The following is a 114,122-nucleotide window of genomic DNA, read 5'->3' on the forward strand; positions in this document are numbered from 1 at the left end:
CACGGGAAAGGTGTCAAAACTTGGTCAATTCTATGCCGAGACGTTGTGCTGCTGTCATTGCTGCCAAAGCTTTTACAACGAAATATTAATACACTATATCGATAAGGAATACAAATGAATACAAATATTCCAGAACTTCCCGTATTTTTTTTCGTTTTTTTTCGTTTTCTTAAGTTATTTTTGAAATAGTGCTATTTTTGTTGCCGCCTAAAATGTTCAACGTTCACATTCTTAATGTAAATATTTCAATTTCATGTTATTATCGACGACACTTGCAGTGTATTTCGATAAATTAGAGCCTAAAGTAAAAATAAAAGCCTTAAACAAGTTAAATATATGAATAGTTATAAAACAATTAATCAATAATGAAAAATATATGTCATGGTGCTATTTTTTTTGCCGCAACTGTATGGAGATGGGTGTGGGCGAGCTCCGTAAATTCGGCCCCGAGGGCGCATCAGCAAAAAGTAATGCTTTGAAATGGAATACACGGACAGACAATAAAGTAAATTTCACGTTGTCATGTCGGCCCACAACAACAACTACAATAACGTGGTGAAACCCTAAACAGAAAAGTTCGCTTGATTTCGGTACAACACGATGATGACGCTGATGATAATGATAATGATGTTGATCCCCGAAGCCGAAACAATTTCCATTTCCACCCTAAAAAGCGACCATTTCCAGGGGGTGGTGCGTTGGACAGGGGGTGGTGGGTAGGCGGGATGGGAGGGAACATCGATTGCGGCAACTAGAGCTTCAGGGCCGCATGAAAAACTACCCTAATAGCGGTTAAACGAGAACGCCGCCTCGTTCCCGTTATTCCGCATTCTGAGCAATAACAAAAACAAAACAGCCCAGATCGAAGGGATAAATGTAAACGGTGCTGCTGAGAGCACTCGCTCTCGCCCCTCCAGCTCTTCGTCCGCAGATGGGGGAGTGACAGAGAGCACGAGATCCACACGAGCCGGAATCGTGTCAGCGTAAGGGAGAGAAGGTACCAGAATTAGAGAGTGAGAGAGTGTGCAGGAGAGAGTGCGAGAGCGAGCTCAAGCGAAAGCGCCGCGAAGTATGCTTCGTTTTTGTTGCTCTCATTTCCACCGTTTTCTTTGTCTTGTCTTTACTTTCTGTGCCGTGTTGCCAGGCGAGCTTTTCCTTTGGTGAAAAAGGAAGACGGCGGAAAGACAAGCAGATAAGGAGACGAATAAGGCAGAAGATAGAAGGGGTAAAATGGGTGGGCTAAGATGGCAGGATTATTAGAAGCCAAGCTAACATTAAATCAAGGCTAATTTGTTGCTGGGATTACACTGATTTTGACAGTCAACAAACTTGATAAATGTTTGTTCATTTTTAACAATAAAAATAAATATGACTTATTTAAACTAAAAATTCGTTTTTCTGCAAATGTTGAGCACTCTAATACTTATTTATACATATTACTGTTTTTAAATAAATTATTTTTATTATTAAAAATTATTACTTTTACTATAAGCACATTATTTTCTCAATTATATTTAATTTTAGTTCAACAACTGGAAAAATAATTCCAAGATTAAATATGAAAAGACTCGATTTAGCTTATAATTTATAAGAAATTATATATAATTTAAAATAATTACCAATTAAAAGTGCAAACTTCGGGCAACTCTTCAATCCGAAAATTTATGAGCATTATTTCATAGCCAAGGTAAGCAGTGGAAAAAGCGGTGACAACTACCATGACACATCCAACCGAATTTGGCTTAGGAATTTGAAGATTTTTAATTAACTTTTTTAAGGGGGTCTTCTCATTCAAAAGCCGTTTTTTGGACCCTTTTTAAAAAAATTCTTATTTGAAAACGCAAAGAATAATTGAAAACTTTTTTTATTTATTGTATTCAAAAATGTTCAAAGTAACTAAAAAAGTTGTTCTTGCCTCGATACGAGGGTTGTTCAAAGAGTAATGAGACTTCAAACTTGGTGGTCGAAAAAAAAGGTGTCGTCCTGGCGGCCACGATTCAGGGTCTCCAGAGCGTCCGAAATGAAAAATAAAAACGGGGTTATAATCAGAATTGATGTCATTTTCGGGTGACGGAACAGATTTTTTTTTTAAATTTTTTAAACAAAATGGCGGCCATTCAAAAAAAAAATTTCGATTTCGGGCTTTTTTTTTGTAGTTTAGTGTAAAAAAAAAATAGAAAAAAAAATTTAAAAAAAAATCTGTTCCGTCACCCGAGAATGGTGACAATTCTGCGTCGATTCCACTTTGTTTCATGAAAATCGGTTCAGTTGAACTGGAGATATCATGGCCGCCAGTTCGAAAAACGTGGTTTCGAGATAAACGCGTTTGAAGTTTGAAAAAAGCTCATTTTGCGAAGAACTTGCTTCACAAAAAAGGCTGTATCTTCTAAAGTATTTCGAATTTCTTAAAATCCTTTTGGGGACATATACACACCATCCCAAGCTATAAATAAATGCAAAAAAAAAAAAATCGAAAAAAAAAAGTTGCCCAATGAGAAGACCCCCTTAAGGCAGTCCTGATTAAATTAATTTTTAAAAAGCATAAACCTTTATGTTTTATGAAATATTGCACAGGAGAAATAGTTTCCAGACTTTTGAGTTGGGATTTATGTCATATTTTCGAAATTAATGATATATTGCAGATTCTAAATGCTAAATCTATATCATAAATTAGTTTCATAATATGGAATATAACTTTGTAACTCTTTTATATTTAAACATGTATATTTTATATTTTACACTTGAATTTTTACTTGGTAACATCATAAAAAAAAAATGTATATTCAATAAATATTTCCCCATTTAATACGAAAGCCTTACCCCTTCCTGAAGCATCAATAAACATTGAAGATCATAGTTAAATATTTAAATATAAAAGCTTCGTCCCCGAGATTTATTCAGCCAACGCTGAATTGCATTAATAATTGATTGAGTCGTCAATTTCAAAGGTGTGCCTTCCTCAACAAACGTTCTTTGTGTTAATTGACCATTATTGTAAATTTCCAACAATCGCTGTGTTTGCTTTCAATCGTTTCAATTACTCAATAATCTTTCAATCTATCGGAAATCTTATCGATGTTAGAAGCCAGTTTTTTGTAGTCCAGCTGAATGTCAACGCATGGGACGACACGTTTAAGGGCGGGCGCATTGCAGGTTGTTAAAAAGCCAACACCTGTCGCAGCTATGTACTTAGACCTACCTACCTGCCTGCTTACAAACATACATACATAGCTAAAATGTAGTATGTGCATATGCACGTGGATAATTCTAGAGGCTAGCTCTCTTACCTTCGAGTTAGTTTCCATGTGTGCTGGGGGGTCTCCTCCACCTAAGGGGGGGCTGCATGTGCATCCATTGAAGGGCTTCGTTGTGAAATACACGTCAACGGAAAACTGCAACCAGAATGTGAGATATAGCCGAGATAGCCGAAGCCCAGTACATACCCACATATGAGGTGATAATATTAGTACCAGGAACTCAACCCTTGAATAACCAAAGGTCTCAATCAGTTATAACTTGGATAGTTACCCTGTGAACTGCATTTCTTATCGATACTGTATAATAATTTTAGCCATTTTAACTGATATGGTTTTAATTAAACAAAGTTTTTGTATATATAGTTATTTTATTGGGTAAATCAAAATGTACATTTTAACATTTTGTATATATTGTTACTGTAAATCCATTAAACTGGAAAAGATACAAGAAATATGAAAAAAGATTTTAAAACCATTAAAAAATGTTCATTTAATTTATGTACCTCACAAGTTGTATTGCATACTTTTAGTCAAAATTTGGAGAGATTTCAAAAACTTTATCAAAAACCTCCCTGAGAAGTGATCTTGTAGCAATTTATTATATAAAATGTTAAATATACATAGTACATTAATACACTTAATATATTTAGGGAATATTCTTACTATATTATACATCGTTATGTACATTTGTATATACATATGTACATTTATATAAGGGAATAACTATTAATTTTACAACCTACATTTTTACAAACACACTTTATCTTCGCTTGTGTGCATAAGTCAAAATGAAAAAAAAAAAGTTCTAGAGTAGGTTATATTTTATATTTCTTACTTTTTTTTTGCAAAAAAAAACCCTCAAAGTGAACATTAGATAATAAGAAAGAGACAGAGAGAGGCAAAGAGAGTGAGAGAGAGGAAGAGCGAAAACGAGAGCGAGCGAGCGCTTGACTGATAAATCTAATGTTTGTATGGCTATCATGTGAAGCGAACCGCTTTTCAGGGCCTTGCAATTTTTATGCACTTATGACATGAAAATTGCTAAGCACACACACACACACATGCGGAAAGTACACACTCATAAAAGCTCTCCGACTCCCTCGCTCTCTCTCTCTTTGTTAGTTGGGGATTTTTTCCAAAGGTAGAGGGGCGTTAGGGGGTGCGAGTGCATGCGCACCATTCAAGAAATGCATTGCACTTGTCGCCCAGCACGCGCACTAACACACACACACATGCTTTTTCTGCCCACAGACTTACATAAACATTTCCATAGAAAATACAAAAAAAAAAAACCAACAACAACTAAACCTTCCAATGACGTCAATCGCTCTGTAAATTGTGGCTTTTGTTAACTGATTGTTGTTGTTGTTGTTTTTTCTATTATCCGTAGTTGTTGCTGCTGCTTTTCCCTGCCAAAAACAGGAGTTTTTGTTTGTTGTTGTTTCTTCTTTGAGTGGGCTGCCGTGATTGCTCATTAGCATTTTTTTTTCGTTGTTCCAATTGTAAGTTTTATGGATCATTACTGTTCCATCAGTGGTTTTTTAGGTCCCAAAATTAGCGATCTTGAATTTTCAAAAATCGTTTACTATATTAAATGATTTTTAGGAGATTTTCTTTGACTTCAACATTAAATTTAAAAATATACAATTTATTCTAATATGAATAAGCTTAAAATTTAGGTAAAGAGATTGACTGGCTGTAAAAAGGTAGTTTTCTATTGATCTTATATGACTTGTTTTATATAATTTTGTGTTACCTTTATATGTATGTATGTATGTATGTATGTACAATGTATGTATGTATATGTATTTATGTACATATGTAACTCAAAGTTAGACCTTATTTGAGTTTAGTTTTTTTTTTTTTTTTAATAATTTTATGGCTTAGAATTTAGAATTAGAATTTAAAATTTGTTATTGAGAGCAATATTTTTGTAAAAAACTCTAAACTGATTCTTATAAAGCTTTTCCTTTGGTTTAATTTGCTTTTCTTTTCGGTTTTCTGAAAAGTTAAGTTGAACTTTTGTTTAATTTCCTTTCTTTATTTAGTAATTACTTGGAAATATCATTTATTTATTTAATTGGATTTTGTATGTCATTTAAATTAATGATAAAAAAAGCAAAATATTTATTAAATAATTTTTTGTTTAAATGTTTTTGTTGGAAATTTCATAATTTAATTTGCAACTACATACATATATAATTTTAATTTAATCATAATTTTAACCATTTTCCATTTATGTACGTACTTAATGCTTTTTATTTCGACCCCAAAAACAAAAAACAGCAAAAACAAACACAATTTACGAATGAGAAACGAACCGAGACTTGAGCATAGCCGAATGGTTTTGTTGTTGTTCTGGGGGATCTTTTGTTTTGTTTGCTTTTGTTTGTCCCTCTCTAATTGTGGGAGCGTGTATGTGTGTTAGAGATGGCACAAAGCAGCAATTAAGTAACTGATTTTTGGGGGGGAATATTAAATCAATATGTTGATTACCTTTGTTTATTTAAATGAGAAACTCTAACTCCTAAGCTGCAAATAAAATTCGTTTACCGGAGAGAATAGAATAATACGGAAAAAAAAACTTGCAATGTTTTAAAAAAGCTTTGATATTAAACAAAATTAATATTATTTTTCTACCTTTTAAAAACTTATACGTATACATATGTACATACATATGTTTTCTTTTATTTATTTTTTTTTAACATATATATTAAATGAAGATATGCTTTTAGTTAGTAAAAATAAACATTTTTTTAAATTTCAGTATTTTAATTTTTTTCTTAAAATAACTTTTAAAACTTACTCACTACTTAAGTATTTACTTTATTATTATATAATACCCTTTTATTGTAACTTCGTTTAGCTTTAAGATAATGCCTTTAAATAACCAATAAATTGTATGTGCATACATACATAGAGAAAGAAAACGAATAATGAAAACAAAACCCCCCTCTTTATTTTAAATTACAGCCTGGGAGCTTAGCACTTGACTAAATTAATTTAACCTCGTGACACGATATAAGGTTCTTCCCCGCTAAATTCATCGCCAGTTGCAGGCGCCCAAAATAAACACATGCATACAGAATGTATGTCAGAATATATAGCTCACATATATGTACATATAGTATATAGTATTTGTAGCCCGATGTGAGTGGTGGGGTTATTCGAGTGGAGTAGAGGTGGGGTGGGCTTGGTGGGTTGCCCTATGTGCGGCTATAATTATATGTATGTATAGTATATACAGCATACGAGTGAGTGTATTATATAGTACACGTCAATTGCTGGAACGACCTCGCGGAAAACCCCATTATATGTGTAAAGCACAGCTCCCCCTTTTTTGATCGATTTTTCCGCTTTGGAAAGTTGGAAACGACTCGATGATCATGCGGGGCACAATTATGTCCGCCGTCGCCGCTGGAGCCCAGAGAACATGCAATTATTTTAATGCTTTCGGCCTTGGGACTCATGAATGTCAATTGGCACGTAAGTTCTCCATTTTAGCTATTAGCTCTGCGCTCCACGCATCCACAATGCAAATGTACGCCCCGCACATAGATACAGCCACTGCTGGCCGTAGTATCTATGTATCCGTCAGATTCACTGCAAAATCAGTCGCTTTGTATGCCAGGCGATCGATGGCTTTTGTTTGTTTTCTGCTCACTTTTTTATGGGGTCCCACCCCCACTGAGTGGCAGCGGAAAAAGTGCAACTCATTTGAAATGGTTTTCGCCTTCATTATGCAAATTCCGGCTTCGAGTGGCGAATATTTATTTGCTCATTATAAATACATAAAGTTCCATGACTTGCAAGCACATGAGCATTAAGCGGGTTTCTAAAACTAATGTAATGATCGAGTTTAAATTGGCCCATGCATATTTTAAATTTCAAGCGGTAAGGGCGCCCATATATCGATGGCAGAGTTTAGGTCTATCGATATAACGGGTTTCGCAGCAATTAGCTTTCGCTTTTCTGTTGAACTATCTGGCAACTCTATAGAATTGTTTAGCAGTTTTCGTTATTTAAAATTAAGTTTTCGCTATTTAATTTAAGAATTTTTTAGTTACATATAATATTTTCTAAATTACTTTCATTTTATATAGTTTTTTGTTTTCATCTTTTTGTATCTGAACATATTTAATATCAAAAATTTTTTTTACATAAATTTTCTAACTATGCATCTTTATTTCTGCCTTTCCTTAGATTATAAAAACTACACTGACCCGATATAAATAGATATTTATTTATTAAATTTTATTTTATTTTATATTTTCATTATTCAAATTTTGGTATTTTTCGCGCGCCTCACAAAGTCCGTAGAGAAAAAAATCAATATGGCATTGCACCCTCAGTGCGAGCGAGACAACTAGCTAGAACAAGTGGCGAGGCAAAGAAGAACCGATAAAGAGCTGCCACCTTGCTAAAGATTTCCAAGAAAATACAATTTTAGCCACGATTTCACAGCAAAATAAAAACTGGAATTATGAAATACAAGATTTTTGCTAAACACAAAGCCATGCAGGCCACCCAGAAACGGTACTTAATAGTCTCATTAACTTTTGCCGAGTTTGCACCCGCACTCCGGTGGTCTGGCAGCACCATACGAAAATGGCGAACACGAGCACTCCGATGAACGAAGAGCTGAAAAAATAATTATTATTTTAAATTCCGTTTTGCCAGCGAAATTCCTCTCCTGCGTGCGTGTGCGGTGTGTGAAAAAGTGCGGAAAAGCGTGGGTAAATCGCGGAAATCGCCATGCAGAGGCCAAAGTTCAGTGTCAGCAAAATGGTAATGGAAACCCGAATGCAGCGACAGCATGCCAGCAGCCAGTATATCAAATAGAATAAAATTAAGTTTTTGCGAATTATGAAAAACCAATCGCTTATGTACGTGTGCGTGCGTGCGTGCGACGAGTGCTCCCAGTGTGTGTGTCCGTGTGTGCGCGAGTTTGTAGATGTGTGCGAGCGAAGAAGCAGAAGGCAGAGCGAAATGCAAATAGCTGCCTAGCAAAATAAAAATAAAAGCGAACCAAATTAATAAGGTGAACAACAGACGAAATAAACACACAGAAACAACTACAACTGCAAATACAAATAAAAACTGGCGGTAAATACGCATGCAGTACAAAAGCAGCAATAACAACAACGGCAAACACAACGTAAGACGTGAAAATCCACGAAAAATACGAACATAAAACTCGTTGACGTATTTGTCTATTATTATGCAAAAGAGCAACAAATCGCAGGCAGGCGGCAAATTGCAGCAGCAGAAATTCAGTATAAATAGAAAAAAGGTAAAAAAAAAAACAAGAAAACAAGACGAGCGTGCACTAAAAATAAAAATAAGAGTTGTTTGAAAAAGTGATCTACAATACAGAAAAAAGGGGGGAATAAAAATACTGCAAACCTTTCAATTGGTTTCAATTGGCAAATGCAATTGTTCAGCATTACATTTGCATTACATTGCATTGGGGTTGCACCTATCCCGCTCCCACTCCCACATCTTCGCCCGCTCGCCTTTGCGCTCGCTCTCCCTATGGCCCTCTATCGCTCTCCCGCTCGCTCTCCTTACCCATTCCGCTTCGCAAACTTTTGCGACGAACAAGAACAATAATAATCAAAACAAAAATGTTTAAAATCCATTTTCTTTCGCCTCTCCTTCACCCACCACTCATTTCGCAGCGCCGCTGTCATTTGTCTTGCGCCTTCTCTGCCTCGTCCCTCTTCTTCTTCTTCATCGCCCCCGCGCAACGTGAGCCCAACAGCTGTCTCGCTTGCTCGCATGCATATGGTCCGAAAGGCAGAGAACAGACGCAAACGCAACGAAAACGAAGTTGCCTGGAGCCGCGACAGTGGGTCAAAAGTGATGTGACAGGTCACAAAGCGGATTACGTTATTATTGTGGCAATCTTTATATGATGTACTGTGGAAATTTTCGGTACAATCGCTTCACTATCGCCAGTCAAATCACACATGTTTACTAGTGAATTACACTGAGATTTCAAAAAATATTTAATTTGTCTACCTATACCGAGCATCGTATCTGAAATAACTAAAAATAAACCGCCTGTACAAAAATAATTAACGCAGAAAATCGATACATATTGTATTTGAACTCATTGAACTGGCTTTAATTTAGATAAATGGATTATATGTACATTTGGTTATATGTTTTTTAATATTTTCTTTGGCATACCGACCTCCGAAGCCTATCTGTATCTCAAAATTAATTTTTTAACTAAATTGGTTTCCATGATCGATAGCCAATTAATTAGTTAGTTTATAGAAAAATTAGCAATAAATATTATTTTAAATTTGTTCATATTGTTCAGATTATCTTTGTACTGCGTCGACAGCAGCTACTTTTTTAAATACATTTTATTTAAATGTTTTACAATGTTGCTATTTGCAAAGCTTTAGATAATAATACTAATTGGCTTATTTATTATGGGGTAGAGAGGCTTTAATGTTTGTCATTAAATGAAAATAGATGTACATGGGTAAAGTATTAACAAAGTTTAATAGGAGGAATGTATACGTTTTATTTAAATTATTTTAGTTAAAAAAGATACATCTAATGAGTTAAAAAGTAGCAATTTAAATAATTTGTTGTAAATGTTATGAATCAAATTGGAACTCTTTTGAAATGTAAAAGTAAAAAAAATCATAAGAACCTCATTTAATGATAAAATTGTCAATTGATCAACGTTAAATCAATGAGTTATTTATTTATTATTATAAAATTAATATAAAATATGATACATATTCAAATGTCTAAATAGATTCTGTTTTAGATTCATGATTAATATTTTTGGGATAATACATCCATATGCTAATTATAGATAATTAAATATGGAATATCGGAAGGCTATGGAAAGTGAAAAAGCCAAACACTCAAACACATACCCATTTGCCAAATAATCACGCTCAAAGGCATACGAACAGTGGAAAGCAGAAGAAGAAGAGGAAGCGAAGGCTCCAAAAGGCGGCAAATCTGAGCAAACATGTGTGAGTGCGAGAGAGAGAGAGACGCAAAGCAACATGGGCATAACAATACAATAGGAAAAATAGTGAAAAATAAGAAGTAATGTAACAACGGGAACAAAAACAAAAATAACAACACCAAACATGCCGCATAATGGCCGATTGATGGTAAGCTCTTTGGGCAATACAAAGAGCGGGAAACAACAGTGGTCGTCAGCGGGAGCGGGAGGGGAACTTCCGATTTTTGGGTGGGTGGCAACCCCTTCTTCTCTTTCTTCTCATTTCCTTTTGCGCTTCTTTCCGCACGCCGTTTTTGTTTTGATTGCGAATCTTCGACAAGAACCCCGAAATGCAATTACAGTAAAACTTACGCTAGAAGGAAGGGAACTTAAGTTACATATTTTAGAATATTTGGCAAAAATATTTTCGATGGATTTGTGAATTAATGTTAAGATGCATTTATATTTTTATAATTAAATAGTTTTTATGTTGGGAAAGTTTAAAATTTTAATTTATTTAATTTTTTGATACCTAATGATATACGATACTTTGTATATCTGCTGTACTACGATGTTTTCACTTAGAAACTATATTCAAATAGATTTATGATAAAGTTTTCCTGTTGTTGGACTTTGTTTAAATAAAAATCTCGTAAAATTCCTCATGTTTTAAAAGCTTTAAGCTTCAGTTTTTTTTTTTGTTATCCTTTGGTCGGAATCAAGTTGTGGTTGCATTTTAACCTCCGCTTCGCCTGCCTCCCATTTTAGTTGCACGGAAAGTTGTGCCTCCTCAAGAAGCAGCATCCTTTCAGCATTCCTATTACTTTTTTTTATGTTTTTTTTTTTTGACAATGCCCCCAACTAGCAAAAACAACTCTTCGCAGGCAGCACAATACGTGCCATTGAAAAAAGAAAATAAAAGAGGCTTCGCTGAAAAACTGGTTTCGGTTTCGGTCTGACCAAACATTTTACATGAAAATGCTCAAAACAAAACTATTTCGAATTGGCGGATATTGGAGAGCAGGAGCAGAGCACCAGGGCTAAAAAGCACGCGACACATAGAATATAGTGGAAATAAAAGCAGTTTAGAGGATTTAAGTGAAGAATTAGGCAAATTTTGAGTGAGATAAATAAGAGCTAGCGATCAGTATTTGATAGACAGCTTGATTCATTTAGCAAAATAAATAGTCAGAATATTTTGGATTTCAAAAAATAGTCCCTAAATTATTACATTGATAGATAGTTTAGAAACTAACGTCCCATAACGTATGTTGCCAAATCAAGATCACGGGATTGAAGCATTTTTGCCACCTCTCTAAAGCCTGAACTAAAGGATTGAACGTTTTTCTATTCTATTGAAAAAGTAAAAGTTTAAGGAAATATTTAACACATGTAATTTATTATTTTAAATTTTTAAAATCAGACTTAGATACGTTAATTGATATCTTTACCTGCAACTAAGCGGTGCAAACTCTATTAGAATCCTTGAAAATAGCGTTAATCTTGCACAGGTCACCAACTATTCGACCATGACCAACTTGATAGCAGATATTCTCCTACCTGTCTTGGAAATAGTTGTTGCTCCACCCAATAATACCCCGCTTCCTTGGCCTCCACCTTTTCTCGCCCCCCAATGCCCTGCAATCCGGTGTAAAGCTCTCGACACAATGGACCGAGCGACGACGGACTGCAGCGACTCCTTTTTTTTTTATTACATCTTCAACATGTGGTTGGTGGTGGTGGCTCCGTGTCAGTTCTGTTCTGTTCAGTTGCATCTGGAACGGCAATTCGCAAGGAACCAATAGCAAGCTGAGGATGCCGACGCTTCTTTGGATTTTGTATTGATTGATTTTCCCAGCCACAATCTCTAAATAAATCTGATTTACCTATAGTATCTCTTGCTTTTCCAGGACGAGGAAAGACGTCTGTGAGCCGTTGAGCCATTGTTGAGCATCTCGCAAGGAACACAAAATAAAGGAAAATAAAAATCAGCAACAGGAACTCGAAGAAGATTTCAAATACATCAAAATGGCTGCAGTACGAGGACATCAGTACTTCAGTTTGCGCTGGAACAACTATCAGAACACAATGACTTCGGTGTTCCAGCAGCTACGCGAGGATCTGTCCTTTGTGGATGTCACCCTGTCCTGCGAACACGGATCCCTCAAGGCGCACAAGGTAAGTATCGGTGAAATATACATATATCGAAACTTGAGGTACTAATAATCACCCTTTCATTGTTTTAGGTTGTTTTGTCCGCCTGTTCAACGTATTTCCAAAAACTTTTACTGGAGAACCCGTGCAAACATCCCACAATCATCCTGCCCGCCGACATTATCTTCACCGATCTGAAAACCATCATTGATTTTGTTTATCGCGGAGAAATTGATGTCACCGAATCGGAACTACAGGTGAGCTAAAATCTGGCATAAAGCTTAACTTTTAGTTAGTTTTTAGAATTAGTTTATAATTAGGAAAATGTATCAAAAGAACGCAAAATGAAGATAGTTCACTTTTATTCTAATTCAAAGGAAATATTTACAATCTTTATATCATAAGATGAGTCACCCTTCAATATTCATTTTACGAAGAAATCTTGTAACCTCCATTTAATTGTAAAAATTGTCTTTGGAAGTGTATACAATCTACTCATTATAAGGACTTATAAATGTTTATCTGTGAATAAGAAAACTAGGAGCAGGGTCTCTATAGGAGCTTTCTCCTTATCTCAGAACTGATAACATGTTATTGTTTCTAATCTTTTTATTGATCTACTTAAAATGAAATACAACATTAGCTAAGATAAACGATTAATTACATCATTAAAATGGAATCAAAGTTTATACGGTTTTTATCTTTTAGTTTTGTTATTTATTTTTAATAACATTTTTAATTTGGTGATAATTACAAACCAATTTTTACACTTTCTGTTTTTTAAACTGCGATAAATATAATAAAAAAGCAGAACTATTTAATTATAAATGTTGTTTAGTGAAAGTTTTAAGCAAGAAGTGGAGCGCTCTCAAAAGTACAACAACAAAATCTACACATTTATTGTAACTAGAATGTGCATTTTGTATTCCTGGATACGAACGATCTTCAGTGCGCCGAAAACAGATGTGATTTGTTGTCGTTGTAGCATTTTTGCCGTCTTTCTGTCTATTATAAGTTCAGTCAGAAATTTGCATTTATGAAAATTGGACAACTATCTCATATAGCTGCCATAGGAACGATCGAGGAATTAATAAAATAAAATTGTAATTTCGTTGTTTTTGAACGTATCTACTTTGAAATATGAGCCTTTTTTAATATTACAGAATTTTGGTATAAATTTTATGAAAATTGGACAACTATATTATATAGCTACCATAAAAACGATCGATAGATGTATTTTTCCTATTAATTTAACAAGAATATCTTGTTTTTGATCGCATTGAAAGTTTACAAAGGTCGGTATTCCCTTCGATGTCAGGCAGTTTCCTGTCTTCAGCCTTTGACCTTGAAGCTTGGTGTTCAGTCCTGGTTTTTTAAAAAGGTGCCTTGACGCCAAATAATGTTATTATATATAAAAGCTTAATTGAACGTTTTATTGTTTAAAATAGCTAAGAATTCCAAAAGAAACTCCAAAAACAGTCTAATCTCTGGTTGTAAATACAACCGAATCGCTTGGAATCCACTGCACAGCAGCATTTACCAGATACACCCAACCTGCCTGCACCCATAATTACCACCTCCCTTAATTGGTGTGTCAACAAACGAATAGCATCAAATAGCAGTAGAGCTAGCCGAAAACCACGAACGTTGTTCTTTTCTAAATTGAACACACAAATATAGAGGTGGCGGCGGGATTGTCGTTGTATGTACGAGCACTGCCAGGGTCGCGCTGTTATCGGGGCCTAGAGCTAGCTCACCCTCACCCCCTCTGTAGCCACCTCTTTTTTCATTTTCCCCCGGATTCTCTCGTATTTGAATACCACCCACTTGCCTAGTATACTGAGAGAAATTTAAGAGTAATTAAATTAAAATAATTAAACTAGTTTGTGATAAAAGATTAGTTAGGGATTTAAAGGGTATATTTTGAGATTTTTTATAACCTACATTATAGTTTTATGTAGCTATATAAATAAACTTGCAACTTCTATTTAATATAAAGCTATTATTTTTAAATACCGTCAATTAATTTTTTTTTTATTAATTTAAATTCAACATTTTAGACTAGTTTAATTATAATTATAATCATATTACATTATTATTATTATTATGTAATATGTATATGTAAGCTCCTTTGAATAATTGCCATTCAAGCTAATGGGTATTAGAAAAAAAACCTATTTAAAGGTTACAATGTGTACTTATAAAAAATATGTATCTTAAATAATTCCTAGAGTAGTTTTGTTTTCCTTAAACAGTTAATTACATAGGAAGGTTAAAGATATGCGGGTCAAATTATCTAGATTCTAGAATAAAACTATCTAAAAAAAACTTTAATGATAAACCCAATTTTTCGCTCAGTGCACCAACGTGCAAGCTTCGGTTGTGTGTTTGTGACGACAACGCCCCCCCATTGTAATTGTCATTTTGTGTGCTTCATTAACTCTTGTTGTCGACGACGATTGACGATTGACGATTGCTCCGGGCCACATACACAATTATTACCTTTAAACATTTATCGGGAAAATGTGCCTCTCACTATAACTATATATGTACATACAAATGTATGTATGTATGTATATTGATATGGTTCGTTGTTGCTGCAAATGGGTAATTGATATTGATTTGCATTCTCCATGCGATTTTATCGATTCCTCGCAGTAATTAGGGTTTAATTTTAGTTTGCGGTCAGAATAAAGTCAGTGGGTGACGTGAAGTATCTAAAGGATGCAACTAAAGTATCTAAAAGAGCGCCTATTAGAGATAGATTATTTTTATCCTTGACTTAAACTTGCATAATAAAAAAATTGTATTCCAACCTTTATTTTTTATTTTAAAATGTGAATAAATAATTAATATGCAATTACATGAGATAAACAATTTGTCAATTTCAAAATAGTTTTAGAAAGCCCTTTTGAAGGAGTTTTTAGTCCAGAAAAAATTTAATTTTAAAGAATAGAAAAAAGTTGTAACTTGAATTTTTTTAATTCTATACAAAAATGGTTAAAAATATTAAAAACTAATTTTGGAACAATTAAAATGTAATGTAAATTAAAGCATACATATTTAGTAAAAAAAAAAAACAAGTTTCCTGTTAAGTCTGCTACAGCGGACATCCGGCTTTGCTGTTAAGTGTTAACATTAACTTATTTAAACAGAAACCACTTAAGCGGAGACAGCAACCACATTACAGTGGCGGGCAGCACAGTGCACAACGCCCTTACCTCTCTGCACCCCCTCCATGTTTCCGCTTGAGCAAATAAATGCTCAACTTGCTTTGCGCTCAAGTCGTCGCTGTCGCAGTCGCCGCCGCCGCTGCTGAGAAATAAAAAATTACTCAAGCTGACGCAACGCCACGAAAAAAAAAAAAAACTCAAACTACGGTCCAGGTCTACCTTCCCGCTCCCACTCCCTCATTCCAAACACACACAAACACATACGGCTTCTCCTTCCGCCGTTGCTGCTTCTTCTTCTTGCGGCGACTGGCAGACGACGACTTCCCATTCATGCTCTCTCTTGCTTCCCGCCTCCTTCCGCTCTCTTTTTCGTCTCTTTGCACCGCTTGTTGTTTTTGTCACAGACGTGCGCTCCATTTTTATATTTTCGCCGGCCATCTGTGCGCCCAACCACCCACGGTACCCACCGGGTCGGTCACCGCCACCCCCTCTTTAACTTCCACAAGTTGCTGAATTTTTTCGCCCTTTTTTTTGTGGCGACTTTTACAACTACAGCGACAGTTTTTGTGTGTATATGTGTTGCTTGTATCTCTTTCGTTTTGTCGCCGTTGTTTCTGCACATGTTCTTGGAGTTTCCTCCTCCTTCACTTTATGTATTATTTTTTTTCGCCCATTTTTTTTCTTTTCGTTTGTTGTTGTATTTGCCCTTGTACTTTTGTATGTCCAACCGCAACTTCTCTTTCTGTATGTGTGAGTTGGAGCTTTCGTCTTTAGCTTAATGCGTAAGAGTATGTGTGGATGTTTGGGGATATGTTTTTCTGTGTGTGTGCGTGATTCTGTTTTGTGGCCCCTTTTTTTGGCGCGTCCATTTCGCCTTGAAAATTTTTTTTTTGCGAGTGGACTTCAGATTGGCCATGCTAAGGGCCCCCTTGCAACGGAAATAAGGGAAAATGGAGCGACCAAAACTTTCGGAACCAAGAGGGTGCAGTGGAGTGTTAAAAAAAAAAAGAATAAATTCCAAAATTGTTTTGCAAGACTTTATTTTTTGTTAGCAAAGAGCCTAAGAAAATTAGTCATTCATAAAACTTTTTACGTAAAAATTAATTATAAATCTCAGCTTAATTAGATTACAATTGTGCTTTTAAAATGTTCTTGCTGCAAAGTCCAACTCATTAAATAAAAAAAAAAAAATATGAGTGATTTCAAAAATTATATAATATTTATTTTATAGTGTTATGTTTTAATTTTAAAGAAATAATAGACCCCGACTCAGCCCAAAATTAATTGGAGTGTTTGTGGCGTTTTGTATAATTGCTTCGCTGCACATTTAAAAACAATTAAGGGGACCTCTCCTTTTATTCGAACAGAGTCCACCCCAAGATAGCCACACCAAGAAACGGTTTCTTACGCTAGTATGCCAGTCTCAACTTGTGCTGTCCCTTTCGCACTCTAGCCGGATGACCCCGGCGTTGCCACTCTTCTTTCTGGGGTTTTGTGTGCTAGTGTTTTTTTTTTCCTTTTTGGGGTTAAGCTCAGATTCGATTTTTGCTAAGCGTTAATTAATGCTGGCGCTGCTTTAATGCTTTTAGCAAACGTGGTCAGCTAACGCATACATGTGTATGTAGGTACATATGTATCCATATGTAACTACACTTGTGTTGGAATACATGCACAGATGATTTAGTAGTACCTCCCCCCTAGAGCTCCTAAAACCCCTTAACCCCTCGCCGAATTTCTCTTAACCTCTCGTTGGGGCCCCCCCCCCTTTTAAATGCATGTGTCTGCCACGCCATGTGCTTTGGTTATATTTATTGCTATGTATTTTTTGAATACCCTTAGAGAGGGTAATATTGTTTTTGCACGAGCACGGATTGAGACTGAATTAAAAACCAAAACATATTTATTTTTAAAGTCCTAGGAGGACACCAAACCTTTTTATGTTTTTTTTTTTGCATAGTATTTTATATATTATAATATATTATATTATATTATATTATTCAAGATTTCTTTTATTTTAAGAGTATTTTAAACTGGTAATTAAAAAAAAATTGTGTTGGTTTTATATTCTATTTTTGTTTTTATTTTATTTTATTTTTTTGCTGCATGCCAACACTTGAGGGTCTTCCCAATGCGTCGTGCCCCACCCTCTCCCGGCCACCCCCTCTTTTGGCCTCATTGCATGTGTTGCCTCTCTCTCTCCTTCATCCGCCACCTTCTTCTGCTGCTGCTCTTCTCCTCCACCTTTATCTTCGGCCAACTATGTGAGCAGCTGAAACGGACACAGGCACTAGCACAAGTACAAGACAGAGACGGGGAATAAGGTGGACATCAGTTAATGGGGTGGCACGCCGCCTTCCCGCCCACCGACACCCACACACCCAATCTTCATCTCTTTCCCTCCCCGTCTGAACCACTTGGCTTGCATTTTTTCCCATTTTTTCTTTCGTTCTTTCTTGCAAACAATTTTTATTTTTCTGTGCAGAATTACTTTTTTCCTCTCTGAATATTTTTTTCTCCTGTGCTTAAAGAGAGAATGAGACGGGGTCGGAGAGAGTGTGGAAGCGAGAGAGCGCGCTTGCAACTTTGAACTTTTTGAAGGAAACGGACCAACGAAATAAAAGAAAAAAAATCGAAATTGAGTGAAGCGCAAAGAAAAAATTTTTTTGCCCGCCTTTTGTATTTGTGTGTGTGAGGCCCCCAACAATGGCCGCTGCTCACACACTCACACAGAGACACCCTCGTACACTTTCGTTCTCAGTCCAAGTCGAAGCCTTAAACCCCCCAATGTCCCCCCTAAGCTCACTTCGTGCGATGGGGACGACGCAGCGTCTGTCCAGTTCCATCACGATTTTTTTCTCGTTGCCCCTTCAACTTTTCGTCCTGCTTCTTGTCTTCGGATTCGCCTGCTAGCTCTTCTTCTGACTCGCACTCCTGTAGCTTTTGGTTTTGCTCCTGTCGCCGTTGTTGGTGCTGTTTGTGTTGTTGTTGCTTCGGCCAGAGAGCGCATTTTTTTCTGCGGCTCACGGAACGTGCATTGTTTTTGCCGCACAGTGGGTCGGCTTTGGTGGTTAAATAAATTGTATCGAGTTTGAGGACCAGAATCTTTAAATGTCATTTAGGGTTTGCGTTCTTAGAGTAATAAACGCTTAGGAAATAAAAACCTTTAAATATATGTACATTTGTGGGTATACATTTAGAAATAAAGTATTCATAGCTAATGCGACTAATGTTCTATAGATTAAACTAAAAAACAAAATAATCTATATTTTGTTGTGAAGCTAATCGTTTACAATTAAAATTAAACTTTAAAAAATTGAAGATTACATTAATACAAGTCTTACCTTAACAATAAAGAAGTACAATTCGCCATTAAACAGCATTTAGAATTAAGTTTAACTCTATGAATGGAAATCTAAAAATATCCAACTCGGAAAAAGTACAAATCAATTCCCCAGCTTTTGGGTTGGCTTTGGTTAACCCAGGTCTAGAAACAGTTTCCAATTAGGACTGGAAGCTGGAGCAGCTCGAATTTCCAATTCATTCGCGCGATGTCCACACCCATTTTTACATTCATGTTTGTAGCTTGTTCTCGCTTATGGGCATCCTCGAGAAAAGTCGTCCAGGAACAACAATGTCGAATGTCCTTCCATCAATTCCTGCACTATTCCACTTTTTTTATTTATTCTTTATTCGGCGCTCATCTGTTCCATTGTTTTTCCTACTGGTTCCTAGGTTCTTCGGTAAAATGGGGAAGGAGAGTGACGATGTCTACGCGACACCCAAACACAAATCATGGGGGTCCTGAGAATGGGAATTCATCTCCAGTTAATGGGCGTCGCGAGCTGGAGGTCTGAGTTTGAGTTTGAGTCTGTTTCCGTGCTGGGAGCTTTTTTCGGGTGTATTGGGAGTGTGGGGGTAATCTGTAGATGGTCAGTGTGCTGGTCATTTTCTAAGGGTGCTATGTACTGTGGGGTCTGTTATGTATTATTTGCACTCATTCTCTACTTTTTCTTTCTGTTTTATCTCTTCCCATCCCTTTTTTTTTTGCTCCACACAAGTTTGTTAAAGAAATATGTACACATACATATATGTATGTATGTAAATGTGTTTCCCTCATCAATAATGCAAATTGCTTTTTGTGTGCATTTTTTCAAAATTCGACCCACTGTCACTGCCGGCATATGTGGTACAATTGTAACAAAACACATAGAGACACATATTTCATGTTTAAGTATTTTTTTTTAGTTTTTATAAATGCAATATGTTATTGGTTTGTCAAAATTTTATTTTAAATTTAAGGGTACTAAATTGTTTTTATTGGAGAAAACATAGTGTAATTTTCTTTTTAAGTTAGCATAACTTCTAAGAATAAAGTTACAAAGTTTTTGTAACCTGTGAACTTAAAAAAAAATATTTTTTAAGTTCGGTTCATCACTGCAATATTTGTTTACCTCAAGTGCTTTCGATGCCACTGTGCGCGTGATGTGCCGCAATTTTTTTCCTCGGCTTTCTTGCCCGCACTTCTTTTTTGTTTTTGTCAGTTGGCGCTCAGGCTCAAAGTTTCTTCTCATTTTTTTCCAGGCTGCTTGAGCACTTTTCTGAGCTGGTGTGTGTGTTTGTGTGCGCTTGCTTATGTTTTATTTTTCTTTTCTTTTTTTTTATGTGCAGAGAGAGTTCTGCCGCCGTCGCCGCAACCGCCGCTGCTGCCGCTGCCTTTGCATTTTTTCCGATTGCGACCGATTTTTTTTTGCGGCACCGCTATATGTATATGCTGTGTAGGTGTGCGGGTGTGTGTGTGTGTGCTTTTGCTCCTTTGCTTTTGCTTTTGCTAATCGCTGGCGTTGTCGTCGTCTTTTGGCATCATTCTTTTTATTTGTAATTCGGTTCATCATCATCGTTCATCGTTCTGTCGCATGTATGTAACTGTCTCGCTCTCGCTCTGGCCGCTCGCCCGCCCGCCTTTGTGTGTGTGAGTGAGATTTCTTGTGTTGTTGTTGCTGTGTTGCTGATTTTTTTTCCTCCTCCTCCTCGTTTTCCTTGTGCTTCTCCTCCTTCTACTTTTGCTTCTGCTTGTGCTTCTTCTTCTCTGCAGCGGCGGCAGCGGCGGCGACGGCGACGGTCAATGCTGCCAGCTTTGGAGCCATCAGACAACATTTTGTATTTGTAGTCGGTGGGTCTCGCGCGATCTGTCGGACAATCGGAATTAAAAGCATAAAAGCGGCTGTAATTAGCAAAATTAAAGCACCCAACCCGAACCGAACCGTACCGAGTAAAAACCTCGAGCACTCGTTAAAACCCCGCATAACACAACCGTGCAAAAGTGCAAAAAAATTAAGCTAAATTAAAAACTCACATGTGCTGAAAATAAAACTAAGGCCAGGCCAGCTCTCCCTTTCCGTTCTCTCCCACCTGATCCCGTTATTTAAGTGCACGCTCTCCGGTAGGGCTCTCTCCGCCGCTCTTCCGCTCTCTCTCTCTCGCTCAGAGGACAGCCGGCTGCAGACGCACAAAAAAAAATCGCAAAAAGAAAACGGAACAAATAAAAGAAAAGCTTTACGTTTTTGCATTACGTAGTAAAAAGGCATTCCCTCACACAAACAACAAACACATACACACGCGCGTGTCTACATGTGTTTTTGTGTGTGTTTTCGCATTTATGATTATTTTATACACAACATTTTTGGCGTGTATTTACTTTATGTGCATTCGCCTTTCGTCGTTTGATTCGCGTGTGTTTGCTCTTATTTTCGCGCTCTATTTTGTTCACCGTTACTCGCTCGTTCTCTTTCTCTCATTGATTCCCTTTCGTTCCTTTTTTAGCAAATAACAACAACAAATAACCAAAGCCACGTGTTGATAAACAATATAAAAGCAACAACAACATCTAAGCAGAGAAGGAGACTGAGACCAAACACACACAGCTGCTTCCTCTCTGTCACTCTCCACTACATATCGCAACGATTGCGTCCGAGAAAAAATAATAAAATAATAATACAAATAATTTATATTGTGTGTTATAGTTAGCCATTAATATCTATAATTTTCTCTAATTTGTTATTTTTTTGGGTAAAATTACCGTTTTTTGTATGAAATTAATTCCGTCACGTCGTCTACTACAATTTGTCAACTTTAAACAATAAATCAACAAAGGCTTGGCTTCAACGGATACTATATTAATTAATCACACGCTGCGATTAAGGTAAAAAAAAAATCTGGAAAGCGCTATTTCCACCGTTTTCAATTTTCGTTGCTTACTTTTAGGCGCATTTAGCGTGCCTTTTCGCCTCTGCTCCAATTTTCGTGTATTTTTTAAGGGCTAGGCCACATAAAATAATGCCATTAATTAGATATACACACCTGATCATATTAATAGGTACATACACAAATTATTTAATTATAGATGGTTTTTTCGTACTTTAAGTGTTGACATCTTTAAAATTTTTGGTTATTTGTTATGGTCTATATCTGGCCAAACTGTGACAAAGAGTTGAACGAGGGGAAACCCCGAATATCAAAGCTTTTCTATAAATTGTGAGTCAACCACACATTTCGCCTGATCATAATAATAGGTACAGTCTCCGTTTCTCATAAATAACAAGTGAATAATTTTGTAATCAGTGATTTTTTGGCAACTTAAGGTAAATTTCGTATAGCTACTATCAATTAAGAGAATTAAATATTTATTTTTTTTAGAAAAAATGGGTCGAAATTCTCATTGTACTAAAGAAGAAGCTCGATTGGTTTTTAGTCTGAGAAAAGATGGCAAATCTTTACGAGCTATTGCCAAATTAATGAAAAGGTCCCATAATTTTGTTAAAAATGAATAAGAAAGGAAACCAAGACAGGAATCCCGTGGAAGGCCAAAAAAAAACAACGGAAACGCTTGACCACTACATAGTATCTTTAAGCAAAAAGGACCCATTTAAGTCATCGAAGGCTATTGCAGCAGATATTGGGAATTCAGTTAGTGCTCCAACTATCCGAAGACGACTACAAGATGCCAACCTACCAGGAAGAATTGCCAGAAAGGTTCCACTTATGCGCAAAAAAAATATCACCATGAGGCAAACTTTTGCAAGGGACCACAAAGACTGGGTAGGATGCATCGGGGAGAAAAAGTGGAGAAACATTTTATGGAGCGATGAAACCAAGATAAATTTATTTGGGCATGATTGTGAAAGGAATGTTCGACGCCCTAATGGAAAGGAATTTCATCCACGGTTTACAAAGAAAACAGTCAAACATGGAGGTGGTAATATAATGGTATGGGGTTGCTTCTCCTGGTATGGCGTAGGTCCAATTTATCAGACTACGAACAGAATGACTGCTGAAGAATACAAATCCATATTGGAAACAGTTATGGTACCATATGCTGAAGAAAATATGCCATTACGTTGGGTATTTCAGCAAGACAATGATCCTAAGCATACATCAAGGCTTTTATCTAAATTCTTTGAGGACCAAAAAGTTGACGTTCTGAAGTGGCCAAGCCAATCCCCCGACCTAAACCCCATAGAAAACTTGTGGGGAGACTTAAAAAAGAAATTGGCAAAGTATTCATTTTCAAATAAAGCACAATTATGGGATGGTGTCCAAAAATTGTGGTATGAAACACCAGTAGAAACCTGCCAGGCTCTTATTAAAAGTATGCCAAAAAGAATAGCAGTAGTGACCAAAAATAGAGGTGGATACACTGGATACTAAGTTAGTAAATACAAATTTAGAAAAAAAAAACGCAAAATATATATTTAAATTTATTTTTCTCATCAACACTTGAAGTGTACCTATTATTTTAATCAGACTGAAAACGTATCTAAGACACAAAATGATCTCCTTTTTGTTATATTATTATCCTATGTTACAATGAAGTTTATTTGATTAAAAACAAATAGTTTAAGAACCAATGAGACCAAATTTTAAGTTTAAAATAATGAATAAAACTATTTTCTGTAACCTTAAAGTCTGAGTTGATGTATGTACCTATTAATATGATCAGGTGTGTACCTAACCCATAGCAAAACGCACACACAAAAAACACACCCTCGCACGCACACACACTAACACACGCCCGCAATTAGTAGTAGCCATCGAAATAACGGCAAAACTGAGACATAACGAAACAAAAAGTACCTAAAAACAAGAAAGGAAGCTTACTTGGTCACGCCGAAGTTTTTATACCCTAGCGGCTTTCAATTAGATCAGAATTTTTATTTTTACGGGTTTACAGTTACAGTTTTACATTCTCAGCTTTACATTTGTCTCTAAATCTGCCTATCGATTCTGTGCTAGCTATATGATATAGTTGTCCGATTTTTATTAAAAATTCTAATCGAAATTTTAAATTTATACAATATTGCCGTATCTCAAAGTAGATGAAAATATGTTGAAAAACAGCAATGTTATTCTATTTTTTCTACAAATTTTTCAATGTTGATGCTGATCTAAAATAAATATACTTTGTAGCGTCGGAAACATTTCCTTCTTTGTATTGCTAACTTCTAACAAAAATGTAAATACCCTGCAAGGGTATACAACAAAAAATGGAAACACAAACAGCGAAACTGTTGTAGAATTTTTCGCAGGTTCTTTTTACTTGGGCGCACCCCTTAGAAAAAAATTGCGACTTTATTTCAATTCCCCAAGGACTCTTTATTACCAACAACCACTGAGGACTGCAAAATACTAAAAAGCTAAAGATTTTGACAGAGACCGAACTTGAATTCGTTGCTTTTAATTTCTAATTACTTGGATTAGATTTACTTTCAGTATTGAATCAAGAAAAGTTAACAAGTTTGTTTGAGAACCTAGATTTTCTATAAGGAGGTAAGCTCAAAATAAATTGTAGCTTTACATTTGCAGATAGCTGCTATAAGAGTTGTTTTTTGGCAGTCTATTGCGACATATTTTTTTTCTTTAATATCATAATAAATTTACAAAATATATTTGGTTGTACACAGATATCTTTATACCCTTGCAGGGTATAATCATAGTTAGAAGTTTGCAACGAAGGAGTCATTTCCGACTATATATATTATATTCTTGACTAGCATCAACAGCCGAATCGATGTAGCCATGTCCGTCTGTTCATCCGACTGTCCGTTTCTACGCTAACTAGTTCCTCAGTTTTTAAGCTATATGAATTGCAATTACCTAGTTTTGTGTGTGTTTTTTTTAGGACTGAATCAAGGTTTTTGCAGCATTGCCTTTGATGTTGTTTGCTGAACTTGAAGTACGCATTTCCACTCGAGTAAACCGCTTCTGCACTCCAGTGCTCCTCTAGTAGTCCGTCAACAAAGTTTCCTCGATGCGCTCCAATCGATGATTGCAGTCCGGCACAAAAAAAAAAAAAAAGTTCACACATCAATCGCCGTCAAAGTTCGCCAAGTGGCTGAAATACATTTAGAGGGGCAATGGCTGGTGGAAAAGGGCGCTAAAAAATAAAATAAGCAAGGAATGATCGCGAAGAGAGCGGGCAGCAAAAACTCAATGATATAAGAACAAAAGCCTTTCAAATGATAAAGTCCAAGTTGGTGCAAGTGAGCGGCTCTGGGTGGAGTCCCTTGGATGAGCAGATGGGGCACTCGGTGCACGAGCTTGCAAACTATGACCCCAACGCCCCGAGCCTCTGTGCTCCTCCTTCCTCTCTTCCTTACTTTAGTTGAGTTCAGTCAGTTCCACTATCCAGTATTCAGTGTATTCATGCCCCGCAGTTCCCTTTGGTTCCTTGAAGAGGAAGAAATCGGCTGAGGGCCCTACCGTCGACGACGACGGCGACGATTATGCGCCGGCTTGGCCTCACTTGTGTACAATGGCGGGTTATCAAGTCCAAACAGCGGCCCAACCGTTGAGCCAGCCCTTTCCTCCTCCTCCTGGATTTTATGCACTTTAAAAAATTGTACATATATTTATCTAAAATTAACAATTTATTTTTAAACATTATACATAGATTTCTGTTACTGATAATACAATTTGAGTCTTACTAAAAGCCATCCAATAACGATTTTTGTGATCTTTCTGTATACGTTGATTTGTATTTAATCGATGAATATTGCTTCAATGGACTTTAGAAAGAAGTTCCTGATGATACTTTATGTTCTTAATAGAAACACTAAAAAACTTAGCGAAACAGTTGCTAGAATTCATTATTTTCGCGGATATCCATATAAATTATAGACCTTTTTCCTCCAAGTGTGAGTTGGGTCCGAGTGGTTCCGTTTTGTTGTTGTTGCTGTAGGATGATGATGATGGTGGGCATGGGATGTGGATGGAGAAAGGGGTTTTCGGAGGAGGGGTTGGGTGCATTTATGGGGGGGGGGGGAACTGAGCCCGCTCAAGCATCGCTTGCTTATCACAAGCCTATTGAGCGGCGGTTTTTATTCTTGTTGCTGTACTTGTTGTAGAGAGGGGGGTTTGGGGTTGCAAGGCGGCTTATTGCCACCCACTTGCCCCTGGTCTGAAGCTGGCCCCATCTCGGCTCTCCTTTCGCTGCGTCACACTCGCACAGTTACAGATAGCGTAATCAGGGTATTTCCGTGCTGTGATTTTTATATTTTTCAATTTGTTTTTCTTTGTTTTTTTTCCTTCGTCTTATATATATTTTCTTCTCATTCTCGCCGGGAGTTTTTTTTACATATTTTTTCTTCCGGCCAGCATTCATTTGCGCTACTTCTTAATTTCTTTTTAGTGCTCAAATGAATCGCTTGTAGGGTGGAAAAAAAATAGATGGGGAATGGTAACCACCCCCCCAGCATTGGGAAAAAGGCGAAAATTTACTCAAGAAAATCACGAGAAAATGTAAAACAACTGGACAAGCATTTTCATTTCATTCCCTTCTTTTTATTTGTGTTGTTGGGTTGGCTTGCTGCTGCCTCACAATTTAAGGGTGCAACTTTGGCGCCTTCTCCCACACTTTGCCTTCTTTTCTCTATCGCTTTTCTTTTTTTTCTTCTGCTTTTTAATCGATCGATTGTGTAAGGGAAAAGCAACAACATCAATCACAGTCAGCGGCAGGTCAGCAAAAAAAATAAATGTATATTTCCAAAAAAATCGCCTCGGGGCAAACCTGCAGTCAAATCAGATAATAGAAATAAATAAACTTCTAAGCTGAAATTATGGCAATGGGAAGCAGCTTAAAGTTTACCTCTCAGCGCCTCCAGGTATGCTTTCATTTTTTTTCGGTTTCCAGAGAAACAGCTAGGGGACAAAAAATAATTCGTGGAATCGGTCGTCCGTATTTATGGCTCTGGCAAAAGGACTTTTTCCCCACGGACTAAAGTTATCATTGTTGTTTTGGCGATATTTTCTATAAGAGAAAAATAAGAGGATAATCGCGATAAGGGTTTAGTTGGGATTGTATTATCCTTCAGCTTTCATCTGTTATATTTTTATTGAAAAACGTATTTTATACTTGTGTGATATTATTGTATTGAAATAATTTTGATACCTAATCCATTGTTAAAAAAACTTGAATAAACACTAGGACAAATTTGTTTTTGTTCTATTAGTGAGATATTTTTGTATGAATAGATTTTAAATTGTATAAAGATATAGTTACTTTTTGGCATTATAGGAAATAAATATGTTATTGCAAGCTCTTGGGACACATATTCAAGTGCTTTAAGAACACCTTCATTTTGTATAACTCAAGAGATTTATCTGTGCTCGAAGAGGTCCTTTGGAACAATCGGATATTGCAAATAACTTCATCTGATTTCTCCTCCCCAATGCTAACATCCCATGCATTACACAATTCCCACTAGGAATTCAAATTTCAAACGATTGCATTTATTTTTTCCTCACCAAATATACCGAAGAGAACCAACCACCACCATTCATTCATTGAACAATGCTATATAATTACATAAAAGTCAGCAGCTTGCTTGGCAGAAAAAAAAGAATGCCAAGAGGAGGAAAACAGAAGAACTCTCATCCCACTCCATTTCGAATGGAAAAATCCCTTGTTTTAATTTCTCTTTTTTCCTTCGGAGCACACCCAAAAAAAAAGGAAATACTGAAAACAACAGAAAAATCCGCAAGGAGAAAAATATTCGCCCAGTGACGCCGCCATCGCCCACACAACTACTAAATAACCGATTTTTTTCGGGTACGTTTCCAGCTCATCAGCAGTTTTTTTTTCGTCGTCGATTCCAATTGTTGTTGTTGTTGTTGCCTTTTTTGGGTTGGCTTCGGGTTTTTATTTCTCAACTAATCCCACACCTCGAACTCTCGGAGCCACCGGGCGGGTAGGGCGCACCCAGTGATTTCGTGATGCCTTTTCCTCCCATCGACAAAAAAAATTCCCAAACCTCTTCGTTTTCGTCCCTTTCTCGGGTAGAAGTTCTTCTTTTTTCTTGCCACGTTTAAAGCCTGGTTGTTGTTTTTGTTTTTCTTTTTTTTTGCTGCAAAGATATAGATTACAATTGTTGTTGTTGGCGCCTGGATACTGCTAAAAATTGGTATATATACTTATATAGTTGTTTTGTTTGATTGTGTGAGTGCATGTCCAGGGGCATATTATATTATATATAAAGAAAAGGTTTAAGTTTTTAGCCGCTGGCCCGTCCCATTTTCGACGTGCTTCATTGGACAGGACTCCTTCTGCCTCTGCTGCCGCCATGCCAGTTATCCCACACACCCCCTGAGGAAAAAAAACAAACACCAATTTGGCCGAGGACTCCTTGGATCAAACAAAGATATCCCAAGCTTTGGACACTAAATAAACTCATACTCAACTGGATAGTTGAGTGAAATAAGATCTAAATTAACATGTATGGATTCTGCACTACAGATATTGTATGTTTATTAATCTTGCTGGGAAAATTCAAGTATGATGAGTTCTAGAAATTGCATAGATTTTTGTATAATATTCAGAAGATATATTTTTATTTGGAATAGTTTAGAAACCTCCATTATGTCGCATTAATATTTAATTGATTTTAAATCAAAAAGGTCCCTAAAGTAATAGAAAATATACATACATATTTTAACGTTTTTCCTACTGGTATAAATGCTTTCAATTTTAAGCCTTAAATTAAAACAAAAAACAATTCTTTGATGTAACATTTTTGTTTTGGCACTGTTAGTAGTCCATCAATCTGTCGCTCCTTTTTCCTTTTTAGACCTAAGTGGGCGTGGCCCTGTTCTTTATAGGCCAATTCATTTACATTCCTGAACACGCCTAGTTTTGCGAAATGGAAAAACGAAAAACTTAAGGGGTTAGCTTCACCCAGCGCCACAAAATAGGCTATGAAAATGTTTAGGGAAAAGCGAAGCTGATATTTTATTGTTTTTTTCTTTTTCATTTTTTGACCTGCACCAATGTTTGTGGCTTAAAACTGAATCAAAATAAAAGCCAGGCACATATTCAGTTGAAAAGACGAAGCGAAAGAAAAGGAAAGCCAGGAAAAGACGGAAAACGCCTCATGTGACCGAGTATTAAAATAGCGACGTCGCCGTCGGCAGAGATGTTGCTGCTGGCAGCGGCGCAAAGGCGACGTCAGCGTCGACAATGTAAATAAACGTAAAGTAAAGTGTGAAAGAAGCAGCAAAAAAAGAAAAATAATAAAAAAGAAAAGCTGGAGGAAGCGGCGAACCAAGGCCACATAACATAACATAAAATAATAATAAAAATGCCGGCCGCTTGAGAGCGGCTGATTTCTGTTTCTTTCTATCCTGCATCTCCCCCTTTCTCTCCCAGTCTCTCTCTTGAAAACATAAACACACACACATGCGCGATTTTCTATCGTCGCGTACTATTTTCGTCAGTCAGCTGAGTGAGCGGCGCTTACTTCTTTTACTTGGTCTTGTTTTCTTTGCCTTCTCCTTTGTGCTTTGAGCACCTCGTGCGCGCTCTCATATGTTTTCCGCCGTCTGCTTGTTCTTCCCCACTCGTTTTATTATGTATTTTGATAATACGCCACCAACTCCTTGAAATTCCAGCTACAGCTGCGATTTGGTTTTTTTTATTTTTCGTTTTCCTGTCTCGCCTTCTTTCATCACCTATGCTAACTTTTTCTCGTTTTTCGCATTTTACTGCAAGTTCAAGTAGCGAAAATGGGGCTTAAAGCTTGAGTTTTCTTGGTAATTCGCAAGTTTTTAAATGCAGTTTTAATAGGGAAATTTCAATTAGTATTTTAAAGATGGAAATATTTAAATAGATATAAAAATCCAGAGCATCATAAGAGGACAAACAAGTCGGGCAGTTTTTTAAAGCATACTCTTTGACGCAATTTTAATTGATATCAAATCTCCCTTGATAAGTTTTGGTTATAATATTTTATGTTTAAATATTTCTTCCCACATTATTGCATAAAATTCGAAAAGGTCTCTAAGAGTACTTTGTTGGAGTGACCAAAAGGAGCTTGGGTCATTTGATATGCCCGGGTTTTTCGGGTCCACCGCAACATTTTCTCGTTTATCCTTGCGCTGCAGTCAAATTAAAAATATGTGGTCTACTTTCGGGTGGCATGCAGCTGCAGCTACAAAAGTAGCAAAAGCAGCAGTGGCAGCAAAATGGCCAACAACAAGAGTATTATTATTGGTAGCAGCCAAAAAAAAGTATATATATAGTGCAGACCCAAAGAGAAATGAAGCAGGAAAATGAAATTGTGCGGAGCTAAGAGGTGTCAGAGGGGAAATTCACGAAGCAAGCACAAAGCGAATTTTGAAGAATTTTTAATTAAAATGCAAGGCAGCTTTCGTTGTTGTTGTTGCTGCTTCTGCTGCTGTAATTTTTGTAAACTAAACAAACGGAATGGCAAGGGGGCGAGAAGAGGAAAATGCTGTGGTTTTGGCCAAGAGCTGAGCGCGTTAAAGTAGTTAGTAAATTGCAAAAAATAGAGACGGCGCAAAAAATGGAACATATGGACACCTGAATAATACTTATACATACATATATACACAGGTGTGCGTGTGCTTGCGTTGGAATAATCCTCAAGCACGTAACCGGAAGTTCACGCAGGCAAAAGTCCACCACGGAAACGGAGATATGGGAGGGCATAAGAGTCGAAAAAAAAAAAATGAAAATTGGAGGAAAAGTCGGCGAAAAATTGGCAAGTAACTAAGAGAGGCGGCAGCACCAGTCTAGGCTGTCTAGGCTGTCTAGGCTGGATGGATGGACCATGGCATTTAAGCCAACATCATTCACAACCACCGGGCGGGCCTGGGCCCCATAAGGGACAATTCTCCCGGAGAGGCTGGCTGGCTGACTGGCTCCTCCTTCTAGCTTCTGGCTTCTCTATTCCTATTCCTCCTCATCCTCTGACATTTCATTTCCGTAACTCAAATGCTGCCCTGTGTCCCTGTATACTCCATGCCGCCCCTATGGAGGATGGAGGATGTACTCCTCCTGCATCTGTGTGCGGCGACAGTTTATAGCCCAAGCGAATCTTCATTTACTTCCGCGCCGCAGCATTCTCCGGCTGCTCCTTCGCCGTTTTTTGTTTTAGTTTTTTCCTATTCTTTTTTTCCCCCAACAGCAGCGGCAGCGACAGCAGCATGCAAAGTGCAATTTTCCCGCTCCCTAAGCTAACTATTCCTGTGCCTTAGCTGGGGAAATGCCATCATCATCATCAGCACAAGCGGCAGCTGGGCCAGTTGGCATTCTATTCCCCAGCACAGAAAAAAAAAATGGTGGGAAACAAATTTTCACTGTTTAGAGTTTGTTTCATTTCCAAGCTCAAAGATATCAAGTTACCAAGTCTCCAGTGGTTTCAAATCGCTTGAAAAAGTATCTGAAAGTATGCTATAAAAACATTTATTCAGGGGGCTAACACTTTGAAGAAGATCTTAAGTAGAGTTTTTTTTTGTTTTGTTAAATTGGCTTGAAAATGTGTGCGAAAAACATATTTTAGTCGCTTACTTAACTTCAAACATACCACGGTTTCTTATCAGTACTATTCTCGGATGGTAGATATTTAAATTTGCTGTTAAGAAATCTGTAAAGGAAAACAATATATTGCAATTAATGCCATTTTAAATTCAAATTCAATTTCAATAATCAAATTTTCTCTCTGTGCACCAGTTGTTCATCTTTGCACACACACAAACACCCACACACATACCAGCTGACAATCAATGTTTGGTTTAGCAGAAATTTTTCCTTTGCAATTTTTGTTGCAGCAAACTTGAGGGTAAAACAAAACATTGCCAAAGCAACAAAGACAAACACAAAACATGAAGAAAAAATTGAAGAGAGGAAAAGAAATGGAAATGGATAGAATGAAAGAAAAGCAAAAGAGAAGGGGGCGGTCGAAAAAAAAATGAAATTAATTTCTTTTGTGCTCCAACAACGTCGTCGTCGTCGTTGGCGTCCCACTGAAACCACCCAGGATCCCAGCTCCCAGATCCCGGATCCGAGCCAGAAACAGAACCAGAAACCAGAGCCCAACTCCAATGTTCATTTCCGGCAGTCAAACTGTGCGTCCTGCCTGAACTTCCCAGACCAATACTCCTGTTCCTCCGGGTCCTTCTGTGCCGTGCTGTCCTGTTCCTCCTAGAACTCCTCTTTGGTTCGGTTCCTGCTTCTCCCTACTAAAAACCATTGCTCACATCGTTCCAAATGCACAGAAAAAATAAAAGGAACTTTAATTGTTCTTTACTATATTTAGATATTCGAAAAATATATCTTACTTTTTTTTTAATGGAAATCCTTCCTACACATTTTACTAAATATAAAATTTATTCATTATGTTTATGTTTTTAAATTCAAATGAATTAAAGCAATAAAAATATTCGCTTTTTCTAAATATATTGTATGGCCACACTTATCTTTTTGTAAGACTAGACGCATAAAAATAGCATATTCAAATGTGTAATTTAAATATGGAATTGTTGAGGCAACAGATACTTTAATGGATCTTTACAAAATATCAAATTCTTAATCAAGTCGGTAGATAATTTTTCCCGGTGTAGTTGCAAGTTGTTGCAGGTTGCTCAGGTGGCATTTTTTCGGGCTGTTTCGGTTTTGAGTTTGAGTTAGTGGCATCTTGCGTCCCTCCGGAGCATACTCCCTGTCTCTTGCTTCTCCATTTCTCTGCCTTTTCCCGCTTTTTTCCTCGCTCACAATGTCCTTTTATTTTCCTATTTTTATTCTATTTTTTTTTTATATTTTGCGCACCACCCAGCATCAGGCGCAAAAGGCGGGCAAGGAGCATTCTTCTTGGCGTTTGTTCATTTGCCGCAACTGTAGCCAGGCTGTAGTTGGATGAAGGGGAAAGGGAAGGGAACGGGAGGGAGTGAAGTGAAGTTCAAAGTGGCGGTACATAAGCCGCACATGCAACGCTCTACTTCGACATGGCTTTGTATCTTCCCCCATATACAACATTTCATACCCTGCCAATATTGAAGAAAGGGGTATGACAGCTCCTCATAAGTCTGCGGAATAAGCAAGCGACAGTTTATCGATAAAACATAGGATGTACGGCAGTGGAGTGATAGCTCCATTCGGACGGACTGTATACAACACACTGTTAGTTTAATTACTGTCCAGATCCAAACGGTAATCTAAACTTAATGTATACTTAATGTATAATTCATCCAGTCGTTTTTTATCCGGCTCGAAGTACCAAATGTAGTAGTGAATAGTTTTTTAAGAGCCTAAAAATTGTCCTATAATTTAACCAAATCAACAAAATGTTAGATTTTACGTCTTTACTTCTGATTTTCTGTCTTGATTTTAGTTTAAACAAAAACTATTTATGGGAAATTCTGCAGACTTTTGAGAATTTCGACATTGGTCACCTGGGGAAATCAGCTAAAGCTTGGACGGTAAAGTTCAGTCTGGAACACTGGAACGAACGGCTGCCATGCATTTCCGGCAGGTTATTTTTGCCTTTCTATTCGCACTCCTCTCTCTAAATCTTCTATGCTAATGAAGCCTCTTCTTTTGCGTCCGCTCCGCTTGTTAGTGAGTGTGTGCATGCTGGATAGAGGGTATGGTGTGTGTGTGTGTGTGGCAGGCGGTAGTGCCATCATCATGGTTTCAATGGTCGTCCGAGAGCCTAAGCCCATGCCGCCATTTGGCTCCGCCGTTAATCCCTGCCACTAAAGACCACTGCCCCAGACTATGCAGAGCTCAAAGCCCGGGTCCGATTCCTTAGTTGAAGGGGCTAGGAATTGCTGCGCAGGCTCAGCTCGGGGGCTTCCTTCGACCAGGTCTTCCTCGTTTTGCCACCACCACCTCTACTCCTGGCATTTCTTCTCCTTCGTTTCAGTGCAATCTGCACGCCTTGTTGCGGTATTAGTTTGCTTTACGTGATTTCGTTGCATTTTTTCTGCTGTTATCCTTTGCCACTCCTGCCTGCTTCTCCCCCATATTTTCTTTGGCATCCTGTGTGGGGAAAACCCCATAGATTTAATTACAGTTTTCCTCTCGCAGATAATCGAATTTTTTGTGCTGCCTTTCCCCGGGATCTCTACGCAATCCCCATCCCGATCCACGCCCTTTTGGCCTGCCGCCTGTCCATTTGGTTTGTGCAACTTCCTTTTAATCTGCATGTCGATTTCCTTTGCACAGATTTTCTTCGTTTTTTTTTTTGTTCTCTTTTCTACCCACACAACACACTCTTCTCCAGAGTGCACACAACACCCTTGGCATTCCTCCGTGTTCCTTCCATTTTCCCCAGCTTTCTTTTGCAGCATTTTTTCCTTGGGCCAAGTTCGCACATAAATTTCACTCCAGTTGTAATTAAAAATTGCTTTTGAGGCTTCAAGGATTCTTACTCAAAATTAGTTTCTCTCTCTTGCTTCATTTTTTATAGTGTGTTTTTTTTTATTTTGTGTTAAGGGGGAAAAATACAGCTGCGGCTTGTATTTGATGTTTATGATTGACTTGTTTTGCCATCAAAGGTTCTTATCCTTTGAGTGCTGAAAAAAAAAAACTGAAAATAAACTTATCTCATTTTACAGCTCTCTCGCTTGCCCTGGGCCGCGAAAACTCATTTAAAATCTATAAACATTTGCACTAATTAGCCGTAAGCAGTTCGTACGCTTTAGTTTTAAGCCCCGAGACCTGAAAACGGAAAAAACCTTTTACTAATGACCTCAATCGGGCCCCGCGCCCTCATTTTCTTTCCATCTTTCTCTCTGCAGGTAAGCACAGCACAATCAGACTGTCGTGACAATTTAACGCCCGGCCAACAAATATATTTTAAAAACAGAAGTAAAATAAAAATCGGCAAATGTAAGTTTCACTCATCGATGGCCAGCAGCGGATAGCGGATGCGACTTAAATTGAATCCAATCCAATGAGAGACGAGCCGCCCGCTGCTGAGCCAGAGCAAATATTTTCGATAAATGCGCAAAAATGCAGGCTGAATCACAATGCAACAGCAAGCGAGCACAGAGATATGTATTTTATAGAGATTGAGAGCAGGTCGAATGCGCAAATATCCTAATTTCAGTGATTTGTATACCCGGATAGACAGGAAATTATTTTATTCAACAGCCTAAAGAAGGCTTCTTCAACATCGCTCTATTTAATTTAAGTCATAAATAATAATTAGAAAACGGGAATTATCTAGGTTATTTCGTAATGCTTTTGGGTACCGAGTCTATAATATTATAGTTTTCATACTTGTTTACTTACAATTAGCTGGGCTTTAAAAGAAAAGATTCTTAAGGGGGTCTTCTCATTCAAAAGCCGTTTTTTGGACCCTTTTTAAAAAAATTCTTATTTGAAAACGCAAAGAATAATTGAAAACTTTTTTTATTTATTGTATTCAAAAATGTTCAAAGTAACTAAAAATGTTGTTCTTGCCTCGATACGAGGGTTGTTCAAAGAGTAATGGGACTTCAAACTTGGTGGTCGAAAAAAAAGGTGTCGTCCTGGCGGCCACGATTCAGGGTGGGGTTATAATCAGAATAGATGTCATTTTCGGCTGACGGAACAGATTTTTTTTTTAAATTTTTAAAACAAAATGGCGGCCATTCAAAAAAAAAAAATCGATTTCAGGCGTTTTTTTTGTAGTTTAGTGTAAAAAAAAAATATAAAAAAAAATTAAAAAAAAATCTGTTCCGTCAGCCGAAAATGGTGACAATTCTGCGTCGATTCCACTTTGTTTCATGAAAATCGGTTCAGTTGAACTGGAGATATCATGGCCGCCAGTTCGAAAAACGTGGTTTCGAGATAAACGCGTTTGAAGTTTGAAAAAAGCTCATTTTGCATAGATCTTGCTTCACAAAAAAGGCTGTATCTTCTAAAGTTTCTAAAAATCCTTTTGGGGACATATACACACCATCCCAAGCTATAAATAAATGCAAAAAAAAAATCGAAAAAAAAAAGTTGCCCAATGAGAAGACCCCCTTAAAGGATTGGGTTGAGTTCATTCAAATCGATAGAAAATCATAAAAAAATAATCAGAAAGGACTTATGTCACAGGATCTGAGTCAAGCTTTAATTTTATATTAAGCTTCCAATCAGCTGCTTTGATTGAAAGCAGTATCAATATTGAATATCAAAAGTTTCGTTGATTTAAAAAAACTTTTCGGTAGAGTATTTCCAAAAACTTCATTGATAAAACGCGAAAATCGTGTCAAAAATAAAAATCGCAGACGTAAAAAATAAAAACGAAAGCAGCTGGACACTCAGGGTGAGGTCTCTGCTTCGCGATACACTCCCAAAAAAAAAAAAAAAACGACAGATGTACACAGACTGATATATAAACATATTTATATATAGAGCCGATATTGTTGTGTACATATGTATTTACAGTGGAGATTTACCTGTTGAACGCCAAAACTACGGACTACATTCACTTCACCTGGTACCACCGGGGCTCCATGGGCGGGGCCGCGAGTCGGCCCGACTCCAAAAACCCTTGCCCCAAAGCAGCTTTACCCGTGTGTGTGTGTGTATTTTGTGGTGACTTGATATTTGTTGTTTGCATGATCAGTTTGGCGTTTTCCTGGAAACCAGCGATTGCATTTAGCTACCGAACATGTGTACTTCTTGGGTTCTGTTTGTTGTTGTCTCCCAGCCGAAATATTGAGACTGCGAGAGGACTGACAACTTAGGAAACCAAACTGTGGCAAGGTCCAAGTCCGTCCCAGAAGGCAGGCGCCTTTTGGGTCTTGTTCCCACATCACGTTTACACGATGTGCTAATTGAGTTAGTATGCTTGATGCCAAAAGCGATACATATGTACATGTATGCTTATATACATGCATATCTTATAGATACATATTCATGTGCGTCATTTCGAAACGATCCGTAGCAGCAGCGAGCTTAAATTTTGTGTCTAGTTAGCAACATTCGGTGGAATATAACACCCAAAAGCCGGCACAGAAAATGCAAAAATTAAGGGCCATTACACACGGCTCAATTTCGGGTTTCAGTTTCGAATGAATCGTATTTGTGCATTTCGTTTTTTCCTTGTATTTTTTTTTGTTGCCCCGGCAGCTGGCATCGAAAACCGATAATTACCACCATACCGAAGGTATCTGTAGCTGTGGCAGTATCTGTGTCCGTTGGCTGGGAGTATCTGTGTGAGTGCCTACCTGCAGTAGAAGCCTCACAAGAGACAAAACTGGACAAATGCCACTACTATATTGCCCCTCATCTCTCTCTCTTTCACAACACTCATAGTCAACAAATTACTCACGCGCAAAAATCGCCATTCGTTGTTGTCGTCGCCGCAGCAGCGTATTTTTCCACATACAAATTTCACTGTATGACGTATGCTTTCTTGTCGCTTATGTGTCTGCGTTCCATATGCATAAACGCTGTTCGCTGTTTTTTTTTTTTTTTCTCGCATTTACCTGTGTATGCATGCGGGCAGGTATTATGGTAGGGTGATCGAGGTGAAATAACTTAAATTCCTTAATTTTTTCAAGTCCACTTTAAAAGAGGATTATTTCAGTATTTTTCATTCACGATTCCGGAATATCTAGTACCAAAATATAACAGAGATTTATAAAGGTTTTTATATAACTTGGTATCAATGTATTATTATTTTTTTACTCTAAAAAGATTTTGAATTGAAATTGCGTGATTTAATTATTTCCAAGATTGGCAGAATGATTTTATTTTTATTTCTTTTAAAATTCAAAACAAAGTTTCAATATTTTCAAATTGTTTGTTCTTTTTATAATTGTGTTTATCCTAGCTATAGACAACCTTGATCTATAGACAAATTGCCTTTATAATCACGTATTCTTTACAAATCATAAAGAAAATATTCCTTTTGGGTCCGAATATACATAAAAACCCCGCTTGAAAATGATCTTAATAGGGTTCTCTGGGGATTTTCCCTTGCTATTCAATTAACAGAACGCACTCTGCTTGTAAACCCGGCTTTTATGGTCGCCACGCGTTTTCCATGGTGTCCTTTTCCGTTTATTTGGGTATTATCCAGAAGTCAATTTATTTGCAATATGTTGAGGCACCCTAATGCGTTGACTCTTGTTGTATTAGCTTGTGTGTGTGTGTGTGTGTATTGAGGTGTGCGCATTTAAGCCGCAAAAACGAAGTCACGCCGCTCGGTCGCTTCTGCCGGGCGCCGGTAACAGCAGAAACAACAGCATTAACAGCAGGTAATAACAGAAGATGCATGAAAAACAATATTAGCAGGGAATATGTATCGGTAGATGTGACAACTGCAAACAACTTAGAAACACTCATGGGACATTTTAGATCAGCAACATCGTGAAGAGTAATAAACACTTTAGTTCCAGTTGCCAGAATTATTATAAGAACTTGGTACTTGGAGGGATCTAATGTTTAATTTAATAATTTTAATAGCTTTATTTTAAGAAAAGTATTTGCATATAAGAAATGTACACTGCAAACGCTTAATTAGCGTCGCATAAAGAGCTGCAGCATTAGCAACATAATATCAACATAAGCAGCACTTAACAGCACCCAACAACAGTAGCGACAATAACATGAGACATAACAGCAACAGCAGCAACAACAACCGGCATGTGAACGGTCTACCTGTTTCGCCAAAGTCGGACACATTTTCTTTTCTTACCTAAGGGACACACACACTCACGCAAATTACCCTTACCTGTATGTGGACAAACATATACATACATTAGCACATACTGTGAGAAGAGGATCGAGGCGGTATTGCCATCCCGCTTGCACCTGTGCGCGACTGTCTCAAGCCAAGCTGAACGGGCCACGCTAAGCTGAGCCGCTCTTCTTGTTGTTGTTGTCCGCCGGCGGCGTTTAACCACAGCGACGCCGGCGTTGACGTCGACGTTGGCAGCGAGCAGAAAAGAAACCGAACCGAGCGAAGCGACGTTGAAAGTCTTCGGTCTTCTCTGGGATTCAACAGAGCGGTCTACAGGTAAAGCGGCCGCAGCAACAACAACAACACCAACCATAGTCGGCAGCAGCAGCGGCGGCGGCGACGGCAGCGTCAAAACTTGGGTTTTGGAATTTTTTTCTTGCTCTTCTTTGGTTTCAGTTCAGTTCGATTTTTATGCACAGTCGCAACGTTACCTGTGCGCTTCGCCTTTTGTTTCTCGCCGTCTCCGCTTTCGTCTCGTCTTCGCCATTTACATGTGGGTTCCGTTTTCCCTAAACTAAAATCAAAAGAAAAGAAAAAGAAACACAATACAAAAACAAAATTTTCGAAACGTCGCGAAACGCCAGTAAAAAGTGCAGAAATAGCGGATATACCAAACGAAGAAGAAGGAATACAAATAAATAGCAAGGAAGAGAGATAGAATAATACCAAAAGAAAAATACGTAATAAATATCCCCAAAAATACTGTAAACAAGAAAATACCCTATATTTAGTGTCAGAGAAAAGCAAAAGTTACAGCCAAAAGAAAGTAAGTTGATCGCGGAAGAATAAATAAAAAATGAATTAGGATATATTGAATTAAATACAAATTATATCTTTAAACGATTCAAGTCTTGAGCTTAAAAAATCAAAAATACCGCATTTATAATAGTGCCAGAGAAAAGCAAAAGTTGCAACATCGAACAAAAAGAGAGCGAAGAAAGTAAGTTGATTGGTTATTCTTCTTTTTCGGCCAAAGATTTCTTCGCAGACAGTCATTTTTTGTGGATAAGCACTAGCTTATTGAGCGGATTTCGATTAATCAAGAGGTCGGGGGTTAGGTTAAGCCTTGCCCCTTCCCTTTGAAACACTTGCTCGCATACTGGATGGTCACCGGATGTCTGTTTGCTCGGACTTAATGGGCTTATGTGTCGGCCATTTTGTATGCCCTGTCATTAGTTGAACGTTTCTCTCACTCACCGTCTGGATTTGTCTTTCTGCCACTGTGTGTGTGTGCGCGTTTAAGTGCTAGTGTGTGTGTGTGTTGGGGGTACTGGTGTTGGTGCCTGGGCTGCCTCAATTATTGATTGATTAATTATTGCTGACGCGTATGCGACTTCTCCGCGACGACGACGACCCTTCGCAAACCGGTTCGTTGACGCCTCTGGTTGTGCCTGCGTGTGGCACTCTCTCTTTTCGTGCCCCCGCCTTCACCCTGCGGTCGCCTCTGGTCGCCACCAATCCGTCCACCATAATCCAATTGCCGATCATCGATTTATGGGCCGAGCCACAGAGCTCGACGGTCGCCCAGTTGTTTCCTTATAGACACTGGAAACCCAAGTTGCACATGCGCCGCAGGCCCTACGATCCGATTCCTTTCGAATGGAAAGTTCCAATAAGAAGACTACGTATTTAGGCATTTATATATATTTAATGTGGTTCTCTTGAGTGCACAAGTTAATTTTGGACGAACAAGTTTTGAGCTGACAACATTCTTTATTTGAAAAGCTTACATTAGTTTATAAAAGAGGTCGTATCCTTTGAGGACTTCTCAATGGGACCTTTTATTGGAACATGTATAAAATCATACATTTTTGTAAATATAGATATTCCTTTGTCTTAATTCTTTGGCTTCCAAATGCGAACAAGATTCGCTTAAGCTGACAAAAACCATGTGAGCGAAGATGGGGTATCAAGCTTTGTGTGAAATATTGCCTAATTTTCGACAGAAAAGTCTGCAGTTTCCAAACCAAAAAAAAATTTTTTAATCATAAAATTCACTTTAAGTCTATCTAGAAAACAGAACAAAGAGAGCATCAACTGGGTTTGCCAGCGCAGCGTAACATATTGGCACCTCTGGAAGGCCCCTTCCGTGGCCCCCCCGGGTAACCCCAACTTTGGCATCTTGGTACATTTGCAATTAACACTTTCGTGTACGTGCTGGCTTGATTTCGGTTTCGCTTTGCTGCCACTGCAGCTGATGCCTAATCAGCATCCATCCATCCACGGCTACAGATGCAAGAAACAGCCATGGATATAGATACAGATATATGTATGTTGGCAGCCTAAGTCGGGACTCTCCTCAAGTCGGTAGCCACAAAGCTAATCAGCGTGCAGCGACTTTCTCGTTATTTCCTTCTCCCTCCGCCTCCTTAGTTCGGTTTGTAATTATTATTTTATAATAAACTTATTAGCGCAAAGTCGCCGCACAGCAGCAGCAACATCATCAGCTGTGCCTCCCCTAATGCGTTTTTCTCTAGTTCGTGCTTCGGTTTTGGCTTAGTAGTGTGCTTTAGACCAAATTCAATTAAGAAATCGAGTGCACCAGATATATATCTGGCAAGCAACACCACTTTGTATGAGAGAGCAGCGCGTGTGTGCTACATGTCTTAGCCCCGCACGCACTTGTTATGTGTTCACATTCTATTTCTCATCGGGGTCTTAAATAGCAATTGCAATCACTCCTCTTGCACAGATGCGGTTCCTCTGTTTTCCAAATTCCATTTAGCCATCGGAAATCTATAAAATGTTAATTGCAATGTAATATAAATCATAATCATACCAAGAGAGTCGCTTAAAAGTTCATTATTAAACTATTTTAATGCATATTATTCCTTTTAATTCAAGTCTTCTAAACCTTTTTCTACCTTTCGTAAACTTATTTTTTACCCAATCACATGTTTTGCTCTTAGCCAACCAACAGCACCATTAAGCAATTCAGTTCAAAGAACTTTTCGGGCCAAGAAAACTTAATGATGACACCCCAAGCGTACTGCCTGCCCCTATATTATATTTCAATATTCATATATTTTTCTTCGTCTTACCTCCTAAGCACGAATGAGCTCATCTCGAACCCGTATATACACATGAAATAAAACAAAAAACCTCAAAATAAATACCGAAACAAGGCACAGACTCAGTCCCAGTCCCAATTCATTCATATTAAAGGCTTATGTAATCGTTTTACAATTTGCGATTTCGTTGGGGAGATTGTATAAGTTATAAGCAAAACCTTGCGAAACATATATTCGCCTGGACGACAATGCAATTAACTCTAATTAATCACCAAAACCTTGCAAAAACTAAAAGAAAGAAAGAAGGGAAAACGACAAACAGCAAATCAATCCCAGCTAGAGCTGAGCTTCTTTGAAATATTAGCAAAGGCCTTGAACTTAAGTTTGTCCGGATGGGAAACCGCCTGCCCCTTCACTTCTCGCCTCCCGCAGGTGTTAAAGATCGCCAAGAAGTTGATTGTTCCAGGCGGTAGGCCCAAAGCACCAACTACAATTATTATAATGAACCAAAAGAATTATGCCGACAGTGCGTCACAAAAAAAAAAGCAAAAGAGCTACAGTAAAGTACTACATGGTATCGGGGTTTTAATTTTACAAGTCTTTAAATTTTTTTAAAGGAATTTCAGCCTTTTAAAAAAGTTAAACTTAATAATCAAATTCAACAAAAGATCACACAATTATAAAATGAGTTTGCTAATAATCATTAGGTTTCTTAGCTTCAAGAACCCAATATTTCAGAGTGGCTTATGGTATGAAGCGCACTGTAGAGTCACAGCAATTTAATCATTTATTTCAATGATGATTATAATTTTTCTTCGGCCTGGCTCATTTTAGCCAATGGTTTCTCGTCTGGTGGCAACAAACTCATTAGACCTTGAAAGCCCAGTGCGTGGATTCGGCTTGAAATTATAGCGAACGCGACATTGTTGCGCAAGTGCGTAGAATTAATTACCAAAAAAAAAAAACATCAAAAAATATCCAACTGAACCGAAAACCCTCAAAGAGCGGGAAGTGAATTAGAAAGAGAACGTTTCTGTGCTTCGCTCCCATGACAATTAAGAATGGTTTCTGTGGTTTCTTCGCAGAGAGGGAAGTTTTTTGAAAATGAAGAAATTATCCATTCATTCACATGAGGTTCAGTCAAACTGGTTTAAAAGTATTTTCAAAGAATGCATAACTTTTGTTAAAAAAAGAATCTGTTTTCATTTGAAATCCTTATATCAGTATATATACATTAATTTTTTGTTACAGTTCTATAGGGATCCATTGGAACCATTCCAAGTATTTCCTTTTTCAAAATATTGTTTATACCATTAATTTTTATACCCTTGCAGGGTATTATAATTTCAGTCAGAAGTTTGCAACGCAGTGAAGGAGACCTTTCCGACCCTATAAAGTATATATATTCTTGATCAGCATCAACAGCCGAGTCGATCTAGCCATGTCCGTCTGTCCGTCTGTCCGTCTGTCCGTTTCTACGCAAACTAGTCCCTCAGTTTTGAAGCTATCTGAATGAAACTTTGCATATAGTCTTCTATATACTCTCACTGCTATATATGTCGGAACGGGCCCGATCGGACAACTATATCATATAGCTGCCATACAAATGTTCGATAAATTTTTAGAAAAAAAATTATAACTTGGCTGTTTTTCAACATTTTTGCACCATTTTTTAGATATGGCCATTGTATATTATTTCAGAATTTTGGTAAAAATTTTATGAATATCGGACGACTATATCTTATAGCTGCCATAGGAACGATCGGGAAATTAATAGAAAAAACATTATAACTTCGTTGTTTTTCAACCTATTTTTATCTACTCTGAGATATAAGCTTATATTATTAGTTCAGAACTTTGGTATAAATTTTATGAAAATCGGACAACTATATGATATAGCTGCCATATAAACCGATCGGTAGATGTAGAGAAAATGTAAAACTGGGAATGTAAAACTGTAACTGTCAAACTCTAAACAATAAGTATAGGTAAAATTTAATGAAAAAATATCTGCAAGGGTATACAAACTTCGGCGTGCCGAAGTTAGCTTCCTTTCTTGTTGACTTTAAGGCTCTGCAAACTAATGTCAAAAAATTAATATTTAAACGCCTTCTTATAGAGATTATTATTAAATTTAAAATTAATCTGATTAATTTCTTCATAACTATGTGCTGATTTTCCTATTTAAAACTTTCCATTTCCTATGGGTACTACGACTAGAACTCCTCAGGTTTGTTCATTTTCTCTTTACCTTTCTTCATTCCCATTTTGTTTTTATAGTTTTTTGGGGTTACATCACACCAACAATAGGGTGACTCGAAAATAAATTGAGCCCATTGACTTTACAATCTGCTTACGCTGACGCACAGGTGTACGATTGTACGATTGTCTTAGGGTCTTAGGATGGTCTAATGGAGAAACTGAGGATGTCGACGATTGAAGGAGGGTTAGACTTTTGTGGTTCCCTTGAAGTGACTTTCAGTTTTTACTCTTCAGTTGCGGTTGTTGTTGGGACTGCAACAGGTAGCGAAAACGGCAGGTAAAAATTAAAATCGAAAAAAGGGCAAGACATTAGACAAAGAACCTGTTTTCTTTAAGGGAACACTTTTTAATATTTCCTCCCTTTGAGTTATTTCCCATACTATTATTATTCGTATTATTATCATTATTATTAGGTTTATTATTATTGTTATTCTTGCTTTGAGAAGTAAGTAAAAGGCTGGAATGGCAACAGCAAAGCAAAGTGTGTGCTTAATAGAGACCTTGACCTTGTCTTGTCTTTGACTTTTCTTCCTTTTTCGTGTGTTCGCCGGCTCCTTCTGGTTCTTGTGTCCTCCTTTTCGCCAGAGCTTCGCTGTCTGCTCCATTTCTTGCATAATTTATGTCCGTAAATCTAGGCTAGACAATATACATACACACACATACACACATATGATAGAGAGGGAGAGATAGAGAGAGAGAGAGAGCGATGCACATAGACCGTTATCAAACTGGCTTTTACTCCACATTACGCGCACGTCTTCGTCGCCGTCTACTTTACGCCTCCTTCTTGCCTTCCTTCTTTTTTTTTTTATTTTTTGTTATTTTCCTTACTCCTTCTTTGGCACATTTTCAAACGTTTGCCTTTTGATTAAATTTTATGTTGTCCTCCTTCCCCATGAAAAAGAAAACATGAGCGAAGAGGGACGGTATAAAACTTACCTACATTTTGTTACTCGAGTTATTCCTGATTTGTTGGTGGGGTTTTCCCCCCTCCCTTTCGAAACGAGTTTTTCCTACACTTGCTTTTCACATCTCCTTTTGTGTATGTGTGTGTGTGTGTGTGTTGCCATCAAACAGGTCGCGTTTTCTTTAGCCGCTTTGCTTCTTCTACTTTTACTTATTTTTTGTGTCTCGTTTTCCTCCTCCCCCCCCATCTTCATCTCTCCTTTTATTTCTCCACCATCTTCTTCTCCTTCTTTGGATTCCATGTGAATGTGTGTGTTTACCTTGGCATACGTCCTTGAAGATTTGTCTTATATTTTGTTGTTGTTTCTTGGTTTTTATAGGTTTTTGTGTCGTCACTTTCTTATTGCCTTTTTGCGCTTTTCATCTCGATTTTTCTTTATTTTGACACTTGTCGTCTGCAACTTCCTTCTCTGCCTCTTCTTTCTCCTCTTCTTCTTGGAGTTTTCTTTGGGAAAATCCTTTTCTTATGTGTTCATTCACTTCGTCTTCCCGCTTGATTGCACAATTGTGGGTTAACAAAGGGGGGAAAAATTAAACAACAAATGCCACGAGTGCAAATAAACACTTTGCCGGTTCGCCGGTAAAGTTGAAGCTAAAACAAGTGGCTTAAACTACGAGTGCCATCTAAAACTATATTATCTGAGAGCTGCTTTATTTACCGACTATAAAAATAACTTAAAGTTTAATAGAGATTGTAGAATAGTAAAAAAATTAATTAGTAAAAATAGATAAAAAGATTAAATTAAGAGTTATCGAATACAGTTATGTAAATTTTTATTGTAAAGGCGAGATTTATTCGGTTTGTTTTTTATATTCATAATTCAAGACTCCGACTATATGTCAAAAATCAACTCGTTCTTTTCAGTGATAATTTTGCTAAGACCTAACTTCTCACATCCAGAATTCAGATTTGAAAATTTCTAGGCACCTGATTGCAAATATTTTCAGATGTATTAGTGTTGAATTTAATTTGTATTTTAATAATTAATAATATGAAACTGTTTAAAAATCTGAATGAAAAATAAAAGTGATGTTACAAGACATTTTTTAATGTAAAATAAGGAAAACCCAAAGACTCCATGTTCCCTCATCCCAGAACCTCGTGTAAGCCAACACCACTCTCTCTACTCTTTCTCTCGTTCTCGCCTCGTTTGGGCCAGTTTGAAGAACCAGTCTCGTTCTGCTTGTCTTGCTGCTGGCGTCTGATTCTTCTGCCTGCTTTGAGCTGGCTGGCTTACTGCGCTGTCTATTATTAACCTGGCCATTCGGCTCTGCTCTGGCTCTGCTCCTCTTTTATGGCCTGGTCCGACATAGCCCGGCCGTAACCATGACTTGGCCCGTCTTTGGCTTTGGCTTTAGCTCTTTGAGGTCAACAAACAGCTGGGAAAACGGCGCGTCGAAGAATATATACGTTTTTTTTTTGTGGTTTGCTGCTGCTGAAGTCATGCGTGCCGCCCTCCAGCCCCCTCCGACTGCCCTCCATCTTCTCTTGGCTTCTTTTGCCGGCAATTGGAAACCAGTTTCTTGTCTCACCAGTCGTCGTCGTCGTCGTCAGTCAGCCAAAAATTAAGTTTCTCAGCTCTCGGTTGAGCTCGGCTCGGCTCAGCTCATGTCCGACTTGAGCCGGCATTTTCTGGTTGTTTGGTTCGCACGTTTTTATTTTTACCTTTGTTTCTCACACAACAAATGCTTCCGCTGCTCGGCTTGTTAGAGCTTTATTTGAAAAAAAAGAAGAAGTTTTACACAAGTTTGGGCCATAATCATAGCTTCGATTGTGTACGTACTATCAGCGATTGAGATGGATCGGTTAGAACTATGAGAAATGGGGTTTGAAACGGATGCGAGCGAGATGTTTTGATCTTTTTGTAAAATAATATATACTATGTATGTGTACAAGTTATTTGGTTTGGTGTGCCAAATGGCCCCAGCGGATGACTTTTGCTCCTGCTCTCTTTATATTTTATTTTTTATTTGCTTGAATCCCCAACTTGCTCCCTGCGTTGTGTTGTGCTGTGCGCTGTGTGTGTCGCACACGAAATGAATTTCAATTTGTTTTATTTCGATCCGCATGTGCATATATACGCCTCTCGGTTCGGTCCGATACAGATAAAAATATATTTGTACAGTACATAACCTTATATTTGGGGTATCCACAAGAAGACACACACACTCACACAACACACTCGAGCACATTTGTGTGTACAGAGAGTTGTGTATGCTTGTTTTTTTCATTTAAATTGAATACCCTCGCGGATCTCTGGGTCAAAAGGTTTCGATCACCTAATTGGTAAAGGTTTCATTAAGCGAAATTAAGAAAGTAAATTAAAATTACATATTTTAAAATTTATTTTCTTAACTGATGAAAATAATACCAATTGTTACATCCTTTTTAAGAGATTTATGCAAGTTTAAAAAATAAATGATGATAGGGGTGCTTTATAGCCCTCCTGTCAAAATTTAACGACCGGAAAAATTTGGTTTGCTATTGTGCAACTTTGAGAGTTAGCAATAAATGGTTTGAAATGTAAATATTCCACTAAATTAAGCATTTAATATATTAGCCGCTTATAAAAAACATTTAAGATTAAAGCCTATACTTTTATTTAAAGAGTTTATAGTTTTAGGTTTCCATTTATTATAGGCTTACATTTTCAAAAAAAATGTAACATTCTGCCCTATCAGTGTATTAGAATTTCGGTTTTCTATAATTTTGGTAAACTTTATATTTTTTTCCCCATTTATTTACCAAAGTGTCTGGGATTGGGATTGGACTTGAAGAGTAGTAAAGTGAAGTAGAGTAAAGCTGGGACTGGGAACTGTTGGGCCCCGTTTGCTGGCCCGCCTGGCAGTTTGATACTACGGTGACAGTCAAAGAATACAATTAACATAATTTACTTACAAAGACATGCAAACACACACACACACCGCACAGCGGCGAGACAGAATTTCTTCAGAGAAATACCCATCACGACATGACCATCAGTGTTGTTTGTAAGTTTGGCAAATTTGGCAAATCGTCTTTCGGTGCCATTTCAACCGAAAGCCAAAGCCTCTTTGCAGTAGGTGTCGCTTCTCCTATACAGTATATATATAAATACATGTATATATATCTCACTGTTGTGTTGTTTTGGCACATTGCGAAATCGATTTCGATTATAGGGTTCTCCCCGCCACTTTAGATTTTATTTCTTGGGCTTAGTTTGGCTTGGTTTCGTTCCGTTCTCATGCCACCTACAATGTCTACAGTTTTTTAGTTAGTTTCTCTGGGGTCTCCTCAAATTGCAGCTGTTCCCCGAACCCTCTCAATCTCTTGTGAGAAACTCTGCGAAAACCATAAGTTGGTGGCAGCAGCAAAAGTTTATCAGAGGGACCCAAAGAAGTCGCCTCCATATCTTTGTTTCTTCTTTATATACTATATATTAATGTGGTATATATGCTATATATATTCATGTATAAAATGCATACAAATTTCATTGGCCTGGCCAGCCGCTTATCTCTTTATAAAATCAGTCCAGTCTCGCAAAAAGTTCGAATCACTTTTATTTTTATTTTACTTTCAAAAAATCGCCAATGAAAGAAAGTTTTGTCGAAAGACAGCTTGAAATTTTATGTCTCTCTGTGTAGGTTTATGTATTTATGCATGTGTTTTGCTATATATACAAAAAATACAAATTTGCAATGCAAAAATCTTAAAAAAGGGCGGACGCAGGAGTTGGTGGGGAGGTTATGGTAGGGTGTAACTGAGGTGTTGGGTGTTGAAAGAGGAAGTTAAATACATTTTTTTAGACGACACTGATAGCGTCCGGTTATTTGTTGTTTTTTATGGATTCTTTTTTTATGTTATGCATATAAAGGTCGTGTGCGAGTTTAGTTTAGAATGTTGGGGAATTGTAAGGTAGATTTTTGTATTTAAGGATTTATTGAGTTTGTAATAAAAAAGATATATATATTTTTACGTGGAAGGAATAGTTTTATATTATAAAAAGCACATGCAAACTTACTTGCTCATATTTTAAAATCAATTTCAAGCACAATTTTACAGTTTATTCAGCAAAAAACCTAATACCAAACGAAATGCTGTTCTCAGCTGGTTTATTTTTGGGTCTAAAAACTATCCCAAATCTTTTAAACAAACTGTGAGTGGACCTTGATATAGTTTCCTTCATACATAAATGTACATATGTATGTTTTCAAACTCCTGTATATACTCATAGATAGGAGACAAATCGCATGTATTTCCCGCCAACAAAAAATCCGCACACAAAACTGTCGCTATCAGTGCCTTGAAATCTGCATAAATGATGATGATTTTTGGGTTCCCGCCTGCTGCTGCTTCTTCGCTTGGCTTTCGTCATCCCAAGTTTGCTGTTTTTTTTTCCTGCTGGCCAAGCTTTACATACAGACAGACGACGACGATGACGACGACCCTTACTGCCCAAGGGAGAAGTTTGGCTTTGGGTTTTGAAATTGAAATTTTGGGTAATTTTTTTTCCTCGAAGTTAGTTCTTCGAAGTTTTTGATTTGTGCATAAACAGCAGACTCTGTATATGCATGTGTGTATGCATAATCTGTGTTAAGTTCGCTTAATGAAATTTTCTTTGAGGTTGTTTTGTGGTACATGTACCATATATATAAAGATATATATTTGGGTGTGTGGACTATATGTGGTTCTGTTTCTGTTTCTGTTTAGACTGTCCAAGCCAGAGGCATGAAACCATAAAAATGGCAAATTAACCGTGTATTTCCACTGAGTGTGCGTTAGTTGTACCAGTGTAAGTGTGTAGTGTGTGTGTAAGGGCTGGCGAAACCTTTGCCCGAGAGAAGCCACAAACAAAACACTGGCCTGGCCCGCAGAAAAGCATACATACAAATATACATGTGCTTTTCGCATTAGGGTGGACCTGTCCTTAAGCTTGGTTTGCTTAAAATATTTATAAAATATTGTTTTAAATCAAATATTTAACCAACATCAAAAAGAGTCTTGGGAAATACAAATTGTAACATAAATGTAAGTTAAAATAAGCGTACTTGGAAAAGATTTGTTTAGCAGATATTGCTTGAATATGTCAATTTAAATATTATATGGACGTTATGCATAGTGTTATTATAAGGTCTTTAGTTTAGCCATATAAAACACCAAGGTAACATTTTAAAGAAATTTTAATTAAAATAATTAAATAAAATAACAATAATACATTCCTATAATCCTGGTCTCCTGTCTCAAGCCTTTAAGGTGTTAGTATTGTCTTAAATGCAGCACAATGGCCACCCTTATGTGCATATATCCAAGCTGGGAATCGGCACGTTTCGAGGTCCGTCCAAGTCCAATCAAGCAGACTCGCTGAGTGACTGACTGCCAGCGTCGTCGTCATCGTCATCGTCGTCGTGGTCCCTCTTCTCCTTGGTCGCCCTACGGCATGGCTGTTCCATAACGGTCCCCGGGCCCGGACCCCCCTTTGGGATCCCGGATTCCTGCCTCCCAGTGGCCACCCCTTTCTTTCCCTGTCCTTTCAGAGTTCAGTCGACGACGACGACGACGACGACTGCGACTGCGACTGCGACTGCCTTCAATCAGCAATGCTGGCGACGACTCGGGGCAGCTAGCAATTTATCCAGCCATGCATATTAAGCCTCACGATTTGTATTTGTATTTTGGCCCCGCCAGTGTGTGTGAGTCAGCCAGAAGGTGGAACCTATCTGACATCGCAATACCCAATCCCCATTTTCAGCCCGCAATCCCCAACCCCATGACATCCTCCCATCCCAGATGGCTGCTTATTGCCCTTTTCCCCTCGATGAGTACGAGTTCAATTTCAGTTTAGGTTCGCTTTGATTCGATTTTATAAGTTTTCAATTTCAGCTGCAAGCAAGCTAAGCTTCCCCTCAAATCCTCTTCACTCCACTCCATCCATCCAATAAATATGCTTGTTTCTGACCAAATGACCGACACTTCCTGTTCTGTACTCGGTTCTCTCATTATGCTCGTTTTGTTTTGTTTGTTGTTGTTTGCCGATTTGTATCTGGATAATGCTACAGTTTGCCGGGTAGTTTTACCAGTAATTTGGATTACTTACTGACTTAAAGGGTTCAATGGACATTGGGTGTACAAAGATGTCGAATTAATTGAGTTTGAAAATAAGCTAAGCTAGCAAGTCTTGTTAGGTTTTGTTCTCAAAAAGTTACGTTTATAGTTATGTTTATAGAACTTTGTAATTTGGCTATATCTAAGATAATCGAGTAGCGGTATTTTATAAAATGAAACTGCATTATTTAACGGGATTTATGGCCCAGCTGTTAAAGCTGTTGCATCTGTTCTGTCCTCGATTTCTCGAAGCCCTTGAATCCTTGCTTCCTGTCTGCTTAACTTTCCCATCCAACAAGGCTTGGAATCAAGTGCAAATAAATCCCCACATTCTTTGTGCCACATAAAAGACAGCCGATAACCGTTTATTTTTTGGGGCTGCAGACTGTGGAGTTTGCCGTTATTTTACCTGATTTTTGAGCTTACACGTGGCACAGAAAAAAAGTTTTATACTAAATAACTACATTTAAGAAAATATATTTGATCGTACCAGAAAATAATGCTGCTTTAGATATGCACAGAGTCGTTTTACAGATTTTGAAAACAGTTTAATCCATATAACTTTACAACATATTTACATATGGTATTAAAATTGCACACGTAATCAATTTAAAGATTCTATTAAATATAATTTGCCAACTAACTGATATTTGAAGTTTGGTTTATTCTCCATTTTCGCTACAAGTGCAATATGGTGGCAGCTGCCGTGGTGCCCGTTTAACAGCTGCTTAACTGGCTTAGCCCCATCTCTCTCTGCGGCTGTGCACTCACCCCTCTCTTTCTGCTGCTCCCACTATTTTACTTCCCATACCGTTTCTTGAGTGGGGGTCTCCACGTATGTGTGTGTGTGTTTGGTAAGCCGGCACTTGTGCAACTTCTTTGTGGGTTGTTCACATATCATTGAAGCCCGGGAATCCCCTTCGTTCGTCCTTTTTTTTTTCTAGATGGGGGCCACTTGCTGTTACTTCCCTCTTGCGCCCGTTTTTCCGTCTGAGGCGACGACAGCGTCTTATTGTGCCACGTTTTTCTATATTTTCCAGCTTCTCTCGTTACTATTTTTCTTTACTTTTTCTTTTTGCGTAGACAGGGCCATAAAAATGCTGGTGCTGGAGCTGCTGCGTCTGCTTTGCGTCGCACCTTCTCGCCTCTTTGGCCCCTCTATCGCCCTATCCTGTCCTGTGCTATGCTCCCCTCTTTCTCAGCTGTCCCGTTGTCTTGTCATATATACTTTAGTCTACTCTACGTTGGCTCTCCCACACGTTATTTACTTTGTGTCTGCCTTCGCGTCTCTCCTTTTTGCTTTGGTATTTTTATTATTATTATTTTTCGCGTAATTCTCTGTTTTGGTCTGCAGTTTCTTTGGAAAAATTCAACTTTTACTTTTTTTCTTCGGTTTTTTGTTGTTGTTTATTTTCTTTTATTTGCCTTCTCCTATGCCCTCGCCTCGCTGTGTGTGTTAAGTATTTTTATGATTATTTTTTGTTACTTTGCTCTTTTGTTTTGCTCATGAAATTTAGCATTTACTCTGCCTTTATGCTCCTTTCGTTCTGAGTCTATCAATTTGTTATATTTTGTTTTGTTTTTTCCCCTTGCTTTGCTCTCCTCCTTTTCCGCTATTCTTCACTCCATTTCAATATCAAAAGTCGCGCCTTACGTTAAGCACACATTGAGTGAGAGGGGAGAGAGTGCAAGGGAAAGAGCTGGCTAGACGTTCATTCATTCATTTCCACGCTTTTTATTGAGCGCGTGAGTGAGTGTGTGTGTGTATGTGTAATGCGACTGAGTGAGAGGAGTTGAAACCTAAAATTGCATTTTCTCCCCCTTTTCATTCTGTTTGTTCTTCGCTCGCATTTGTTTTATTTGATTTTTATAGCACATTTGAAGGTTTGTCTGACTTATTTTTATGATTGAAGGTCGTTTGGTGAATTTTCTTTTAGTTTTTAGCTTTCACCAGATTTTGTACTCCCTTTTTGGACTTAACCCTGAATACTTGAACCTTTCTTTATGTATTCCTCATACACAGGATCTTCAAAGGATTTTGAAGGTGTTTTTTATTTTGATAGCGTTATAGTTTTTAGCTTCGGTTTTAAAACTATTTTTTCGTACTTAACTTCTTTAAGTCCCATATGTTCCAAGGTACCAATAATCCCTCACTTCTAAAGTGCCCTTTAGATTGCTAAACTGACCGGAAAAGAGAAATACCAGATGTAATTTCTTGTATTTTGTCTGGAAAAACTGTTATTTTTCCGGGCCGAGAGGATTTGACTGAAAGTCCGGGTAACCGTTATTTTATCTGTTCGCTAAATTCTAACAGTAAAAGTAGAAACCGGCGCTTAAATATATTATTAGAAAAGGTTGTTTGGCAATTTCCGTGTCCAAAGCCAATAAAAGTATAAAATCCGTATCTAATTAAAAGCTTCTCTTTTTTTAAACTCTCCAATTAGTTAAGTATGTTTATGAAAACATTGGAAAACTGGCAATATTCCATCCTGTCCATTTTTCCAATAGGTTTTATTATATTTCGTTACCTCCGTTAATTGGCTATGAAAATACCTACCGCACGCGCACACATACCATTGCGCTAAAAAACCAAAAGTCGCGTCGCATGCAAAACTCATTAATATGCGTCGGTTATTGTTGTTTTTGTTGCTGTGTTGGTTGTTTGCCGATTTTATAACTTTGGCGTACACCTTACCCAAGTCAACAACAACAACACTGCGAGTATAATGGAGCCATAATGAGAGCCAACGAGAAACGTCGAAAAAAGTTCAATAAACTTTTGCAGCTAGCAAATATTCGAATTTGTTTCTCTTTCTTTTCTTTTCTGCGCTGTTTTTCTTATTTTTTTATTTTTTTGATTGGTCACTATCAGGTCTGCCGTCTCTCTTTAACACCTTTGTGTGTATCAGCAATTTTGTAATTTACTTGCTCACCAATTTGCTTTTATTTCCTCTTCATCACTTTTTTTTTAGCAATGGATGTTCTCTGAATGGAGTCTCTAAATAAATATAAAGAACTGTTTTTTGAGCTAGAACTAGTTATAGTTTGAGTCGAAAAGGATTTTGTAAAAGTTTTGGTTTCAAATATTTTATTTCTATTAATATTAGAGGTATAATTTAGAGCTTAAAAGTTTACAAAGAAGTTTAATACTTTGAGAAACGAAAAGTTTCCAATTCATACCTAAGAATTTTAAGCTTAAACATCTCTATTCCATCTTACATTTTTATTATTTTATTATTTATTATAATTTATTATTTATTTAATTAGTTTATGTGGATTTTAATATCAGTAGTGAGCAAGCAATTTCTCGGCAAAAATTTTCTTTAATCATTTTGTGCTCATTTGCCGGCAATTTGTGTTTACTTTGTTGTAAATATATATATTTATATCTTTGTATCTATCGTCGGCAAGGCAATTAGCTGGAGTTGTTAACGTTGCGATGGATGGCCCCTACTCCGACTCCATTTTGTTTTCTTATTGATGATCAAGCGCAAGTCAGCCATCGGAGCAACTGGTTTGGTTCCGCTTTCGAAAAGTTTCCCCTTCCTCGTTGTCTTCTTCACGGGCCAAGAGCCCCCCTCTCCGGGCGTCTCCGGGTGGTATTCTTTTAAATCTTTATTAATCTCTTATTTTTGCAAAATCACCATTGATAAACCAAAAATTTTAAAATGTTTACCAAACTTAATTATACATTTTTACTAATTTGCAAATTTTCTCTTGTTTTCTTTGCAGGTAAATATCGAACGATTTGGTGAAGAAATTGGCAACCGACTGACTCTCAATCCGAAATCATTATTCGTTAGTGAGTGCTCACTGTCTGTGATTGCTGTTGGCCTGAAATTAAAATTCCAAAAGCGTAACCTAGGTGTCCTAAGATTTAAATTGATTTATGCTTCAGTGAATTTATACATTTTTTGAAAGGAAATACAGTAGGTAAAAAATTGAGTACTCATATACAGAAAAGGGTTTCTATAGTTTTGTTTAAGAACTCATTTTGGCATAACAATTTGGATGGGAAACACATTAATCGAAAAAAGTTGATATTTATGAAATAGTTTTGATTTACCCAGACTTACAATTAAAATTCCTTTTTTAAGGGGAAAACTAAAGTCCAATTCACACATTGCTGGGGATAAACAAAGTGTACTGTGGATTCTCAGGATAACATATTCTATCAGGATGTTGACTTTCATTTTGGTTATCAGTATATGTTTTCGTAGTGTCAATCCGATAAAGAAGAGTTGGGCACAACATATAATGGGAAGAGCAAGAAAAGAATATAAAGCAACAACTACCAGGATGTAGGATTGAATGGCCTTCATCTGCGTCGAAAAACCGAATGATCAGTGACATTATTATAAAGTTTCACTTGCTGGCGCCTACCAAGGAACGTAACGAAAAGAGCTACGGGGCTTAAAGAGCTTAAAGTGCATGCCCACATAGGACGTAAGACAACTACACAGGATCCATTCCCTGGAAATAGGCATACATAGGGACTATTATGCATAAAATTATTGTAAATTGTGTCAAAAGTCGGCTTTAACATTTGTGCAGATGATCCCCGAATATAAACTTGGGGATGTTAGATGAATACTTCGTAATTGGGTATTTTAGGTATGCTCTTTCTCTGAAGCTGAAATATTATTTCCATATTTGTTTATATCGTTTTTGTCGAACTCTTGCAACTTTTAGTCCTCTTGTGCCATTCCTAATCATTTTGAATTGGCAACATTGTTGCCTCTAACAAATCTCACCCACATTGTTGCTCTGTTGTCGGCACCACAGAATAAAGTTTTCATCGGAAACGTGTTAAAATGCAAATTCATGGGAGATTTCTCTGCTCTCCGTCAGAAGAAGTAGTAGTAGTAGTAGTAGTTGTAGTACCCTTCTCAGCAGCCTTGTCCCGTCCCCCGCACCTTTATCGTTCGGATTATGTAGATTTTCATGCGGCACGTCAGTGGCTCATTTGCATGCAATTATTTTGCGGGGCTCTTCGATGAAGAAACTTCCAACCCTTGGATGGCATGGCTGACGACGAGGGCGGGGTCGCATTTCCCGATAAAAAGACAAATTGTGACATGTACTTCAGTTTCAGTTACACAATATTGATGCCGATGCCTTGTAATTTGAGCAGCGAAGGCGGCGGCCAAGTAAGAAAATTCATTCGTCTTCAATGGACATTTAATCAAGCTGCGAATTCGACTCCCCGAAATGAATTTTCTTCAACATCAATGACAAATGCATGCAAACAAGAAAACAAAAAAACAAAAAACTCTAAAAAAAATAATAAAGAAAATGATAAGGATAGGAACAAAAAAATGGTAAATGAAATGAAATTACTGAGCAGAAAAGTGGGATGGAAATGGAGGGGTTCGGGTTTGGGCTTTGGCCTGGGCTTCCAAGGGAAAAAATGCAAATGGTGAAATTTTAAACCCTTGAATGGGCGCAGCCATTGTCTTTGATGGTCGGCGGGAAAACAGGAAAAGCCGGCAAATGGGAATGTGGGGGCAGTAGCAGCAGCATCCTGGGTTGCCCATTTGCCAACTGGGCTGTAAGTAAGCGCATTTTTCCCCGATTTTTTTTCCGTCCGCTTCTATTTTTCACTGCTGCCTGCCGCCTGCCGCCGCTTCTTCTTCCTTCCGCTCATTTGTCTCAGCATGAAAAACCCGCGATTTTCCTCCATTCTATGTGTATATGTGTAATTCTTTTTTTTTCGTTGGTTCTGATTTTAATTGTATTTAGTTACATTAGTAATTATCGATTTTTCCACGGCTTGGCGGGACCTTGGCTAGGATCGTTGGACGTTACTGTACCTGCCAGCGGAAATAAGGGCTTAATTCCAGAGGGTTTTTTTTTCGGAATTCGAGGGGTGGGGAAGGGTGGTAAACCTTTTAAGAAGATTTTTTTTTTTGAGAACAAAAGCACAAATTGGGGCACATTAAATAAATAATGTACAAGAAATGTATATGGGAAATAGAGTCATTAATAGCGGATACATTTTTTTTTTACTTAAAGGAGAGCATCTGTAAGTTTTAAAGGAACAAACTGAAGGGAGAAACATTTAAAATAAAAAGAGAAAAAAAATTAATAAATAAATAAAGAATGGAAGCTACCTACGAGAAGATATTCAAACTTCGGCAGTTGGAATATATCATAGAAAATCAATAAATTTCGAAAAAAAAAATCCCAACTGGAGAGATCGAACATTTTTATATGTTAAATTAAAACAAAAAAACGAATTTAAAAAAGAATTTTTGAAAAGTTTCAAGGATCAAGAATTGGGTTACTATTGTTGAATCGGTGAAATGAAAAGGAGGACAGGGGAACCAAAATCAAAAATGTACTTTATAGGGTCGAAATAACTTCTTCAATACGTTGAAACTTTCTTAAATTTATGGTTTGTTTTATAGTAACAAAATACTACAACTTTTGTTGTCTTTACTACTTTATATATTTAAATATCAAAGAAATAAAGCAATTTCTTTTTCATAAATATATGCTCAAGAAGTACCAAAATCCTTAATATTTAATATGTTAACTTTAGTAAAGAGGAAACTTTATTCATTAGACTCTTACTTGATGTCCAGAGGCTTTCCTTCTTGCATTTATTGCCTTGATGCTTCTCCTGCATTGATGCCACCCCGGTACCTTGTTCATTTATGGTTTAGACAGATTTTGTGTCTTTGATCAACGTGGTTGCAGTTGCTTTGGTTTTTTAACCCCCATTTTTTAGCGCCCGTTTTTATGCAATTCTTCTTTACCAAGCATTTGATACAGTTTTTTTTTTGCTGTTGTTGTTGCTCTTCACTGGTTACTTGTCCTTGTCAAAGCCGGTCTCGCTTTTCAATTATACCCGACTAGTCAGGACTCTCTGAAATATCTGAGCTGCACTAAACTGACCAGACCACGAAGCGGGACAGGATGAACAGGAGGTGCAGGAGGAACTATTGTGCCATTTAAGCCATATATCACTCATACGCAGCATTGACGACGCTTTATTTTCATGCACTAATTGCGTTAGAATTTCAATAGGGGAAGAGAGAAGACAGAAAGGCTTGCCCCTTCTCCACACCTCCCAATCCTCTTGTGGAAAGCTCTCCTCTCCCTCTCCACCTCTTTCTCTTTGATTTGACTTTAGCACATGAAGAGTTTTTAATTGGAATTTGCAGTTGGGAGATTATCAAAACCAGGCAAGGAGCAGTGATTTTTCTCTGCTCTGTTCCTCCTGCTCCTTGGATTTTTTTTCGGGGTAGTCATCGGATACATACGTACGCACATATATACATATATATACCTGCCCAATGCCAATTTTTTCCTTCGACTTGCTTGCCAAGACTTTGCTTGCCACGCAGCCTTTTTTTTTTTGCTCTCGTCTGTGTATTGCTTTACATAAGACCCCGGGACCGGACAGTTCGGAGAAGTCCGTAGGAGAGTCCGTAGTCCAAAGTCCGGGTGTGCCCTCACGGCCATTAGAGCGCTTCTGTGCTCTGCTCTGTCGTTGTCGTAATTAAAAACAAGGAAAAATTCTGCACGGCACAGAGGAAAGCAAAAAAATGTGCCAAGAAGGCCGAAACCCAGGAAGGGAGTGGGTTTGGGATTGGGATTGGGATCGGGTCGGAGGTTCGCCTTGGGTTCTCGCGCGCTCAGCACACCTTCCTGCCCTCCATTCCGTTCCATTCCTCATCCCTGCATGGCCGCAATTTATTTAAATTTTCTGTACCGAACTCTTTGGCTCCTTCTTAATTTCTTTAGCCCTTTTCTCTACTTTTTTTGCTGCTTTTAATAAAGTGCTGGACACACTGGGCTCTCAGCATAAGAAGAAGCAAAAAAAAAAGGTCCAAGAAAATTCTCCAAGAAGAAAGTTGCGTAAATTTGTTATGTACTTTTTTTTCCTTTTTTGTTTTGTTTTTAACTTAAATAAATAAATAAGAGGAAGGAGATTCGGGGTAAAGTCTTGGCGTTGATGAGTGGAGCAAGCGACCACAGCCCATCTGACACACACACACCCATAGAGCGAAGCAATCATGCATCCTTTCCTGACGTGGACCAGGACCTCACCACACCATACCCGATCCCCCTACCCCTGGCCCGTAGTTCCGTTTCCGGCGCCTGCCATTTGCATCTACAGCAGAGGAAAGCAAAAAAATTGTGTTCTTTCATTTATTCGAAGGATTCTTCATCTGCCCCTCTCCTGCTCTGTCGAAGAAGAAAAAGATTTTCTTTCTTTCCTGTCTTTTTTCTTCAATTTTTAAACACACAAACTGGACGACTGGCGACCCGAAGGGGTGGAACATGGGGTGGCCGTGGCGGGAATTTCTTTTTGCGGCTTGAGCGAACTGAAAGAACGGGTACACAAATTTCAACCTACTCAATTTTTGCCTTAATTTCTTTTCTGTTTCGCCAAGAGACCTTCGGGCCACCCAGCGCCAGCCCAATCTTCCCGCTCCCAGCGTCCATTGCCAGTCTCCGTCTCCAATCTCCCATCTCCACCTTCCATGCAGGGGGTTTTTTTTTTGCCAGGCGGTAATAAGAATTTTTTCTTGGGCATCTCTCCGGAGTGTGCGTGAGCCGTAGTGTTTTTTCCGTATTTTTAATTTAAAATGCGAAGCATGGAAAAAATATATATATATGTATGTATAAACTGGTCGAAGGAGAAGGGCCGTGGGTGGAAAATCGGGGGAGGGAAGGAAGGCTCTTGCGCACTGCTTAAAAGAAAAACTTCTGAAGTAAATATTTGTCTGTCCAATTGCTGCGGCGACTGCCAACTGCAGCGCGGATTGGGTTGGGAAATGGTTGAGATGGAGATGGGTGGAGGCGGAGACGGAGACGGAGATGGTGAGGGCGAGGGCTATGCGGGTGGTGTGTGCTGGTACTGGGTGACAACAGTGGACAGTGGACGGTGGGTGTGGGCGTTGTCGTTGCTGATGGCGAAAGTGTTGCTGCTGGACGGGTTGCTGCTGCTGCGGCCCTCTATGGACACTGGTGACCGAACATTGCCAAGACAAGCGACGCCGTAATGACTGTCACAGCGCAAACACACGCCGCCGCCGTCCATTCCAAAAAAATTTCCATCACCTAAGCCCTGTTATGTATTCCCCCAGGGCAACCTTCCGAGAGTGTGTGCTTTTAAGGAATGGGCGCGGTTCTTGGAACTCTTTCAACTATCCCCCGATATAGGCTATTTTTCAATCAAATCTCTTCGTACATATATCATATTCAATTTGTGTAAATTGCCAAGGGAAACTGCCTTCGAGCCGTGGGAAACAGTTTACTAATATCAAGTCCTAAATACAATAATATCCCTTAAAAAAGCTAGGCGAAAAGGGTGAAATAGATAAGAAGTATTAAAAATTAAAACAAATAAGTTAAAGTTATGGCTTTGGTGGTAAAGGTTGGCATGTTTCCATACACATTAAAAAGAAGTCAAACTAGTTTGACTTGATTTAAATGAATAATTCAACACAAGATGGTCTGAAATATGAGTTACATGAGTTATTCGAGTACTAATCAGTCATATTTCATATTTAAATCAGCTTAAATTGGACAGGGTTACGGTGTGACATGGCATAAATAAATATCAGGTTGATTTTGGAGAGTTAAATCCCTGAATTTATAATAATTAGAACGGATTTCCTTAATAGAATATAGAATCAGCTTCGATCCGCTCTACTAAGGTGTTGTAAAAGTGGCTTTTATAGATTTTAAAAGACATAGTTTAAACTTAAGGAAATCTTTAATGATTTAAGATTTTAGCCAGCTGCCATAAAGTCCCTTAAACATATTTTTAATAATCCTAACTAATATAATCCCTTCTTTTTCCTACGTCATTCCAGGGCCTCTTGCGCACCGCCGAACAATTAAAGATCAAGGGCCTCTGCGAAACCGCCGAGAATGCAGATGATTTAAACGACGCAGCCACAGCAACGATCACAGTATCGGAGAACATTCAGCAGGCGGTTGTTGGAAACATTGTGAATGCCACCATAGTTCCTGGAGCAGCTTCGCCATCCTTGGAACAGCAACAGCAGCACCAGGCACAGGACCAGCAGCAGGTTCATGCCCAGCAACAGCAGCAACAAATCAACGCCGCCTTGCTGACGCAACACGGAGGAGTGCCAAGTGGCAGCAGTGGTGTTCCCCTATCCGGACAGTTGTTGAGCTCCACAGCCAGCGGCAGTAGCGGTAGCTCGGGTTCCGGTGGACAGCAGACTTCACTGACGCCATCCGGCCTGCAGGCGACGCCACGCAAGTCCCGGCTAAAGCGCTCCAAGTCACCGGATTTGCCAACAGGATCTGGAAGCTCTGGTGGCTCAAGTAGTTCACAGTCACAGCACCAGCAGCAACCGCAGCCGGCACACCACCATCCCCACCAGACCATTCTCATCCAGGGTCAGAATCCCACCTCAATTGTTAGCCTGCAGCAGACGGCCGACGGCAACTATATACCGGTGGGCGCAGGAACTGGCGACGAATCGGACACCGAGAACGATCACGAGCACGAACACGAGCATATCCACGGGCACGGACACGGACACGGACACCCACACGGACACGGCCACAGTCACAGTCACAGTCACGACCACGATCACGAGCTCGAGAATAAACCGAATAAGATCTGCAAGACGGAACAGTCGGTGGCATCGCCGGCATCCAATTCATCGAGCGCCAACTCAAACAATGCAGCGGGCGTGAGCGGCGGCGTGTCCACCACCGGCAACCAAGCCATCGTCACACAAATTGTAGTAGCGCGCGACGGAAAAGATACAAAAAATATGACTAGTTTAGGCATGGGCATGGTAAGTTGGTTTAGTTAGTTAGTTTTGGTTTAGTTAGCAGCTCTCAGCAGCTGCCAGCAGCCCCTCTCCTCCGGAGGATCAATCTGACAGATCTCGAGTAGATCTAATTTGCTAACCCGATATTTCCTATCTATCTCTCTCCTCACTATCGAATCTACCTCGATTGCATGCGCAGAACGGCGGCCTGTTGGGCGTGCCCATGGGATTCCTGGACTTTACACCCGAGCCACCAGCACCATCCGCCACCCCAGTCACCGTTACGGAGCACGTCGATCTGTCCTGCAACCCCAGCACGGACACGCGCGATCTATCAAGTGAGTTATCGGTAGTGTTGCCACCGAATCTAGCCGGGATCTCCGCTGCTGTAGGGTATATCTCTGACTAAAAATCTTTCATTGCCTCTCCTCAGATCCCACCGAACCGCTCGACATTGACAATCATTTGGCCCAGCAAATACATCGGCTCGATCAGTCCCCCATGCACTCGATATCCCATCACCATACCGGCGACGAGAGCAACTCGAATCTGGTGCAGCACATCAAGAGCGAGGTGATCGAGGCCAAGCACCTGGCAGCTGCTGCCCAGCAGCATGCTCTCAACCAGGCCCAGCAGCAGCAGCAGCATGCCCATCACCAAGCCCAGCAGCAGCACCAGCAACAGCACCAGCAACAGCAGCACCAGCAGCAGCAACAGCAGCAGCAACAACAGCAGCAACAGCAACAGCAGCATCTTCATGCCCAGCAGTTGCAGGCCCAGTTGCAGCAGCAACAGCAGCAGCAACACCACCAGCAACAGCAGGCGGCGGCAGCAGCGGCCGCAGCTGCTGCAGGTGTGCATGGCCAACATGGGGGACACGTGACGCACGCCGATATTGGTGGAGCCACAGTCATGGAGATCGATCCGAGCCAAATTAAACACGAGCCGGGCATGATAATAACGCCAGAGATTGTCAATATGATGTCCTCAGGACATATGGGTGAGTCTAACCTATCAATGATTTTGGGAAATCTGCCAAAAATAATATAAACATTAACTTTGCCTTTATATTTAAGGGAAATATACATGTAAAAGGTCAAAATTTTGACATTTTCGTGAATTATTTTTTGGAAGAAATAGTCAAGTAATCTTTATGAATCTTTGGGGATAGTTAAAAGTAGAATCGAAGATGATAAAAAAAACAATATTTTACAAAATGGTGGACCTATGGAAAATATGCCGCAGCGCCTCGAGCTTTGAGTTTCCCGGCTATGGACACGATTGAGCTTGAAATTTGTGTCAGAAATCCGCAAACCACATTTGATTGACCTCATTACAACTTTATCTTTTATTTGCACCTAAAAAACACAAAAGAAATATTGACAAAATTTTTTTGAAGTTTTGAAGAAGATATTACAATTTCAGGAAATTATATTTTACTTTCCACCCTCTTAAAAATACTACGCAATACTAAGTTTTATTACCTCCCATTTAGGTTCAAATAGAAGATCATTTCATGCTGATCATAATAATTTTTGATTCATTTCGATATGTTACTTGGTTTTTTGTGAATCGTGTCCATAGTATAGGTAGAAATGCCAAAATTAGAAGCTGACAAAAAGACAAAGTTTGGTATTCTTTCACTTTAACTTTTGTATACCTTGCGAGCATACCTTGATTTGGCGGACTTAGAGTTGGAATTCGATAATGAAACTTACATAGTATATTCTCGAAGTAATAAACTATTTAAAAAAAAAAAAAAAAAAAAAAAATGTGCCTAACATATTTTGGTTTACATGTATATTCCCCTTAAGACATATACGCTCTTTTAGATTTTCACTCCTAAAAATAAAAAATACATAAATATTTACAGCAAATTATTTCCGTTCTTAATTTACAGACATGTACAATTCGGACACGAGCGAGGATTCAATGATGATCGCCAACGGCTCGCCACACGATCAGAAGGAGCCGCACTATACGAATTTGGATCAGCAGCACGGTCTGGGCGGCGGCAGCGTTTGTGGCCCGGGGCCAGGTGGTGCTGGTGGTGGTGGGGGCATGAGTGGTGGGGCTGGCTCTGGCTCTGGCGAGAAAGGTCAGTTTAATGGTCCCAAAGCTTGGACACAAGATGATATGAATTCAGCTTTAGATGCATTAAAGAACCAAAACATGAGCCTGACGAAAGCGTCCGCCATTTATGGCATCCCATCGACCACCCTGTGGCAACGTGCTCATCGTTTGGGCATCGAAACGCCCAAGAAGGAGGGCGGCACCAAGTCGTGGAACGAGGATGCTCTGCAGAATGCCTTGGAGGCGTTACGTTCGGGTCAGATATCCGCGAACAAAGCGTCCAAGGCCTTTGGCATACCCTCGTCGACGCTCTACAAGATTGCCCGACGGGAAGGCATCCGCCTTGCGGCACCGTTCAATGCCGCCCCAACCACGTGGACGCCCGAGGATCTGGAGCGTGCCTTGGAGGCGATACGGGCGGGTAATACATCGGTGCAGAAGGCAAGCGCCGAGTTTGGCATACCAACAGGTGAGTTGTCCGCAAATCCAATCCAGGATTATCATCTATAGCCCTATCATGATGGCTTTCCTCTTACATTTCGACGTCGTTTTGTACATTGTGTCGTGGTTAAGGGGGTCTTCTCATTCAAACCCCGTTTTTTGGAGCCTTTTTACAAAAATTCTTATTTGAAAACGCAAAGAATAATTGAAAACTTTTTTCATTTATTGTATTAAAAAATGTTCAAAGTAAATAAAAAAATTGTTTTTGCTTCGATACGAGGGTTGTTCAAAGAGTAATGAGACTTCAAACTTGGTGGTAGAAAAAAAAGGTGTCGTCCTGGCGGCCACGATTCAGGGTCTCCAGAGCGTCCGAAATGAAAAATAAAAACGGGTTTATAATCAGAATAGATGTCATTTTCGGGTGACGGAACAGATTTTTTTTTTTTAATTTTTTTAAACAAAATGGCGGCCATTCAAAAAAAAAAAATTTCGATTTTGGGCTTTTTTTTTGTAGTTTAGTGTAAAAAAAAAATATAAAAAAAATTTAAAAAAAAATCTGTTCCGTCACCCGAGAATGGTGACAATTCTGCGTCGATTTCACTTTGTTTCATGAAAATCGGTATAGTTGAACTGGAGATATCATGGCCGCCAGTTCGAAAAACGTGGTTTCGAGATAAACGCGTTTAAAGTTTGAAAAAAGCCCATTTTGCGAAGACCTTGCTTCCCAAAAATGGCTGTATCTTCTAAAGTATTTCGAATTTCTAAAAATCCTTTTGGGGACATATACAGACCATCCCAAGCTAAAAATAAATGCAAAAAAAAATAAAAATCGAAAAAAAAGTTGCCCAATGAGAAGACCCCCTTAAACGTTTCATATTGGTTTTTGAAGTGCCTAGGGAGCTTTTTTGTGGGAAAGAAGAAGATATTCTTTTTAAAATATCGATCCTAAATATGATTCTTATGATCTAGTGAAAAAGTCTACCATGATATTACGACAGAAATATAGCGCTTAATACTACAAATTAAATAAAAGTTTTAAATATTACAAAAATCGAATTTAACGTCAAAATATCGAAATTATCGATATAAATCGAACAAATATTCGTGCATTTGTATTTCTTTTATATGTCGTTTTTCTGATTATATTTTAAACATCTTCAAAACGCTGCTATTAGTTTGATTTATCAGACATAAAATCGATTTATCGCACATATATTAAAATATCGATAAAATTTAAAATAAATAGAGAATCGATATATTGATATTTATGCTAAAATCGGCATTCAAAAGCGAGATTAAAGCATTTTATTAGCCAGAATGGTATTATCAGAAATATCCTTTCTATAATTTACATTTGCCCCGTTGGCCTCGCTTCTGTGCCGCCATGTGTCGTCTTGTCTATTTCGCATATTTGTAACTAATTCCATTATTTTTCCAAACCAAAACAACCTCCGTCAAAAAAAGGAACACTTTATGGACGCTGCAAAAGGGAGGGCATTGAGCTATCGCGTTCGAATCCAACACCCTGGTCCGAGGATGCCATGAACGAGGCCCTCAACTCTGTGCGGTAAGTCTTTCTGTGTGTGTGTGTGTAAAATACTTCCGTTCAATTAAGTCTCTAATCACCGCATCCTCCAACAGTGTCGGCCAAATGTCCATCAACCAGGCGGCCATTCACTACAACCTGCCCTACAGCTCGCTCTACGGCCGCTTCAAGCGTGGCAAATACGATGTGGTGGCCAATACGAGTGGCGTGGCGCTGCTCAACACCTCGGGCAATACCACCGGCAGCATTGAGATTATCGAGCACAGTCAGGAGAACTCGGTACGTACACAAACCCTACCCTATTGCGGCAGCTCAAAACCAACAAAACCCGGCTTGCAAATAACAGTTTATTTTGTTTTTCGTTGTTTTTTTTTTGAGTAGAGATGAACCGTTTTTTAAATGCTGGTGTTAAAAAAAAAACTAGCTCAACTAAGAAAAGTCTAAGGTACAGGAAAAACGAAGAGGAACGAAATGTTATTTGCAAGTTTTGGCTTTCAATAAAAATTATTAAAAAAAAAAATTGCACACGAAATGAAATTCGTAAATATAGGAATTAATGTAGTATTATAATTTACTTTAATTTCGTTATCCAAGTTTAATTAATTAATCTCACTTAAAATTTTCAACTAAATAACTCGCAATGATAATACAAAATGAATATAAAAGCAGGGAAAAAATGGATTGATTCTTAGTCGGTTTTTTTTTATATTTGAAAAGAAATCGATTAATCGATGAATTCAAAATTTGATTTTTAGCAAAACTGCAAGCTTTATAACCTAATGTTTTTTGTTATTATTCGTCAAATATTTAACCTTGGAAATTGTTAACGATAAATTGATTAAAACTTAATTAATATCGGTAGCATGATTAACCGAGTTGCTTTACCATCCAAGACTTTTATAATTTTAGTATTTTTATAATTTTAGTCAGAAGTTTGCAACGCAGTGAAGCAGACATTTCCAACCCATAAAGTGTATATGAATATTCTTGACCAGCATTAACAGCCGAGTCGATCTAGCCATGCCCGTCCTTAATTTATGAGCTATCTGAATGAAATGTTTGCAGATAGTCTTCTGACTGTTTGGACGACTATATCATATAGGTTCCATATAAATTATGAAAAAAATTTCAGAACAAAAATTATAACTTTGCTGTTTTTCAACATATTTTAATCTTCTTTGAGATATGGTAATTTTTTATTATTTCAGAATTTCAGTTTTAATTTTATGAGAATCGGGCGACTTTATCATATAGTTAGGTATTTAGTTTTTTTTATTTGACCAAAATGAATTGATTTTTAATGATAAAATTGCAAACTGCCAGGGTATACATACAAACTTTGGCGAGCCAAAGTTAGCTTCCTTTCTTGTTAATTTTAAACCCCACCCACAACTCATACCAATTGCCAAGCTTTGACTAACCGATATAATCAATCTATATTTATGCAAAGTTGCACATGTTGCAGCAACAGTTCCCGTATAGTCCGTCGCCGCATCCGCCAACGCCGCAGCATCACAGCACGCCGCAGCATCATAGCTCGGCGCAGGGGCCGCCCACGCCGCAGCACATGCAGCAGCAACAGCACGTGGTGCATATGCAACAGCAGTCGCCCCATCCGGGTCACCATCCGCAGCACATGCAGCAGGATGTGGTTACATCGAGCAGCCAGGTGGTGCACAGCCAACAGCAGCAGCAGCAGCTTCAGCAGATCTATCAGCACCACGGGACACCTGAGCGTAGTTGAGAATCACTGCATGCTGCGGCTTTAATGGGCAGCACCGGTGGAGGAGGGGGCGGAGGAGCAGGAGGAGCCAGCACTAGTGGCAGCGCGGCGGCCAGCAGCTCGCCTTTTGCCAGCATATCGGCGCTGGTCAGTGGACAGAGCAGTAGTGTCCCACCGCCACCACCACCGTCGGCGTCCGTTGCGGCGGCAACAGCAACTGGCACCAGCAAGCGCAAGAAAGCCACCAAGCAAAAGCGTTGAGAGCAGGATCAACTGCAGCCGGAGGAGGAGGAGGAGCAGGAAGAGCCAGAAACCATTGCCGGAGTGGCCAGGCCCGAGGACATCAAGTTTAGATTTAATTGCAGGCACTGGAAGCGCAAGCTAAGGCAGTTTCATTTGTTATTGTCCAAAAACCAGAGGCAGCAGCAGTAGAGTAGTCAGTCAGTTGGAAAGATGACCCACAAACACAAGAGACACACACACCTCCCGAGGATCTAACCAATCACAAAAAGAAACACCTTTGAACTGCATATATGAACATTAATTACACAATCGAGATGTGTATAAAATGTATATATTTAATGAGAATATGCTTTATCTAAATTAATACGGAACATAGTAAAATAGTAGTAGTAGTAGTAAAATAGGTATTAGGTTCGCAAAGTCCTTTTGTTCTAGCCAGTAAGACGAAAAGGAGAGGAGAGCAGAGAAAGGTATAGATATATAGAGCGTAAGAGGAAAATGAATTTTTGCTTTTTGCCTAAACTCGAAAAAAGAAATATGAATATTCGTGTTGGGCTATGCAGTTTTAAGAGCACTTTGTTATCAATGGACATGTATACATATATATGGACACGTCTATATATCTGGGACTCTCGTGATTATTTAATAACCCTTTGAGCTACGTTTTGTTATAATTTACTTCTTAGTGTGAGACTGAAAGTGCGCCTAAAACTGTCTACAAAAATCAAGCCCAAAACCATACAACACACAACCCATGAACCCAACATGAAGAATCAAATGCTTTATATCCATTACATTACTTGAAACGGAAGAAAGGAGTAAAAGGATAATATACCTTAAAGTAGAATTAGTCCAACCAAATTATCAAGGTTCTAGCTTAAACTCATTAGCTCTAAACCGCAAAGAAAGTTATTTGAATTTAAAACCAGAAGGGCGCTCTGAAGCCAAGCAAACATACTTGATTTTATTTGATTTTAACACTGAATTCATGATATAAATAATTATAGAACTTGAAGGAAACATGAAATAAAGAAATTGTATCTTTTATAGAAATCAGGAACAAACACTAGCAGAAGCTAGAAACTTCAAATGTTAATATTAAGCTCCAAAATGTCTTTTTCAAAATTACATAAAGCAAGTGTAAGAGAAATCAATAAAAGCAACCGTATATAGATGGATACACACAAGAAATTCTGTATGAAGTAAAAGTAATACGAAAAACCCTTTTTTCTTTATATAGAAACCACTTAAAACAATTGCATATAAATCAAAGATCGTCAATGGAAGAGGAGAAATTACATTCAAAATTTTTAGAGACTAGAAGGAAATAATGTATAATAGCTTCCACTAGAGCGTATTCTACACGTATTTAGAAATCCAAAAGAAAACACAAAAAAGGAAAAAAAAAAAAACAACGGAAAACACACACATAAACCCATCTGAAGTTACTTCAACTATTTTTGGTTTCATCTCAACTACAGAAGTGTCCAGAGAAAGAAAGATTTTAGAAATTTGTAAATACATTTAAATTAGACTAGTTTCCTTAGGTTCTTTTAGTTGAGCTAAGCGATGAAGGGAATAGGTATACCTATATATATATCTGAAATTTACGAGAATCGAAATGTTGCAAATTAATTTATTTTAGCGTTATAGACCCGTAGAACTGAATGCAATATGCTTACCTTAAACTCAACATTTAATTTAATTCTATTCCTATTATCTTTAGTTGGATTTACTATAACGTTTTTATATAGCTAAACCTGTATATCATTGTAAATTAATTAAAGCATACGAAGTAGCATCTACAAGAGTTATATTAAACCAACAATATAAAAACAAGAGCAAACAGCAAATATCATTATAACCTTGTTAAAATTGTCGCAAGAGCAATTAAAAAAAACCAGCTAAGAAACTTGAAGGAGAAGAAATGAAGGCAAATCACAGAAGATTTAAATAATAATAATAACGAAAAACGATAAATTTAAAATTTTAAGCTAAACTAAATGTGTAAGAGTAAACTTTAACCACACAATATTATAGCACATTTTGGATTATCAAATATGCATACACAAGAAATATCTACTATAAACCGTACATGTAAAGGTAAACCCAAAAGAAAAAAAGGAGAAAAAAAAAAAACGGAAAGAAACAATCTATGTAACAGCCGAAATTAGCGAAAACAACCCATGTAATAAATAAACGACATTTAATGTAATATTGGTATAACGTAATTTTTAAAGTGAGGTACTATAAATAAAAATTATTAAATAATATAAACACTATAGTTTGTTTTCTTTTAAATACTGTTTAATGAACTTCTTTTTTGATTTGATGTGATTTTAGCCATGTCCGTCTGTTAGACAAGTGTTCGTATTAACACATCTTAGAGATTGTTGCAATTCTTTTCTGTAGAGTTTAGACAATAATTTATTCAAGTTGAGAATACACGCCTATGGGATATCCAAATTACTACAACCTTTCGAACTGGAATATATTGATATTTAAATTTTAATGAAAAAAAAAAAGAAATTACAGATACCCTCTAGAGCATCAGACAGAATCATCGACTCCTGCTAATCTTTATCCGTTCCATACCCCCCAGCTTAAAGCAAAACATCAAAAAATACAATCCAGAAAAAGTTCTTAAAGCCACAAACACGACCTTTTCCCTATACAACAAAAACACTACTATAACCTATAACCTACCACACACTGTTCCACTCTATTAAAAACTCTTAACATAATCATAAATTCATTTACACAGACGGCTCTAAAGCCAATGACTCTGTGGGCTACAGTGTAATCAATAATACTGAGATAGTCAAACCTGGACTCCTTTCTCTAGTGAATTGATAGCAATTTATGAAGCTGTCAAAATATGCTCAGGATCACCTGGCAAATATGCTATTTGCTTCGACACCCTATCCTTCATTAAATCTATTACAAACCAAAACAACTACTCCTACTACCCCAATACAATAAGATCCCTTTTCACCAAACTCTCCCAAAATCAGACGAATTTCGATCCCAAGCTTCATCGGTATGAAAAGCAATGAAAGAGCGGACACAGCAGCAAAAGAAACACACAAGTCTCCTTTAATATTCACAGACAACACCTTAAGAAACATTATACTGATAAACTGAATAGTCTTCAAAGACAAACTGGAAAATGGTACAAACAGTTATCACTAAACACCCTTACAAACTTTTTTTTTTAAACCACAAACCTCAACAGACAACAACAAATAATAATAGGCTACCCCTAGGACACACAAGCCACAAACGCCCATTAAATGAATAGTTCCTTTATAAGCATCTGTCCCCCCATCTCGGCGATAGACATCCAGCACATTCTAATAAACTGCATTGCACTTTCCCAAATTAGAACCTTATGGTTTTCCCACAAAAACCCAATCTATCTCCTAGCGAATCCAACAGCAGCAAAATCATCTTCCTACACAAAACCAATCTCATACACAAAATTTAATTTATAACTTTAACATGTAACATAAATACCTGAACAACAGTCGAGTTGTAAGCCACAGCAGCCAATGCTTATAAATATAAGTTAACGTTTAATTTTCACTATGAGTTAGCGTTATATAAATAAATAAATTTTAAACAACTTAACGGGATGATCGTCGGCGATGAGAATCGTCAGAAAAGTTTCGTTAAACTAGGTCGCCTACTGAAATCGATTCTGAATGAATATATAATTGTTTGCATTGCTTTATTATTAATACAAAAAAAATTACAAAAGAAAAAAAACCCTCAATGCAAAATTGTGCTGATAATTTTTTTTCACGAATTCATTCTGAAAAAGTTTATTCGGTTTAAGTCTTTCATCTCAATTTTCAAGTTAAAATTTTCGTTCCGATTTCGTTTGCAGATTCTCTGCTTACAGTGTATCCAAACGTAAAAGCTTTGCCGCTGTTAACCCTGATCTTGGCTTTGGGGGATTGTTTTTGGCCAGTAATGTTAGGGAGAGCTTTTCTGATAGACACTCTCTGCTTGGGGTTATTATTATTATGATTCGCTCGCTCCGCTCAGCTGGCGCATGCTCTGCTCTTCTCTCCCACATGTTGGATTTATTTGACTTTGCTCACCTAGAAGCGGAGGAAAGATGCCAAAGTAGTCAAAGTTCTGCTGTCCATGTGAACGAACGGTGCTTCGTCAGGTAACTCTTCCGCGATTCGAACCCTCTGCACCGCTTCCTTTCGCGACGCAAAAGATTTTTTAGCAAAAAAAAAAAAATTTAACAAAAAAAATAAAAAAGAGGAGCGAACGGAATCAGCAGGCGCAGCATTTTTGTCTGGACACAAGAAAGGAAAAGGAGACGACAAAGGAAGTTGCTTCATTTCGGAGGAAACAAAAGAACGCTCGAAGGAATTCCGTAAGTGTTGATGGGGGAAATCCTCCTCGTTATCAGTGCTAATTGATTAATCAGCGCATTAAATGTGTGTTTATTTTATTTAATCAACGTAAAAGGGAATTGATTGGGGGAAAGTGAGTGTGAAGTGGGTTTTAATTGAAAGATTAAATAAAATATATAGGAGATAGGCGGAAGTGGCAATTGAAAAATTCGCATGATTGCGAATCTTCTAACCCAGAACTGTGTGTGGGTGAGCTGAATTATTAATGCTAACCCCTTTGTGGGAAAAAGTGGGGGATGCTAAATCGAAGTCGAAATCGGGGCCAAAAGCACGGCCCAAGCAAGCCCAAGCTAACTGCATAAACAGTTTATTTTTATATGCCAGAGGACAGCTGCAAGTTCAAGTGTACAAAACTCGTAACCCTCGAGAAATTACATTACGCATGATACACACACACATACACTCCAGCACTCCCTCACAGGGATAGCCAGTGGGTATGTGCGTATGCTTGTGCGAAAGCTAACGCTCGTCGCTCAACACGTTTTAAAATATTAACTTAAAGCAGACAAGAGAAAAAACAAAAGGAAAAATAGCAACAAAAAGTACCTGACAATAATAACAGCTACCAAACAACGTGCTTATTAAGAGAGAAGTAAACCAAGAGAGGGAGGGAGAGCAGCCCCAACGAAAGCTTTCTCTCGCTCTCTGTTGGGGTCTACTTCTCTCTAACACACTCTCTCTCTCTCTATCCCGCACAGCTGATTGCCAGAACTGTAACGTTATTTGGTGGTTTTAGCATTTGCAACCCCCCCCCCCACACCCCTTGTTCGTTCTTACAACAAGTGCTGCGAATAAGTGTTTCGTGTTTGCTGATGTTTGCCGTGTCTGCCGATGTCTTTGGGCCATTTGAACTTGGCACCACACACAACTGGGTCTAGGCTAACGGGTGTGAGCACTTTAGACATCTTCTATAGGCCGTTTGACCTTGAGGATTCCGGAAGAAATATGCTGATTTTTAAAAATAAAACAAGCAAAGCCCCATGTTGATAAATTACAAGCGTAAAAACTTATCTTAACAAACTTAATAATTATAAGAAACTAAATAAAAACAGTTGTCATATAAGTTTTATCAAAATTGTAAAATACTTTTTGTATGATTTTTTTAACCTTGAAGATTTTGAAAATAATTAAAAGTCTTGATGCCTCAAAAACAAATAAACGGAAGTACCTACTTAAATGGGTTTCTATAAAGTTATAATTTTTTCAGAAATATTATTTTGTATCGTTTGCTGACCTCGTATATTTCGAAATTTTTGTATATATACAAAAATATACATGTGTTTGTGCTAGTGTCAAAAAAATAAACAAGCCAAATGACACATATTGAAAGTTTATGTATTTATAGCTTGTTTTTGTTTGTTTAAAGTCTGGAAAATATACAATTTATAAGTATTGTTATTATTTTTATTATTAAATTGATGATTTTAATTAAAAATATATTAATTCTTTTGCTATTATTTGGTCAAATTAAATAAATTAAATAAAAGTTATTAATATAAAGATAAGTGAACTACAAATGGCTTTAATAATATTTGTAGAAAGTTTTTATGTGTCTTACATTTTACTTCTGTAAAGAGACCTCAACGACACTTGAAACATCAATGTCAGTAGTTTTGATTAATTACTCAACAATTAAAAAGACACTCTTGGCTTCATTTTTGCCCAATTATTATTGTGAAACTTTGAAGACAAGCCACCATATATTTACCTTTATAATTCAAAAGTAAATGTGCTAAATACTGAAGGCCTGCCTTTTCACGCGAATTCAATCTGTGAAAATAACCAACAAGTGGGATTGAATCTTTGACTTTGAAATTTCAGACAAGCTAAAGTGGAAGCCCCAGCAGCTGCCACTATAATAATATTGAAAGGTTGTGAAGTCGAGTGAAGCTGCTGCGTGTGTGGGTGCTATATATTTTGTGTGTTCAAGAAGCAAACTGAAAAGTAGGAGAGGAGGTTTTTAAATAGACCATCGCTACTGGCTTTAGCTTTTTGCGTCCCGAAAATGTAATTACTATCGTTCAGCCTTGGAACCTTTTAGATGTTTTTTATGGGACCACAAATACCCTTAGATTTGTTTGTTTATAACGGCAAAGAGCTTTGTTTAAATTTAAATTAATTTTATAAAATTAAAAACAATTTAGGATGTTAAAAAATTTGGGGTAATCCAAACTTTAGTTGGGCAGAGTTTCAATTTTGAGAGTTTTTCCATTAAATATATTTGAACCACCACCAAAGAGTCACCGAAATTTCCAGTTAAATGAAGTTAGCCAGTATCTTAGCAACCTGCTTCCCTGTCTATATTATTCATTGCGTTTTTCCTCACTTACCACTGCCTTACTACTCTATCCTAATGCCTTTTTGCAGTTGCATCCCATCGGCACAAACAACAGTGTTGCTGGGGCAACACATCCATTCAACACCGCAAGGGAGCCAATCGAAGGGGACGAAGGACGCACAGCAGGCGAAGTGCGTGTGTGTGGGAGGACTCACCGAACCTTACACGCAAGTGAGTAAATAACGGTAACTGCCAGCCATTAGATGAAATTATCAATTATGCAATTAAAACGGGGGAAGTCCCGGCTGAGAGTTGTGAAAACTTTGGCCAGTCCGAGAGCTCGCCGCTGCACCTGCACTATTGATCAAAGTGAAATGTCAAGGCTAAGGACTAAAGGATTAAAATAGTTTGGAGAGCTAACAGGACGGTGCAGGGGCCTTTCTTCTTTTTCTTGAAATGATGACGATGATGTGGAAATGTCTTTAATAATTTATTCCTGATTTGTGTTAGAGTTTCCGTTTTTCTCATTACACTTTTCATTTCCGTTTCCCTGCCGCTGCCCCAGTCGAAATGAAAATGTTTGTTCCATGGCAATCAGCGTGCCCTGTTAGCCTGGCGTATACGTAATATGCTAATGAACTTCTGTTGCCGCCTGCACATGATGGCGATAAACAAGGTACACTGAAAAAAAGGGTATTAAATCTAATTAAATACAAGCTTTATTGGTGACTTAGATGTTGGTAAGCAGCACAACTTCAAAGGGTTTTATTTTTGCTCAGTGTATTGGGCACAACCCTTGGCCCAACTGTTGCAAAAGTTACTTTCTGTTGAGCAAGGATATGGGATTGTGTATTGGAGTCTCTCAACCTACTGCGGTTGTCCTTAGGTTGTCGAAAAACAAGCCAGGCAAAAAGTTCCTCCTGCTGCTGTTGCTCACTTCACAAGCGACGAGGCTCGACCTCCCTTTTGCCAAGCCTTCAGCCAATTGACCCTTAACCCTTGCTTAGAGTGACTGTCTCCCACTGGCCCTGCCTGCCAGGTGAGGCAGGTGGCTCACCCCTCAGCCTGTCTCCTTACCTTGCCGGAGAGTCAAGGACGCACACTCATGCGAATTGCATGCCTGATTTCACCAATTGATTGCATGCAATTGTGTTGCCTTCAACTTTCACTTGTCGGCTCATCCCGACCCGCCAAATCCTTGGCGAAGCGAAGCGGGTGAGGATATTAAGCACCTGAAAATGGTTAAACATTATTCAGAGCCATCCGAGCAGCAGGTTTTAAGCGAGCGAGCCCCCTTGAAATATTATTCAAATTTCAGAACCCACTTCAACTGTTGCACATTCCGTAAATCAGAGAGCTGTCATATCCGTAAGCACATTTAATGCTGACCTGTTGGGTTATTTATCCCTGTTTTGAAGTGTATATACTCTGGTTGAAATGGGGATGAACCTTAACTCAAAGAAACAAAGATACACCATGAAGATCTGAACTCAAAAGACAAACTAACAGCTCTTAAAAGGGTCTCAGCTTCAGCAGAAACGAAATAAATCAACAATTTATAAATAATAAACAAAATGTTTAAAGGGTATATGCAGCTTCGCTTTTGCAAAGTTGGCGCAAATATTCATGGTTCTTTCTTTTTTGTTTGTTCTGCGCAAATACCGAAATCAGATTTTGCGGTTGCCACTTTTGTGTGCTCCTGAATGTTTCTGCGGTGATGTGTGTAAATGTATTCATATGCTCGATGAGCATATTTAATGCAGTTTGAATGGCTTTTCCAGCGAAAACTGCACTTATCTGAAATACTAAATTAATTATGCTCGGGTAAGCGGATTCAATTAATGATACATTTCAGCATTTAATTTGTCAACAAGGCGTTGACATTGAAATATGCCTCGCATAGGAGCAGTAGGACCTAATAAAATGTATTCATTTTTTAGTTCGGCGAGAGTCAATTATGGCAATAAGTAAACAAACCAACAATATATGGGGTCGGTGGTAGACTGATTGGCTTTAATTGTTTGGCAAACCAACCGTAACCAGTTAAAGCCAAATAACTTAGCAACGAGAATTCCGAATCAGTTTCTGCCACGTATTGAGGTCATCTGCCAGCTTGTTTCCTGTTTCCGGCCATTTCCTGCCCCGAGTGCAATTCATTTCCTGGGTCCTATGACAGGATCCGCAGCTTAGCATCAGCTGCCAGCTCAATGTATAACCTGAAGATGTTGTGAAAAGCATTTGCAAACACATCTGACCTTGTCTCCGCTCGGCCAACGCTGCGTATGAGCGATGTCTAGATGAGATGACTGCCGATTTGCTTGTCGCTTTCATTATCAATGTCAATGTTCTCTAGGAATTTACATAGAGTGTGCTGGTCATGAGATTCATTAGCTCTCGATTTCTCACTATCTCTGATTGTTTTTTTTTTGTCTCACCCTGAAATAATGGGGCACTTTGTAGACAGAATAAAAGAAAATAACACTGTGCTGCATAAGTCAGGGAAGTGTATTTAACAGGTAACATTATTAGCAAATTAATGTTGCAAAGTCGGGTTTGGAACCCATGATTTAAGACGCTACCAACCATCTAAGGCGTAAAATAGATAGAGGGTTGCAACTTTTCAAATAACTCACATAACATATTTATTAATACATTTTTAGGTTAACAACCAAAGAAGTCTACTACCGTTGTGCAATGCTATTGCTTTGTTATGCCCATATTTTTTGCATTTAGTTTAACACATTTTGCATTGCAGTGTAGTAATTGATGAAAGGAATGTGTGACGAATCGCATCTGTAGGTCATTGGGTAGCTGTAGCATTCCCACTTTGTTGTGATGGGCAAATAATGCAAAATGGATTTCCTTTTTGTTTTTATTTACTTTCGTTTTGATGTGTTCATTTCTCGCCCACCTCTCAGTGTGCACTTTTATTCGCTCTCTCTTTCAGTCTTATCATTGTTTGTATTTCACTTATGTATATATTTTTGTATTTTTGCATCGAATGCAATAGCCACTCATTTCGTTTAGGCAATCATTTGCTGTTCGAGTGGCTCGGGTCTCGGTGTTGTTCTTATTTTTAACGCGAAATTACGAAATTTTGTGATTATTAATTGATTGAAAATGCGCCTAAGCCGTATTCGCTGTTTCCCAGGCGTTTTGTGAGTTCTCCAAAAGTGATTTTTGCTATTCGCGATCTGAAATCTCAGCCTAAAGAACTCTTTATTCTAGAGAATAAAAGTAGGAGCTGAAAAAGCAAAACTAGTGTAAATTATCTGTTATTGTTACATTGTGTTACAAGACAATGTTGCTATCCCTAAAATCAGAGACTATTTGGATTTTCAATTATGTAAAAGCTCAGTGCTTAGTTTATTAAAAAATACTTTATTTAGTTTACGTTTTTATTTCGCTCTTCAATGCATTTATAGTAATCAATTTTGTTTATCTTATTTAGTGAAATTTTTGTAAATAGTATGCCCTGAAAATGTAGGTGTTTATTTGCATCATAGTAATTTTTGAAAGCTGAGCTAATCAGATCCTGAGAGCAGGTGTCCTCTAGCTTATCACAAGTCGTATCTATCACCAATCTCTTGTGTGCCATTTCCATTTCAATTTCAAAACCCACCAAGCAGCGTCTGTAGGATGAGCAATGCGGGAATCGACGGAGGAGGCGGCGGATCTGGAGGAGCAGGAGTGCCGCCAACAACGCCACCGCCTACTGGCCATGGATCCACGCGTCGCCTGAGCCACTTGACAGGCAGCAGCCGCTCGGGAGGAGCCGCCGCCATGGGCAACGTGGTGGGCTGGCTGAAGCAGGTTCTGTCCATACCCAAATCTGATCCGTATTGATGTGAACCACCACCACCCAGCACAACACACAGTGTATTACGTTACACTACCAAAAAAAAAAAACGAAAAGATAAAAAAAGACACTTGCACCCCTTTGCTTTTGTGTTGCATCCTCCCCCCGCCTGACTCTTCAGTTGCCCCTGATGTCCTTCGATGTGGATTTTTAGATATTCAACGAGCGGAGTCTCTGAGCTCATACGCATTCTTCTTGGTTTTTTCCAGGCCTCCATCGAGGTGCGAGACGCCGGCACACGAACTCTGTCGATGCTGCAGAGCAGCAATCCCAACTTCCGATCCCTGGACCTATCTCTGGGCACGCCCACATCCGTCACACCGACCTCGAGTGAAGCTCCAGCTGCTCCAGCCAGTGCCACCGCCTCGCTGAGTGGTTCCACCCTGCACTTTGGACCAGAGGAGCCAGAGGAGACCGCCGGAGGAAGCCAGTCGCTGACGCCGCTGGATGCCAGGGAACTGCTCACGCGACCCACGCGAGCCTACGCCTCCGTCAGCCAGCCCCAGAGCCCTAGGCATCGAGGATCGTGCTCGGGATCCGTCACAGGTTCAAGGATATCCACACACGGCCTGACCGGGCGCTCCACATCGATTTCCTCGCAGCTGGAGAAGACCAAGAAGCTGCTAAAGATGACCGAGGGCGAGGACAAGCCGCTGACGATTCTGCACTACAACGATGTCTACAACATTGAGTCCATGGCGGAGACGGAACCGGTGGGCGGGGCGGCCAGATTTGCCACGGCCATAAAAAGCTTTGCCCACCTAAATCCCTTGGTGCTCTTCAGCGGCGATGCCTTCTCGCCCAGCATGTGTGAGTAGTCCTGGAAGATGGAATAAAAGTAAATAATAATCAAACTTTTAATCCAGTGAGCACCTTTACTCAGGGAGAACAGATGATTCCCGTGCTTAACACGGTGGGAACGCACTGTGCCGTGTTTGGCAACCATGACTTTGGTAGGTCATCAGCAGAACCCAGTTCTCCAAGCTAAGACTAATCCAAATCCCATCCCGCTTCAGATCACGGCCTGGATGTGCTGGTTAAGTTGATCAAGCAAACAGACTTCCCCTGGCTCATGTCTAATGTGGTGGACAATGAAACTGGTCGTCCTCTGGGCGGTGGCAAGATCTCGCATTTTATTCTCCACAATCAGATCTCCATCGGCCTGATCGGCCTGGTGGAACGCGAATGGCTGGAGACGCTGCCAACCATCGATCCCAACGAGGTGACCTACATCGACTATGTGGAGGCGGGCAACAAGCTAGCCCGCGAGCTGAGGAACGAGGGTTGTGACCTCATTATCGCCCTCACCCACATGCGGACGCCCAACGACATTAATCTGGCCGAGAAATGCAACGGCATCGACATTATCCTGGGTGGCCACGATCATGTGCGCGAGGTGACCGAAATCAATGGCAAGATGATTGTCAAGTCCGGCACGGACTTTCAGCAGTTCTCGGTGATCACCATTGAGCGCGATCCGGCCAACCGAGAGCACTTCACCACGGACGTCAAGTGCTTTGATGTGACGGCCAAGGTGCCCGAGGATCCGGAACTCAAGCAGGAGCTCTCCAAATATGCCAGTAAGTAGCGCTGTTCTGGTCAAGGATTTGTGAATATTACTATGTTCTTCCTTGCAGAGTTCATCGAGAGCAAGCTGTCGGATGTGATGGGCGTCTTCAGCGTGGAGCTAGACGGTCGCTTTTCGCGGGTGCGAACCCAGGAGACGAATCTGGGCAATTGGGTGTGTGACGTGGTACTGGCGGCCGTTGGCGCCGACGTGGTTATCTTAAATGGCGGCACCTTCCGATCGGATCGGGTGCATCCCGTCGGGGCCTTTACCATGGGCGATCTGGTTAATGTAATTCCGATGCGGGATCCTCTGATCCTTCTGGAGGTGAGCGGTCGTGTGCTGTGGCAGGCGCTGGAGAACGGCGTGTGCGCCTATCCCAAGCTGGAGGGTCGCTTCCCCCAGGTGGCGGGCATCAATTTCGCCTTCGATCCACAGGCGGAGCCGGGCAAACGCATCGACCCACAGCTCATACAGGTGGGCGATGAGTACCTCAACCTGGAGCAGACCTACAAGCTGTGCGTCAAGAGCTATATCTTCATGGGCTGCGATGGCTATACCATGTTCAAGGATGCCACAGTGCTGGTGAGTCTTTACAGCTTTTTAATATCTCCAAAAAACCTGGTTCTAAGGAATACCTTACCTACCAGATGGATGACGACGCCTGTCCCGAGCTGGGCATCACACTGCAGAACCATTTTAAGGCCATCAACTCGCGGAAATGTGGCCAGAACACTAAGCACCGACAGTCGCTGGTCACTCTGTCCAGACGGCATAGTCTGGTGCAATGCCTGGACAGCATGGATCTGGACGGACCATCGCCCATACGCAAGTTATCCGTGGGTCATCACAACAAGTCCATGGATCTGACGCACGGCAACTCCCAGAAGGTAAGCAGAAAACTTTATAAATAAATTTATTGTTAAATGAAATTCTCACGCAGATGCTGCGGCGTGCCTCCTTGGATGATCTGGAGCAATCCACCTGCGATTTGGCGCCGCAACTGGAGCACCGCATCGTAATGATACAAAACGAAGAGGTGGGCGACCTTCAGTGCTTGAAATAATCTTTTAATAATTGAAATATGACCCCCGCAGCATCATCGACAGCTTCTGTTCAAAAAGGAGACGCACATTATGAACTCCACGATCACCGAGGCCGAGGACGAGTAAAGATATTAATTCCACAATTGTCTAATTCACAAATTTTGCATTTAATTTTTGTATCTTTTTATTTTCTCTTTTTTTTATTCGTTTTATTCTAGTTACAAGAAAGTAAGACAACTTGATTTTAGGGCGGGGACAGGGCCAGATTCCGATGTGGAAAGAAATATTTGAATTTAAGAAAGAGGATTAAGTACAGCAAAGAGAAGATATACCCGTTAGCTAGTTAGTTAGTTGCTCTATTTATTGCCGTTTGTTGTTAACAACCACCGCCAGCGCTCTTCTGTTTTGGCCAAGTTTCGTGGTAAACCTTGGCAAGACTTCCCCCCGGCAGGGAACTTGGTATTGATGTATTGTATATGATGTATGATGTAGTGAGTGTACCCAAAAGCTTGCTAGTTTAATTTACCTTTAGATAAACTTATTTATTATTACATACGGTAATCAATTACTAAAAAGCCCTTATGTTTTGTGATCTAGATAAAACGAGAGTTTGAGCTGAGCTTTGACATGATATTCCTTAGAGATATTCCAAAAAGAAAACCCCTGGTAGTTGTTTTTCCACAGAACGCAATCAAAAGACACTACAGGTTGTAAGCAGAACGCATTGGACACTACACTGAAACCAATGAGCATGTAGAGTGAATATGTAAAGCAATATTTTAGACAATGCACTCGAAAATGTTGAATGTATATTTTTATGGACACTTTTGGGGGCAGCAGCAGCAGAGCATATTATTTTTTAGAAAACGTGCGCCACACTCAAGGATAGTTGCTTTATTTTCTGGCATGCGTACGGAGTTCCTTCCACCGCTGTGACTGTGAGATGTCCATTGAAGCAATCTGATTGCACGACCGACGACCAACAGGAAATCAGAACACAAAGGCAGCCACAATTACCACACAAAGTTAAACAATAAGTAGAGGAAGCCACATACATATAGAACGTGTGTATATGACTTAGTCCATGCTTCACTGATTGTCCATGCTTAGAACGTATAGTTAACTAAAGTGAACAATATGCAGGCTCAAAATGCACCTGATTATTAATTACTGATTATAAAGGACACAAATATATAATATATACATAGAGATATCGTACATCTTTCCGAATTCCGCCACCCTTCGAGCACGGCCAATACATAGAGTAAGATGCGTAACGCCATGCCCTGGGTTATTCCGGTTTCTCTGGCTTTTCAACAAAAGTTAAAGAGAGCGTTCAACAAATCCAATGGCGTTACGCATCTTATTCTTTACGTGGTCTTTGCTGCGAGACACTTTCAAACTATTTTGCAATGAAACGCATTGTGTGTATGTATATTGAACGAAGTACATTGATTTATGTAAACATTTATTAAATACATAAAACTATATGTAAAGGGGATTTCTTTTTAATTTATTTGGCGGAAGCACGTTTGTTAGTCAGCACTAAATTGGGGCACTTAATTGGTCTTGTTAATACTTCATTAAGGGTGAGTTAGAGATGTCTATAGGGGAAAAAGTCTGATATGATAACGCAGTGCATATTATGTTTAATATATCGCACTTTGATATATCGAATCCTTGAATATCGAACAATATCGATAAAATATTTGCTTCTTTTTCCGATTAAATTGTTTTGCATTATCGAACACATGGATATCGCGACGTTATAATATCGATATGTATATATATATATCGACTTTAGCGTCAAATATCGATATAGAATCGATATATTGATATTTTCCTCCATCCTAGGGTGACTTAAGTTAAACTTCTATGTTGTTCGCTAGCAGCCGTCAATAAAACTGCAACACCAAGGTCTTTATGGCACTGGCAATGTGGAAGGCGCAGTCGCGCACCTCCAAGGTGTTCTTCTGTATGGCTTGCTTGTCGTCCGTCTCGATGGCCTTCTGCAGGTTCTCGCACTCGTGCTGGATAAGGATTTTGTGGCGGGTCAGCTGCTTCAGGGTCTCGCGCGTAGTGTCGCTGGCATTCGGTGGCTAAAAAATATAGTAAGATATTGTAAAGCCTTGATATTGGATAAGTATGTAGACAAACTCACCAAATTGGCATACAAAGCTATCAAGTCTGTGACCGCGCTGTGAATAAGCTCGCCGTGAGGCGCTATCGATTGCTTCTGATCTTCCGACACCGGCTGCATGGCCCTTATGAGCTCCTTAAGGCAGCGCGTGACCAGATCGGAGCGCACCTTCACCTCCTCGCCGAAAGGCTTGCCATCGCCAGCCATCTGATACATGCTGGTCGTGTTCCGTACATCCGTGGCCCCCTTGGCCACATTCGGGACCAGACGGCGCTCGTACATGCTGGCCGGCCGCTTGATGGTCGATTGGTTCGAGGAGCCGTTGGAGGAGCCGCTGTCTGCGTTGCCAGCCGCACCCGAACCCCCCTCTGGCAGCGACAGTGGCTCGTGCTCCGTGTCCGGACTGCTCAGGCTCAAATCAATGCGACTGAATACGGAAAATTAAAAGGGAAATCATAATCATAAAACAGAAGCGAAAAGCGGTAAATTAAAACGCTCACAGTGGCTCATCGTAGACGCTGTTGTTGGAGGCGCTCGAGAACTTGGACTTGAGCTGCGAGTTCTCGCTGGACAGCATCTGGACCACGTTCTTCAGCTGATTAATCTCGGACTTGTACTCGCTGAGCTGCTTGCGCAGCGTGTCCATTTCGTGCTGCGAAGTGGCATTGCGGGGCGGCGTGTGGACAATGGCCTAAACACAAAGGAAATTTAAAGATAAACTTGTAAAAAATCATAAACTAAAGTAAAACTAAACATTTACAAACTATAATAAGTTAAATGCAAACAAGGAAAATGATCAGGAGAAGCCGAAGTCTACACATATTCAAACACTACACTTTCACAAGTATCAGCTGGTTTTATTGAGGCTTACAGTCTACGCTTTTGGGGGCTACCATTGGGGAATCAACTAGGTATATTGGCTAAAGCAGGGAGCTATAGTGCCCTGAGCTACGGATTGAACACAACGGGTGTCACAGCACGGGGTCAGTCTTGGCTAGCCGAAGCTATTGTTCAGCTTGAGTATCTTTTGACGCATTAGGTTTACCTGCTGGGCCATCGGGGGCACCGGCGCATAGTCGTCGTCACTGGCCACCGGATCGTAGATGGGCTCATCGTCCGAAAGATTCGGATCGTGTCCACCGTCGAAAGAGCCCAGACGCATCGAATGGTTAACGTACGGCAGCGATTGCAGCGACTGATTCGCCCCGTGCAGCGGGGCAGCGGCATCCAGCGGACGCAGGTTGGCCATGTTCTGGCGCCGCATTGCGTCGACGAGGACGTCGGTCAAGAGGCCAGCGAACTCGGCACGGTTGAAGCGTGCCAATTTCTGACGACCCTGTAAAGGCGAAACGATTTAGTAAAGATTTCTATTCAGAAAATTGAGTGTGTCCAAAACCTGATTGCGCGTGGCACTCAAAAACGGATTGGCCGGCAAAAATGGCACAGTTGCGTGGTCAGCATTCAGGGTGCTCGTCGCCCAGACTGCAAAGGATTAGAAAATTGCTTAATTTGGACTGTGGATATTGCCACGCAGAGATCCCACTCACTGGCTTCGCACTCGCGACGGTCCACCTCGTCGTACAGATCCATGACCAGCTCCTCGAACATCTTGTTCGGCACCAGCTGCAGCTTGCCTCGAGCTATTTTCAGCTGCTCGCTGATATCAGCGCCATTGGCATCGGGTATGATCATGTGGCGGCCACTCTGAAAGCAAGAGAAGGGGTTTTTGAGTCAGAAAATTCATTTGAAACTGATTTAATAAAACGCAAAACTAAATAAGATTTCACTCACCGCATGATCTGGCTTCTTGCCGCCCAGGAACATGATGATTCTGTCAGTGACATCGTACATTGCATCCTGCAGTCTCTCTGCTATGGTATTATGATTGTTGGCTCTGGCCAGTTCCAGCGGAGTGTGGCCGCCGTTGCCATCCAAGGCGTTCACATCGGCTCCGTAGATCAGCAGCATCTCGATCTGCGAGGCCTGGCCGAACTTGGCGGCCATGTGCAGCGGCGTGGAGAGCTTGTCCTCGTGGTAGTAGTTGGGATCGGCTCCCTGCACCAAGAAACGCAGCGATGTCTCCAGATTGCTGGTCCGCACGCTGGCATGCAGCTGGCGACTGAGCTCCTGCTCCAGGCTGCCCGCCGTGCCGTTGCCATCGTCGTCGTCCTGCAGACTGGGCTTCAGCACGAACGAGAGATTGACGTGCTTGGCCTTGATGAAGTCAGACTTGGTGGGATGCAGGGCATCCTTGGGCGAGGGCTTGCGCCAGCGAGGCACATGCTTGCCGGAGGTGGAGCCGCTGGAGCCATCCAGGAGATGGTGCTCCCACACACTGTTGGCGCCGTGGGCATTCAGCGAGTTGACGAAGTTCAGCACCGACGGTTCCCAGTTGCCCTGGCGCAGGGACTTCACGATCGAGATGTGCCGCCCCAGGCTGCGGTGGACGGAGCAGCAGTCGGCGCACAGGAGGATGCCCCGGTTGATGCTCGCCCAGGAGGGATCGCTGGCGCCGCAATCGCCGCACACCTCCGTCTGCAGGCGGGACTTGCCCCGCGACATCTTGCTGCTGCTGCTGGCCGAAATCCTGGGCGTGGTGGGGCTCCTCGTCTGCTGCTGCTGCTCCGGCTGCGGCGCTATAAATAACTTCTTATGCGCTTCGATTATGCTGCTGGCGAAACACATTCAGCATTCCAGGCTCCGTGGCTGCAGGGGGATAAAGAATAAATATAGAAAAAGTTGGGAAAACTCTCGGAAAAACTCAAGTGGCTTCTGCGTGAGTCAACGGCAAACTGAGGGCTCTGATTGGAAATCGGACTGGCTGGCGGCCAGAGGTCGAGTGTCCCCGCCAGCCCAGTTCACCCTGGTCGATCAATTAGGAAAATTACTTTTAATTAAACGCTGCTGGCTGCACTAAAAAAACATTTGCTCGGCGAAGGCTTTCTCTATTTTTGTTTTATTTTTACCACCGGCCAGTGTGACCAAAGAGGTTTTTGTGAAAAAGCGCCAGATTTAAAAAGGGATTATTTATTTTTTAAATATCTGAAGTATTTAAGTATGGGTTATGGGTGTGTAAAGTAAACAGAAATTCAAGTTTTCGAAAATCTAAATTTTATTCTAGAAAAATAAGCCACAGAAATCCTCTAAAAATTGTAAACAATCCAAATAGAGTTGTCATGAACCACCTCTGGTCTGAGTACCTTTCACCTTTCTGGCAACGCTATTGTGTTCATATAGTTGTCTCGCTCGCTCTGGGTAAAACATATGTTTACCAACAGACGACAGTTTGAGAGTCACTGTTAACCAACCACACGTGCAAAACATAAACAAAGTGCCGACTTACAATTGGGTTTTTATTGTTTTTACTTATTTAAAAAGGAAATAAAGCTGATTGGCATGGAGGTGGATAATCTGTACACTTCGGTGGCCTGCAATCGCTGCACAGAGTGCGCGGATTGGGGCCCAAATGGTCTGATTGCTTACGGAGCCTGCAATGCAGTTGCTGTTATGGACCCCAAGGTAACTTCTGTTTTATTTACATTTCACACAAACCATAATTTCTGCATTATGATTTTTACATTTCCAGTTTAATGGCAACTCGGCCAAGATTCTGTTTACCTTAGTGGAGCACACAAAGCGAGTAAACACTGTAAAGTGGCTCAACAACGAGAGGCTGCTCTCTGGCGGCGATGACGGAAATGCTGTTCTCTGGAAAGTGGACGACTCTGGGGCCACCAAGCATGTGCTCCTCAAGGGCCACACGAGTGGTGTGAACGCTGTGCATGGAGTGCGCCGGGCGGATTGCTCCTGGTTTCTGGCCACCGCTGCTGCGGACAGCAGCATCAGGCTCTGGAGCTACCTCGATGGCGTCGTTTCTTGCTTTCAAACTATCCAACTGTCGGGCGGCTTCTGCTTCTCCCTGCGCCTTACATTGCTCCCTAGCAGCGATCATGTTCTCCTAGCCTTCAGCGGCGATGACGAGAGCGTTTCGCTGTATGCGGAGCAGGTGGAAGCCACAGGTGGCGCCGACTCCCTGGGCCGGCAGTTCCATCGCGTCCACAAGCTCAGCGGCCATGAGGATTGGGTGCGCGGACTGGACTTTGTCTACGACGGAGAGGACCTGCTGCTGGCCAGCGGTTCGCAGGATAACTTCATACGCCTCTGGAGGATAGCGCCACGCAGCGAGGAGCAGATGCGCGAGAACCGCATAGATCTCCTGCAGATGAGTGAGAGCGAGGCCGAGATCAAGGTGGAGGAGAAGATCCTGCAGCTAGGCGAGCAGGCCTGGTATGCTGTGAGCCTGGAATCAGTGCTGTACGGCCACGAGGGATGGGTCTATGGCGTGCACTGGCACAAGACGAGGGAGGGAGGTGGGTAAACTGCTTCAGTAATATAAGAACTATTTCTTATCCTAATCTTAAATTTCAGAGCTGCGCCTGCTCTCCGCGTCCATTGACAAAACCCTCATAGTTTGGGCTCCCACCGAGGACGGCGTCTGGCTGGAGCAAGTCCGCGTTGGCGAGGTGGGCGGCAACTCGATGGGCTTCTTCGGCGGCAAGTTCTCCGACGACGGACACTCGATTGTGGGCCACAGCTACCAGGGCGGCTTCCACATCTGGAATCAGGACCCTGATCGTCCCCAGCTCTGGTCCTCCAGCGTAATTGTGGGCGGTCACTATGGCGAGGTTAGGGATCTGGCCTGGGAGCACGACGGCGCCTATCTGATGAGCGTATCGGCGGATCAGACAACGCGCCTGCACGCTCCTTGGCTGCAGGATTCAGCTGATCCCACCTGGCACGAGCTGGCGCGTCCGCAAATCCATGGCTACGACATGCAGGCCTTGGCCTTGCTTTCACGCTACAAGTTTGCTAGTGGAGCGGAGGAGAAGATCGTGCGAACGTTCCAGGCACCGGCGAACTTTATCGAAAACTTCCGGCACATCAGCAGGGTGGAGAGCGATGAGGCGGGAGATGCTCTACTGGATTGTAAGTCAAGTGCCCTGCATTTCCAGTTAACATTTCCCTTAAACTCCTTTTTCTCTTAGCTCTGCCCAAGGGAGCCTCTGTGCCCTCCCTGGGCTTGTCCAACAAGGCTGTGTACAAAGTGGACTCCAGTGCGGAGGAGACCGGCAAGGGCAAAAGCGAGTATCCCGAAAGCTATTTCGTTCCCATTACTCTGGAAACGCCGCCCCAGGAGGAGACCTTGATGCAGAACACCCTCTGGCCAGAGATGCAGAAGCTTTACGGCCATGGCTACGAGATCTTTGCCCTGGCCGCCACTGCGGATGGCTCTGTCTTGGCCTCCACCTGCAAGGCCAGCAATGCCGAGCACGCTCAGATAATCCTGTGGTGAGTTCAAGCGGGTGAAGGGGTGCGGATGAGAAGTTTACAGAGTTTATTGACAGGAACCCATCAAACTGGAAGCAACTGCAGAAGTTGAGCGGCCACCAGTTGACGGTCACGCAACTTAGTTTCTCTCCGGACGCCCGATACCTGATCTCCGTGTCGCGCGACCGCCGCTGGTGCCTGTACGAGAAGCAGCAGGACTCCACAGCGGGCTACCAGCTGGTGGCCAGCACGGACAAGTCGAACGGAGTGCACACACGCATCATCTGGTCATGCGATTGGTCGCACGACGGACAGTTCTTTGTGACCAGCTCGAGGGATGGCAAAGTAGTGGCCTGGCAAAAGGGGGACAACGACGACGCCTCCTCCCTGAACGGCTGGCGGGCGGCGGCGGTGCTGGAGCTCAAGAATGAGTCAATCACGGCGGTGGCTTTTTCCCATGACTACCTAAACGGAAGCAACGACACATATATTGTGGCGCTGGGCACGGAAAGTGGCCTGATAAAGATATATCAGTTGGTTAAGGGGGAGTGGAAGCTGCTCGCCGACTTGAACAAAGAGTGAGTAGCTATCAATCGTTAATTTTCCTCTATCTTATGGAAACTTTTTAGCCAAGCCCATCACCTCACCGTGAGGAGGCTCCGGTTCCGGCCCGTACAGAAGCATCTCCAGCTGGCGAGCTGCGGCGAGGATCACCTGGTGCGCATCTACGACATAAAGCTGACAGGAGTTTGACTTTGTCTGCATTAAACTAGCCTTATTAGCTTATGTTCCCCGATTTTAATTATGAGTCTGTGCAGACTGGGCAGGGAGCGGGTGGGTTGGGCCGAGCCCCAGACGAGCTAGACGCTATCTAATCTGTTTGCTGCAATTAGGCGTGTTCGGGGTTTTCCTCTGCTTCTGTTTTACCCCCCCGCTGCGATAACAAGTTATTGACACCTAATTAGGTGCAAAAGAGTTTCGATTTCGGGTATTTAAGTTGGTCTATTCCCATCTCTGGCTCACAGTCTGTTGTAACCCGTTCGAGATGAAGGCAGCTATAGTTTTGGCACTGATCAGTTCCGTTTTGGCGGCTCCGCCCATCAGGCAGATGCAGAGGCCTGACCACGACCAGTACTCGCATATATTTGCGCAAGTTCGGCCGCCGGGCCAGAAGCCCCAGAACATGGAGTTGCAGTTCCAGCCGCAGGGAGAGCTGACGACACAGCAGAAGTTGCCAGTCGAGGAGCATCACCAGGTGCAACTGGCGGATGTGCAAATGAGGCCCGTCGAGCAGAAGCCCCAGCATGTTGAGGTGGAGGTTGAGATCAAACAACAGCATCCCAACTCCTCTCCCAATCATCTGGTCGAGCTGGAGGTCAAGCCCGTGGAGCATAAGCCTCAGCATGTGGTGGAGGTTGACATCAAGCAGCAGCGTCCCAACTCCTCTCCCAATCATGTGGTGGAACTGGAGGTCAAGCCCGTGGAGCATAAGCCTCAGCATGTGGTGGAGGTTGAGATCAAGCAGCAGCGCCCCGAACACCAGAGGCCTCAGCATGTGGAGTTCGAGATCAAGCAGCACCAGGAAGACTCCGCCCAAGGGCACCTGGTTTCTCTGGGAACCAAGCCCGTGGAACAGAAGCCTCAGCATCTTGAGTTCGACATGGCTGTCCAGCACCCGGTGGAGCTACCCCAGCACCTCGAGCTGGAGATCAGCCAGGATAATAAGCACATGATGTCTGGACCCCACAACCAACACCTGAACCTCAGCCATCGCCAATAGAGAGTGGAAACTAAAAACTGTATCCGTATGGGAATGAGAGTGCATTAAATATGTATAATTACAAAAAGGTGCTTTTCACTGGCGCAAGTCCTCCCAAGGTGCTTGTAAAATGAGAAATAAATAAAAATACTTAGCTGAGAACGGGAACGGGAAGGGAGGGGATGCAGTGAGCGAGCACAAGGAGCCGCAGTTTGCAATTTCCGTTTAGCTGCATAGTTTTGGGCCAAGACAGCTATGGCTAAAGCCACGTGACCGGGAGGGATCGGGGATAGAGTGGATCCGGGGGTGCTGAGTTATGGCCAGAGCGTGCCACCTTTTTAACCGCAGCTTGCAATTTCCGTACTCCAACTGACTTTATGATTGCCATTGGCTTCTGGCTTCAGCTCCTGCTCCTGCTCCAGCGCCATTGTTGTCCAAACTCTTGGAGCGGACCGGCGCGGAGCTGGCAGTGCGGTTAATTGGCTGGCGGCCATCTTTTGCTGGCACTTTAATTATGTTTTTCGTGCAGTCCACAACTTCTCCTCCTCCTCCGCAGCCACATATAGCTTCTATATCCATCTACAATGTCGTTGAACCACCGCCGAGGAGCCACATAGATAAGCGCATAAATCTGCATTGTTCCCGGCTGCCACAATGGGGCAGAGAGTTAACTATTGAATTGCATTTAGGCCACGTCGGAGGTCGATTGTCCTCGCACCTATTCAGAGGCAGCCAATATCCCGGCGGGAAGTGCTCTCTGCCGGCCCCCATGGCTCAATCGGGATTGGGAAGAGGGGGTTCTTTCGGGGGTTCCTGCCCCGCCTCTGTGTGTTCACACTGAGTGGCGTCGATGGAAAAAATTGGAACAGAATTCGCGGCTCATGATTGTTTTATTCTTACACTTTGAAGAAATATTTGGATTTATTAAATTTCAGGAGGGAGCTGAGCCACAGATCCTGTTGGAAATTATAGCCTCAACAGTATAGTTAAAGTAAATTTAGCCTGAATGGGGCTTTTCTTCACTTCCTGTTTTATTTCTTTGATTAAAAACAATCTTTACTGACCTTAGCTTTTAATTAAAATCTTTAATTTTAACAATATATTTCCAATAATAAACATAATAAGGAATATAAATATTTATTCTCTCTGTACCTTACTCGCACGATTTTTATTTGAAGTCAAATATTGGCAAACAATGCCGGTCCCGGCCATTGCAATGGCGCTACACGCGCTTCCGCTTCCGTTCAAAAAGTTCCACAAAAATCCCATACATACATTCATGCATTTGTTAGCCGAAAAAACTTTTGTTGCAACTTGCATTGTGCTGTGGCATGATTCCGCACTCTTTATTTATTTTCTTACCCCCCGCCGCCATTTGTTATTGTTGCAACAATTTTGCATTTTGCGGAAAAAGTTTAAGTTTCAATTGCAGCGAGAACGTGCCCAAGAGTTGCTGACAGCCACTGCTACTGGTGCTGGAAACTGAAGCCATTCTGGCCATAACATGTGTAAACATATTCCCCAGATCCAGCATCCCAGCATCCTATAGCCAGCTTCCTACGCGAGGCAAACAGACATTCGTTTGCATGTGTGTCAGTAGTGGATTTCGCTTTGGCTGCGCTTTCTGTTTGCCTGCCATAGTTTTTCCTTGTTTGCCTTGACGTTCAATCTTCCGTATACTGTGGAAAAAAATCCCAAGAATCATAAGACCACAAGATTTTCCAAGGATACTGGACTCAATTAGGGGTTTTTCTGGAATTTATGCAAATAATATTAATAATATTCCTAAAAATTTAATTCTAAATCTTATAAAGTCTTTTTGAACATTTCCTAAGTATACAAACTTCCCTTTGATGGTGCAGTGCATCCTTTTCCGCCAGTTTTAGCTCCTTTTCGCCAAAGCCTGACCAGGGGAACGCGTATGGCTTGTTGGTACAACCCTTATGCTGGTCATCGTGTTGAGAGCACGGATGCTTGGCGTAGGATTATTAAATGTTCGACAAATTTATTTAGCAGTCACTTTATTTATTTGCTTAAGTTTTACAGAAAAATGCGCAGCTTTAAAAAACTTTGTATTTTATCCAGGCCGGTGCTTTCTCAAGTGGCCAGATACATTTCCAGGAAAAATACCTTTAATTCTTAGAAACCTAATGGTCACACCTTTTATAGCCCAGCTAAAGATTCGGTATCTATTTTATGGCGGTAACATTCCCCCCCCCGTGAACGTCCTTCGGATCTTCACCATCTTTTAGGCCGACGTCTAGGATAGCAATCTTGGCCACTGGGCGGACCATGATTCCTTTCGGTGTCCAAATTGTAGCTCGGCGAACTTGGCCATCTTTGGCCGTCACTACTTCAGTGATGCGTCCTTTGGGCCACATGTTCCTTGGAAGTTGATCGTCGACTACTATAACAATGTCGCCGATAGCTATTGGGGGACGTTTGGTGAACCACTTGCTACGTCTGGTCAAGTCTGGGGTGAATTCCTTCACCCAGCGGCTCCAGAACTTGTCCGCGAATAGTTGAGTCTGTTGCCAACGCAGCCTTAGATCGGTGTTGTCATCTGCCATGCGCTTATAGCCGCTCGTCGATCCCAGAAGTAAATGATTTGGGGTGAGCGCTTCGTCGTCGCCTGAATCTAAAGAGACAAAGGTTAGTGGTCTAGAATTGATGACATTTTCTGCTTCCATAAGGGCTGTTCGAAGGGTCTCGTCATTGAAGTTATTAGTTGGGCAGATTGATTTCAAAACAGTCTTAACTGATCTGACGAGTCGCTCCCAAGCACCTCCCATATGCGGTGCCGCTGGTGGGTTGAAGTGCCATTTAATCGCTTCATACTTTATAGTGATTTCGTCAAAGTCAATCTTTTTGAGTTCTTCTTTCACCATCTTCTCAGTTGCTTTAAAGTTGGTTCCGTTGTCGGAGAAGATTTCTTTTGGAGTCCCGCGACGTGTCATAAAATTTCGAAGACACATTATACACGAGCTTACATCAAGTTTATAGGCCACTTCTATATGTACGGCTCTTAGTGTCAGGCATGTAAAGAGGACTCCCCATCGTTTTTCCTTGTGTCTGCCGACGTTAACTAGTATGGGACCAAAGTAGTCAACTCCTGTGTATGTAAAGGGTCTCTCGAAGGAGGCTAGTCGGGCGGCTGGTATTGCAGTCATTTGAGGTACTTCGGGCCTGGATGTGGCGATTTTGCATTTTTGACAGGCTTTCCGAACTGTTTTATACAGCACTCGTAGACGAGGTATGTAGAAGTCGTTTCTTATGATATTTATTGTCGATTCGTGCATTATGTGATGTGATTTTTCATGGAGATCTTTCGTGATCAAAAATGCAATTCGAGACTTTTTTGGCAGAACGATAGCATCGTCAGGATTTATGTTATATTTTCTTCCCTGAACACGTAACACGCCTTCCTCATCCAAGTAGACATTCAGAGCAATCAAAGGACTTGATTTGTTCACGGCCGTGTTATTTTTGAGAGCAGTGATTTCGGCATAGTATGTCCTAGATTGTGCCTGTTTATATATCCACGACTTCGCTTTGCTTATGATTTCGGGGTCTAAAGTTCTTGGCAGTGGATTTCCAAGACATTTAGCGCGTATTCTTTTAATGTATAGCATAAAGGTTGCCACGGCTCTATACAAGCGTCTCCAATCAGAAAAGTATTCCTCTGCAAAATCAAAATGCTTTAGTTGGTTTATAATGAAGACATGCTTACGTAGCTCCGTCGGTTCGCCACTTTCGAGAGTAATGTCTTGTTCTGGCCATTCGTTTTCTGGCTTGGCTAGGAACTGGGGACCTTTTAACCAGCGATTAGCGTTAGGAGATTTGATAAACTTTGTGGCTGAGTCTGCAACATTTTCCTTGGTCGGAATCCAGCGCCATTGAGCTCGACTTGTGTGATCTATTATCTCCCCAACTCTATGCATGACAAAGGCTTGAAATTTTCGAGGGTCCATATCCAGCCACTGCAGTACTGTTTTTGAGTCTGACCAGTATGTGCTTGAGTTAATGTTGAGCCTTCTAATATTAATAACTTTTTTGGCTAAGTTCACTCCCATTACTGCTGCCAGGAGTTCCATGCGTGGTATTGAGACTGGCTTTAGCGGGGCAACCTTACATTTAGCTGCTACTAGGACTGTATCGATATCGGCTCCCTGCTTGATACGAAGATACGCAACTGCTGCGTAGGCATACTCGCTCGCATCTACAAATGTGTGTAAATCAATCTGGTCAGCATTCGGCAGCAGAGTTGAGTAGAAGCGAGGAAATTCCAATTTAGCAGCTTGAAGAAGGACAGTTTTCCATTGTCGCCATGATCCGAGTAAAGTGTCGGGTAATTCCTCGTCCCAGTCTATGCCTGCACGCCATACTTTCTGCAGTAGCATTTTAAGACCGATTGTGTAACATGATAGCAGGCCCAAAGGATCGAAAATGGACATCAGAACCTGTAGGGCTTCACGTTTTGTTGGTACAGTTTCTCCGTTTAGTACGTCTCTTTTAAGTCTCGCAAATCTGAAAGTATACTTAAAAACGTCGTTCGAGGGTTCCCAATACATACCGAGAACCTTCTCGGGGTCACCAAGCTCTTTGGGTTTCTGCTCGTCTATTTGGCGCTCTCCAAAATGCTTTAGGATGGCGGTAGAGTTTGAGATCCAATTTCTAATAGTGAAGCCTCCCTCAGCATGGATGTCACGGACTTTTGTGGTTACTGCGATGGCCTCAGTGTCGTCGGTGTAGCTGTCTATGAGATCGTCCACATAATGAGCCTCTGTTATGGACTCGAAAGCTCGGGGACACTGATCTTTGAACTCCTGCGCGTTTTTGTCACGTACATAATGAGCAATGCAGGGCGCGCAGCAGATACCAAATGTCATTGCACGCATGACGAATATACGTGGAGTTTTATTATCCTTATGAAGCCACAAAAATCGTTGAACATGCATGTCGCTCTGCTGGATGATAATTTGGTGGAACATCTCAGCGATGTCCGCGCACACGCCTATACGGCCCACTCTGAATGCCATTAGGACTTTGGTTAGCGAGTTTAAATAATCCGGTCCATTTAGCATAAAGTCATTGAGGGATTTGCCGTGGCTCTTTGCAGCTGCGTCCCAAACTAGTCTTATTTTATTTGGCTTGTTTGGATTTAGTGCGATAAATATAGGGAGGTACCATACACGGTTTGTGTCCTCAGCTATATCTGCGGGTTGCAGTTCGATCGCGTAGTTTTTTACGACTAAGTTGTCAATCTGATTTTGAATTTGGTCAAATAGTTCTGGATTTTTGTTAATTTTCTGTCTTAGGCATTCGAGGCGTTTCAGTGCGGTTGAGTAGCTCTCTGGGAGAATTAAATTCTTGTCTCGCCAGAGCAAGCCAATTTGATATCTACCGTTTACTTTCTTGCATGTTTCCTCCAGAATTCCTTTAGCCTTTTCGTCGTCTTTGGAGAAGAGCTCTCGCGGTGCGATAGGATCTGCGTTGAAGCTTTCTCTTACTGCCTTTTCGATGTCGTTCCAGTTGCAAACGCAGTGATGGAAGGAATAATTTCTGTTGGCGTTGCTTGTGCCTTGAATACTCCATCCGAGAGTACATTTTGAGGCGATGGGCTCGTTGCGTCTTCCCTCACGAATTTTGCGAGGAACAGCCAAGGTCCAGTTGTTAGCGCCAATTAGTAGCATCGGTTCCGCATTATAATATGATTTTATTGGCAATCCGTGTAAGTGATTATATCTGCCGACGAGTTTATTTACATCGACAGTTTGCTTTGGTAGCGCGAGGTGCTTGACTGAGTGTACGTTGTTAAGCCACAATTTTCTTCCACTCCCCATCTCCGATATTTGCATTCGGGCCTTGAAAGACGTTTCCTCTGTACGGGTGGTATTGCTGGTCCACTGCAAACAGAGTGGTTCGGGTGATGTGCAAACTTTGAGGTGTTTTAGAATTCCTTCGTCGATTAATGTCACAGATGAGCCCTCATCCAGGAACGCATACGTGTTGATCCTTACTCCGTTTCCATACAGAGTCACTGGCAAAATTCGAAAGTATTGTTCTTCGAAGCCTGCTTCCTTATGATGAGCACTGACGAGTTCGGGCCTAGGTGCGTCTCTATGGAGAAGAGGGTGGTGCTTCGATTGGCAATTATCAACACCGCAATCACGCTTGGAGAAGCATTTACGTCGGTGCGTCTTTAGGCATCTGTAGCAAGCTTTGGCATCGCTGATTCTACGCTGTCTCTCCGGAACTGTCAATTTTAGAAACTTCTCGCATTGGGCGGCGTAATGTTCGGTAGAGTTGCACATGACGCATGCGGGGTTTGGTTTGGCGTCTTGTTGCTGGTCGTCTTCGGAGTCACTCATTGCTTGGTGCTTTTCTCCGGCAAATGCTTGTGTATGAGTGTTCACGCTCCATGAGTTTGGTCCAGGCATGACTGTGGAGGCGGCTTCTGCTAGATGATATATCCAGTCGCTAAATGACTTAACAACAGGGATGGAAGGACTGCGCGGATGCAAGGCCCAACTTAATTTATGTTGAGTGGGCAACTTGTCAACAAGTTCACGCAAAAGCATTGGGTTGTCAAGATGTGCGTACAGGTTGCAAGCCTCCATCGTGGCGCACGCGTTGCGGACCGCCATTGCAAAGTCTATAAGGGACTCTAGTCTGTCTTTGTGTACAGTTATTTTACGAATTTTATCGATCAGACGGTCAAGGATCTGCTCCGGTCGCCCAAAGAAGGTTTTTAGGGTGTTGATTACCTCTGGGACCAGTGCCGGCAGTAACAGCTTGTCTCGTACCAATTCATAAGCCTTTCCTTTGAGAGACTTCTGGAGACGAAGCATGTTTTCTGCGTCCGAAAATCCGGCTACCGAGCTGCTGTTTTCGTACATGCTTATGAAGATTGGCCAGTCTGCTGGATTGCCATTGAAAGTCGGCAGGTCCGCTGGTAGAATTTGCCTTGCTGCTAGTTGAGATGAAGTTGGTCCAAATAATTGGATGGGCCTTTCCTGCATCCCCTGCTGCTGTGCCAGTATTGCGTATTTCTGCTCGATATATTTTCTTTCAGATTCACGCGTTTCTTCCAGCATCGCCATCATTAAGTTGTTTGAAGTTTGAGTAAATGATATCTCCGCCGGCTTATTCGAATTGGGTTCCATTGACAATATGGCGGCATCTTTGTTTGGTGCGGCGTTTTCCGATTCGTTTGGCTGTATAGCGGCGCGCGTCGATGTTGAGGAAGAATGGTCGACATGTATGCACAAGTTGCACGTCCATCGTACACGCGCAATAGAGTCGTCTACTCCAGCGCATGCGAAGTGGTACCATTCCTTGCAAGCGTCGCACTGCACCCAATTTTGGACACCATTTGTTAGGCGGCTCTTATTGCAAGATTTGCATAGCGTTATATCTCTTTCCGGAGCCATTTTCAGTAGTCCGTTTTACTGAGTGTACCTGGCGTGATCTATTTCATCAAGTTCCTACACATACATATGTCTCTACCTAGCCCTTATACACGTACATATATGGTGTGTATGTTGGCTTATATGTATGTATGTATGCGGGCGTCTCAAAATGAATTTCACAATTGGTTGGCGTCACTTGTAATTGCGGCTAAGTTTTAGCGTTTATAAAGTTTTTTAAAGAAATGTTGAGAGCACGGATGCTTGGCGTAGGATTATTAAATGTTCGACAAATTTATTTAGCAGTCACTTTATTTATTTGCTTAAGTTTTACAGAAAAATGCGCAGCTTTAAAAAACTTTGTATTTTATCCAGGCCGGTGCTTTCTCAAGTGGCCAGATACATTTCCAGGAAAAATACCTTTAATTCTTAGAAACCTAATGGTCACACCTTTTATAGCCCAGCTAAAGATTCGGTATCTATTTTATGGCGGTAACACATCGTCTTCGCTCCAAAAATCCCCAGCAAATTAATTATTCCAGTGGTGCAGCGTATGCCGGTCCACTTTCATATATATTTTTGCTCGCTTTTCGCTGTCACACACCCCCCCCCCATGCATGTATCCACGCATATGTTTCGCTCGTATTTCCGTTTTGACTGCGGCAGCAACAATGGCGCACGGTCCATGATTTGTGCATTTCCGCTTTTTGGCAGCACGCACACGCGAACCGGAAACTGCCATGGCTGGAGCTGGGACTGCGGCTGGCAACTGGAGCTGCGACAAAGCCAATTGATGCGCATTGAGCATGCTGGCCTAGTTCGAGATGAGTGGCCAGTGGGCCCAGTTAAATCGCAATTGCCAATTGATTAAGCAACGAGTGTAGTCCTGCCTTTTTGCGCATTTTGAGTAACAAGCCAAAGTTCGAAATCGAAAACTTTCGGCCTGCTAAGCCAGCCAAAGCAGAAGTTCAAACTTTTTCAATTACCTGACCGCGCTCTGTCTCAGTCTCCAGTCTCCAGTCTCGTGTTTCCAGGATACCCAGATCCCTGCTAGACCCCGAAACAAATTTCTGGCTGGCATAGTTTGGTTTGCTTGGCTCAAAATGGAAAAAGGGAAAGTTTAACGCAAGACAAGAGGAAAAAGTAGCCGGAAAGTGGAGTAAAAACGCGTTGGAGAGTTGCGGATTTTGATTATAAATATTGTAATATAAACTTCTGGCCAGGTCCATTTAGCGGCTCAATTTAGTGGGTGGTCCCGGGTGCAACTCCTGGGACTTGATTCCGTTTTCATTTGTGTCTGCCAAGCCTTTGAAAGTTGGTAAACCTTAATTGTTTTCCAATTAGTTGCGCTGTAAAAAGTTTGAAGTTCATTTAGCTCCTGCCACACGCCCGCTCCCTGCCGCTTTATCTCCTCTTTGCTCTCCGTTGCTTTTTTCCTCGTGTTTGGTCGCAGTCAACGTGGCGTATGATGAATTTTTAATTACGTGTGCTGCCAGCAAACCAGACACAAACAACAAAAAGGAGAAGTAGCGAGCCAAAAAAATTGGTAACAACTGTTTGCCACTTGCAAATTGCAGCTGACGAAAAAAGACGTAATAAAAAAGGCGGGGATTTTTTTTTGGCTGAAAACTCCAAAGCCAAACGAATGGTTTTCCCAGACATTCGGTAGGTGCAACAAGAGGAGGCGTTGTGTCCATAAATTGACAGCAAAAAATGCAACAAAAGATTGCCGTTTGGGCCGGCATAATTACACAGTCAGAGCGGTTCAGAGCGTTTAGGCCGCTGCACTTGGCAGTGAAACCGAGCTTCCTATTTGAATTTCCCGGGTTCTTAAGGGATTAACTCTTGACTGATTTATGCAGCCATGCTTAACCGCCTTTAAGCTTTAAGCCCACTTAAATACGGCCATTATTCGGTTGCTGCAGTTGCCAGTTGCAGTTGCCATTGTATTTGTATTTGCATTTTCATTTGCATTTGCTTTTTGCCTTTGCTCAGCTCAAACCGAAAACAATTTAATTGTTTTAAGCGCGAATCGCTTTTGGCCATTTTCGGCACTTTTGATTGCAGTTGTAAAAAATGTTTGTCAAAAAAGGAGAAAACACAGAAAAATGAAAAAGCAAACGGTGTATTGTGTTCTGTCAACAGTGCAGCAGGAGCAGCAAGAGCAGCAAGAGCAGCAAGAGCAGCAGCATCACCATCATCACCTCTGGCCAGCGTAACCAACGGCCGCAGGGAAATGGCCCGAATGCAAAAGCCACCGGACATTTTTCCAGCATTTACGATTTCCCTTATTGCTTGCGCTTTCATTTCGCTTCGGACACTTTTCCTGTCGCCTGACAATTTCATGTTTTTTATCAATACGCGTCTGGAACCTGTAAATGCATTGCCGCCATAACTTCCATTTGGCTGTGGAAATAAATATATATATTATTTGGCAGCTGCATTGATCCATTCTGAGGATACGTGCCTCTTGCTAATGGTTTTTAAAGAACATTTTTTGTAGGTTTAAAGGATCTAAAGAAAGGTATAGGTTTAAGTAATTATTACAATTTAACCCAGCTGAAAGGCAGCTCAAACTCTTTCACGCATTAACCATAATTTATATTTTCAATTAATTAAAGTTTTCACTCTTAAACAGTTTATGAAGGTTTATTTATTGCTGTACGAAAATGCCCTTAATAAGAGTACTTTGAATGACTGAAACATAATTTTATTTTAATTTAATAACACGCATAAAATGTGTTTTGTTTCTTTATTATTAAAATTGTTATCGTACTCCTGCTTACATGTATACAATATTTAAATTTTACATTAGTTCCAAAGCTAATTTAAAAACTCTCCAATGATGCAAGTCATTAAGGATTAATTATTAGAAATAAAGAAAGCTAACATTATGTTAAACAATAACTTATACATCTAAATTAAGAGCATAAGTTCCTCGGCTTGTGGCTTTAAAATGAACTTGGTCCTCGGTTGGATTCCCTCCAGTTCATTTTCCCACAGCTGTCAGGATTCTTCCTGGTTTTTCTTTTTTTTTCAGAATTTTTTCTGATGTCTGTTGCATGGTCGCAACTGCTGGGCGTTAAAGTTAATTTGTTTACGCTGATGTGTCAATAAAAAATACGGTTTTTGTGACTTCATCAAGGGCTGCGAATAGATTTGTCAGTGCAAAACAAATTTGCGCGCCATATCGTTCGGATTTATAAATTCAATATGCTGTTGAGTGCGATTAAGGGGAAAGCCTCTCCACTGCGTTGACGTCCATTGATGTGGTTAGCACTGTTCGTTCCTGGCAAATGGGGGACAAAAGAAAATCGGGTTAAGCCGAGAAAATCAACTTTGACTTAACAACATTAAAAGCGCACTGCTTTAAAGGCCTTTAAGTTAATTTCCAGAGGCAACTCCCGACAATCCCCGCCCGGCTGAAAAGATGATAAATTTTTATGCCGAACGACTCTGAAGGCAAGTTTATAAGTATGCCTGTGTGTGGTGTGTGTGTTGTAAGGCTCGGGGATAGGAAACTTTGGAGCAACACAGCCGCAACTTTAGCGGCGACATTTCCTCTGGGCATTGCCGCAAATTATGCGGTCGGGGACGCCTTTGCCGCCAGGCCGAAGGAGGGCACAGCCGGAGACACTTAACGAAATGTATTCGAGTTGGCCATCGTTAAAGTGATTAATTGGCGATGATTATCGCCAGCATTTTGCTGTAATGTTTATTTAAGTGAATCTTGAGTAATCATTACTTGATTAATTTTCGATATAAAGTTTGTTTGTCTCTTGAATACAAACACCCTATGGAGTCGCTAAAAATTAGACAATGATTTTTGAGAACTTTGTGAAAAGGGGTTTATAAATTTGTATTTAATATATGGTTACAGAAAAAAAGGTTTCAATGTACCAATTTTGACAGAATCTAGCATAGATATTGAAATATCCAAATGACTTTTGCTTTCACAGTTTGTACAACAAACCTAAGGTTAAGCTCTTCTTTGGGACAGTTAGATATATAAAAAAAATATATATATAGAGCATATATCAAAACATTGATTTATTTATCGATACAGCATCAATATACTTAACTATGTTATATATCACAGCTGTTGCGGCTCTTGCCAGGTTCGTCATTAGGGCCTTCTAATAATAAAGTGAACCTCCAGCTTGCAGTTAGAACCATTTGGGAATTGTAGTGCAAATTAAGCAATAATTACCTCGAAGGCAAGAAGATCCCTTGGGTTCTTTGGACATGGTTATCTCATAATCTTAGTCGTTAAGTTCAATCACTAAATAAACAATATGATAGACAAAGACATATTTTATGGATTACTTTATTTTTAATTAACAATTTAGTTGACCTCTATTTTCTCCAAGTGTATGGCAAGTGCAAACTGGCAAGTGGCAGCACCTGCTGCTGTCAGTTCGGATGGGATGCCTCGGCACTCATCTCGCCGCCGGAACCCCGGAACCAACCCCATGGATCTCCAGCTCCTTTCCTGCTTCCTCTACTTTTCCCTAGCTCCCCCTTACTTCCCCTAGTGTGCTTCTCAGAGTGAGCGATGGCTGTTTGAACAGTGTCGACTGTCATATTACACGCTGCGCGTAATTTGTATAAAGCCATGCCGTTCTTGTACTTGTACTTGTGCCCGTGTCCGTGTTCGAGTCCGCCGTGCTCATGCCGTTTAATTTATGCATCCATCAATTGCATGAGTGCCGCTAATTGATATTACTCGGCGAGCTGAGCAAAGTGAGTGAGGAATTGTTTACCGACAGCATTAAGTTTGGCTTTTGGCCATTTATTTGCCCCGCAAATTGCAATAATGAACAAATGTTATTGTAATGCGATTTCCCCCAATTTATGAGGGAACTACGGGTACAACATGGACTCGGGCCATTAGCAAATACTTGCAACTTGCAACTTGCAGCGAGTGCGGTATTGATTTTTTCCGCCCTCGGCCCTTTGCATGCGTGGCCGATGTCAGAGTTCAAATTATGAGTTCATCGCAAGTCGCGGGCACAAAGCAACACTTGCCAACAAAGCTCGGATACACTCAGCGTCAGACAACGGCAACAACAGCAACAACAGCAACTACGGCAACAACAGCAACTACTGACAACTCGAGTGTCATTGTCTGAATATGTGTTTGATGGCTGAGTGTATGTGTGTGGGGTGTGTGGAGTGTGTAGGGGGTGTATGTGGGCAAAGGGGGCTGGGTCATTTTTGTCGCCTATTTTGCTTTGCCTTGGACAAATGCCTGCCAGTGCTGGGACAATGCAAATGCACTCCTCACTATTATTTCCCCCAGAAGTCACGGTGTTGGAAAAACAATGACAAACAATTACAAAAGGGAAAACGACTATTTTTTTTAGATTGCTAAAACAATGCCTAGTCAATGAAAGGAAATAATTATTTTAATGAAAGCGAAAACATGTTTAATTGTTGGAAAAACTATAGGTACTGTAATTGTACTAAAAAATAAAATACTATTTGATCTTTATAAGAAATCAAATTGATTAAATATTTAAATATATATTTTAAGTTATTCAATTTAATGTTTACTTTTTAGCGTTATTAATTAAAAGAAACTGCCAAAAATTAAAGAAATTTGTATTAGTTAAGTCACACACATTTTTCTAGAGGCCCAAAATATAATTAAACTTAAGAAATAATTCTTCTAAAGTATGTACATTTTTCTAACCAAATCCCTTTGCCATGATTGTACATTTCCGTGATTTCGATGCCATCTCAGCCAGCTACATGGTTGACACCTCTCCTCGGGGGCCTGGGGATCAACTGGGACTTACTCACACGTGGAGAGGCAGCTGCCCCGAAGGAGGAAGCAGTAGGGCGGTCTGGAGGGCGCCAGCTAGTTGACCATAAACTAGCTTTGGCTGGGTGCTGACCTCGTCCTCGGTTTGACTGCCGCTGTCAAATGTCAACGGAATGGGCTTGGGCTTGAGTTCGGCTCCGGGCGAGGAGTGTCGACATCAGTCAGAGTATTTGCTTTTGTTCCTTCACCTGCAGATGCATCCGCCTTGTTGTCTGTTTGCTGTTGCCGTTCCTGCTGCTGATGATGATGGCGAACAATGAGGAGGAGTTTGGATCTGGCATAGCTGGCTCTTGAGCTTTGGGAGATTGAAGATTGGTTGGGAGCCTACAGCCTGATGTGCTGGCCGTGTTAATGACAGCGGAAGTGCACTTTATTTAATTAATATGTTATAATTATAAAGTGCTTATGTCTGCTCATGTGTGTGAAGTGGGCCGGGGGGTTATTAAGGGTTAAAAACGTCAGAAAGTGCAGCAATTTCGCTAAGCAAATAAAAAGTGCGAGGCAAACGGGAATGTAAATATAAATGCAACTACAGGATGCGAAATAATTGAAAAGGCTTTGAGAAGTGCTCTTGTGGCAGAGATGAATCTTTAATTGAATGTATTTAGGTTCTACAAAAACTGTACTTTTTTGTAATGTAACGATTGTAGGGGATATTAAGGGAGAAATATGCATTATAAAGTTTCCCTTTGAAAGCATTAAAATAGATTAGGAAACGCATTATTGACTTTATTTTACAATAATTATATTTATTTTTCTTTATTTATTAAGAAATGTTAAATATCTGCATTATTAAAATATATCCTTACCTTTGACCGGATAAGGAGTGTTTTTTAATGATAAGCTCCGACTCACATCAGGTGGCAAGAGGCAAGGATAGGAGTCTTAAGATATTGTTTTTATTAAAATCAAAGGACATTTCAATATATAACAAAAAGTACAGGTCGCGAAAGGGATCATGTGCCTTAAAATTTGTTTTACAAATGCTATGTATGGCCTTGAAGGATTTGGGAACGTATTTGCCTCAGAAGCTGACTAGAAAGAATAAGTCAATTTATTAGTTTATGAAGGTACATCACGCCGTGGCTGGTCCGACTATCCTAAGGGGTTATATACAGTTGCGATAGTCGAAAAAATCGATTTTTTAACAACACCAAATTTTGACCACTTATTTATTATAATAAAAACTAGTCCGTGAACGAAGGATTTTCAATTTTTTTTGAAAACTTCCTTTTTTAGAGCATAAAAACCGAAAATTTTACCCCTTAAAAAGGACATTTTTTGTTAAAATCGTCGCCATTTTTTTTTATATCAAAATTTTTACAAATCCTTTGTTCACGGATAAGATAATTCAATATACTAACGTAATTTTTTTGAATTTTTGATTTCTGATGAACCGTTCTCGGGATATGATGTCCACCGCAAGTCACTATCGGAAAAAGAGGGTATTTGAATTCGGCCATAACTTTTTTATTAGTTAATATTTTTTTATAAAAAAAATTTTAATAAGTACCCAGAATGATGTACTAAACAGCGCCGGCAAAACATTTTTAATAAATATTCTTTATGGTGTCAAAAAAAAAAATCGACAAAACTTCATATTTTTGCGCGGTACAACTGTATATAACCCCTTAAGAGAGGGCAGGTCCAAAAGGAGGAGTCTATCGGCATAAGAAGGGAGGTGCCGAAGTGGGTCCCAGTCTAAACCCCGAAACAAAAGGAATTGCTTCTGTACCGATTCAATAAGGTCTTGATACTTTGTGTATTCAGGGAACCATACACACGAACAATATTCGAGAATAGGCTGAACCAGAGACTAAATAAACATTATAAATGTTCAAAAAAGGGGTCGAATAATTTTAAAAAAGTAAAATGTTTCATTCAAAATTCCCCATTCTCTTTAGGTAAATCTTTTAAGTTAATTCTCTCTCTGTCTGTCTTAGTATGCTCACATAGCACAGAAAATCAAAGAACGTTGCATACTTAGAACACTTTGCTTTATTGTAATTTATTGAATGGAATTCATCATAATCATTTTAAACTTTCAATTAAAAAGAACAAAAAAAGTATAATTGCCATGAACCTATTTGATGGCCTGTGCTATGGCAACACCTATAACCCGGGCTCTAAACCGAGCTTTATTGGCGCTGTGAATTGATTATGAATTTAATAATAGTTACTTTAGAGTGGCCCCCCATCAATGCGTCGTAATTGCCGCGCTTCAGATTGCTCCAGAGTTGACTTTTGTGTGGAAATAATGACGAAATTAATTAGATGGCATATCAAGCAGGAGGCTCCAGTTAACATTAGGAACTTTGCCATATGCGGCGTAAAATGTCAATTATTCCAATTAAACAGGCTTCTCCGTCGCCGAGGTTGGTTGCGTTGCCCTGGCAGCGGCAATCACCACGGGCATCCGCATTAACATCAATTTCAATGCACTTAATACCAATATGGGAGCATACTGGGCTGATGCCCTGTCAAAGCCATTAAAAGTTCGACGGTTCCAGTTCTAATAACCAATTAAAGTGCAAAAATAAACATTAATTATGCGCTCAGCACCAAAATATGTGGCAACTTTCGTGCCACTCTCGGCACATTTACATTGTTGCTGGCTGGAACTTCCTAACTGCACTTTCTACTGCCACAATATATATAGAGATGGCCAAAAGCAGCGGGCGGCGGCTGCTGCCATTTTAAAGTTTGGCCGAATTTATGCACATTGTTGCATTCATTCCTCGGAATACCAAGTCTGTGCGAATATGTAGAGTGGCATAAGTAATCAAGCAGCCGGAAAAGTGGCAAATGTGAAGTATTTGCAGGCAAATGTTTTGGCCAGGCCTAGAACGAAGTCTCTCCTATATTCTTCCCCTCTTTGCCGCTGTGAAATTTATGTGCATGATTTGCATAAGCTGGCCCTCGAGGCCCTTAAATAACTGCATTTTAATATAGCTTATATATCTGAATTTAAATGCACATGGCAAAAGCTTTCTTCAAGTTGAAGTGGCTTCGGTTTTTTTTATTTCATTTATTGATTCATCTCAAAGAAATGCCTCGTGACTTACTTGGTGCTTAGAAAGTGTCTAGATTTAATTTAAATTAATTTTTTAAGATGTTGCTGAAAGCTATCTTTTTGGGTTAACAAAGGTTTACTTAAAAGGCATTGAAATATTTGTTTGAAAATAAATGAATGTCCACTTTTATTTAAATGAATTTATTAACAGGTTGCTTAAGTACAAAAGCTATTTTTCGGATTTATAAAGTCTTAATTTAAAGGCTTTGCAATATAAGAAACTTTTCGCTTGCAAATACATGAGTTTTCCGAACTTTTAGTTAATATTCCAGTGCAGACATTTGTCTTTCCACCTGAACAGTCCTTCATATTTAAGTAGAACTTGCACTTTGCTCGCACAGCCGGCTTAAGTGTCACTCCAAAATTGAACTCAAGCCCGGCCCGAGCATCTATTGGCCTCTTCACAACAAGATGCAATTATTGCAAGGCCGGCAGCTGCCTTGCCTCCTTACCTTTGGCAAACTGAAATAAGTGCTTTTGAGCAGCAGTAGTTTTTAGCAAAGTCCGAGCACGACTAACTTTTCGCCGGCAAAGTTAAACAGCAGAAGCAGCTGAATAAATTGTCAAGGCTGTCCCATCAAAGATACCAAAGAGAATGGGGAGGGGGCGGATGGTATAGCCTCCAGCGAATTGCCGAATAAAAGTTAGCGAAAACGATGAGTTCTCCAAAGTAAAAATAAGCAGAGCTCAGCACAAGTATCCGGGGCGAGTGTCGCCTTATTATTAACTTCGTTACGAGTATATTCAATCGCTTATTGGGATATTCATTGCCGGCATCCTGTTGACGTCATGTCATGTCAAATGGTGGGTGGCAAGGATGTATCAGTTTCACGTTGGGGGATGTACCAAGAAAAAGTTTAAGATGCAAACTTAATTTTTATGGGAGGGAAAATAACTAAATTACAAAATGATTCTTTCGTATTATTCCTTTAATATTCGCTGTGTTGTGCAGATAATTAATTGAACTTAAACTTGAAACAAAATACCCAGAATTCTATTAACAGCGCAAACTACTCAGAAACATCCCCAATTAAATCCCCCATTAAATATCTTGAAAAGGAACAACCTCTGTCGATCCTGTCTGTCAGGTGTCTGTTTAATTGTTGACAACAGCTGCCAGCGCTTGTGGTTAATTAGCCGGCCATATGATTAATCAATCAGCCAGGGAACTTGCGACTCAATTCCACGGAGCAAGTGCTCCTCGCGGAACCGCACAATGAATACCAAAAAATTCAATTAATTTGTGAATAAACGTTAAATTGAATTGCGCCTGGGATGCTGCCTGCTGCAGTTGCACTCGCTTTCGCACTCGGAATCGCAATCGCGGCAGCCTCTGCATAATTGCCAGTGACATGGCTCCGAATCGAGGACTACTCGGGCCTCGAGAGCGTGCCAGAGTCATCTTTGACGGCTTCTTAATTAAAAGACTGTCAATCTGTGTGTTCGTCCTCGCATATAGTATGTGTGTGTGTGCTGCGTGAGTCGGCCCAGGAACCGACAACTCGACAAACTCGACGAGCCATCCAGGCTGATGCCATGATGATGGCCCGATGCCGTGATGCGATGCTCTGACGCTCCAACTGCCTCACAGCCTCTGGGGCTTCAAGCCCTGGGCTTCTGGCTCCCGGCTCCTGCAACCCATTCCCGGAGTGCTATTGTTAGCATCAAGTCATGCGCGCGGCAGGCAGTATCGCCGGCAAAAGCTACGGCATCAGGGCAACGCCAGCAAAAAACTGAAAAGAAAATGAGAAATGAATAAGAAAAAAAAATTTACACAGAGGCCAGGACTCGCAGGAGTTGGCGGCTTTTCTGGCCGCCTGAGATGTTCCTGGAAACCAAGGAAAATAGAGCGCAGTCATTTCATAACTTTAAAACTAACTTTTATGAAAATTTCTTTGTATGTTGTCCCTTATGATTGATATGATTTTACCTTATTAACTATTTAAATGTGCATATGTAACTAAGAGCTCAATAATATATAGATATGATGATAAATGTTTAATGTTGGGCAACCTTATTCAGAAAATACAATAATGATGATGAAACTATTATGATTTTATTCAAGTTACATTATAAATCATGTAATTACCACCATTTGCCATATGAAAACAAGGATGACTACGCATCTCTGAGGCAGACTGGCACTCTACTTATGAAAAGGAAAAAGCAAAGGAAAAAATAAAGCAAAACAGCAAAATTCTCGTACAGGAAAAAATGCATAAAAATGACTTATAAAACATTTGTGAGCATGCGAAGCGGGAACTCACTGGAGGGGGAAGCAGGGCGAGTGGCACCGCAGCACCCTCCCGAGTCTCAGGCCCATCATCGCATCCCTTCCCATTGGATCCCGTTTGGAAACAGTATCCCTTTGCCAGGCGATGGCGGCGGCGGCCGTACAAGTGCTGCTCATTGACAGCACGCTGACGTGATGTGTTTAAGCCTGCCTGCCGTCAGCCTGGTGCTGCCTGCTTTTGGGCTGCATGCTGCTTCGACACGGCAAGAAATTTTGGGTAAAAACCAAGGTTAACAACTTACTGAATGAGGTTTTCATATTGATATAAAAGCATCATAAAATATTAGTTGAAATACTTATGAATATTTAAAAAATCTTTCTTAGGGCCAAACAATTAATGCTCTTTGATAAATTAAGTTACCTTTCCTCTTCGAATGCAGTTTGTCTTACAAACCGTACTAACCCACAAGTCACGAGTACTTCCAGTATTCTTTTATTAATTTCAAGTTATTTTTTTTCGGTGCACTGTCTGCAGCCTTGAGATTGCGGCATCCCGATATCCGTGCACCCGGAATGCGCTCCCATACTCCGCGACGTGATGACTCCGACTGTGACGTGCCACAAATATCAATACGGAAAGACCGGAGGCGGTCTCGAGGATGCAGGACTCCGTGGCTCAACTGCTCGTCTTGAACACGTTTCGCACGTCCTCAAGTGTTGTTAGTTTCAGCCCACTTTACACCTCCCAACTTCAGCGAGAGGGGATTCCCCCGTATTCATCCCATTCGTCCCATTCCGGCTGTTCCGGGCGTCAGCAACTTTGTTTTTCGCATGATTTACCGCACGGATCCGTTCGTATATTTGTCGTTTCGACGTAATTTGCATATAATTTACAGCTCCTGGCAGCCGGCATCGGCAACTTCATCGTCGTGGGCCAACTTTTAAGGTATTTCTCGCACCTGGTCGTCGACCAACGACGACGACAAGCTCCTCGAACCGCCGCCATCCCGGCGAACCGGCGGCAAACATCCTAAGACGCTGGCAACCACTTGGAACAACAAACATTTTAGCGCCATGCCATGCCTCTGAATATTTTTAAAGTTTTTGACATAGTTTTCCCACGCCCACTTGAGCACGCCCTCCCCGCACGCACTCGCGAATTTCCTGGCCGTTCGAAGGAGTTGCCAGCAGCAGACGCGTCTGGCTAATGAGCTGGGTCTTTTCCAGCAGGAAGGAGCCCCTTGGAAACTCCCTTGGAAAAACAAGAGGGAGCGTAATGCACTCGGCATGCATTTTTTATATCAACTTATAAGTGGTTCCGCAAAAAAAAAAAAAAAATAAAACAAATAAGAACTGCGGGAGTTGCCCAGGTGGCAACGGCGTGCCGTGGAGTGCACTAATTCACCGAATGCAGGTGTGAAGTAGAGAGCCACGGGGGACCAGAGTGGAGAGGGTGAGAGCCAGGGGTTGCTAGTTCAGGTGGTTAGTAGTTAGCATTGCCGTGTTTTCATGGGGAAAGTGTAATTATAAAGATATCTCTTATTTCAGGAAGCCACGGAAGCTGCAAAATAATTAGTAAGTAGTAGTTGCTACAGGAAAATGGGGCTACAATTCGACCAAGACTTTTATATAACAAGTAACGTGCCATTTTAAAACTATTTAGTTGAATATTTGAATAATTTAATAAATAAAATTTGATTTCTGATGCAATTTTTGTTTTTTCAGGTATCATTTTTAGAGAAAAATCTATAATTAAAGTGAATATCCAAAGTAAGTAGTAGTAGTTGCTTTTGGAAAATGGGAAAGTAGTTCGACTGACTTATGTATATAATACCTAACATCGCATTTTAAATGAAAATGAATATTGAACTATTTTTACAAATTAAGTTTTGGTTTCAGATGCATGTGTGCGTTTTATTTGGTCAAATTTTCAGGGAAATTCCTACACAAAAGTAGAAAAAGCTTTATTGAAGCTTACATTTTAGTAAATAGTATTTGGTACAGGAAAAGGGGAATAAGATTTGGCACTAAATTAAGGATATTTTACAATAAGTTAGGTGAAATTTTAAACCTTTTAACAAATATTTAAACAAATATGTTTTAATTTCAGTTTCCTCAGAGGTAAATTTAGGAGTTTTCTGGTACGTTTATCGAAGAAATTTCTCAGACTCTCCTCTACTCAAAATAAGAAAATAAAATGCAAAGCAGAATTCTTATTTAAGCTTGAATTTAAGTGAATAGCCAAAGCGTTGCGATACTTGTGTTTTAAGCAGAAAATTCGTAGCATACATTTGTGCAGCAGCTGAGACTCGAAACTGTTTTTGATATTGCTGCCCAAATATGTTTTATGCATACAAGAAGCTCAAATTAGGTTAGATTTCAATAGAATTTTTCGAATTTGATGCAATCTTTTCGTTGTATTGAATTGAGTGTGGAGGAGAGCTAAATCGAGTTTCCTGCGTTGTGGCATTTCAATTTGAATTTCAGTATTTAACTTGCCCCGAACTCATATTTTGGGCTTTTCCGAGCTCGTTCCTCATTAGCCTTCTCTTTGCTATCACTCTTCCTCCTCGGGGAGTGTCTTTTTGGGTTCTCCGCGCTCGTTTAGCTATTCCGTTGAACGGAAAAAATTAACTGCTCCTGCCCTCCGCCGCATAAAATTTAAATTTTATTCGCTTTTATTGTCGCTGTTTTATTTTATTTCATTTTGGCGACGATGCCGCCTACTTTGCTTTATTTTTGCAACTTTGCTTGTTTTCCCTGGGCAACTTTCCGCTGGCAGTTCTATTTTCGGTTTGCTGCGCATCATTTCCATATCAATAACAGCTGGACTCTGGGCCGGATCCGCTGGGTCACTCCCGGAACCGCTTGACCCGGGTCGGGGGAGTCTGGGACTGAGACTGGGAGCGCCTGGCTGTTGGCCTCACTAAAATCGCATTTGCCTCCGGGGATTATTTGCTATAATTCATGCTGTCAATGCAAATTGAAATTGTGTCACGCAGTCAAGTCTCGGGCAGTCATCTAGTCAGCCGTTCGACGTTCGCATTTTCCATTTTCCGCCCTCGCCAATTTCCCAGCTTTCCCACCTCGCGTAGCTTCATTTTTTTAGTCGCTTCGCATTTTGTGTTCTTTTTTCTGTTCCTCTCCGCTCACCACAATTGTTGGCCAACTGGAATCTCCGTGGCTCTGCCAGCGAAATCTCAAAACACAAATGGATTTTTAAATTACCCTCGTGGCACTTTTCGACGGAGGCTGGAGGACGCAGGACGGCGAGGACGAGGATGAGGATGAGGATGAGGGCCATAAAACGGGGCACTGTGTAGGTGCATTGAATTATCTGCGACATTCTGTGCAGTTGGTTTAATTCAGCAAAATGCATAGATATGAGTTTGAGGAGCAGCCGGAGCAGGAGCAGCAGAAGGAGCAGAAGCTGGAGGATCATAAACTATGCATGGGCAGCGTTTGTCGAGCGTAGGAACGCTCAAATTGCTCCTCTGAAGATGCAGCCTGTGGCTCCTCCTTGGCTTGCGCTTTTTGCTCGCTCTCGTCCTTTGCATTGTTGAGTTATGTTTCTTGGGTAACGCCACCAGCCTCGCACCACCCCTGCACCATCCTCTGCCGCCCGGCGGCCATTGAGGTTCATTGAAGTGGTAGAATCGCACCCTCTCACCCCTTCCGCTTGGCTTTTTCCGGAGTTTTTTATATCGCTAGCAGGCGGCACTTGCATAAACTAAACGCAGGGACAAGTGTCTCCATGCTGCAGTTAGGAAAATGCATATAAATAATATTATTTATACATTACCTGTAAATTTTAGTCATAACTATTATATACTCTATGAGCAAAGGCACTCGAATTAGTTTGGATTCAAATGAAACACTTTAAAATAACAGAAACATAACCAAATACTATTAAACAATAAATTTTACTGCTTATTATGTAGTTAGTAAAATAGTTATGTTACTTAGAAATATCGTAGTTATTATAAATCTCCTTAAAACTAAAAGTTTCTTGCAGTGCAGGCTCCTCCGCTTGGTTAGTTTCTTGGTTCGTTGGAGCCTGCAGGATGGGTTCCTTTAACCCGACCTGAGCTCTTGCGCGCTCCACAATTCCTGGCTCCTGGCAGCGAACTCCGAACTCCGATCTCCGAAAAGGACTGCCGGCTTTCGACGTGTGTCAAGTGAATTGCATTTGTTTAATGCCAGCGCCGAGTAATTGGAAAGCATGTCGAACATGTCGAATTTATTGCCCCGCAAAAAGCACACAGATACAAATTGAAACCGTAACAGATTACGGATGCGGATGCAGATACACGTACATAGATACACGGACTCACGGATATGCGGATACGAGAAGGGGGCCACAGATCAATGGGCGAAATTCGGAGCATTCCGAGCCAATGGCTTGGAAGGGCCCTCAACCAAATGCAATTAATCAAACGCAAGGGGCCAATGTCAATTACATGCAAGCAGGCCGCTTCCCTTGGACGGATTTGGGCCAAAAGCGAGATGCTGGCCAAATGCCGTTGTCTTGGCCAACACCTTCCCATGGTCTATAGACTAACCTATAAATTCCGGCCCACACACCCTCTCACACACACACACACCACCCATTACCGCCAACTGTTGTCCTTGCGGGCCAAAAGCGTGTTCGGTTCTTGGTTCCTGGCTCCTGCTCGCGCCATATGTTGCCAGCTCCTCCGACCGGACCTTGCCAACTAAATTGCATTAAATATTTTGCATAATTTGATAAATGGAAATCTAATCGAAGAGATTCCCAAGCCATAAACCTGAGAATTTCTGGCATACTTCTTGTGTTGTGTCGGGCTTAAGTGGATTCATTGTGCCAAGTAATGTGTTCGTAATTGAATCTATTGAGTTAACAACTCTCGACTCCAGAAACTTGCGTTAATCTCTGTAATTGCATCCGAAGCTGGCAGGACTTGACAATTTGACATAAGCCAAACTGTTTTAAATGACTTGTTGTGGATACCAATGCATTTTTATTGAGAAAATTATATTGAAACAAATATTATATGGGCACAATTTGAAGGAATAATAATGTATTTTAAGTATTTAATGGAAGTAATTGAGCACAACTTTTGCTCGAAATTATCTAAATAAAATTTATTTATGGTTAAAAAAAAAGTTTGTCTTCCGTTAAAAAACTTTAAACCATGTTAATTCAAAACTTAAAAGCAAAATGATTCGCTCTATAACTTTTAAAGTTTTTAATAAATTTCTGTTACGTATTATTGAGTTTTCTGAAAATATAATATTATTAGCAAAGTAATTTAATTTATTTATTTATTATATTATCCTAGCGCAGCAAGTTTACACCTATAATTGTAGCACTAGCCACTAGTAATATACCAAATTAATATCAAGTCTATTATTTTGATATAAATATTATTTATAAATTTGTAATTTTTATTTTTAATTAATTAATTTAATTAATTTATTTTTTTTTATA

The 114,122-nt window shown here is 40.3% G+C and overlaps 5 protein-coding genes across 13 annotated transcripts; 4 read left to right on the top strand and 1 right to left on the bottom strand.

Moving 5' to 3' along the window:
- Nucleotides 1–7,845: 7,845 nt before the first annotated feature.
- On the top strand, nucleotides 7,846–69,984 carry psq (pipsqueak). 3 transcript variants are annotated; one of them, XM_041775910.2, is made up of 11 exons: nucleotides 7,848–8,550; nucleotides 12,150–12,417; nucleotides 12,486–12,650; nucleotides 60,736–61,698; nucleotides 61,874–62,012; nucleotides 62,108–62,674; nucleotides 63,575–63,772; nucleotides 63,827–64,216; nucleotides 65,653–65,755; nucleotides 65,830–66,013; nucleotides 67,185–69,984. In XM_041775910.2, exons 2-11 carry the CDS (start codon nucleotides 12,268–12,270, stop codon nucleotides 67,476–67,478), a joined length of 3,153 nt encoding a protein of 1,050 aa, XP_041631844.1. In that variant the 5' UTR covers nucleotides 7,848–8,550; nucleotides 12,150–12,267; the 3' UTR covers nucleotides 67,479–69,984. The 3 variants fall into 3 exon arrangements, with proteins under 3 accessions (XP_070140084.1, XP_041631844.1, XP_041631842.1); XM_070283983.1 differs by having other exon boundaries at nucleotides 7,846–8,550; nucleotides 63,575–64,216; nucleotides 67,200–69,984; XM_041775908.2 differs by having other exon boundaries at nucleotides 63,575–64,216.
- Nucleotides 69,985–71,849: 1,865 nt separating this feature from the next.
- LOC108074472 (mannosylglucosyl-3-phosphoglycerate phosphatase) lies at nucleotides 71,850–82,373 on the top strand. Of its 7 annotated transcripts, XM_017166540.3 has the most exons (11): nucleotides 71,850–72,093; nucleotides 74,501–74,642; nucleotides 78,041–78,224; nucleotides 78,480–79,080; nucleotides 79,137–79,223; nucleotides 79,287–79,850; nucleotides 79,908–80,422; nucleotides 80,488–80,727; nucleotides 80,781–80,876; nucleotides 80,935–81,005; nucleotides 81,102–82,373. In XM_017166540.3, the coding sequence occupies exons 3-11, from the start codon at nucleotides 78,051–78,053 to the stop codon at nucleotides 81,172–81,174; spliced, it is 2,421 nt and encodes an 806-aa protein (XP_017022029.1). In that variant the 5' UTR covers nucleotides 71,850–72,093; nucleotides 74,501–74,642; nucleotides 78,041–78,050; the 3' UTR covers nucleotides 81,175–82,373. The 7 variants fall into 7 exon arrangements, with proteins under 7 accessions (XP_017022029.1, XP_017022030.1, XP_017022031.1 ...); XM_017166541.3 differs by lacking the exon at nucleotides 78,041–78,224; XM_070288722.1 differs by lacking the exons at nucleotides 71,850–72,093; nucleotides 74,501–74,642 and adding an exon at nucleotides 77,464–77,569.
- Nucleotides 82,317–86,041, bottom strand: Git (ARF GTPase-activating protein GIT1). The gene is made up of 8 exons (XM_017166544.3): nucleotides 85,912–86,041; nucleotides 84,815–85,729; nucleotides 84,571–84,727; nucleotides 84,420–84,505; nucleotides 84,069–84,359; nucleotides 83,524–83,714; nucleotides 83,045–83,450; nucleotides 82,317–82,982 (listed from the first exon to the last, which is right to left on the bottom strand). Exons 2-8 carry the CDS (start codon nucleotides 85,706–85,708, stop codon nucleotides 82,779–82,781), a joined length of 2,229 nt encoding a protein of 742 aa, XP_017022033.1. The 5' UTR covers nucleotides 85,709–85,729; nucleotides 85,912–86,041; the 3' UTR covers nucleotides 82,317–82,778.
- An 81-nt stretch (nucleotides 86,042–86,122) lies between these two features.
- Elp2 (elongator complex protein 2) lies at nucleotides 86,123–89,137 on the top strand. The gene is made up of 6 exons (XM_017166549.2): nucleotides 86,123–86,542; nucleotides 86,610–87,393; nucleotides 87,452–88,009; nucleotides 88,069–88,372; nucleotides 88,429–88,929; nucleotides 88,981–89,137. The coding sequence occupies exons 1-6, from the start codon at nucleotides 86,420–86,422 to the stop codon at nucleotides 89,102–89,104; spliced, it is 2,394 nt and encodes a 797-aa protein (XP_017022038.1). The 5' UTR covers nucleotides 86,123–86,419; the 3' UTR covers nucleotides 89,105–89,137.
- A 243-nt stretch (nucleotides 89,138–89,380) lies between these two features.
- Nucleotides 89,381–90,272, top strand: LOC108074460 (PAX-interacting protein 1). The gene has a single exon (XM_017166521.3). It carries the CDS (start codon nucleotides 89,397–89,399, stop codon nucleotides 90,129–90,131), a length of 735 nt encoding a protein of 244 aa, XP_017022010.1. The 5' UTR covers nucleotides 89,381–89,396; the 3' UTR covers nucleotides 90,132–90,272.
- The last annotated feature ends 23,850 nt before the right edge of the window (nucleotides 90,273–114,122 follow it).

This window comes from Drosophila kikkawai, chromosome 2L, assembly GCF_030179895.1.
Source record: "Drosophila kikkawai strain 14028-0561.14 chromosome 2L, DkikHiC1v2, whole genome shotgun sequence".
Classification (NCBI taxonomy): Eukaryota; Metazoa; Arthropoda; class Insecta; order Diptera; family Drosophilidae; genus Drosophila; species Drosophila kikkawai.

Excerpts from the sequence above, each read along its gene's own strand:
- LOC108074472 (XM_070286876.1), top strand. Across the intron at positions 78,225-78,479 it reads TGGTGGGCTGGCTGAAGCAG|GCCTCCATCGAGGTGCGAGA; the intron begins GTTCTGTCCATA and ends GGTTTTTTCCAG. Across the intron at positions 79,851-79,907 it reads GGAGCTCTCCAAATATGCCA|AGTTCATCGAGAGCAAGCTG; the intron begins GTAAGTAGCGCT and ends TCTTCCTTGCAG.
- LOC108074460 (XM_017166521.3), top strand. The coding sequence starts at position 89,397 with ATGAAGGCAGCTATAGTTTTGGCACTGATCAGTTCCGTTTTGGCGGCT.
- psq (XM_041775908.2), top strand. The coding sequence starts at position 12,268 with ATGGCTGCAGTACGAGGACATCAGTACTTCAGTTTGCGCTGGAACAAC. Across the intron at positions 64,217-65,652 it reads CGAGTTTGGCATACCAACAG|GAACACTTTATGGACGCTGC; the intron begins GTGAGTTGTCCG and ends CGTCAAAAAAAG. Across the intron at positions 65,756-65,829 it reads GAGGCCCTCAACTCTGTGCG|TGTCGGCCAAATGTCCATCA; the intron begins GTAAGTCTTTCT and ends ATCCTCCAACAG.
- Elp2 (XM_017166549.2), top strand. The coding sequence starts at position 86,420 with ATGGAGGTGGATAATCTGTACACTTCGGTGGCCTGCAATCGCTGCACA. Across the intron at positions 88,010-88,068 it reads GGGAGATGCTCTACTGGATT|CTCTGCCCAAGGGAGCCTCT; the intron begins GTAAGTCAAGTG and ends TTTTTCTCTTAG. Across the intron at positions 88,930-88,980 it reads CTCGCCGACTTGAACAAAGA|CCAAGCCCATCACCTCACCG; the intron begins GTGAGTAGCTAT and ends GAAACTTTTTAG.
- Git (XM_017166544.3), bottom strand. The coding sequence starts at position 85,708 with ATGTGTTTCGCCAGCAGCATAATCGAAGCGCATAAGAAGTTATTTATA. Across the intron at positions 84,360-84,419 it reads TGAGTGCCACGCGCAATCAG|GGTCGTCAGAAATTGGCACG; the intron begins GTTTTGGACACA and ends TCGCCTTTACAG. Across the intron at positions 83,715-84,068 it reads TGCCCCCGATGGCCCAGCAG|GCCATTGTCCACACGCCGCC; the intron begins GTAAACCTAATG and ends CTTTGTGTTTAG.